The sequence below is a fragment of the Equus caballus genome, chromosome X (assembly GCF_041296265.1).
Source record: "Equus caballus isolate H_3958 breed thoroughbred chromosome X, TB-T2T, whole genome shotgun sequence".
In the NCBI taxonomy this organism is placed as follows: domain Eukaryota; kingdom Metazoa; phylum Chordata; class Mammalia; order Perissodactyla; family Equidae; genus Equus; species Equus caballus.
Window position 1 is genome coordinate 142,246,998 of NC_091715.1, and position 144,179 is coordinate 142,391,176.

General features: G+C 42.4%; 2 protein-coding genes and 1 non-coding gene across 19 annotated transcripts in view; 2 read left to right on the forward strand and 1 right to left on the reverse strand.

Moving 5' to 3' along the window:
• The first annotated feature begins 11,259 nt into the window (after positions 1 to 11,259).
• On the forward strand, positions 11,260 to 109,027 carry PASD1 (PAS domain containing repressor 1). Of its 12 annotated transcripts, none has more exons than XM_023633730.2 (18): positions 11,260 to 11,503; positions 23,187 to 23,253; positions 46,168 to 46,223; positions 47,175 to 47,326; positions 51,153 to 51,241; positions 53,368 to 53,457; positions 57,463 to 57,562; positions 57,988 to 58,101; positions 59,761 to 59,891; positions 62,571 to 62,653; positions 90,172 to 90,244; positions 98,411 to 98,516; positions 100,305 to 100,576; positions 103,541 to 103,723; positions 104,076 to 104,270; positions 104,659 to 104,933; positions 106,227 to 106,482; positions 108,305 to 109,027. In XM_023633730.2, the coding sequence occupies exons 3-18, from the start codon at positions 46,192 to 46,194 to the stop codon at positions 108,464 to 108,466; spliced, it is 2,313 nt and encodes a 770-aa protein (XP_023489498.1). In that variant the 5' UTR covers positions 11,260 to 11,503; positions 23,187 to 23,253; positions 46,168 to 46,191; the 3' UTR covers positions 108,467 to 109,027. The 12 variants fall into 12 exon arrangements, with proteins under 12 accessions (XP_023489498.1, XP_023489500.1, XP_023489499.1 ...); XM_023633732.2 differs by having other exon boundaries at positions 11,283 to 11,503; positions 108,308 to 109,027; XM_023633731.2 differs by having other exon boundaries at positions 11,283 to 11,503; positions 104,662 to 104,933.
• On the reverse strand, positions 24,549 to 24,654 carry LOC111771668 (U6 spliceosomal RNA). Its single transcript, XR_002805596.1, has one exon. It is a non-coding gene; the product is annotated as a U6 spliceosomal RNA (small nuclear RNA).
• A 27,927-nt stretch (positions 109,028 to 136,954) lies between the features above and the next one.
• The window catches only part of PRRG3 (proline rich and Gla domain 3), a 10,997-nt gene continuing 3,772 nt past the window's right edge, over positions 136,955 to 144,179 (forward strand). Inside the window, exons 1-4 of one of the 6 annotated variants that reach the window (XM_070258694.1) lie at positions 136,955 to 137,217; positions 140,652 to 140,689; positions 141,833 to 142,017; positions 142,398 to 144,179. The exon at positions 142,398 to 144,179 is cut by the window's right edge and continues 3,772 nt beyond it. In XM_070258694.1, the coding sequence (XP_070114795.1) occupies positions 140,683 to 140,689; positions 141,833 to 142,017; positions 142,398 to 142,925 (720 nt within the window). In that variant the 5' untranslated portion in view covers positions 136,955 to 137,217; positions 140,652 to 140,682 and the 3' untranslated portion in view covers positions 142,926 to 144,179. Of the gene's footprint in view, positions 137,218 to 137,418; positions 137,751 to 137,912; positions 138,021 to 140,651; positions 140,690 to 141,832; positions 142,018 to 142,397 lie in introns of those variants that run through there. The other 5 variants (XM_023633238.2, XM_023633237.2, XM_023633235.2 and 2 more) reach the window with 5 other exon arrangements.

Here is a 144,179-nt window from a genome sequence, read left to right on the forward strand (position 1 = left end):
CTTTCTAAAAAGCATCTCACAACGTGTCAGCAAGCAAGCAAGAAGCAAAAGACAGTGCCAATGACAAGTACACAAAAAGAAGACAGAGAGAGGGAGCTAGAAAGATAGAATTCAGAGCCACAGTCTTTTGTAATCTAATCATGGAAGTGTCATCCCACCACTTTTGCCATATTCTATTGGCTAGATATCCTCTATCTACAAGGGACTCTGATTGGTCTACAGCATCTGCAGTATGATTTAGACCTGGGCCCAACCCAGGCCCAGCATGAGAATGGGAGCTGAGGACCTGGGACAAAATGAGCTGGAGCAAGTCAAAGGAGAAGATAAAATTTTCAAACAATCCACAATTTCCGGGAAGATCAGCAGTCAGCAAAAACGAAGCAAGCATCACTGGAGCAGAGGATTTTATTAATCACACTCTTCTGGGCACATTCTCATCATAAGTCGATGCAAAGTCCTGCTTATATTTTATTTATTTATCTATTTCATGTATTTATTCATTCATTCCTTTCATTAATTAAAAACATTTTTTTTGAGGAAGATTAGCCCTGAGCTAACATCTGCTGCCAATCCTCCTCTTTTTTGCTGAGAAAGACTGGCCCTGAGCTGACAATCCTGCCCATCGTCCTCCACTTTATATGTGGGACACATGCCACAGCATGGCTTGACAAGTGGTGCCATGTCTGCACCTGGGACCCGAATCAGCGAATCCCAGGCCACAGAAGCGGAACGTGCGAACTTAACCGCTGCGCCACAGGGCCGGCCCCCATTCATTCCTTTTTTTTTGGTTTTTTTTTTTAGCAGATTTATAACATAATTCACACACCAAAAATTCACTGTTTATAGTGTACAATTCAATGGTTTTAGTATATTCAGAGTGTTGTGTAACCATCACTGCAATCTAAGCTTAGAACGTTTTCGTCATCCAACAAAGAAATTCCATACCCATTATCAGTTAAGTTTCATCTCCCTCAACCCCCAGCACCTGGCAACCATTAATTTACTTTCTGTCTCTGCGGATTTGCCTACTTCAGATGTCTCACAGAAATGGAATCATACAACATTTGTCCTTTTGTGTCTGACATTTCATTCAGCTTAATGTTTTCAAGGATCATCCATATTGTAGCATGAATCAGTACTTCATAGATTTTTATGGCTAAATAACATTACATTGTATGGATGTACCATTTTTTGTTTATCTATTCATCAGCTGATGGACATTTAGGTTGTTTCTACCTTTTTGGCTGTTATGAATAATGCTATGAACATACGATTACAAGTTAAGATTATATACTTATATGTATGCACACACAAATATACATACACATATACATACATACAAAAGGAAAATTTCTGGGCCATTGTGTATACTTAATTTAACTGAGTAGTGCTTGACTGCTCTCCGAGTGGTGGCCCTGTCTATGCTCCCACAGAAAACATGAGGATTCCTATGATACTTCAGCTCTATCAACACTTAGTAATCTCTAGCTTTCTAATATTTCTAGGCCAATAGGTGTAAGGGTATCGCATAGATGTTTTAATTCATATTAATTAATGAGTTGGAACGTGTTCTTTTATGTTTGCTTTTTGGGTTCCTCTTTTATAAATGTTCTGTTCCTTTATCATTTGCCTACTTTTCTATTAGGCTTCCTATGTTTTTTGTGATACTTTAAAAAAACATTAGTCTTTGTTGGTTTTAGATACTGCAAATATTTTCTCCCATCTTACTATCTGTCTTTACTTTTGTCCATGGTCTTCTTCATCTAACAGAAATCCTTAATTTTAATCTAATCAAGTTAATTAATTTTTACCTCATATCTTTGGTTTTAGAGTCTTATTTAAGAAATCCTTCCCAACTCAATTTCTTTTTTGATGTTACCATTATGTCCTTTCATAATTACTTTTGAAACCATCTGGAATCCACCTTCATACAGGTTGGTAGATGGGAATCTAGTTTGATTTTTCTGCCCATAATGAGACAATTTTCCCAACACCATCTACCAAATAATCTATCCTTTCCCATAGTCTCCGGTGCCATTTTTATCCTGTCCTGTTATCCTCTATATACTTGAGTCTCCCTCCGAATTCTCTGTTCTGTTCCACGGTCTACTTAAATTTGATTAGTATCTCTAGCATGACTTAAGCTTGGCTCTATATGCATTCACCTTGGTCATTTTCTTCAGTGCTGGGAAATAATATCTTTCCTCAAAAAAGAAAAGAATAAAAGTGAAGCTTGCAAAATCAAAACTACACTAAGATATCACCTTACACCCGTTAGAATGACAAAAATATCTAAAACTAATAGTAACAAATGTTGGAGAGGTTGCGGAGAAAAAGGAACCCTCATACACTGCTGGTGGGAATGCAAACGGGTGCAGCCACTATGGAAAACAGTATGGAGATTCCTCAAAGAATTAAAAATAGAACTACCATACGATCCAGCCATCCCACTACGGGGTATTTATCCAAAGAGCTTGAAGTCAGCAATCCCAAAAGTCCTGTGCACCCCAATGTTCATTGCAGCATTATTTACAATAGCCAAGACGTGGAAGCAACCTAAGTGTCCAGCAACAGACGAACGGATAAAGAAGATGTGGTATATATATACAATAGAATACTACTCAGCTGCAAAACAGAACAAAATCATTCCACTTGCAGTAACATGGATGGACCTTGAGGGAATTATGTTAAGTGAAATAAGCCAGCTAGAGAAGGATAATCTGTGTATGACTCCACTCATATGAGGAATTTAAAAATATGGACTAAGAACAGTTTAGTGGATACCAGGGGAAAGGTAGGGTGCGGGGTGGGCACAAAGGGTGAAGTGGTGCACCTACAACACGAATGACAAACATTAATGTACAACTGAAATTTCACAAGGTTGTAACCTATAATTAACTCAATAAAAAAAAAGTGAAGCTTGCAAGATGAACTTGAGAAGAGGCTCACCTGCTAGATTCAGTGTAGGTAGTACCTTTTGGTGAAAACTAGCTACACCGTGAAGAGCATTAAATTCAGTCTGCCTGAGTACCAAGGGCTCCTTGCAGAGTCGAAGGCTCAGTTTAGTTTCCAAGAATCTCCTCACTTTCCTTTGTTCTAAAGGGCCTGTGGCAATTCCTTGCCCCATGGTGCAGCCAGAAACTTGTGCCATAAAATGCCATAAATCAAGAGCTTTGATGCACTTCTAACAAAATCTGATAGGAGCCAGACTTTCTCAAATAGCTTAGTTAAATGATGCTTATTGCTAATTATCCTAGTATCCCATTAGCTGTCCACAGAGGTTTCTATGATCCAACTTCAACTGTGCAAATGACGTGGGCCTTATTTGAAAGACATGGGGTTAAAGTATATAATAATCTTCAGGTTGTATTCAAATATAGTATTAGCATATATTCATATAATAATTATTTCTTTGTATCTTCTAGTTAGCCACTGACTAGCTAGCCATTATGACTAGTTATCAACTGAGTTTTAAAGTAATTTTGTGTCACATTAAAAATAATCATACGGATGCATATGTATTTTGCTCAAATATTTGATCTCTAACCATGAAACCCACCTTTGGTTTGAGCCAACTGTGACACATGATTGTCTGCAGCCACAATACAGTGAGGTGTTTGTGGCTGGGCAGGTCAGTGCATTGCTTTTACATGGGTTCTCATAATTATCAATTTCCTACCCCCTCTCCCTTTCATTTCTGCCATACACACCAGCTCCCTCTCCTAGGTGCTTATTTTCTCATATAAAATTTTTTTTTTTGAGGAAGATTAGCCCTGAGCTAACTGCTGCCAATCCTCCTCTCTTTCGCTGAGGAAGACTGGCCCTGAGCTAACATCCATGCCCATCTTCCTCTACTTTATATGTGGGACGCCTACCACAGCAAGGCTTGCCAAGAGGTGCCGTGTCTGCACCCAGGATCTGAACTGGCGAACCCCCGGCCGCTGAAGTGGAACGTGTGAACTTAACCGCTGCGCCACCAGGCTGGCCCCTCTCATATAAAATTTTTAATTGTTTGTAATTCACATATCCTAAAATTTACCCTTTAAAAGAGTACAATTCAGTGGCTTTTCAGTTTATCCACAAGGTTGTGCAAATATCACCATTATATAATTCTAGAACATTTTTGTCAACCCCAAAAGAGACCCCCTACCCATTAGCAGCCATTCCCCATTCTCCCTCCCCCTAGCTCCTTGCATCACTAATCTACTTTCTGTCTCTATAGATCTGCCAATTCTAGACCTGTCATTATAAACGGAATCTTTTAACATTATGGTGAAATATACATAAAGTCAAATTTATTATCTTAACCATTTGTAAGTGCACAGTTCAGCGGTGTTAAGCACATTCCCATTGTTGTGCAACCGGCCTCCAGAACTGTTTTTATCCTGCAAAACTGAAACTCTCTACCCATAAATGAGAATTTTCCATTTCCTCTTTCTTCTAACACTTGGGAACCAGCCCCCCATCCCACTCTCTGTCTATGTGAATTTGACTACTCTAGATACCTCATATAAATGGAATCATACCGTATGTGCCTTTTCATGACTAGCTCATTTCACTTAGCATTATGTTTTTAAGCTTCATCCTTTTTGTATCATCAATCATTAGTTTGCTAATTTTTATGGCTGAATAATATTCCATTATATGGATATATCATATTTTGTTTATCCATTTATCAGTTGACTGACATTTGGGTTGTTTCCAATTTTTGGCTATTATGAATAATGCCGTATGAACATTCCTGTGCAAGTTTTTGTGCAGACATATATTTTCAATTCTCTTGGGCATATACTTAGGAGCAGAATTGCTGCGTTCTATGGTAACTCTACGCTTAACCTTTTGAGGCACTGCCAGACTATTTTCCAATGTGGCTGTACTGCTTTACATTTCCATCAGCAGGGTATGAAGATTCCAATTTCTCCACATCCTTGATAATACTTCTCATTATCTGTCCATTTGATAGTCATTTTAGTGGATCGCTGCAGGGGTTCCCTACCCACTGCCCACCCTCATAATTTCTGATCTAATCCAGATGACAGGGGATTAAAGCTCTTCCCAAGGTATACTGACAAGAAGACCAGTAATCAGATCAACTGATTTTCAAACAGGAATTGTTCTATTTTTTAAAAAGTGGTCATTCTGAACCTTCAGTTTTTGACCAATTAAAATAACCAGATGACTGAACTGCTTGAGTAAGCAGTGTTGTGGTAGGCTGGGTGGAGCCCATCCACCTTGGGTTTGAATCCCAGTTCTGTCCCTTTGGACTAGTATTTAACTTTCCTAAGTCTATTTCTCTCTTTTGTCAAATGAGGTAAAATCACAATCAGATAAAATGTATGCACGAGAATCTCCACACATCTGGTGCAGAATAGGTACACAGTAAATCTCCATTTATTTGTTCTTTTATTGTTACCAACCTTTTTCATTGAATTTTTACTAAAGCGTCCTTTGATTTCAGCACTTGGGTATTCTTTGTTGAGGTCTGCTGGTTTTGCATGACAGGTAACACAGAGAAAGTAGAGACTACTCAGGTGACTTTTCTGGGGAGAAGAACATTTGATTGATTTTTTCAAAAGAAGGGATAATAAACCCTGCACATTTCAGTGGTTTTGAAGCTTCATGGTCTGAGACAAGCTGTGCACCTTCAACTCTTACAGTTGTCATGGTAAGCCGTGTTTTTTTCCCATAGCAACTGAAGCCACGAGTAATGACACAGATGCTGAAAAAAATGACAAGAGGGAAAAAACATGTCTTGCTTACTACAGTCTTTAGGTGAAGACGTTTTCTCCTATAAAAGCATCTTAAGGTTCTGTGACAAAAGCCTGTGCTTTTGGTTTCAGCTGCCCCAGGATTGCTTGGGCAGTAGTAACCACTTCAGAATGTAAAGAGTGGAGTCTCAGGACTCTTTACTTGGGGTAGTGAAGTCGGCTCTAGAGTCTTGTATCAATCAGCTTAAAAAGATGGAAGAGGTCAAGGATGGCTCAACTTGTCTGGCCTCTCCCATAAAAAGAGAATTGATAAACATGGGGGGAACTAGGGAAAGGCAAGTGGGGTGCCTAGGGCAGGAAATTTAAGGAGGCACTCACTCTCAGGATCATGCAAGGTTACATGGGCTGTTTGGAAATATAAAAGGTAGGATGCTGAGACAACTCAGAGGAGAAATTTATCCAACCTACCGTAGCATCAAATCACAAAATTAAATTCACTCCCACACCCTGCCCTGTCCTGTTCCCTCACCACACTTGGGCCTGATGCTGAGAAACCTTGTATGGTCCTTTTCCTCCGTGAGCTACCAGACAGTCACGGACAGAACTCTGCACTCAGCCAGGGGAGGCGTGGAAGAGCGTCACAGTCGAGGAGCCTCGGGAAGGTGAGAAATGTGGCATGGCTAGCGCAGAGGCAGTACCACTGCAGGAGGCAGGCAACATGAAGCTGGAAAGGAGGTCTTGGGTTAGATTGGGAAGGCAAAGAGGAACTAACACCTATCAAATGCATTATTTGCCAAGCAAAGGTAAGCGCCCCCCACCCCTGACCCCGCACCTTGACAGGGTTTTGATGGCTGGAAAAACCAGGATAGTTAAAAAACCAGAGGTCTACACTAGGAGTCTAGGTCAAGGGCAGAGACCTGCAACTAAGACTCACTGGAATTCACCGTTTATAACAGGAGGATTCTCGTGCCCAGTATATTTATTTCCTCATCTAAGAACTTACTGAAGAGCTGCTTATAGTATGGGAGGCAGCTTTGGCCAAAGAGTCCTTTATTTTCTTTACTTTAAAAAACAATAAATCTGGTTTGTTTTTATTTTTGGCACCTTTATTTAAAAAAATGGCCTTGGGAAATTAGGATGGTGACTCATTCTGTTATGTGAAGGCAGACCCACTTGTAACTCCCTAGAAACCCTGACTGCCTGGCCATGCCTGGGCACACGTGCACCACACAGTCATGGGAGAGACCTCTCAGATTCCAGTGAGAGGAAAAGCTGGCTGCAATGGCACACAGCCAGGAATTCTCTGGTCAACTTGAACTAGTGTTCCCTGTTGCAGATGCCCCAGGAGCATGCTGTCCTGTTCTTTCTCTTCTTTTCTTTTTTTAAAACTAGATCACTGGTTTATTATAAAAGGATATAACTCAGGAATGGCCAGATGGAAGAGATGCACAGGGCAAGATACTTGGGAAGGGAAACCTTTTTGGTTCTGTTTATTTCTAAGTATTTTATTCTTTTTGATGCTATTGTAAATGGAATTACGTCTTTTTGAATCAACTCTTTTATTGTTATGAAATGTTTCTTTTTATCTCTGGTAATATTACTTGCTCTGCAGTCTACATTGTCTAATATTCATATAGCCACTCTATCTTTCTTATGATTAGAATTTGCATGGTAGTTAGTTTTTTGTTCTTTCACTTTTTTTTTTTTAAAGATTTTATTTTTTCCTTTTTCTCCCCAAAGCCCCCCAGTACATAGTTGTATATTCTTCGCTGTGGGTCCTTCTAGCCGTAGCATGTGGGATGCTGCCTCAGCGTGGTTTGATGAGCAGTGCCATGTCCGTGCCCAGGATTCGAACCAACGAAACACTGGGCCGCCTGCAGCGGAGCGCACAGACTTAACCACTCGGCCACGGGGCCAGCCCCTCGTTCTTTTACTTTTAACCTCTCTTCATCTTTATATTTAAATGCATTTCCTGTAGACAAGAGTAGAGTTGCTTTATTTCTCCAGTCTGACAATTTTTATCTTTTAATTGAGGTTTTTAAACTATTTTCATTTAATGTAATTATTGATATGCTTGAGTTTAAGTCTATCTTTCTATTTGTTGGGGATATAGGAAGAACCTTAGGACCCTGTTCACCCTCTGTTTCAAAGTGACCTTTTTGTGAGTGCAAAATACATGTGGACATGATAAAGTAGGAGCAGCCGGGACTTCTCATCTGGGCACAACTGAGCCCTAGCCCTCAGATTCTGGACACTTCTTCCCACAGGATTCAAACGGCTTTATTGTTCTCAATTAGTAAGTGAGGGGCTTGGGCCAGAACGTTTTTTCTTTTTAGTTAATGATCTCCCAGAAAGGATCATTATTTTTTTCTGGATTCCAGTGCCATAACATGTCTCTTCCATAGTTGGTCAATCAGAACATTCAGTAAAAGCCATAGCAAAGTTGTGCATCTGTCTATCTCTCGCCTAACTGTTGTGGAGTGAGGAGAGAAGCAGCCATTACAGTTGGGAGGGGGAGGGGTATTAGAGGAAGTCAGAGTGGGATTGAGCCTTTCTCGCTAGGTAGAAATAGTGCGTGTTGGGGGGGGCTGACAGTATTTCCGCCATGGGGATGCTGTGACATGAACCCTTTTAGGGGTCACTCTGGCTGCTGGGTGGAGAACAGTTTGGAAGGATCAAGAGTAGGGATAGCAAAGACTCCAGTCAGGAGTGCAGGCTAGAGTTGATGGTGATGTGGACTAAAACAGCGCCAGTGATGGGGGAGAGGACAGCCCCCACACCTTTTTGGCCTAAAGGGCATTTTTAGCACCAGAAAGCATGACTCCATTTCCCGGATTTTTGCCAGGCAGTAACAACCACGCGATATAGGAGAGGCTTGGCATCTAGTAGCACATCTTTTTTCAGGCACACACTCTTGCGTTAATGGAGACTGTTTGTAGAAGGTAACAAAATAGAGACCATCCACTTTATATTCGACGGATAGAGTTGAAAAGCACATAGACATAAAAGGAGGATCCTTCCAGAATTCACTGATTGATTTTTCAAAATTCAAATTGAATTAAAATAGCACTCCTTAAATTCCTTTCATGCATTTATCATTGAATTTTCTGACAAGTAAAATACACCACACTTCATTAAGGTATACCACTATATATTAATATCATACCAGGAAAAATGGGAGACTTTTCATAGAAACTCAAATCACACAATAATTAGCGTATTTCAGATGTAGTAGAAACATTACCACAGCTCACATGTGGGTGTCCTTACAAGCCAGGAGTGACCTGATGTCGATTTTGTACAAGTGTGTTCTCTTTTCCTCAACAGATGTGAAAATGAGATACTTATCTCTTTTGGGGATAAACTAACCAACTGGCAGTTCGATGACCTCACAGAGGTAAAACTTTACATCATTTGGTTTTTTGTCTTCCGGGGAATTCCTTTGGAGATTTTCATGGAATTTTGGGGCTTGTTGTAGAGGCTACTCATGACTGTCCTTTCTCTGCAGAGGACAGCCTAGTTTCTGATATTGGCTGGTCCCCTGTGAGAAAGACCAGAGGTAAGGTGATACCTCCAAGCAAGACCAGAAGAGTCTCAGGGCGTCCCTCACATCCTGCATGCTGTGTGCAGGGGAAATGGACACTTGGAAGCCGTCTCTGCCTTTGGTGAGTAGTCTACTGTGGTTCCTGATGCTAATTACATCTCCACTGACCAGTTTCCTGCTAGGTCTTGTGCCAGGCACTTTGCATGCATCGTCCCATTGAATCCTCCTAAGTCTAAGAGTCAGGCGCTACTTATTATTGGGCCCAGTGTCTGAGAGAAGGACACTGTGGCTTCAGATATGTTAATTACATTCTCCAAGACTGGCCGAGATTTACACTTAAGCCCAAACTCTTCCTGCTCTGCTCTGCTGCTGCTAATCTCTCAGCTTTTGGGGACGAGTCATGCCTCATTTCCGAGGAAGCTTGCCTGATCATTATTAGGATTAATGCATTTAATAATCATTCTTTTGAATGTTGTCTTTGACAACTCAGTACTAATTGCATAATTAAAGTTAATTAATGCTGATAATATGCTCTACAAATGACAAGCATTACATATATACACACTATCATTACCCCCTTGCATGTAATCTGGCATTGAAAGAATCACTTTGTTTAACAATAGGAGCATGAGAGTTGGCGAAGATGGGACCTGGCTTTTCTACCTCTCATGCAACATTGTGCCTTAGGATTTGGGAAGTGTTACAGAAATGCCTGCCTCACTAAACAACTTTTCATCCTATCATTTCCTGGTTGTTTCAGATGTCATGCCGTGCTGAAGATTTTAAACTTAATAGAGTTTGTTTGTGGGGCTTGAAGGCTGTAATACAGCTGCAAATCAGAATGCTCTATTTAAAATTCACTTTGGGAAGACTCATGCTATTTTAAAATGAGTCCCTCCTGAAACTGAGTTTAAGAGCTTCTTTCTAAACTCCATAAAAGTTTAGGAATTTATCTTCAATTTTAGTATGGAGGAAAGAAGACATCCAAAGACTACCCCTCAGGGTGGTCCACTTACCCCAATCCCCCTGCTTTATTGAGATATGATTGATAAATTTGAAAAAACATATTTAAGGTGTACAACATGATGTTTTGGTATACTTAAACGTTGTGAAATGATTGAGTGGTCCAGGTCTGAAATCAGAAGGATCGTGTAGGAGATAGAAAGTTCTGGAGCCCTTTCTGTGACATATCCTCCTTGTCTGAGGCACAAGTGTTGTCCATATTATGAATAAAATTTAATATTAATGCTTTTGTTAAATTAATATTTATTTTGTCCATCCTGAACTGAGTGCTGGAGCAGAATTAAAGTTGGTTTTTGATGTGTCAACTCATTGAAGATTTCTAATTTGTCACAAAATTGGCCAGCTTGAAAAAATAGTATGTAGGGTTAAATCTATTCGTCAGTGAGGATTATTCAATTCTGGATTGAGTATCTGTGAGTGGCAGTGGAATTGTCAAGAGTCTTTAGAAACAGACTTGAAACGTCAAACCACGCAACGTAGGGCCACGTTGCAAAGCTCTGGTGTGTGTTTCTGCAGGAACAGGCAGGTAAGGAGGGCAGACGGGAAAGCGTGAAAGAAACTGCCTTGGGGTCAGGATCGCCATGTTTAATGAGATGGCAGGTCAAGGGGAACACCTTGCAGTTACCCTCCCTTTGACGTCTGGAATACCAGGCACCACCGAGCCTGCCTTGTTGAGCCGCAACCACCCTTCAGGATTTGATACATAGTACTCAACCACGGTCGAAATTTTGGTTCTTCTCTGGCTACAACTGCCATTTTGATTAGGAGGTATCTGAGCTTCTTTAGCTCCACAATGGAGCCCCCACTGGACTCAAAGGACCCCCATCTCCTGGCTCCACACCCGTCGTCAGGCTCTGCTCAGCGAACGTGTTGGGGTTCAGCCGCGGCAGAGGGCTTGGCCTGCAGCGTAACGTTGTCTCCGCAAGCACACGGCTGGCTGCGTGGCGTCGCCTGTGCTGTGGGACGCCGACACCTCAGGGTCTAGGCGGAAATGCTCGGCGCCGCCCGCTTTGCACCCTGGGAGCCTCCAGCCCTTGGTGGTGTCGTCGTCTAAGGAAGCAGAGAACTCTTCCCTCAGAAACCGTTAGAGGCTTCCAGCAGGCGGGGGTGGGGGGGGCCCGAGGAGGAGCTTCAGGGCGCCCCCTCCTATAAACCCCTGGTCTCCAGGCTCCCTGCCAGCCGTGGAGGCTTCTGAGAGGGCGAGTGCAGGCGGGCTGGGCCACGGCAGGTGAGGGCTCATCTGAGAGAAAAGGCCTCGGGTGGCTCCGTGCCATTTTGGCCCCTGCTGCGGGTGAGGTGCCTTCAGTAGCCCCTCTGAGAGACGTCTCCCTGGGGGGCTTTGTGTTCGTCAGAACCCCCGGAGGGGAGGGCGGTTGGGTGGGGAGGAGAGGACCGTGGGGGCCGCCAGTGGGAAGCCTGGTGTTCTGAGGCCTTCAGAGGGACGCCATTGCGAGTGGCACTGCAGGGGGTCACTCTTAGACTCTTCGGGAAATTTCGAGAACGTTCCCAGCATCCCCCAAACCTGAGAAACAGATTGTTGAGGAGAGTGAGCCAGTGGCAAAACCAGAGGCTCTTCTGGGCAGGGAGGCCAGACGGGCCTCTGTCAGCACGGGTGAGGAGGGATGGAAAGCGAGGGGCTAGACGGAGCTGTTGGTGGACTGTGAGATCATAGGACTTCCGATTTTGAAGGCTGCGTCGCAAGGGTGGATTTTCAAAGGCTCCACTTGAGGTTTTTGTGTGTTTTGTATTTTGTTTTTGTTTTTGTGTTTTCTTGGAATGATAAGTTATTTGCATTGGGATGTGTATGTGGGCACAACGAGACCGAGAGCGTAGAGCTCTTAGCTACTCCTGACAACGCATTCTTGTAAAATGGCGTGGTAACAACGTAAACACTGAAGCCACGCGTATGTATCCAAAAAGCTGGGGTGGACGTGATCGAAACTTAGGTAAACATAAACAAATGAGCTTATAGCCGTAAGCAAAGAGAACCCTCCAAAGTAAACAATACAGTTTGAGGAAAAGCTTTTATGGTTGGTAGAACAACTTAAGTTAAAGTGGTTTTGTGCTTAAATTGATGTTTGTGAAACCGTTGTTTCTTTGAGGAATATAGCCAAATTGACTGAGAGAAGGAAGGAACTCAGAAAGCTTTCAAATCTTTTTCTATCAACAAGAGAAAGAATGGCATGCTCTTGACCTGATTGGGGCACGGTTGTGGCTTTTAACTGTCCTATGAATTTGAGAAATGGAGTTTTTATTTAATAATTGGACCAGATAAACTTAATGTATAGCTGTAAAAATTTAATGAGGTATTTTACCGGTGGTCCTTAATTTTACCTTGTTACTGGCAAACATGTACTAGCTTCATTCTATAAATTCAGATTCTGCTTGTAAATAGTGACATAGTTTATAAGTCTGAAAGTAAAATTACCATGAAACCATGCGCTAGGGGTTTTAAGATGAAAATATTCAAAAGAAAAAAGAAATGGTCGTGAAACGTGATCAGTTCTTAAATATTTTAAAACACGAACGCCTAGATGCTGCTGCGGCGGATGTTGACGGCGAGGTTAGTGTCTAGCGAACTAGAGAAGCGCCGTTAAAGGTGCCCAGTGATTCAGAGGTTGTGAGCAAAGTAGGAGAAGCTAGTATTTTTAATATTTCAAGGAATTTTGCTCTTTTTCAGGTGGAAGCAAAACCTGAAAGAGGAGAGAATAGATAGTTGTGAAATCTGGCAAGGCCGGGAGAGAAAAAGAGAAGAGAGAAAAGGCAGAGGGCAAGGTGTAGTTTCCCTGCCGTTTTTCTGGAGCTGATTTAGGAGTAGATGACTAATTTCTCTGACCCCGAACATGAAGAAGGAATCTGAAAACAAGAATAATTTTCATTAGATTAATTAGGGAAATTTTGCCTTATTATTTTTCAACTTATTTCTTTAAACAAAACAAAGTAAGAGGATCAAATTTTTATATGGTCATCAACCCCTCAAAGGAGTGTGTTTTTTTCTTTTTTAACTTAAAATGGCAGATGAAGAGCCCCAGAGTGCTAACTGCCTGCTATTGGGAGAGCAGTGTGAGCAAGCGGGCCAGTGAATCATCCAGGGGTCTGGCTTGGCCAACTGGAGTTATTATATGTGTAATGGAATTAAAATGAAGACGGCTCTTTGCTTGTATAGCTCAGTGGCTTGAGGTGTGGTTCCCTGCGACTGGGGACCTTGGGTGGTGAGAGGGCCAGAGGGGAGGTGTGATGACCCCAGGAGGGACACTTGGTTTTTCTCATCTTGGCTGCTTATTTCACTCCTGAATGGTTCTCTTTTCGGTCCTTTCCTTTTGAATGTAGTCATCAGGAAAAAAAAAAATATATATATATATATATATTTTTGAGGAAGATTAGCCCTGAGCTAACATCTGCCGCCAATCCTCCTTTTTGCTGAGGAAGACTGGCCCTGAGTTAACATCCATGCCCATCTTCCTCTACTTTATATGTGGGATGCCTGCCACAGCATGGCTTACCAAGCTGTGCCATGTCCGCACCCGGGATCCGAACTGGTGAACCCCGGGCCACCAAAGTGGAACATGCGCACTTAACTGCTGAGCCACCGGGCTGGCCCCAGGAAAATACATTTTTAAACAGTTCTGAGAAAGATTTTCACATATGATGTATCTTCATAGGTAAGTAAAATAACATGCTAATAAATTTCTCCTTGTTGTTCTTAACAGAATGAACTCCTGATTTGGGCCTCCTTATTTGCCCTTATTTTGAAGTTAGTCACTTAACTCTGAATATCATGGCAGAAAGAGATTCTCAGGCTGAAAGTCCATCCCAGACAATGGCAGGACCTCTTAACAGGGTCCTTCTTCTTTCGCCCAGAGCTGCAGCTATACAAAGGAGAAAATGTAATCGTAAAATTCCTCCTGTTTTATAAAATTAAACACTTCTGTAGTCAAGTAGGTAGCTAGTTTATTTTAATCACTCCAGAAGGCATTAACAATGATCACATTCAGAAATAAATATTGCCAACTGATGTGTCTGCTCTAGAAAAGAAAATAGTTCAGTTGTGTCTGAAGTACATAGCTTGTTTTGCTTATTTCTCTGCCTGTTCTAGAAGAAAAGGGAGTATTGAGGCGTGGCCACACCAAAGCATCGAAAGAGGATCCTTTCCATTAAGCTCCAGGGAATAGGTGGAAAGCACTTGACTCATGAGTTTGAAAGTACTTGGGCCAATGTGGCCTGGTTGGAGAGGCCTTGGACTTAGTGATGAGAAGGCCTGGGTACCCCCACGTCAGTCCGTCATTGCACAGAGATATCTTGCCTCTGAGCCTGGCGAGCATGGCAAGCCTGGCACTTGAGGGGAGGGGAGGAAACTGGACCCTTCTTCCATCTGCCAAGAGCAGCGGTAGCAGCTGTCCCTTCTCTCCTTCCCCCCAGCGAGTCAAGACCATTGTGTCCAAATCTGTTTGCACAGCAGTTCACAGGTACCCAGATTTTTGAGTGATGAGAATGAAATGGACTAAAAATCCTCCAACTCCTCTTAAATTAACTGAAAGCTGTTTAGGTTGATGTGGTAATCATGGTTGTGGGGAAAGCAGATGGCTAATGGTGGTAAAACAAAAAGTTGTGATAAAAATATCATTCTTCTAGTTTTAGCCTCCACTCAAATTTCATTCAACACACATTCACATTGTTACAGGCACTCTTGGCGCTGGGGCTTGGGGAAAAGCCAGTGGGAATAAGATATGGGTACTGCGTTCAGGGAGCTCACAGGCCAGTGGGGTGGAAAAACTTGGAAACAAATGAAAGACTTGGAGACAAATGATTATATCCCGAAGTGCTTGTGTTGTGCTTGAATATGTGACTAAGCGTCCTTGGTAGCGCAGAGGAAGGAGTAACTGATTTACCCTGGATGGTTGGGCCTCTACACATCTTCCTCAAAGAGGAGGATTTAGATTAGGCTTTGAAGGATGTTTCATATCACTAGAAGGAGAAGGAAAGAGGGAAGGGCATATATGAACAAAGTCAAGGAGGAGGGAAGAAGTATGGTGTTTTCCAAAGCAGGAGGTGACAGAGTGAGGGTGGCTACTCCTGAGGCCCTTGGAGGAGGAGGAGTGGGGAGCCAGCATCTGGTGGTTGGGTCAGTTTGAGGAGCTGCCTTTCATTTCTTGGATAGGAGGGGCCATGACAGGGTTTTAAGAAAGTGTGTGATTCCAGATACCACATCTGATTTGTAGGTAGACTCATTAGGACTTGCTGGAATGGGTTCAATTTGGGGGAGAATGAAGAAGAGGGAGCTGTTAATAATGACTCCACAGTTTTCTGGGTTATATGACTAGTTCCACTTACTGAGATGGGGGCACTGAAGCAGCAGCAGTTTGGGCAAGTTTAGTTTTGGACCTGAGTGTGAGGTACCAGTAGGACATGTAGGAAGCCACTGGAAATGCATTCAGGGCCAGAACTCAAGGGAGCAGTCTGGGCTGGAAATAAAGACCCAGAGTCGCTGAGGTTTCCCTTTGGCAGACTTCTGTGGACTCTTGGCACCTGTTTATGGCTCTGGTGTGGAGAAACTGAGTCATGCATACCTGCTCCAGCTACAAAAAGCTGCTCTGTCTCCTGTCCTGCCTGTGTGACTTATGCTATGTCTGAATGTCCATAGGTGCAAGCTATGTGTGACAAAGCTTCCTCCTGGGTTTTCAAGTTGATAATGTTAGAGTATCAGTCTCTAGAAAGACAAAACAAAATAATTGTTAGGGTTTGTTTTTTTCTTTGAGGAAGATTAGCCCTGAGCTAACTGCTGCCAATCCTCCTCTTTTTGCTGAGGAAGACTGGCCCTGAGCTAACATCCGTGCCCATCTTCCTCTACTTTATATGTGGGACATCTGCCACAGCATGGCTTGCCAAGTGGTGCCATGTCCACAACCGGGATCTGAACCTGAGAACTCCGGCCGCTGAAGCGGAACGTGCAAACTTAACCGCTGCGCCACCAGGCTGGCCCAATGTTAGTTTTTTTAATAGAGCACATAAACTGCCTTTGAAGCAGGCCTCCCAGTTTTCATTCTGCAAAGAAACTTTACGTTTTCCTTTTGCCCTTTATCGAGAGCTTAAGATTTCTGTGAGACTTTTCCCAAATACTACATAAATATTAAATTGACTTACAAATGTTGTTGGTGAGAAATGGAGGATTGTTTGTATTATTTAATCAGTATTTATGGAGTATGTGTGCTGACTTGAGTCTAGCTAATGTCCCAGTAGGGAAGGATGCTTTGGAGGTTGATGAGTTTTTCTTCTGATTCTGTTTCTAACAATTAAGGACATTGTTTAAGTAACTGACTGTCCTTTGATTATAGAGTGTTCATGCCCACTAATAAATGTACCCCATATTTAAATATCCAAGTTGTACCTCTGGGAGAGCAGGGAGCCAAGAGCAGTCAGCCTTTCATATGCTAATTCCTGAGATCAAGACACACTAATAAAGCTAATATTTAGCTTTGGAAATGAAAGCATAAATTCATGAATATGATTAGTATTCATCTCTCTGCATTGATATTTAAATAAAATATATGTATGCACATAACGTTCCAAGATTTTCCCTTTTTGTTTTTATTTTTTGACAATGTATATTTTACTTGCTGCAACATTTTTTGAATTCATGAATGCAGTTGCTTTTCAGGAGAAAGTCATCCAAGAGGTGCTGAATTCCCGGTATCTTCCTGCTTTTTGTCTCCTTGTTACGGTGAACCTTATCATTTGAGATACTCACCAAATACACAAGTGTGCAATGCACTTTAGACTTTCCATGGAACTTCCCGTCCTTTATGGTATGGCATCCTCCTGAGAGTGACCACATGGGGTCAGGAGGTCAGGGCTTAGCACCATTTTACAGGTGCTCAGAGAGGCCAGGTGATTTGCCTAAGGTCACACAGCTAGTGCAGAGTTGGGACAAGATCCCAAGCGTTCTGACTTCAAGAATATTGTTGATTTCCACTAGTTTTGCAACCTCCCCTATTTAAGCCATTGGATTAATAATTTTTAAATTGTGGATTAAAGCAAGTATATTTCTTCGGCTTGCTAGCCTCTAACTTCAGGTCTCTCATTTGGGAGAATGAACTTGTAAGTCGGTTGTTTCCTCATAGAAATCAATAAATATACCCCTTAGTATAGGCAATAAGTTGTGGAAGCTTCACTCTCCTCCTCAGGCTGTGTCAAGCCCACTTTGAAACACTCCTGGGTACTCTGCAGACAGGACTTAGTAAAGCCTGTTTATTCTTGATCTTCTCTAGTATCAGCTCTGTCTGCTGATCTTCTCAAGAAATCTAGGTGTGAACTGTGCTGTATGGCATGGACTACATAGTGCTTTGAAATGAGAAAGCTTTAAAGTAACAGGCAGGAGCTGGACTGGGAAATTGAAATATCTGTCAGCACAAAATGATTGTACTTTGAGGTGAAATTCACAAACAAAGTCAATCAACATGAAGAATCTGGAAACTCTCAGTGAGAGCTGTTTCATTTTTCTGTGCATTTCACAGGAAACAAGTTGGAACCTTTCATGTAACATTCCAACATATGTGATCGCAGAGTTTATTTGATGTGTATCGAGCAGGGAGGATATTGTAACTGTCAGCGAGGGCATTTGCAGAGCTTCACTTTAATGTGCCTATGTCTTAACCATCAGCATTGAGAAAAGGAACTGTGGGAGAGTGGGGGCTGAGGGTGGGGCACAGAGGAGCAGGTCTGGCGTGGGTACAGCCAAGAGTCAGCAACAATTAGGGAGATCGTTTTAAGTGAGGAGGTCCAAAGTGTTTCATTCGGGAAATGAATTGGCCCCTCTTCCTAATTTGAGAACTGTGTGGCTAATGAATTGAGAACATTTTTACTAAAGTGGTATATATATCTTTTTGATCTTTCTTGTGTATTGGCATATAATTCATATATTGATCTTAAATTATTTTTGTTGCATATGAGTTTTGATTAGTGGACATGGCTCCTTTTTAAAAAAATTGCTCAACAGATTCTGGGAGAGAATTTCTCTGCTTTTTTGGATAAGGCAGCCTAGGGTACATGGAAGAGTGGAATAGGAATCATGGCACTTGGGGATTAGGCTGAGGGATTACCTTAAAGGAAGGTAGTCAAAATAAGGAGAAACCACCTAACTCCTAAAGGGCTCATTGCTTAGTTGAAAAATAGGGATCAGGTAGACTTGCTCTGAGGACAAACCGTACTTACAGAATTTTCACAGCTACATAAAAAAGACTGGAAAGAAATAATCTGAAGTGGCAATATTTGGCTCTGAACTGTAGAATTACGTTTGCGTTGTTTCTCTGTTCTATTTTATAAATTTAACACCCTCAAAAAGAGGAAAACTAAGATAAATTTCTTTTAAAAAATGAAATCGCAAAAGAAACGAGAAGCCTGGCTCTCTCCCAGCATTCTAATGGGAAATGATTATAGGGTTCTACAAAAGTGTCTGAGGGACTCCGTAGGGATGAAAGGTTTTTGATCTCTTTAGGGAGTATTGTAGAGAGTGGCTTTGCTAGAGCGCCCAGCTCTCACAGCCCCTTCCCTCTGTAGAGGTTGGGCTCCAGGACCTTTGTCTTGAGTGGTGAGCGCCCAGCATGCAGCCAGGAGCACTAGCAGTGGGCACTCTCTTACGGAGCACCTTTTAGGTCTGAGGCTGACAATTGTCCTGCCTCTTATTGGGTAAGCTGTCAGGCCTGTGGGCCAGCTGCCTTTGCTTTACTAAAAGGAGGCGGTTCATTCATTCTTTCGCTGTAGATTGTCAGCGGAATAAAGCAGCCTAGTACAGCCTCGGGGACAAAAGCTCTCCATTAGGATTACACTGCCAGGTTGGAGAATGGCCCTTTCAACACTGTGCAGCCTCCAATAGGAGCTGTACTCAGCTGACCACCTTTATGCAAATCCCTCTTCTTTGTCCAGAGCCTGCCCTGTGACAGAGGCCAGCTAAGCCTTTCTGGGCAATAGGCTTTGTGCAGAGCTTGGAGGGAGATCGGCCAGGTTAGGTGTTTCTAGGAAGAAAAGCAAATTCAAATGGTTTTGTAAATGCCATTGCTGATAAATTGAACACTGACAAAACCTTCTTGCACTTAAGATATTATTGACGAAGAACAAATTATTCCTCAAAAGGAACAGATTGACATGGCATAGAGTTCGAGAGTGTTGTGTTGTTTTTGGACATTGTGCAAAATATATTATGTCCTTATCTGTTTTTTCCGTTCTCTCCCAGTTTTCCTTCCTGATCCTGGGCTTCCTCGTTTTTGTCCCGAGTTGGGAAAGCTGCTTCGGCTCTGCTCACCTCCTCACTTGCTTTGGCTCTCTTCTCTCTCCTAGATGCTGCTTACTCCTTCCATCCTTCTAGTTGAATGTGTCTGAGGTTTTATCTTTTCCTCCTTGGGTCACTCCCTTAGGGCACTTCAGTGGTTAGTTGAATTCAAATTTTTCCCTCTGCACGTGTCTTGTGGAATCACAGACTCTCCAAGCAGGACCCGAACTCCAAGTCATCTGGCCAGCTCTCTCTCATGTCTGTAGTCAAATTGATACTTCTTGTCAAATAGAAGGGGTGTTTTCTTGTGTGTTTCATTGATGTCTAAACATGCTAGAGAACCCAAAGCTGGTGAATTTCCTCTCCAGACTCTTCCATAACCCAATTTCCCTTTAGTAAAGAACACCTCTGGCCTGGCGACCTTCAGCATTTCAGCCCCTGCTTCCCGCAGGCCCATAATGGTAGTATCACATCTGTCTCTTAACTTAGTCTTTGTCCCTTCTCATCTTAGTCTGCCTTCTTTATAGCATGTCTGAAATTCATCCTCTCTTGCAACTTTCTTCTCTTCCTTCTGCAACAATTACTTTCTGAACTCAAGCCTTTCCTCAGCCTGTCTGCTTGAGCTCCCTGCATTGTCTCTAAAAGTTGGTTTGATCTTGTTAGTCTCATCTCAAAAATTTGCAGTAGTGCCCAGCTATCTAACAAATTAAATAAAAATGTTAACATCTTTGGTTAGAGAACCCAGCCTGTCTGACCACATTGATTTTCCCATTTCATTCTTTTACTTTTCAACATTCCAACTGCTCAATTTTTAGAGAATTGTTTTGACAGTTATGTAGTTCTTCCTTGAAATAATAATAATTATCATTTCTCTGTAGACCTTTTAGCTTTAAGGGCTGATGATGATAACAACAACAGCAACAGCAACAACAATGGCAATACAAACAGCTGGCACAGTGCGCTGCCCATAGTAGATAACTATTTGGGACATGAATAACTGAAGAAATATATGGAAGCACTTGAAATCACTGTAGACACCTGGATTTGTCCAGAAACCAGAGTGTAGGACTCAATGTCCTAAAAACAGAATTCTTGATTCCTCAGTAACTTCCTATGGAGTTAAGTAGAGCGAACCTTAATAAATATGGATTAAGAGTGGCCTAGGGGCTGGCCCATGGCGGAGTGGTTAAGTTCACGCGCTCCGCTTTGGTGGCCCAGGGTTTCACCGGTTCGGATCCTGGGCGTAGACATGGCACAGCTCATCAGGCCATGCTGAGGCGGCATCCCACATGCCACAACTAGAAGGACCCACAGCTAAAATATGCGACTATGTACTCGGGGGATTCGGGGAGAAAAAGCAGGAAAAAAAAAAAAAGATTGGCAGCAGTTGTTAGCTCAGGTGCCAATCTTAAAAAAAAAAACAGGCGTGGCCTAAAATACTCCAATACAATCTGTAATATTTTTAGGTCCTTTACTCAAATTCAGTATTTCTGTCAGTTTATGTATGTGGATCTTCCTGTTTAGAAAGTTCTGCTATCAATATTTCCAATATTATTTTCTTTAGTTTGTTTCGCCAGTTGGCTCTCAATATTTTAAACTGAAAATGAACTGAAGACAGAGAAAACTTACCTATCAGATTCTTAAATGATTCACTAGATCTCTTTAAATGGTTCATTTAAAATATGCCTTCATGTAAAGAGAGATGTCTATGTACATATTAAGTCATGTCTCCTATAGTTTTTCCTACATTTTTTCTATATCTTAGGTCATTCTTTTCCTGAATCCTAGGGTCTCTGGAGAAAGAGAAAGCTCTTGACACAATGCTCAACCAGCTGAATGTGATTTGTTCCTCATAGTTTTACAGGCTGGGTTCAGACAATCATGCATTGTAGAGAAACTAACCCTGTTCCCTTCGCTGAGGGGAGAGACTGACAACACATGATTTTCATACAGTGCCGAGTAGGGCAGGTGCCATCCGCGGTACAGGAGAGAGGCTCAGAAAAGACTTCTTGGAGAAGGCGCTTTAGAGAATGTGACTTGAAAGACAGATATGACTTCAATCAGTAAAGTCGTGGGGCAGGGCATTCTAAGCAGGGAGACTCTCATGAGCAAAGGCTGGGTGGGGGGGAATGAACAGCGTGTGTCTGGTGAGTACTTCCTGGAATTCAGAAGATGTGAGCAGTGATGTGGCTGAAAAAGTGAGTTAGGTCGTATCATAGAAAGCCTCAGGTGACAGGCTGAGATAATTTTACCATGAGTGATGCTTAAAAGCTGCAAAGAGGAGAACACATGTGGCCATGATACAAGAGCACATTCAATACGTATTTGTTGAATGATCACATCTTAAACCTCTTGTATTTTCACTTTACTAACTTGATCTTATCTGCAATGAGGAAAGATAGAATTAGCTTAGTAAATTTAATCAAACCAAACCTGTCTAACTAGGTGTGCTCCAAAGTCCGCATTACCACTCTTGCTTGCTTCATAATGATTTCAAGTGACAGATCTTGTCGGAGGATCTTCCTCGAGGTCAGAACCGTGCCATACAAGTAGGCCTGGATGCTAGTCACCAGTCAAGTAAGCATTGGGCCTGAGTGCCACGGCAGGCACCCAGCTGGGTTCTTGCAGATGCTCTTTGGCTAATGTGAACTGAAGTCATCTGTTGAGAAGTGGCCCCAATTCCCTTCAGTGGATGCTCCTTGAGCTCCTACTCTGTGCCAGGTGCTGGGGACAGGGAGGAATGAGACAAGATTCTGGCCTTGTGCTCATACTCCAGCTGGGGAGACTGACAAGGGCTCAAATGGTGATCAGGCATCCTAGAAAGTGGCAAGTGCCCTGAGAGAGTAGTAGGCAGTGAGCTTTAGAGGGCTCAGGGGGGAAGAATCTGAGGATGGTATGCACCAGAGAGCATTCTATGTGACTCTGGAAAAACTTGAGAAAAGTGGTATCTTTTTGGATCCAAACCCATGTATCCAGATTCCCAGATGTGTTCAGGCCTCATAAATACTTGGGGTATATTTGCCAAACATGAGAAACAGATTTCCATTTTGAGACCATGCTATTTGGCTTCAGCATTGGTACCATCCAGATAGTTCAAGGATTGTGTGTCTCTCAGAGAAGGCAGGAATACTCTTTGCCTAATGTGAAGCAAGTCCATAGCGCCTGTTAGAAAAAATTCCTGAACGTCGATACTCACTTCTGTATCTATACACCAAGTTAAGGATTACAAGTAAAAGTTTCTTTTTAATTGTACAGAAAGTAGAGTTTGTGTAGAGGTTGTCCTTAACATCATCTCTAAGGCTTGTCTCAAGGCCAATGGACAAGGTAGCATCAGAGAGCTCAGTCTCTTTGGTCAAGTAAGCTGCCATGGTGATTGAAGGGGGCTGGAATTAGGAGGAGACTAAGGAAATTTGACTTCATGCAGAAGCTAGAAGAACATTCTTGGGTGAGGAGTAATCCCAGTTTCTCCACCCCATAGCATTGCTATGAGAATCATAGCACTGTATGTAAAAGTCAGTTCTAACCTGGAAAGTTTGGTAGTTGAAAAAGATTCTCATTGTTATTTTAAATGTGCGGTTACGTGATTACTGACATCCCTTGAGTTGCTAGAAGGGCTGTTTTTCGTCTAAAAACATCTCTCTCTTCGAAGGTCACCTGGAGAGACTATCCAGTATCCACAGACAACACTCATCAATTTCTTCATCTCTTGTTCTTGGGTAAGAAGATGCTTTTTACTTTTTACACTTTTTTATACTTTTATATTTTACTGTGCACTTGTAATCTAACGGAAATAAGAGTCCTCTGTGTTTTGAAACTGATCGGCAAGTTGTAAGTGATGGGGGACAATCTAAGTAATGAGCTGCATTTTTAAATAATAATAACTCCTGAATTAGTCAATAATTCATACAATCAAGACATGCCCAGTCAGGTTTAAAGCACAGGTCAAAATGTAACATCATTCAAGTAGTCACAGTTGATTCTTAACACTAGTGAATTGAATGCATGTGAAATTGTGTAGCCCAAATAATAAAAAATATCTGTTTACAGATGTCCTTGATTTTCACCAGCTATGGATTTAAAATGCAAATCATATTTTATTTTAAGGGGTCCTACTTGGTCACTCTAAATGTAGTAGTCTACGCATTTCCTTGAGAGAATTATAAAATCAAGTGAAGGAAAGAAAAGATGTTCTGGTTTTGATCAATTGGAGATATTAGATCAATGAAACACATGCATATGTGTGTGTGTGTGTGTGTGTGCACGTGAACTCGTAGAACAAACGCAAACAGAACTGAACGTGAATGTTAATTTTATTGCATCTAATTTTCTACTTATATAGCTATGTCTATGATCATATTCTCTCATAAATGAAAAATCAATCTACATATTTCCTTTGAACTATGACGTGTGAAAAAATCTGTAACCTCTATTTATTGCAATAAATGTAATTTGGTGTTTAGGTTCTCTGGGAACTGATATTTCTGTAATGAAAAAGTGAACAAATATGGAAAATAGGTTTATAAATCTTATGATGTAACAGTTATACTCATTCTCACTCATTTCTTTCAAAGGGGCATTTCCCAGGTATGCAGCTGGTCAGTTCCACAAATATATTGTCAAAAATTGCGTGGAACTTACATATCTTGCATGCCAAGCTGCTCATTTTATGAAAATATCTCAATAGAAACACAAATTGCCCCAGTGCAGCCTTGAAATTCCATGGTGGGAATATTTCCTTAGTATCAAAATTCCACTGTGGTGGTACACCTGGTGAACAGATTTTACCTTGTTTCTGGCTTCAAAGTTACTTAGATGTTAGGGATCAAGGACATATTAATTTATGGTGCATATTGTTTGCACGAAGGAGAACATTATTTTACATAGATAATTCTGGGAGAGGTATATTTGTAATGCACAGTCTTTACAATTGTCCTTTTTTATGTTGGAAAAAAGTCTTTTCTGTTTTCTTTTTTGTTAATTTCAGCTTTATTGAAGTATAATTGACATATAAAAAATTATGGAACACTTCACTAATTTTATGTCATCCTTGTGCAGGGGCCATGCTAATCTTCTCTGTATCGTTCCAATTTTAGTATATATGCTGCCAAAGCGAGCACTCCTTGTGATTGTTCTTTAAAAGAAAGGTTAGGTGAGAATCCTTTATCTTTGGGGCGTGTCCCGGGTGTTCGGGCAGGCTAGGCTGGAGACCATTTTGGAAGCACCTTGGACTGAAACCAGTAAACCTATTAAAGACGACCTCTGTAATTACCACATTCATCTTTCCTGGACCCTTCATAATCTTTGGGGGGATCCCAGACTGGTATTTTTATCCCAGAGCTCATTGAATATTTGTTAGGTTTCAAAAGTTTCCTGTCTGTCATTCATAAGCAAAATGCATCTTGCCGTCGAAGATGCTTGAGGATGGGAGGTAAAGCAAAGCAAAGGCACACTGAAGGCATATTGGAGGTACCCAGTGCTCCTGAACATATGAAAAGCCCTGAGATGTCTTGTAGTCAAGAGATCTGCTTCACTCTATTTATCACAGCATTTTCCAAATTTACCCAACCAAGGAACACTTCATTTTTATTTTTGCTTCATACCTATTAACATCCCTTGGTGTTAGTGTTCTGTGGGAGCAATGACCTTTAGGGAAGTCTGGGTTACTCGTGTGAGGCCATTTCCTAGATGTCAGCAATGGCTTCTGGCCCCAGTGTTCTTGAACTGCCCAGGCATAAGATTTACCAGCCATTTCTGAGCAAAGAGAATACCAGTGGTTAATCGCAACTTCAAACTTCTTAGGATAACTGGCCATGAAGGTTTGCACTCATTTAGGCTCGAGCACGTTTGAATGTAGCAAAAATTCCTGGCCTATCTCCAGGAGGTTCAGAAACTGATCTTAGAGGCTTAGCACTTTCTCTGCTGCAGAGATGATGGAAAACAATCCCAGTCCCTAAAACCGAAAATGAGATTTGTTGACACAGTCCCCTCTGCTGTTACATGCTGCTGAACAAGGATGACATTCACCAGAGATCTTTCCGCTCTCCCTTTCCACTGAGTGACTTTGAGAGGATGGACTTTGGCAACTGAGTCCATGTCCTTGCAAAGGAAGTGTGGGGACCAGCATAGAATCTGTGGCAAATGAAGAGTCTCCTTCTCTTCCAAGGAAGCCAGGAGGGTGTGTTGCTTCAGAGAAGAGTTAAAAAAATGAGTTTCAGAATACGTTATTTCATTTTTCTTTTTTTGAAGAAACATCTGTTGAGCCATTTGGGTCATAGACCAAATCCAATTCCATATTTCTGAGAACCAATCTTTTTCACTGTAGAAAAGTGAATTTGTGTATGGTTTGACAAATTAACTTCTCTTTAAGGAAACAGTAAAAAGTAATTTTCCCATTCATTTAAAAATCTTTAGCATCAACTTTCAGTGAATTTTCTTTTCAATGAATATTAGAATTCTATTTAATACATAATTCTAATTTTTAAATTTGAATAAGTCAGCATCTGTTTATATTGCTTATAAGGTAGATATAATGTGGACAATCTCATACCAAATGTTTATCTTATGAGCCTGTAAAGACTCATAAGTAAAAATTTGAAAGTTTAACGTAAGCCTCTTACTTAGTTGTTGTATATCTTGGCCATTTTTGTGAAATATTTGAATTAAGTGAGTGACTAGAATAACCTTTAGTTTCTATAAATTATAATATAATGGGCAATAAAGTTTTACCCCTACATGAGTAATAATGGAAGAATTTTTAAAGTGTTATGCACATCTGTAGAATCCAAGTCAAACGGTAAGTTAATTCTCAACGTTTTTAGAGAGCAAAGGAATAACTCTGTAGGAAGCCTAAAAGCCATAGGCATTTTAGGGAAGGAGGCATCCGGAAATGGACATGAGGTAGCATGGGGATAATCTTGATTCAACTCTAATTTTTTACGTAGTTTGCAAATTCCAATGCTTTCATTGATATTAAAGCATGATTGCTTCATTTATTCACTCATTCGATACCAATTTTTGGACAAAAGTGAGGATGGAAGATGAGAGGTCCGGGGAGATGTATAGGCAAGGAATAGCTTTTCGATTAGCAATTCAACTTAGGGGCGGGATGGACCCTGGCAGGCTGGAGTGTCCCCCTGAAGTTCCCACCTGTGGCTCAGCCTATCCCTACATGCCCTGGACCTGGGGACCTATCCTAGGGAGCCTGGATGCTGAGTTGCTCCTGCGCATGGGCCCTTATGCATCCAGGACCTCTAGGCCTGTGCGGACAATGCTCCCCAAGACCAGCAGGCCATCTTTCTGGGGCCAGCGGTTCCCCTCACAGGAAAAAATTCTTTTCTGGAATTTTGGAGGCTGTACTTTACTGCTTTACGTTAATTTTATTAATAGACAAGATTACACACATTGGTTTTCCTCAGTGGATTGAAATTGAAGTTCTATTGAAATATGATGGATCAAAATAGCTTTTCTTTGATAATGGTTTGCTCTCCTCTGCTCTGTGGCAGTTTCAGGTCTACTTTCTCTGTGGTTCTAAGAATGACAACCTGAGCTTTTCACTACCCAGCGAACCCTCAACTTCACTCTGGCAGATTTCAGGGGCTGGCATTTAAGGAAAACCATGATTAGTTTCACTTTGATGCTCCCCTGCTACCTATAACATCAGATGTGGCTTCTGCACCTTTGTTCCTGTGTTCTCTCTGTGCTCGTCATCTCTTTTCCCTCCTCTCAGCTTCTAGAGAACTTTATGTGAATTCAAATTTCGTCACTTTTGACCTTGTATTCTGGTTAGTTATCTATTTACAAATGTGATCTCTCAAAGGGCAGTCCATATCAACTTCATCTCTCTATGTCCCAGAGTCTGCCAGAGTCCACACTTAGAAAATGTCTATCAAATGTCAAATGAATAAATGGAATGTGACTTACACACAACTCTTCAGGAAAGATATGTTATCTGATGAGGGGAAACATTCCTTTACTTCTACAGTTGAGTGTCTGCTTTTTACTAAGAGCTATCTGGCAAGGAGAACCAGGATATTAGGATATGGGATTTTCTCCTATTGACCTTTTCCTTTTAACATCTTCCCTTTACTCCTTTTCTTACAGATGAACTATCAGTTATACTTTGTGAGTTTCTCGTTCTTCATTTTTGATAAATTCTTGGGTTTGTTTGTTTAGAGATGAACCAATATTGGAACATGGGAACTAGATGATAAAAAAGGGGGGAGGAAAAGAGCAGGATAGGGGAAGAAAGTGTCCACTGACTAAGCCTGGAAAGAGAGGCAATGCACAGCTAGCTCTTTTAGCTGAGTTTTGCACAGCATCAGTGAGTAGCTGGAATAGGACAGAATTATGATGTGTGAAGGATAGACAGGGAAGTTTTTCTGTGTAAATATCTGACTCTAGGAGACTTAAGGGGCAATATTCTCAGCAATGTGTTCTTGGGTCTTGAGTGGGTCTAAGAGTATTAGCCTTGGTTTGATGCCGTAGTCCGCTTGGATAATGACAGCAAAACACACCCAAAGGGGCTTGGGAGAGCTCTTGAGTAGGAGAGAGTTGTATTAGGGGCTTGGAACTCATCATCTCCAACCACTGGAGGGCGGAGAGGTGGCAAAGAGTTGATGGAATGCACTTCAAGATTCTTACTGCTTGCAAAGTCCTAGTGCTGCTGCACTTCAGCCTTGATGCTGTCTAGAGTCTTGAAGTACACTGGACTGTCACTCTTTGCTATAGACCAGAGATTCTCAAATATTCAAATCTTGTGTCTCACAAATCACTGTCAAGGGACTGGGCTCTCACCAGGATAGAAACCAAACTCCCCTATGTTTTCCAGTGAAGGACATTGATGTGTTTAGACAGTTTGTCAGCATATTTATGATTTTTGGTGAGTTTCAAGGACATGATCAATTGCAGAAAGATTATTGGACATAAATGTGATTGCTACAGAACTTCAAAGTAATTTGTGCATGGGCTGGGGTACCAGAGTTGGGAGAAATATGAGATGTTCCTGCTTATTCCCAGTTGGCTGGAAGGTCACAGGTGGAGAATGGAGGGGAGAGTGGAAGGAGGGTAGCTGGGAGATGACACATGACATTCACAGATGGGCAAGAGAGTTGAAAGAGGGCTAATGCTAGGTCACGGAGAGGCAGTATGCTAGTGAATGAATGCTCGGGTGCTGCCACTGATTCTCAGAGTGGCCTTGGGAAAGTTAGCTAGCCTTTCTGGACCTCATTTTCCTCATATGTTAAATAGGGAAGATAATAATAGAGCCTGGGATATAGTAAGTGCTTAATAAATGTCACCTAATGTTATTATTTTGTTTAACTTTTTTGAAAAATCTTCTATCTTCCTATTACTATAAAGCTAAATTCAGTAAATTTGTTGGAGTCTGAGCCCCATCTCAAGAGAGGTTTATTGTTTAAATATAAAAATAGCATTGTAATGAGAATGTTTTTCTCTCCAAGGAACTCATAGCAAGGGGCCTGAAGACAGATTCCTAGCAAGTACCATCCTAGTTTCTTTGGGATTTTAAAGAGGAAGGATAGCAACATACTCTTGGTTATTAAATTGAAAAGTTTGCAATATTTTTCAGTTCTACGTGTCTTTTGGAATTCATAGACTGTTTTAACTTTATGGAGTCCTTTTTAGTTGAGGGATTATAATTATTGACTTAAATGCCTCCCCGTATTTACTGTGAACTTCACAAGGGCAAGGACAATGCATCCTCATCTCTGAGTTCCCGTGCTTGGCATTGCCAATCCTGGCACAGAGGAGGCGCTGCACAGATGCGCTGGGAATCATGCAGTGCTTTAGCTTTGCAGATTATGGGGCTTTCATATGTCCTAGTGCTAAAAGAATTCAGACTAAGTCTAGGGAAAATCAAAAGAATATAAAAAAGAGATATGATAAAAATCTACTGATGCTTCCTATTACTTCTCAGCTAGATTTTTTAAAATGAACATTATAAATTTAATGGGTTAATAGAAAATCAAAGTTGGTGTACGGTGGCATAGCTAGAAATGTAGTGACCATGAGCAATAGTCTTAAGAGTATGAAGTTTAAGTTAAGTTATAAGATAAATAAGTTCTGGAAATCTAATGTACAGCAATGTGGCTATAATTAGTTGTATACTTGAAATTTGCTAAGAGAGTAGATCACACACAAAGAAGATAATTATATGAGGTGATGGTGGTGTCAATTTCCTTGATTGTAGTAATCGTTTCACTGTGTACATGTATGTCAAATAATCATGTTGTACACCTTAAATATATACAATTTTATTTGTCAATTATACCTCAATAAAGCTGGAAAAAATGGAATTCCTCTCCAAACCCCAGTAGATCACTCCCATTGTGAAGTGATGTCTGGCCCTAGTAATAGAGATTGAAGCTATCAGTCAGGGAAAGATAACACCAGACAGGACAGCCAGAAGAAAAACAGAAGTACTGGCCCCATGAACCTTCTGTCATTAAAGCTACTTTTCTCCATCTCAGGGGTTAGGGCTTCTATAAGGATTGGTTTCTGTGTTTAATATGAGGACATACTTTGGGGATGATGAAACACACTAAGTTCTCCGGGCTGACTGAATTATACTTAAAATCTTAAAATTCTGTTTTGTCACCTGGCTGTCTGTAGGGTTCATTTGTGAGGTTTCGTTGTTGTCCAGCTATTGCAGTGAGCAAAGGTAATGTGCACATTGAAGCAGCAGAGCCTTCCGATCAATTCTGCATCTCCAGGAAGTGAAGTACCGCAGAGACACCCTGTTCTTTTAGTGGAAATCAAACTGATTCTGAACTTCTGTGACTGTCAGGAGTGGAAGTAGCCCTGGGCATTAAAGATAGTGCAGAAACAGCATTTTAACCTTTGAAATGGCTAAAGACGTGATGGGGTTGGTAAGCCCCACAGAAAAATTCACTTTGGACATTGAATAGGCTGGATTTCTCTGGAAGCATTTCTTCTCTAAAATCCTAGGACTCCTAGGGAATACATCCCTTTGATTTTTGGCATTCTAAATTCCCATTTCTTCTCTTATTCTTTGTATAATCTTTTGTACTTATGCACATTTAATTGGATTAAACAAATATCTAGTAATTTGTGTATATGCAGAACGGTTCTAGATACTTTAGGGTATAGAAAGCAGAGTAAGACTCCTCTGCCCTGAGGAAGCCTACATTTCTAATGTACAGTTTGTGTAGGGGTCTTCAAAGGAAAGACTTAAGGGAAATCCGGGAAGACTTCTTGGAAATAGTGACATAGGGATGGAAGGCAGTCTAGTGAAGTTGTTACCTCCAATACCAAACTCTCTGGATTCAAATCTCCAATGTAACACTTACCAGCTGGGTGAACTTGAGCTACCTTTCTGTACCTCATTTTCCTGAGAAACTGAGATGACGAGAATCAAATAAGTTACTTGCTGCAGAGATCAGAGCCTCTCTATAAATCTGGGTTAGCGGGGGGGGGACCCAGGGGCGGGCTTTAGGTGGAGGGACAGGATTAGGTTGGGGTATTGGATCGTGTTGGCTGCTAGGTGGGGTTGGACTGGAGCAGGGCAAGAGTTGAGACTAATGAGGAGGAGGTAGTTGCAGGAATTGAGGTGAAAGGCCTGAATTTGAGCTCTGGCATGGAGGATATGCAGGAGCAGGTAGGCATGAGCTACAGTGCAGAGGTGGGATCTGTAGTCAGGCCATGGATGCTAATCAGATGGGTCCACAGTGAGGGCAGAAAAGGAGGAGCTGTGAAAGGTAACTTGGCAACCTTTATTTGCAGAAATAGATTGATGATGCTCATGCTTGAGGAGTTTTGTCATATAACTGGGATTTTCTCTGTTAATATCTAGGTAAAGATGAAGAATTTGATGTTCTACTCCATTTAGAGGATTATTGTATAATATGGTGGAAATTTAATTCTGGAGAACTTCTGTTTTTGCAACCAAGGGAAGGAAATGTTGAGTTCTGTTGGTAAATGAGGAAGGGAAAGGAACACACATTAAATCCTCCCTGCTGCTGATCAGCCCGATTCCTGCACAGCCTCGGGATTCTGGAGGACAGGGTTGTGGAAGGGACACTCTGACTTTGGATGAGGAAGCAGATGACTTAGGCGCTTCATGTACAACCCAGGCAAGGGCTAGGAGACAGGATGTAAAAGGTTGTAGCTGAGTGGGTAGCTAGAAAGCTCGGAAGTTCCCCATTTATTTATATATTTTCTTCCACATCAGTTGGGCCTCCAAAATAGTTTAGAGAGCTTTCAGAGTAATCATCTCGGAGTTTAATAACAGAAAGAAAGTAGGTAGTATAGCAAGACAGGGAGTGTTCATATCCCCTGAGGTTTGAAGAGCAGTACGAAGGAGATGATGAAGTAGATACTTAGAGACTGATTTGATTCTAGTTCTGTCAGGAACTGATTGTGTAACCTCAGACAAGCTACTTCAGCTCTAATTTTTTTCCAGTTTTATTGAGATATAATTGACACAGAACATTGTATAAGTTTAAGGAGTACAGCATAATGATTTAGTATATGTATATATTGTGACAGGTTTACTACAATAAGTCTAGTTAACATCCATCACCTCACAAAGTTACAAATTGTTTTCTTTGTGATGAGAACTTTTAAGATCTACTGTCTTAGCAACTTTCAAAGATACAATAAAGTAATGTTAACTATAGTTACCATGATGTACATTATGTTCCTGGAACTTATTTATTTTATAACTGGACGTTTGTATCTTTTGACTCCTTTCACCCATTTCCCACACCACCCATCCCCCGCCTCTGGCAACTACTAATCTGTTCTCTGTTTCTGAGAGGTTTTTTTGTTTGTTTCTATGTGTAAGTGAGATCATCGAGTATTTGTCTTTCTCTGTATGACTTATTTCACCTAGCATAATGACCTCAAAGTCCATCCATATTGTCACAAATGGCAGGATTTCCTTCTTTTTATGGCTGAATAGTATTCCATGTGGGAAATGCGAGTAATAGCACCTGTCACACAAAGCTGTTGTGAGGATTCAATGATGGTTTTTGAAATACACAGAACCTAGCATGTATGTAGTAAGTTCCATAAGTGTTGGTGATTATGACTCCATCTCTGCTACCACTGTTCTACTGCAAGTCCTTAACCTCTCCCAGCTGAACTCCTGACCCAGTGGTTCACAAAGGTTAGTGTGCATAGGTGTTACCTAGAGATCTTGTACCATGAGGATTCTGACTCTTCAGGTCTAGGGCAGCCTGAGAATTTGCTTTCAGGTAAGACCAATTCTGCTGGGCTGGCGACCACGCTTTAAATAGCAGAAGTCTAACTGGCACTTCTTTCAGCTTCAACTTCTTTCTAACCATCTAATCCACCCCTAGGTGATCATTATAAAATAGCAATATCAACTATATCTTTGTAAAATATCAGTTCAAGTCCTAGCACTTTCAAGTGTCTCCACAGGGCACTAGGATAGATCAACTTCATGCTTTTCCTCAGTCTGATGTTCGGAGCTCTTCTTCTGGCCCCAGCCTGCCTTCCTAAGTGTTCTTGATTTCAGTCACACTGTAGTGCTTGCTGGACAAGCCTCACACTTTATTCTTGTTTTTGTTTTGCCTTCTTTTATTGTGGTGGTAAAACATGTAACATAAAAGTTACATTTTAACTGTTTTTCAAGCATACAATTGAGTGGCATTAAGTGCATTCAGCTTGCTGTGCACCATCCCCACTCTCCATCTCCAGAAGTTTTTCATCATCCCACACTGAGACTCTGTCACCATTAAACAGAAACTCCCCATCTCCCCTCCCTCAGCCCCCAGGAGCCACTATTTTCCTTTCTGTCTCTTATCACGCTTTGTTTACAAATATTTTTTGAGACCTTACTTTGGTATCTGGCACTAGGCTGGGCACTTTGCCATCCATTATTTCAGTGAATCTTCACAACAGCCCCGTGAAATGGTGCTATTATTATTCCCATTCATTCCCAGGATGAGGAAACTGGGGCCCAGAGACGTCAAGTAACTGGCCCAAGTTCACATGCTAGGAAGCAGTAAGGACGGTTTGATGTCACCATACCATGATGTTCCACCTTGGTGTCCTGCCTCAGGCTCTGTTTGCTGCCTGTGTTGTCCTTTCTTCTCCGTTTGCCAGTTCACGTCTTTCGGATCCATTCCGCAGTTAGCTCAGATGCTGCCTTCTGTGACCCTTCTAGTCTAGTAGTGATCATTCCCTTGCCTTGAATCAGTGGTTATATGTAGATGTCAGTCTTTCCTGTAAGCTTGTGTGCAGCCAAGGTGTAGTGGGGACAGGGAGTGAATGAATTGCTGACATTTCAGCACTGGCTGGACCATGAAAAGGTTTTATGGACGGTCCAGAGACTTAATTGGAATAAGACTGGGATTGGGAATTTGATGGATTTGGATTGCTGATCTTTTTCAGAGCCAGGTCCAATTTTTCCTCCACCATTAGACACTTGAAATGTTCTGCCAGAATAATGAAGGATGTAAGAAACTTTTTGCTTCTTAGTATTCCTTATTGCCTCAGACTAAGAGAGCGTGCCATACAGAATTCCCAAAAGTGTAAAACCAATGAGAGATACACTTTTAGATCCTATTTTGTTACTCTCTGGATCTGGGTTTGCCTTTTTTCCTTTTTTTGCCTGTTTGTCTTTTAGGAACAGGATTAGCTGGGTGAGAAGTGTTCAGCAACCTTTGGCTGCTCATCAGCATTTTGTCAGGTAGGACTCCGAGTTTCTTCATTCACTTATTCATTCACCAAACATTTATTCAGCATGGGTTTTCTGCCAGGAACAGTCTAGGGTGTTGGGAATATAATAATGGACACAGTTGACTTCACTCTGTCTTCAGAAGGGACCACAGAATGTGCACAGAATGAGCTTCAGCTTTGGTCTAGGACAATTTACCTGTGTAGATGTGTGTGCTCCTGTGCAAATGGACTCATTCCTTTCATTGCCTGGTTTCCCTACCACCTCACCCAAGCCAGGGCCCATACCTGTGCAGTGAGAGCTTGCCAAAAGGGCTCTGGTGCGGCAAAAGAAAAGCCACTCACTAGAAATACTCCAAAGGAATCAGGAAGCCTGATCCTGTTTCTGGATCTCTTTTGGAGCATGACTTTGCCACTTGCCCCTTCCTGGCTTATTCGGTGTGCTGTGTGGCATACATATTACATGATCCAGTCAAGGTTAATTTCCATTCTTGATTTTATCCATTGGAAAATTATATTCCTTTAAGATGGATGAGTAATTGATGAAATATAGTCTTATGAGTTGTAATTTTTGAAGAAAGTTTTGATTGAAAATAAATTTGAAAATTCCACTGACTTGGTTGATATATTTATGCCATACACATTTAACATCATTACTGTCTACATGAGAATTATAAATGTTTCTTTTTTTCACTGATTAAATATCTTTATTAAACCTTGTATGAGTAAGAGAAGATGACTCCATTCAAATTGATGAAGCATGCCACCATGCATTTTCCTCTAAAAACTTTTAAAAAAGCCCCGGAATCATATTGATATTTGAAAGACCACTTTTCTTTACTTGATCAATTGTTTATTAAAAAATGTGTCTCTCTCTCTGTATAAAGAAAGAGTTTATCCCTGATAATGCACAGCAAATTTTATAATTACAAATATATAATGTGATTATCTTCCACAATGGTATTTTAAATACTTTGAGGTTTTTACTTTAAAATAAACAAATATTGTAACCAGAGTAATAGCCAAAGATGTATTCACCTCTACATTCTGCTTTTCTTCAGACCCTCTCTGGTTTTCTTTAAAATTCCATATAAACATTTTAAATGATGTTTACATGAGCCAAACACTTTCTGGCCATTATTGCATTGTGGAGGCCACAGGGGTTTCCTTCTCTCTGTCAGTCTGGCTGGGCTGACAGACAGACTGGCGGGTGGAGCGGGGGATGAGCTGATAAGCAGAGCACAGTTCTGGCTACTGAAATAGGACTAAGTGTGCTGAATAGCTCTTGAGGCCTCCCAGTGACTGCCTGGGATTCAGGCAACCCCACAGAGAGGGCAGTTGTTCCCTGGTTACAGAGCACTAACTAGTTAACTTCAGCGTCTTCAGATGTGGAAGGGTGAAGATGTGCTCTCTTTTTCTCTCGCTCTCTCTTTATGAAATAGAGTATTTTTCATGATTGCATTTGGTGTCGCCAGAAACTACTGGTGACATTCTCAACCGAATTCTCCCCAGTTATGCTGGAACCACCTATTCGTCCATTGCTTTCTCTGTGGTACTTTTAATACCCCTGCTCTTTGCCCTTGTCAAATTGATTCCAGCCCCTTGACGGCTGTACTTTATTTTCTCAGTGAACCTCCCCCATCCCCGCCCACAACTTCTTTACTTAGTCAATCCTTACGTTATGGTCCAACACTTCAATTACTTTTGTGACCAGTATCCTTTGTATCTCTTGTCCTCCTTGGTGCCTAGAAAAACTCTGAGCAAGGATCAATATGATCATCTCCTTCCTTCACTCCTACACATGGCCTGCTGTGTGCTGCTGGAGAAAGTGTCACTTCTGTGCAGCTCAGTACCACGATGGAGTCATGCTCTTCTACCTCATGTTGTTCATGACAAGCACATGTGTTCCATTAGGTGTCATGATACCTTGACTCTGTACCCAGGCCTGAGACACCACTTATTCATGACATTTCAGATTTACTCAGCTGGCCCACTGCTTGGAGATTGATCTCTTCACGGTTCTCTGATTCTTGTGACAATAAGTGGCATCAAGAAACTTCTCTGTATTGCCAACTGTTTACCTTCACTTCCCTCTCTAAGAAGAGTGTATCTTCATCATAGTCCTTTAGATTGTATACAACTATTACTGTTAATATATCTAATTACAGCTGCAATTTATTGGGTGGCTACAATGTGCCAGACATGGTGCTAGCTATTTTATATACATTAACTTAATTTAAACAAAAACCTTGGCATGTAGGTATTATAACCCAGATTTTACAGTTGAGATAATTGAGACTCATAAAGGTTAAGAAACTCACCAAAGGTCATACAACTATAAAGAGGCAGAGTTGAGACTTGAACCCAGGTCCAATTGATTTTGAAGCCCAGACTGTTCTTTGTTCAACACGGGCTCCCATATTATTTTTGAGAGATGTTGCTTAATTCGGAATGTCACAGATATTAATTATAGCAAACATAAAAAATGCAAAAATATTTTTAGTCACCCGTAGTTCCATCACCCAAAGACACCTTTGAATATTTTCCCCCTAGTAATGTTTTCTACACAATATTTTATTTGTTCATTTGTGTATCATGTTTTATATGATTGGGCTAAGATAGCGTATACCATATTGTGACCTTCTTTCTTGGCTAATAGTTATAACAAGAATTTTTTCATCATACAGACTCTTCACAAACATGCTTTTCAGTGGCCTTTGCATTGATAAAAAACACTGGGGAGTGTCACAAATTCTGAGACTTTCCATGAAATAAGAAATATAATCTTGGGAGGAAGGATAAAGGAAGCTTGGACTCCTAGTCCTGGGCAAATGTTAGTCTATTTCAAATTGAAGAATGCAACAAGTGTGCACATTTCACATGGAACTTCATTAAAATTCAGCTTTATAAACCCTCGAGCAGAATAGACAAAAGTGCATGAGTCCATGTATTTATCTGAATTTGCAGAAAATTTGTTGGAAAGGTCATCAGCCCTAGATATGTAAGTAAATTCCTTGAATTACAGTGCTGTAGTCTTTATTCTAAGACTTTTCTCTTCCCCTAGGTTTGCATCCAGAGAAAGTCATGATTTTGCTGCTCTGTTGCTCCTCAGCTTGTTTTCTCCCCTCCCACAGCTTCAGAGTGTAATAACTGAGACTCTTTAAAGTAGTTCAAGGATGATGGAAGATTGAACGAACGCCTTTGGCCTAGCTGAGTCCTGGAATAATTCTCAGGATGTGTTCACTTTGATTCTAATTCAGGATTAAACCTTTAGTGTCATTTAGTCCTGAACTATCTGTAGTGGGAGATGGCCGCACATGTTATGTGTGTCACACAGGCCCCAATTATGGCCCCTGCAAAATATTCCAAGAACATTAGCAACAGGAGCCCAGATTTGATCAGCAAGTCACTTGTCTCTATAGAAAATTGATTTTGCCCTGGAACCTGAACTGAGAGTCTGATAACTTATTTGGTTTTGGCAGTTTTGAGACTGAGAGATTGAGATGGAGGTTCCTTTGACTGTGGATCTTATCTCAATTGAATACTGATAGCCTATGTCATCGTAATTGTCACACTAGAAAATATCTGTGTAAGTGATTCTCAACCACAGAGAGCCAATGATTAATTAGAGAAATCAATTCATGTTCTATTTGCATAATCCATTTATTCAGTGTGTTTTCTTGTGAACTAAAAAAAAAAGTCTATGTATATGCATGTACACACACACACCCCCAAAACTGAAAGTGGATGGGAGCAACACCCCCTCTCCTTGCCTCCCAAAAAGAAGAAATCTTTGCAAGCATGACCCTCTTGATATTATGCTTCAGTAATAAAATTTGATGAGATTTTAAATTATTTCCCGTTGATTCTGGGAAAAGGCACTCAGTGAATAACTCTGCTATTCTGAACAAATTATTAGTTTGCACAAGAAGGCTGGCTACCCTTGGCCGGAGAACTTTTAATTAGCCTTACTCCTTTTTCAGTCTTTGCATGTTCTTTTACTGGTGTAAATTTCAAAGTCTTTGTTTTAGAATGGATTACTGAGTAGAAACGACTCTAAGTACATTAACAGGTAGATGTCTGTGCCTACCTTGTCCAATGGCTAAGGAGAGTGGTCAGATATTTAGTGGTGTGTTTTGAGTGTCTTCCCTGTGTAGAGAGCTTGGTGCTGTTGGAAATATCAAAGACATATAAAGCATAACTTCTGTATTTAAAGAGCTTGAAAACAAATTTGTTTTGCCCCAATAAATAGAAAGGGCCATATTAAAAACACACACACACACACACACTGACTCCATGATAAAAACTTCAAAATTATGATGCCAATACACAGAAAGAACTATATTAAAACACACACACACACACACACACACACACACTATGGTGGAAACTTCAAAATTCTAGTGCTTCTTTTGTCATAAATCAAATTTCACTTCTATGCATGGATCTGTTCTTTAATAGTTCTCTTCTGTCCCATTATTCTATACCTATGTTTTGCACCATTATCCATTTACCTAAATATTATAGCTTTATAATAAAGCTCGATGTCTACTAAGGCACATCCTTTTGCATTGTTGTTCTTCAAACTTATTGTGGATATTTCTGACTTGTTGCTTTCCACGGAAGTTTGTAATTAACTTGGCAAGTTATGTGGAAACCCAAACCAAAACAAAAAATGTAATGAGTTTTCAGGGCTGGCCTAGTGGCACAGTGGTTAAGTTTGTATGTTCAGCTTCGGCAGCCCAGGGTTCACTGGTTTGGATCCTGGGTGCAGACCTATACACCGCTTGTCAAGCCATGCTGTGGCAGGCGTCCCACATATAAAGTAGAGGAAGATGGGTACGGATATTAGCTCAGGGCCAGTCTTCCTCAGCAAAAGAGGAGGATTGGTGGCAGATGTTAGCTCAGGGCTAACCTTCCTCAAAAAAAAAGATATACTGAGTTTTGACCAGAATTACATTAATTTGTAGATTAGTTGGGGATATCTGATAAATTTATCAGATTCCTGTCCAGGGATATGGCATATCTTTCCATTTATTTAGATCTTCTTTTATATGCTTCAATAAAGATGTTATTTTCTGAGTAATGTTCTTGCTGTGTAATTTTTGTTAAATTAACTACTGAGGACTGTATAGTTTCTTTTCTATATGAAGAAACCTATAAATGTTTTTTAAGAACATGAAAAAATGATTTGAATAATTAGATATAACTTTTCCTGAAGGAAATATATAATACCATAAATGTGTATAATGAAATTTTAACAAATTACAATCAGATTATTGAAGTTGTTGGGATTAAAAATTAATTTTCATAATCATTCAGTTAGAAATATTGTCTAATTTCCTTTGTTTAAATCTTTTCCAAAGGTTTCTTCTTTCACCCACAAATTATTTAGAAGTATGTTATTTAATTTCCAAATATTTGAATTTTTTCAAGATATTTATTTATTTATTATTGATTTCTAATTTAATTCTGTTTTAATGTTTTATATTTAGTGAAACTGGTTTTTGGCCTAGCATATTTTGAATCTTTATGACTATTATATGTAGATGGAAAATGTGTGTTCTACAGTTGCTGGACACAGTGTTCTGTAAACAAATGGGGCCAAGTTGCTGTCAATGTAGTAAGTCTTAAATATCCTTACTGATTTTCTGTTTATTTGTTCTGTTGATTACTCATAGAGGAGTGTTGAACTCACCAGCTGTAATTGTGGGTTTGTTTATTTCTTCTTTCACTTCTTACTTCATTTTGAAGCTTCATAATTAGATGTACACCTATTTAGGATTGCTGTGTCTTCTTGATTGACTGCTTTATCATTATGACATGTCCTCCTTTTTCCCTAGTACTGTTCCTTATCCTGGAGTCTGCTTTGTCTGATATTAATTAGCCACTCAAGCTTTTTATAGTTAGGGTTACGTAGTATATATGTTTCTATCATTTTACCTGTAACCTATCTTTATCTCTATAATTAAAGTGAATATCCTGTAGACGCATATAGTTTGGTCTTACTTTTTACTCTGTTTTGACAATCCTAGACTTTACAATTGTGTCTTTAGTCCATTGACTGTTAATATAATTAGAAACATGGTTAGGTTTGAGTCTACCATCTTGCTATATGTTCTCTGTCCCATTTGATCTTTGTTCTCTTTGTCTTCGTTTTGTGCTTTCTTTTGGATTAAATGATTATTTAATTTTACCTCTTTTGATTTATAATCTGTATCCCGTGGGTGTTTTATTTGTTGCTTTAGGCAGTTTATAGTATACATCTTTAATTTATTTCTGTCTGCCGTGAATTAAGATTGTGCCACTTTATGTATAACGTAAGAAACTTAACAACAGTAGATTTTTATTTTCCACCCTCCTGTCTTATGTGTTATATATATATTATATATAGATTTGACTTCTACATATACTATAAACCCTATGGTAGTTTGCTTTTATTTTAATTATCTTTTAAAGAAATTACAGATGAAAAAACTCTTTCCCATTTATCCACATGTATGTTATTGCCAGTGCTTTTCATTTCTTTATGTAGATGTGAGTTTCCATCTGGCGTTTTTTCCTTCTGCCTGAAATACTTCCTTTAACATTTCTGGTAGTGCTGGTATGCTGGCCTTGGCTTTTTTCAGATCTTGTTCATCTGAAAATGCCTTTATTTTACCTTCAGCTTCTTTGAAGGGTATATTTTTGCTGGATATAGAATTCTAGGCTGATCCTCCCACCCCAGCACTTTAAAGATGTTTCTTTTTTTTTTTTTCTTTTTCACTTGGATTGTTCTGATGAAAAGTCAAAGGACATTATTTTTTTCCCCTGTGTCAAATGCGTCTTTTATTTCTGTTTGTTTTTAAGAATTTCTCTTTATAATTGCTTTTCAGCAATTTGTTTATGATGTGCCCTGGTGAGTTTTTAGTTGTGTTTATTTTCTTGGGTTTACTGAGCTTCTTGAGAATATGAGTTTATTTTTCATCCAATATGGGAAAAAATGGCCATTATTCATATATATTTTTTGCCTTCCCCTTCTGGGAATCCAGTTACATGTATTTTCGATTGCCTGATGTTGTACCACACTGAGGCTCTGTTCATTTTTTTCAGTCTTTTTTCTCCACTCTGCTGGGTGAAACTTCATTGTCTTCCAGCCCTGTGTAAACTGTGATTGTTAGTGCGTTTTGGATTTATAGTATTTGTCCTTTCCCTGGTTGTTGTTCTTGGATTGGTCTTGTTTGTAGAGTGTCACCCTGCACAGGCACAACTTAGGATTCAGCCAGAGATTCAAGAGAACCTGGATTCACATTTCTGGAGCTTTTTTTTTTTTTTTTTTGCCATAGCTCCTTTCTTTCTGACATTCTCCACAAATTCCATCCAACGTGGCATTGCTGAACTTATTTCTGTGTACTAATTTTAGTGAGATTGCTGTACTCTGCTTGGGACTGTGCCCCCTGGACTGTGGTCTGGGAGTAACTTTAGGTAGAAAGTGGGGATTGCTGTAGGGCTCATTTCATTTTTCCTCTTACCTCAGGGATCACAGGCATATCCTGCCTTCTCTCCAATATATCGAAACATGAACTTCCTAAAATTTTTCTAGTGTCCTAGTTGTTCATGGCAGGAGGACTATTCTTGTATCAGTTATTCCATGGCCATAAGCAGTAGTCTCTATAAATTTTTGTTGCTATTGTATCTTTAAAAAATATTTTCTAATTTTGGTTGCTGTTCTATAGGAACAAAATTAATTTTTAAATATTAATCTTATATACAGCAACCTTGCTGAACTATTTTATTATTTCTAGTAAATTGTAGAATCTCTTGGATTTCCTATGTGGATAAGCATAGTGTTCATGAATGAGGACTGCTTTGTTTTTCCTTTCCAAGTGTTGTTTGTTTTATATACTTTTCTTATCCTAATGCATTAGTTAGTACCTTTAGCACTGTATATTGAATATTTTAGCAGCCATTCTTGTTTTTCTCCCTGAATCTAAAGAATTCCTTTAATATTCCACTTTTTTTTTTTGAGGAAGATTAGCCCTGAGGTAACATCTGCTGCCAGTCCTCCTCATTTGCTGAGGAAGACTGGCCCTGACCTAACATCCTTGCCCATCTTCCTCTACTTTATATGTGGGATGCCTGCCACAGCATGGCTTGACAAGCGGTGCCAGGTCTGCACCTGGGATCCGAACCGGCGAACCCCGGGCCACTGAACGGAATGTGCACACTTAACCGCTGCGCCACCGGGCCAGCCCCTAATGTTCCACTTTTCACTTTGATGTTTGTATGCTTTTGATTGATTCCCCTTATCAGGTTGAGGAGGTTCCTGTCTATACTTAGTCTGTTAAGAACATTTTTGAAAATCATGTATGTATACTGAATTATATCGAATGTGTTTTCTGCATCTATGGGATGATCACATTCTTTTTCTGTTTTTGTCTGATATGTTGAATTATATTTTTTTCTGATGTGAAATTATCCCGATATTTCTGGAATTAGCTCAAATTTTTAAATACTGTGCTGGTTTGGGTTTGGTAATTTTACTTAGGATTTTGAATCTGGATCATAAATAAAATTGGCTTATAAAGTTTTCTAATGCTACCCTATTCTGGTTTGGTATAAAGAATGTACTAGCATTATACAATGAATTGGATGGATATCTTCTCTCTTTATCTGTTTTCTGGCATAATTTGGATGAAATATGAGATACTTGTTATTAAAATCTTTGGAAGTACCCATCTGTGAAACCATTGGAGCTGTGTTTTTTAGGTTTGGTTAAGTCATTTTTCTGTGGATAAATCTTTAATCACTGAATTAATTTCTTTGCATTTATAGGATTTATTTCAATTTTCTTTTTATTGTTTGAGTAAAATACTTTTTTCTAGGAAATCCTCTATTTTGTCTCTGTTTTCAAATTTAAGGGCATAGAGTTGATCATACTGCTTTTACCATCTCTTTTATTCATAGGTATGCACTTTTTGTTCCAAAATGTGTCTTCTTTATTTTTGATTGATCTGGTACAACAATGTTTTTTATTTTATTTTATTTTTTAAGAAACTGATTTTTTGATCTGTTCTATTTTATCTTTATTTTTTATTGTGTTATTTTTTGGTCCTATCTTTATTATTTCCTTGCTTCTCTTCTATTTAGCTTTACTCTTTATGATTTGTTTTGATACATAGTTCATTTATTTTCATTTTTTTCTTATAAGCATTTAAGAATGTAAATTCCTCAGTATTACTTTAGCTGCATTTTACATATTTTAATATGTAGCGTGTTTACAATACTTCAATTCTGACTATTTTCTGTTTTCCAGAGCTGTTTAGGAAATTTTGTTGTTGTTGTTGCTATTGTTTTAAATGTCCAAGTCTATAGAGGTTTATATTATCATTTTGTTCTTGATTTCTAATACAGTGACATTAGGGCCAGAGCATATGGTCTGTATGTATTATTCTTTGGTATTTGTTGATCTGTTTTATGGCCTAGAATGGCCTAGCTGTCTTTTGTGTTCTGAAATTTCACTATGATGTTTCTAGAAGTGTTTTTTTAAATTAATTAATTTTTATTGAGGTAACATTAATTTATAACATTACATAAATGTCAAGTGTACATCATTATATTTCAATTTCTGTGTAGACTACATCATGTTCACCACCCAAAGACTTCATTACTATCCATCACTGAACACATATGTCCTATCACCCTTTTCGCCCTCCTCTCTCCCCCCTTCCCCTCTGATAACCACCAGTCTGATCTCTGTGTCTATGTGTTTGTTTGACATTGTTTTTATCTTCTGCTTATGAGTGAAATCATATGGTATTTGACTTTCTCCGTCTGACCTATTTCACTTAGCGTAATACCCTCAAGGTCCATCCATGTTGTCCCAAATGGCAAGATTTCATCTTTTTTTATAGCTGAGTAGTATTCTGTGGTGTGTATGTATCACATCTTCTTTATCCATTCATCCATTGATGGGCACTTAGGTTGCTTCCACATATTGGCTATTGTGAATAATGCTGTAATGAACATAGGTGTGCATGTATCTTTTTGACTTAGTGTTTTCATTATCTTGGGATAAATACCCAGCAGTGGAATAGCTGGATCATATGATAGTTCTATTCTAAATTTTTGAGGAATCTACATGTTGTTTTCCATAATGGCTGCGCAGTTGACATTCCCACCAGCAGTGTGTGAGTCTTCCCTTTTCTCCACATCCTCCCCAACGCTTGTTTTGTTAATTATAGCCATTCTGATGGGTATGAGGAGATATCTCATTGTAGTTTTGATTTGCATTTCCCTAATAATTAGTGATGTTGAGCATCTTTTCATATGATGTGGTTTTGCTTTAATTTATCCAGATTGGAGCACATTCTCCATTCTAGAAAAATTTCAGCCATTATCTCTTCACTGCCTGTCTCCTGTCTTGCTGTTCTCTTCATCTGGAACTCCTATTAGATATATATTAGGCTTTCTCATTCTGTCCTTTATGTTTCATAATCTCTTGTTTTATATTTTGCACTTCATTGTTTCTCTGTAAAGGCAATATGGTAAATTTATTCATATCTGTATTCCATTTACTAATTTTCTCATCAGATTTGTGATAATACATTGTTTAATCCATTCTTTTGAAATTAATTTAATTGAATATGTCTTTATAAAATTTCTCTTTTGTTTTCTTTTGCATCTACCTGGTCTTTTCTCATATTTTCAGTTCCATTTATTCAGTTTTTAATATTTTTAAACACAAGTATTTTATAATGGCTTTCAAGTATTTTAATTTGAGGTTCTTGGAGGTCTCATACTGCTGGGGTGTGTATGTGTGTGTGTCCTAATTCTGGCATTTGGTGGATTGACTGTTTCTTCATGTATTTTCCAATTTTGGATGGTGAGCTGATTTTCACCAGTGCCTTATCTGTGGAAAGTCCATGGAACCTGGCTTTAGAGAGTATCTCTTCAGAATGGGAGTGTCTTTGCTTCTCCTGAAACCCTAAGGTTGATCCAGTCCAGTAGCACCCTTTTCTTTCCCACCCAGAGAATGTGCTCAAGCAGACAAATTTCCTTGTTTTCTTTCTTTTTTGGTGGGAGGACTTTTAAATGACATTGTAGCCTCTGGGAATCCTGGCTATACATAGGTAGGAGGTGGTGGGTTTTAGATTCAATTCCCTGCTTGGATTCTCCTTCACCCAAGAGGGCCTTAGTACCCACGCTCCTTTGTTGCATAGCTATACATCCCCATCCCTGCAGTAGCACAGGTTAGTATACTAACTGGTTTTGGTTTTCAGTGCCTTCCCAGTGTTTGACCCCTGCACTTTCCCTTACCTTCTTGAAAGCATTTAAAGGATGTTTGCTATATTTTAACTGTTTCTTCTTGTTTAACACACATATATTTGAATGTCATTTATTTCTACCTTGAGGCTTTGACCTTGAGGTGATGTTTGAGTCTAATTATACAATTCAAAGCAGAGGACTTTGGTGATTTCAGGGCTGTTTTCTATATCCCCAGGATTTCTGTGATATAAGCATTAATGCAGATTGGTCTGTGGAGGCATGATATTGTGGCTAGATATGAAGCTTTCAACTCGCATCTGTCTTTGTTTCATTAAGTGTTCTTGAAGTTAAAAGAATTAAAGTTAAAGGAAGTTAGGATATGGAATTAAATCTACAAATGCTTAACTTTTGGATTAAGTTGTATAACTTCACAGGATGTTTTCGTAACTCTTTCAAAAATATATTCATTTGTCATATTATTGTGACAAACATTCATTGGGGACCATATGATAAAGCAAGTGTTCAACATTTACATAACATTTGAGAGGATTGTTGATACTAATGAAATTCTATCTTTAAAAGAAGTAGGCATTCCTGGAGGGAAAGGTGCTACGCAATTGAGAATTTTGATTAGTCTTATTGCTTTACTGTGATTCATCATAGACTGATTTCTTAGTAAAGTTGCTCCATTTTGATTTCAGAATTCTTTGTTATATCACTGAATAATGGATGAGGAGGACAGAGAAAAAGAGCAGAGGTATGAACTCATAACTGACTAATACTTATGTCAAAGCCCTCTCCCCTGTCCTTTGTTCTCATTTCACATCTAGCAAAATCCTACTTCCTCGGGAAAACCTGCCTCGTTCAGGGAAATTTGTTCTTTCTAGTGGATTTTCCCTAGTCCCTAGCCCCAGCTCTATTATAATCCTTAGTGTATTGCCAGTGTTGTCTTACAGCCCCCCTCATCAAACTGTGTCATCCATACCTTGCATGGTGGCTGCCTAGAGTGACACTAAATAAATGGTTTACACTCCCTGATAGGTTTAGAAGCCTGTTTTGGGTCCTTGGCTTGCCTAGAGCTTAAATTCATTTACGTTTGAGAAGACAAATTACCTTATTTTTTCAGTTCAAGTATCTAAGTAAATTTTGGCGTGCTGATCAAAAAGTTTTTGTCAAAATTTTTCAGTATGGTCTACATTTTTTAAAGGTGTAAAAAACATCTCAATTAGCATTAGATTGCTCAACTTTCTCTCTGAGAAGGGGCATTGGCTTTGAGAGAGCCTCTTGAGTAATTACAGATCATTTAGAAACAATTTTCCTTAATCAGAAGTACTCTTATAACAGGTAAGAATATATGGTGGAACAAAGACCCACCATCAAATTCAAATTAATTTGGGCTTATTTTATATAATTCTTAGGCCGCTGTGCCAGACATTGTGCTGGGCTTTGCCATGGAAGACATAGAGACAGATCTGGTCCCTCAACGGCCTCACAGTCTTAGGGAGATGAGAATGGCTTTCATTTCCTTGTTTTAATATTGACAGTTATTGCTGTCCTATGACTGATCAAAGGGACTGGATTTTTGCTCAGATGTTGACGTTAACATCTCCCTTTCTCTCTTCTTATTGCTTTCCATCCATTGTTCCACCATCTGAATTCCCAGCCCTCCCGTTACCATTAATAACTCTGATTGTTTTTTGTCAATTAGGGATGCATCTGATACATCAGAAAATAAAGAGAAGGAACATGTCAGAGCTCTCTTCGCAAAACTACGCACCCTGCTGCAGACTCATGGCTATCCCGTAAAAGGAGACAGAGTGAAAACAGCGCAGAGCACTACTGCTGTGTCTCAGAAGGAAGGTTTGATTTGAGCCCACTAACCCATTCTTAGAGCTTTTTGATTAGTCACATTGGAAATTAGCTGTGGGGGAGACAGCCGGCTCTCCTCCTTTACTTCAAACACTCTTGGGAGGGATTCATGACCAGAAGGTCTCCTGAAGCACCTTTTAATACACAGATATCTAGTTTCTCTCCATTCATTAATTTGCTTATGGTCAATGCTGAAAATATTATTGAGGTTCATACAAAAGTGGAACAAGGAAATGAGAATTAATAAAAGTGTACTGGCCAATAATAATGCAGATTTCTGTATCTTAGGCGTTTGAAGGCATATGGTAAATGTTACTAAGCGAAACATGGCCTTGAGGATTTAAAATAGTACCTATGATACTTAAGTAGGTTTAACTCAAAACATGTGAGCAGATTATGCCCATAAACATGTAATGATTCTGTAAAAACCTCTTATTTAAAAAAAACTTTCTTGACCCCATGATACCTCCAGCTATTGCCCTGTTTATGTGCCCCTTCCCAGCAAAACTTCTTGAAAGGATTGTATAGACTCTGTCTCCGCTTCCTCATGCCTCCTTCTTTCCTCATCCCCCTTCACTGTGGCTGGAGCTCCTGCCCCTGCAGTACAACTATGTGTGTCAGGAATAAGAGTGACCTCCACATTGGTGAATTCTTTGGTCCCTTAACTGTCCGCGTCTTTCCTGACCTTTCAAAAGCATTGGACAGGTGACCACTCCCTCCTTTTTTCCCCCCATTTTCCTATTTGCTTTTTCTTTTTAAGTAATTTTATTTTGATTGTAATGATTTATAACACTGTGTAATTTCAAGTGTACATTATTGTGTATCACTTCGTGAATACACTTCATCGTGCTCACCCCCAGTAGTCTAATTTTTATCCATCACCATACATATGTGCCCCTTTGTCCCTTTTGCCCACCCCCCCCAACCTCCTTCCCCTCTGGTAACCACTAATCTGTTCTCTTTATCCATGTGTTTGTTATCTTCCACATATGAGTGAAATCATGCCATAAAAAAGGCAAAATCATCCCATTAGCAACAACATGGATGGACCTTGACGGTATGATGTTAAACGAAATAAGCCAGAGAAAGACAAATATTGCCTGATTTAACTCCCTCCTTCTTGAATCACTTTTCTCTTGGCTTCCAGGATAATACACTCACCTGATTTCTCTCCTAGCTCGTTGGCCACTCCTCCGTCTTTCCTTGCATCCGCCTACTTCCCCTTTCAACTTCCAAACATTGATGTGCCCCAGGGTTCAGTCCTTGGACCTTTTCTCTTCTATATCTACACTCATTTCGCAAGTAATCTCATCCAGTCCCTTAATTTGAAGTGCTACCTGGATGTCAGTGACCCCTACTTTTTAAATCTCTCTGACCCTGTCCTCCTACCTGAGCGCCACACTTGAGAATCGTACTCATTGTTAAATCAGCAAGAGAGTTTCCTATGTGATTTCTTCACTTGGATATTTAACAGGAAAGTTAACATGGCCCTAAAGGAGCTCTTGATCCCTCTCCATTCCATTGCCTCTCGCACCCCTACCCCTGGTTCTCCCCATTTCAAAAACTGGTACCATCAGTCATTCTTCTAGCTGCTCAAGCTAAAAATCTAAAAGTCATTCTTGTGTCCTCTATCTCTCTCACCTCCTCACCCTATCCATCAGCAAATCCTTTGGCTTTACCTCTAAAATATATGTCATATCCATTCTCTTCTCCCCATTTCCATAGCCTTGGTGTACCAGCTTAATCCAGGCCACCATCATCTGTTACTTTTGAGGAAGCTTCCTCATTAGACTCTCTCCTTCCACCCTTGCTCCCCAATTTGATCTGTTTTCCACAAACAACCACACTGATCTTTTAAAAATATATGTCACTCTCCTGCTTAAAAGCACTTCATGTTGTACTCAGAATAATATCAACTCCTTACCATATACCCTACGTGATCTGGCCCTGCCTAACTCTCAGACTTTATTTCCTACTACTCTGTCTCTTGGTCACCCTACTATAGCTCCTTTGGCTTCCTGTCTGTTGTTCATATAGGCCAAATTATTTCCTGCCTTGCTTTGTACTTACTGCTTCCTCTGTCTGAGGTACTTTACTCCCGGGTCTTCCGGTCTTTCAGATCTTGGCTCAGATGTTACCTTCTCAGCAAGGCTTTCCTTGATCACCCACTCTAAATTATTGCACTTAAAGATACATGAAACTATCAGGTCCATTGTCTATGTGTTGATTATCTGTCTCCCCCTCACTCAAGTCTGTAAGACACAAAAAGACAGTCACTTTATTTGTCTTGTTCATACTGTATGCTGAGCCTCTAAAACAGAGTAGGATACATAGTAGGAACTCAGTAAGTATCAGTTAAGTAAATGAATGAATGAGGTTCAGTTTAACAAGAATTACCAAATCTTTATTACGAGTTAAGTACTGTGCAAGGCACTGGGGTTATAGCAAAGAACTGGATATGGCGCCTGCCCTGGAAGCCAAACAAGCACAAGTTCCCGGGTAGTAGTAAGTAGAAAAGCCTTTGATGATTGAGTGATAAAATACAGTAGTTTTCTTTTCTTGGAAATATATGGACTTTCTTCTGTCATTTTTATTTCTTTGGAAATAAAAAATGGAGTATGGGAGATGAAAGTCACTAGGTGGAGCCGAAAGTCAATGGGGAAGCGACTTCAGAAACTGGCTTTGGGAGAGTGTCATAGGTTGTATCCTGAGTTTGAAGAACTGTGACCAGAATTGAGTTTCCAGGCAGGGGCAGTTGTCAGGCACACTGACTTTGAGGCAGTTGTGTAATTGGTGTGGTTTCTTTTTCATATTATTTCTACTTCCCATGAAGTTACATGCCCTCTTCTCATTCCCTCCTTAGTGAGGGTTCTGGAGCATTCCTGCTCATGCCTGGCCTCCTTCTTATCTGAATCTACTCATAGGAAAGGATCTGAGACTCATACCCACTAAGAAAGCAAGTGCTGCTCTCAGAATTATCCTTGTTAGGGGTTTAATGTTTTTAATAGAGATCAGGGTCTCTAACCCTGATCTGTATGCCATGGGTCTCTAACTTTTCCGTGAGGAGAAGAAACTAACATTTATTGATATGCATTAAAATAACTGGAGGTTAGAGGGCTGTGTTAGTGGGGTCCCTGAGTTAGAGAAGTCAGCGGAGTAGGTGGGATTGGGGGAGATGGAGAGGGCCAGATGTTGATAGCAAAGGCTCTGAGTGAGCACAGGAGCAGAAATACTGCTCATGGAGAAAACGAGAAAACCTCGAAGAATGGAGAAGGATGGATGGGAGATAGAACAGCATCAAGAACTTTGAAGAGATACAAGATAGGGCTTAAAGATTTTCTAGTTAAGGGCCCTTGCTAAAAGCTTAATTGGGTCAAACTAAATCATGGAATTCCCTATTGCAGCCAGGCGTTGGGGAGATTTTAGGTGTCTGGATATGCCCAGAGCCCTTGACACAGCCTGTACCTTCTCTGACGTATTATGAATACTGGGTTTTGGTAGAATTCAGAAGACTTTAACAAGTCAAAGAAAAGGAAATAACTGGAGGTGGAAAATCATAAGTTGTTGGAGAGGTCATAATGTGCTTAGTAGAAACTGAGTTGGATGATCTTCAAGATATTTTTCAATTCCAAACACTTCTTTGTTTATGATAATTTATAAGCAATTAGTTAGTCTACATCAGATCCTTCATTAGCACTCAGTATTTTCTCATGAGAGTCTTTTCTATAAAATTAATTATAACTTTGAAAAGTCTAATACCCATAGCTAATAATTTTAATGTCACAGTTTTCTGTCTTTTCTTCCTTTTTGCAAAAAGACAAAGACAGTCCAGAAAGCTCTAGAGAGCAATCTAATTGGGTTCCATCATTCCACACCTATGAAGACTTCAACCATATGACGCTACAAGTAAGAGGGGTTTTGTTCTTTGATTGCTTAGTATGCAGAATATGTGCAATAGAAGATAAAGAATAATGTTTAAATGTGGCTAGGAGGCCATGCATAGCAGAATTACCTAAGGAGTTTGGTAAAAATGCAGATTCCTGGGACCCACCTTAAACTGTCTGAATCAGAATCTCAATCCTAGTAGGGGCTAGGTGCCTACATTTTTAACAGGCTCTCCAGATGCTGCTTATGCCAACTGAGTTTTGAAAACCACTGATCTCAAATGACAAGAAATACGAACAAGTCTTTGCATAGATTAGTGGCAAGGTAAGTAATTGTATGGTACTCATTCAGCATAGATTGTTAAGCCTTCAAGTCTTATATTTTTCCTCAAGGACATGAGGTGTTTATGGCTTCTTTCTCCAAGGGAACTGGTTAATTTCGCTAAGTTCAAAACCCACAAACTAAAGCCTGAATGACCATGGTCTTTTGAGTCAAACAGATAGGGACATGAATTGTGCCTTTGTCGCTTACTTGCTCTGTGTCCTTTAGAAAGTTACTGTCTCTGAACCTTGATTTCTTCCTCTGTAAAATGGGTAAAAATATCTCTACTTCACTGAGTTGTGAGAAATAAAGTGAACATGTTGTAAAAGGTGAAAGTACTCCTTCTCACTCTCTTCTCCATGTCACTTAATTTCTCATTTTTCATTCCTCTGTCTCTTTGTGTTGCAGTTTGAGTCATTTCTTGAGCTCTATCTTCCAATTCAAAAATTGTTTTTCCAGCTATGTTCTAACATGCTATTTAACTCATACATTGAATTTTTATTTTTGGTGATATCATTTTTAGACATTTTGTTTGATTATTTTTCATATCTGCTTGGTCAGTTTTGAGTCTCTTGTTCCTTCATCATATCTTCAATACCATTTGTTATTTATTTAAGCATACTAAGCATATTTATTTTATATTCTATTTCTGATAATTCCAGTATCTACTGTTTGTCAATCTGAATCTGCATGTTATTGTTCATATGGCCTCTTGTTCACTATGTTTCATTTCTTCCTGTGTTTATTAATATTTTATTATAAGTCCATGCTATTTGGAACTTTATCTGCATGAATTCTTTGAGCCCTGGTTTTAAAATAATTCTCAAGAGATCATTTCGATTGTTTTCACTAGTTATCTGGGGTCAGGACAACTTTAAACTAAACAATAGGCTTGCGGTGTTGAGGGCTACACAGGTAGTATGTGAATTTCAGCTCCAAATTTGTGTGTGTGTTGGCTTCTGTTTAGCAATTCCCAGATGAGACTGGTTTTTCTTTTCTTCTCTAGCCAGAGCTGAGGCTGAGGCAGGCATGCACATTCCCTGTCTCTCTTTGCGGGATAAGATCTTTCTATTTTGCCTGCTGAGAGTGTTTCCTTTGGGAGGCCTGGCTTTATGCAGGAGTCTTTGATTTTACCTCCCACCTTGTGCAGGCAGCTTTGCTTTCTGTCCCCTAAGCTCTATGCCATCAGTGTTGTACAGATATTCCCGTGGCAAGTACAGGCTCCGATATCCCCTTACCTCTTCATTCCCATGTTCTAGCCATTTCTGATATCAGATTGTTTCCCTTACTTTACCATAAGCTCAGTCCTGTTTTGAAATAATAAATTTTTATATATTTTCTTCGTCATGTTAGGTGTTCGCTACCAGGAAGCATTTGTCTGGCTATCTAATCCACTATATAGCAGCAAGGTGATGGCAATATCCATGTTTATCGGTGGATGACTCAACTAACTACAAATGAAAATGCCCTCCAAAATATTCTTAGCGTTTTTGAAATTAACTTTGAATTAAATGTGAAACAACCTACATACGGAAATGAATCTTCCTAGTTTGTGTTGGAGAGTTTTTTGTTAATTGGGTGTACATTAAAATTTGTTTGTCTAAGTGGCACATCATTTGATAAACATCTCATGCTTAAGGTTAAGTAGATTCTGTGTAGGAGGCAGAATAATGGAATTTTAATTAAGTCTGTGCCTGCCTTATTGATATTTAAGGACCACAATACATTTTCAGTGTGTTACTGTAATTATTTATGCATTTAGAAATAAAGTTATCATTTTATTATTGTTCCACTATTTAATTACATTATCATTCTCTCTTCATTAGTCATTAGATGGATTTATGATAATACTGAGCACAGATGGAGTGATAATTTTCGTGGATGGAAATATCTCTTCTCTCCTTGGCTATTTTTCAGTAAGTTCTTCCAGCTTTTGGGAAAGGATCATTGGGTTTGCTACTTAAGGGTTCATTATTTGTTTTCAGGAGCATATAACTCACCAGAGAAGACGTTCTCAATGTTGTGAAAATGTGCACCTGTTTGATTGTCCTCTCCATTGGTTTCAGTTTTAAATCTATAAAAAGAAACTGATATGAGGTAATGAAACACTTTGTGTGTGTCTGTGTGTACGTGTACGTGTGTGTGTGTGTGTGTGTGTGTGTATGTGGTTTGTAAACTGCCCCTGAAGGCAATCTCCAAAGAAGAATGTGCTTTTCGAGTATAAGAGACGTTTCTAGTGGTAAGCAATTCAGTTTTTAATCTGATCTGGATCAAGTTCATGAGTTATGCAGCCCTTCATTGCTAACAGCATTGCACTCCTGCTGTTGGTACTCTCAAACCCTTTGCTATCCCTATGACCACAGGTTTCGGTTACAGACATTAATTAGACTTTAAAAAAAAAAATTCATGGTGACATTTACAAGATGGGATCATATGGTAACACAGTGGACTGAGCTGAAAGGGATGACTCTTGCCTTCTACAAAAACAAGGGAATGATCGTTAAAACACAACAAAAGAAGTTTGTGTCATTTAAAGGAAATCAAAACTCAAATCTGTGTCGTGTAGATAAGGGGTCTAAATTTACAGTTTTTAAGGTTTCAAGGAACTGCAAGCTTAGAAATTAACATTAACACTGACAGTAAAAAGAATATAAATGAACTACTTCATGTAGAATGCCCAAAATGCGGAAACTGGCCCAGTAGCAAATTGGCTGCTCCTGGTACAAATTGGAATTGAGGCAGCTATGGTGTAGTGGAAGGAACAGTGCACATGGAGTTGGATGGAGCTAGGTGTGAATCTCGTCTCTGAACTTGTGACCTCTTAACAACTGGACAAGCTTTAATTTCTTCTTGAATGAAATAAGGGTAATACTTCCTCTTGCAAGGTATTAAGAGCTAGTTCACGTGAATATATATAGGACAATGTCTGGTGCAGAGCAGTTGTCAATCATGTGTTAGATGAGTGAATGAATGCGTGGTCTCTACTGAGCAGAGATAAGTTGGTTTGGTACCTAAAGTTTATTTTATAACTAAACCAATGAAGCATTTTTATTGAAAAAGTTAAGTTTAATGAAAAATATCTATATTTCTTTTGGGAAGTCAGTTTCTTACTGTGCAACTTTCATTGTCAAAATTCATTGCCTGTTAATTTCATAACATTTTGTTTGGTGAATTAAGGTAATATTTCTGTCCTGAATTGAGCCAAGCTTTTTCTTGATTGAGACAGGATCTATCTGCTAATCTGAGCACTGGCCAACTCATAGACTGGCTTCTACAAATGAGTCATAATAATGTATTTCTGAATTTTGACTAAGATTATTAATATTAATCAGTTAAAAATAATTTGACTTTGTGGTTCGTTACCCGAAGCCATTATTCAGCTAAGACTACTTTGTTTATTGCTTTTTTCCTATCACTTTAAAAACTCTACTTAATGTCTAATATTCAATTTATCCATGTGTCACCATATTTCAGCTAAATGGTATAGCATTATCCCTTCAGTCAACTAATATTCAGTAAGTGCTCATTTGTACTAAGCTGTGTTCTAGGTGTTGAGGATGTAGCAGTGAATAAAACAGCCAAGGTCTCTGGTCTAATGCAATTTACATTTTACTGAGGGAGCCAGATAATAAACAGATAAACATATACATGTGATTATAGTGTCAGGTATGATAAGTGGTATGAAAAAAAAGCAGGAAGAGAATGTCAGAGAATTGGTGCTATTTAAAATACTTCTCAGTAGAGACTTAAATGAAATAAGGGAGAAAGTCATTACAAATATCTAGGAAAGAGTGTTTCACATTGAAAAGCAAGTTTAGGGGCCCCAAGATGACTATTTGTTAGATGTATTTGCATTTGAGCAAGAAGTTCAGTGTACCTGCAGTGCAGTGAGCACAAGGGAGAATGGGAGGGAGCTAAAGTCAATAGGCAGTAAGGAACCAGAACATAGAGCTGTAAATGCCATTGTTAATTTCCTTGGCTTTTACTCTGAATGACTTGGGTGGCCAGTGGAAAATGTTGAGCAGAGGAATGACTTGATCTGACTTATGTTTCACATGGATCACGGTAGCTGCTCTGTGGAGAATGGAGTGAGAACAGGGATGTGGCAAAAATAGATTCAGGGAGACCAGTTAAGACTATTGCAATAATCTAAGCTAGAGATGATGGTTTACACCAAGTGGTGAGAAGTAGACCAATTATGTATGTATTTTGAAGGTAGAACCGCAGAGTTAGCTGATAGACTGGATTTGGGGTTTGAGAGTCGAGGCAAGGCAAGTCGAGGGCAAGCATGTGGGTAAATGGTGGGGCTGTTTGTTGAAATGAGAAAGACCGAAGGAAGAGCATGTTTTGTGAAGGAAAGATAGGTGCACTGTTTTGGATATCTTAAAATTGAAATCCTATTAGATATCCAAGTTGAGTTATCTAGAAAAGTTCAGGGAGAAGTCTGGACTAGAGATGAGAAGTTGAGAGTCATTAACAGATAGATGATATTTAATGGGATATAACTAGAAGAGATTACCCAGGGAGACAGTAAAGTAAGAGAAGAGGTTCAATGACTAGGCCCTGGGAACGCCAAGCCAAGTAGTCAGGAAGAGGAGAAAAATCCAGCAAATAAAACTGTGAAGGAGTAGCTTTTGAAGCAGAAGGATATCCATATGTATATGGTGACATGGAAGCTAAGTAAACAAAGTATTTCAAGGAAGAAGGAGGGGTCAGTTGTATCAAATGCTGAGATGTTAGGTAAGATAAACGTTGAGAATTGACTATTGGATTTGGCAATGTGGAGGTCACTGGCGACTTTGACAAAAGTGGAGCGGTTAGGATAAAAATCTGATTAGCGTGGTTTCAAGGGAGAGTGATAGGTGAAGAAGTGGGAGACAGCAAGTAAAGTTCCTTTCAAGGATTTTTGTTCTAAAGTGGACCAGAGAAGTAGTTCAAGCTGGAGGAGAGGATGTAGTGTCAAAGAAGGTTTTGGATTTTTGGAATGTTGTACTTTTTTGTTTTTAAGATGACAGATATTATAACATCTCTGATATAACATTTGCATGCTATGAGAAAGACCTAGAAGAGAAGGACAGCTTGCCGATGTGGGGATTAGGGGAGAATTTCTGGAATGATGTCCTGGAATAGATGACAGAGAATGAGAAGCAGTGCACTAGACATAGGTAGAAGCTTATTCATTGGAATAGGAAGGAAAGCAGGTCTCTGGCTACGGCTAGGTTGGGAGATTTGGTGGCAGGGAGATATTGATGTTTACTTCCCCTTTTGTTTTTAATTGAAATAAGAAATGAGTTCCCCAGCTGAATATGAGGAGGGTTAGGGGGTGTTGGAGGTTTGAAGAAGGAGGAAAAGACAAGAAATAGTCACGTTGAAGAGTAGGAGAGTGAGTTGTGTAGGGAAATGTAGAACGATTTCTAGGCAGAGCTGAGTGCCCATTTTAAATAATACACAGCTTGGTTGTGGGTTTTGCTCTGTATACATTCAGTTGCATAGGTGAAAGTACAGGATAGATGAAGAGGTGAAATTAACCAGAGTTGGGTTTTTACTAGGCAAATATGTCAGAAAGGAAGAGCACACGGGAGTGATTATAATGATCAACTGTGAAATCTGAGCTGGATAAGGAGGGATGTGACAATTTGAAGGAGATAATGGACAGTGAAAATGTGACAGGAATGGCCTGCAGGTTTCAGTGGGTAGGATAGTTTTTGGAGAGGTGGGGTACTTGCATGAGTGCACTAGAAAGATAGGAGGTGATGGCCATAAAACGGGGTAATGTGAATTCAGACTTTTAAAGGTACAAGAGGTATGACCGTAAGATAGCTGAGGTGTGGCAGATGATAAACTTACTGGAGGCAAGGAGATAGAGGAAGTGAACAGTAGTAGCACATATAACAAAATTTGTTCTCTCTTCCCTTCTCAAGGATGAGATCACGGGTAAGACATTATTAAGTCTTCTGCCTGATCAAGAGAAAGATGAAGTTTATGAAAAGATTGCTCTGGAATTTCCTTTGTCATGCTCAGGTACAGATTTTTTTTTCAAATAGTAAATTCTTAGATTTTGAGAGACAGGTAACAATCGCTCAGAGGAGTAATAAAAATTAACTCGTTAGAGACAATTTATCTGCCGATCATATATTAATTTAATTTAATATAATTTCACAAATTATAATTCTAGTGTTAAGAAATCTGTCCTCGTTATCTTGTTCTTTATCATGAACCCTGATTATTTTAGCTTTTATATAATTGCTTTAGTGTTATATAAATAATGTTCTAGCTGATACCCCACTCTGCAGATACAACATAGATAGCTATGTAAGTGCTAATGTTCATGGAAAGAAAATAATATTTTTGTAAAATCTATCCTAAGTAAGACAATAGTCATATGAAACAATCTTGCAGAATATGGCAAACTACAAATGTAAACTTTTGTATGTGTCTTCTTTTAGTAGGAAAACATATTGAGTTTTGCTGTCATTTAAAAAGAGGAAATGTTAAACATGGTAGCAACCCTACTTATGAATACGTGAAATTCATTCTGAGTATAAGAGACGTTTCTAGTGGTAAGCAATTCAGTTTTTAATCTGATCTGGATCAAGTTCATGAGTTATGCAGCCCTTCATTGCTAACAGCATTGCACTCCTGCTGTTGGTACTCTCAAACCCTTTGCTATCCCTATGACCACAGGTTTCGGTTACAGACATTAATTAGACTTTAAAAAAAAAAAAATTCATGGTGACATTTACAAGATGGGATCATATGGTAACACAGTGGACTGAGCTGAAAGGGATGACTCTTGCCTTCTACAAAAACAAGGGAATGATCGTTAAAACACAACAAAAGAAGTTTGTGTCATTTAAAGGAAATCAAAACTCAAATCTGTGTCGTGTAGATAAGGGGTCCAAATTTACAGTTTTTAAGGTTTCAAGGGACTGCAAGCTTAGAAATTAACATTAACACTGATTTGGGGCCATTAAAACATCTAAGTCTTGACTCAGAGGTAAATAGCCCAACAAATATGTGAAAAGATGCTCAAACTCACTAGTAAGCAAAGAATGAAAAATTTAAAAACCAATGGGATAGCACTGTACATCCATCAGAATGGCAACAATTAGACGTGTGAATAATAACCAAATATTGTTGAGGATGTGAGAAATGAAAACACTAATACAGTATTGAGAGGATCCTGAAAAATAGAGTGAACTTAAGTTCTGTTGATTATCCTGTGACTCAGTAATCCTGTCACTGGGTGGAAACATCCCAGAGGTGAACTTGCAGTGACATCTGTGTCTAAAGGCACATGTACTATGCATGTCATAGTGTTGTCTGTGGTAGGAAGGAGTGGGAGACAGCTTAGATCTGCATAATTAGGGAAATGGACAAGTAAAATTTGGGAAATAGACAATATGGAAAACTTTGTTATAGTTTAAAGCATGAACTCCAGATACACATACTACAACATGGTTAGATCTTAAAACCATATTGTTGATTGAAAAACGTAAGAAGTAGAACGAGATCTACAGCACAATGTCACTTTTGTAAACTATATACACATATACATAACAGCAGACTACACATTTTAAAGGATATATATTAAATGTGGTAGATGACAGTGGCTGGCTGTGACTGGGGAAGGAGCAGAGAGAAAAGATAAAAGCAAGAGCGGGGACTTTATCTGTGCTCAACACACCACAAACTGGGTATAATTACCTCAGTCTCTTGCCACTGAGGTCTAAAAATATAACCAATAAATGAATTAATGAGTAAATAAATAATGAAAATTAACTCACACAATGGTTGTCTGAGATGTTTGTCATATGTCTTAGAACTAAAGGTCAGATACCTTTAAAAAAATCTTACTTGAATACATATGCACACAAATTACACACACACATTTAATACCCATATGGTCTATATAAAAGAGGGGAGCTAGATTTCTTTTGAATACTAAGATGTCCGTTCACAGGGTAAGAACAAGAGACTGAAAATCACCCTGAACTCAGAACAATTATTTCTCGGTAATGACCTTTTCGTGTTTTGGTGGAGACCAGGGTGAGGAGGGGGCTGGAACAGACGGAAGACAGGCAAAATAGATGGCTCAGAATTCTGAAAATTGTCGTTGGGCTGACAAACAGCACACCGATGCGGCAGATGTCAGTCTTCTTGTGTAACTAGCGTGCCTTCCTATTAGGTTGTCACATGTGTAACTCTGTCTCCCTTAGAGCTTTTGGTGCTCTTCAGTAGCTTCTTCTCCAGACGCTCCTACGATGAGTCATACGCTGTGAATCTTCCTTTGAAGGATCGGTTTTATCTGGTGGGGACTGTTTGTATCCTCAGGCCTCAGACCCTACAGGCGAGTATGTTGTGTGTGTGCCTCCCCCATTGTGGAGATGTGGGCCTTCTTTGAAGGATCACGTCCCCTTTGGTCCCTCAGCCACTGGACCGCATTGCTAAAGCACCTGATGTGTGCAGAAGGTTGTGCTAGGATATGTGAATGAGGAAAGATCAGCCCCTGTGTTTCAGAAGGTGAGCATCTGAGTGGAGATCTGGACACACCTGAGTGAGATGCACAGTCACTTATGAATGGTTTTTATATAATATAAAAGAGGTTTACAGAAGCTGGGACGTATTAAGAGAAGTGACCATTTTGGCAGGTGGATAAAGGAAGGCCTCTGTCATGAGGTGAGTTTTGAGGCAGCTCCCCGGCAGCATTGCTCACTTAGTGTTCTCCTAATATAGTGCTCACAGATTCCATCTCTAAAAATAGTGGTCTTTAGAATTCATCTGATAGATTCAGCCTCAATGAATTTATTCACTAAGTAACATATTTAGTAAGCACCTACTATGTACTAGGTGCTGAGGAAACATTAGGGGAGATGGACAGTAGACAAGTAGTATTGAAAAGTGTCATGGAGATGATAAAACTGAATCATGTGCTAATGACTAGTAGGGTAGAGAGTTCAGACAGAGTGGTCAGGGAAGATCTCTGATGACCTGTTTTTCGAACAGAGACCCCCAGTAATGATAAGGCGCGAACTCAGCAAAGAAAGGAATGCAGTCCAGGTAGAGGGTTCTACAGCAGTAAACATTCTGAGGCAGTAACTAGCCTGGAGAGTTCCAGGGAACAAAGTGAGTAGAATAAGGGGAAAGAAGTAAGGAGTAGTAGAAAATGAGGTTCGAGAGGTAGGCAGGGGCCAGATTATGTAGAACTTTGAGAACCATGGTAATGAGTTTGAGTTTTCTTCCAAGTGCAGTGGAAAGCAGGAGGATGACATGATCTGATGTAATTTTTATTTTACTTTTGATTTTTTAGATTTTTTTTTGGTGAGGAAGATTGGCCCTGAGCTAACATCTGTTGCCAATCTTCCTCTTTTTGCTTAGGAAGATTATCCCTGAGCCAACCTCGGTGGCCATCCTCCTCCACCTTGTATATGGGACGCCTGACACAGCATGGCCCAATGAGCAGTGCAGAGGTCTGTGCCTGGGATCCGAACCCGCAAACCCCAGGCTGCCAAAGTGGAGCCCGTGAACCCAACCACTATATCACCAGGCTGGCCACGATGTTATTTTTACAAGATCAGGCTGGCTGCTGGGTGGGAAATGGAGTATAGGGGAACAAAAATGGAAGCCAGAGGAGCGATGTGAGATGACAGGGCTTGAACTAGGATTGTAGTGATGGAGAGAGAAGTACACGGATTCAGGTTATATTTTGGAGATAGAGCCTGAAGTCCTTACTGATGCGTTGGAGGTGGGTGGGAGGAGAGAGAAAAATGATTTAAAGATGACTCTTAGCTTTTGGGCCTGAGCAGTTCAGTGAATGGAAGTGCCACTAACTGACTTGTGCAAGACTGGGACAGTGTGGCTTGGGCAGTGCAGGGCTGGGGCTGAGGGGAGCAAAATCAAAAGCTCTATTTGGGCCATGTTAATATTGTGATGACATTGTGCCATACAACATATCCAATCACTTTACAAGAGAGGCCTCTGGATCCAGACCACCTGAATTCAGATCCTTTCCTTACCAGCCCGATTCAGATCTTTCCCCTACTAGCTGCAGGACCTTATCCAAGTCACTTACATCTTTTAGCCTCTGTTTTTCTTCTATAAATAATGATAATACTACCTCCTTTTAAGGTTGTTGTGAAGAGTAACATAGACAGCACCTCCTACATGGCGAGCACTTAGTAAATGTGGGCTATCGCAGTCATCATGATGATCATCGTTATTGTCGTTATCATCATTATTGTTATTAGAGGATCCAGAGAGGGCGAAAGAGCTGCTTTACTTTTTCTCTAGTTTGAAATATAGGCTGTAACTGACCACGTTTCAGAAGCTTTGAAGGACCCCTTTTACGTTCAGTTTTAGAGTGGTGATATATTTTTCCAAATTTAAGATGGTGAGAAATGTGGTAGAGAGAAAAGCAATTGAAGGAAGTTGCTTGGTCTGATTGCCCATTCATTACCCCTCTCTGCAGCTCTCTGGGATTTGAGCTCTCACATCTGCCATGAGAAGGCAGACATCCCATCTCAGGGGTCACCTCCCATATCTACTTCCTCCTCTGAGAAAGAGAAGAATCTCATTTGGCACACCACTCCTACCCTAGTCCCCTCATGGCACAAAGATATCTATTTGTGATCTGTCCCAGTTTATCGTGGGTTTCTAGGATATTTGTTCCATATTAGTGGTCATCTCGGAGAATAAATCTTGTGAGGACAGAGGGCTTTTGGAAGAGGCTGTTTTTTACAGTGTGGCTGTGTAGCACTGTGGGAAGAGCAGTGCGCTCAGAGTACAACTTTGAAATGGATCTACGTTGATCCTGGATCTACTAGCTGTGTGTCTTGGGCCAAATCATTATTTCTACAATCCTCAGTTTTCACATCTGTAAAATCAAGTGCCTTTCTCACATTGATATACAGATTGGTTGCAACGTTGGATATGAGATTGCTTCCAAATTTACTACATTCTATACAAATGTGTCCGGTATTTTTACTATATAAGTACATTTTAAGTATCTAAAATGCCAGTTGTTCTGCAGGAACTTTGCACTGCAAAGGAAGCTGCTGAGGACATTCCAGCAATAGAAGATTCGGATGAGGAACACCTGTCTATGGAGCACAGGTGAGAGGCGAATGCCGGCATAAGTAATGGAGACCTATAACACACTTTTATTAAATAAAACTGAAGCGAGAATTAACATTTGCAAATATTTTTTTCCATCAAAATGAAAAAAAACCCAGCAACAGACAGTTGAATCCAGAAGAGCAATCTACTAGTCTGAATTCCCTTTCCCGACTAATATAATTAATATTTTTCCAACTGAATATAAATACAAGTGATTGGCTTTTTGTTAAAAAAGCAATAAGTAGAGCACACTTATCTGGCATATTTAATGACTTTCAAATTAAGACAATACATTTAAAAATAGTACTTGATTACCTCTTGTTCTTGAGATGCTTTTAGATGGTAGAAGAACAAGCACACGTCGTGGGAGCTGCTATTTACAGGCGTCTCTCTTCTTGGGAATCTAATCTGTTCTTTAGCATTTGTTTGTTAGCATATTTTCAGTGAACAGAAGCCAGCGTTCCGTTATTTTGAGTGGGAAAAATAAAAATGCATTCCTAACCCACAAGAAAATGCCAATCTGCCAAATATCTCTAAAACCCCCTTTTACATCTATTTAACAATCCACCAAGGATTTCTGCAAAATAGAAATTATTTGTAATACTATCTAGTTATTTACTACTTGATAAACTCATTAGTGATGCGGGGTCGGTGAGCCGAGGAGTCGAAAGAAAGATTTCTTAGACTCTCAAGATCTGGCAGTAGTGCTCTTTTATTTAGAGAATAGTGTGGAATAGCATGGGGACAGGACCCATGGGCAGTCAGAGCTTCTGCTGCCGCCGCTTCTGCTGCCCCCGCTGGCATGGGGACAGGGCCCATGGGCAGGCAGAGCAGCTGCTGCTGCCCCCGCTGGCATGGGGACAGGACCCATGGGCAGGCAGAGCTGGTGCGTGGGGACAGGACCCACGGGCAGTCAGAGCTCCTGCTGCTGCCCCGAGTTGAGGGTTAGGGCTAATTTTATAAGGCATGGGTACGTGACTTATTTTTACTGGAAAAAAGAAAAGATGATGTAAAAAGTCATTAAATGATTTCAGTGCAGATGGGGTCTGGTTATTGTGCGGTCATATAACTTTAGATGCGAATCTGGCCATATAGATCGGCATGTAGGTGAGGATGCCCTGGGCTTCTCTCCCTGGGGCAGTCCTAATTCATATCATAAAAAAAGTCCACTGGGTCATATAGTTTGGCATGTAGGCCAGGTCACCTTGGGCTTCTCTAGCTGGGGCAGCCTTAATCCACATCATTAGTAGGTATGTTTGTATGTAGTAAGCCATAATATTAGACACTGCTCAGTGTAGAGTATTGAGAATGGGTTACATTTTCCTTCTACATCATAGTGTACATGTACATGTAAATAAATAACAAAATAACACATTAAGGATGTGCATTACATGCCAATAATACTTAACAAAGTAAAATAAACAAGATAATTTTTCGAGAGGTTTCTTATGATTGAAAGCATGTTTGTGTCAGCTCTGGTGGTGAGAGGGGGTTAGCTGGAGGCTGTGGTCACTGTTACTATTTGGTGGCAGGAGGAGGGAAGGAAGAAAGAGCTGGTGAAGAAATGAGTTAAACAGGAAATGTCTGAGGTTCATCTGTGTCTGGATCTAAGGAATGGGGGAGAATCTTCCCTTCCTGGCAGGAGAGTTCAGAGGTTTTTGGCTGTGAACCGTTGTCTGAAGCTACACACAGAGCAATGGGATGAAAACCAGAGCTCACGGTGGCAGGCTGTTTGCATTCCCTTTGCTTGGTGTTCTACATCTCTTGCAATTGTATTGTCTGTTGAATGGGACAAGTCTGCTCCTGCCATGACCACACTCACTTGCACCAGCAAGATTTGTTTTTGAAAGAACCTCAAATTTCATGTAAATATTCAGCATTGTATTTGTGATTCATAGGGGTTGGGGATATGTGCATGGCCAAGCTTAAGACTAATAGCCATTCAAATGTATTAATATGCTTTATCACTCCCTAATTTTCTTGTAGTGCATGTGCTTTTTTAGGCTTCTTGCCCATTTCCATCATTAGATTCTCTACTTTATTGGAAGACCTTTTACTGAATAACATGGGGAAGAGGATATCTATAAAACATAACATGTTTAAACAATGTGAACTCAAGACACTATCAGACTGAGAGATAATAACAGCAAACCACATTCTTTTGCTTAGGAGTGCACGATTTAAACGTAGTCTTGCATGCAACCTAAAAGAGATTTATTTAGTAGGTTTGGGTAATGCATTTTGTGTAAATTAGCAGATCATTATAGAAAATATTCAGATAGAGTTCAGAGAGTGAGGAAACCTGCGCTTTATTTTTTAAGTAGAGTTTATTGAATGAAAAATATTCTGATGCAGAAATGAGCCAACTACTACATCTGTGCCACTGAGTTTCATGGAATATAAGGGAGGTGTTTTCTTAAGGCTTAAAATCATATCCTATTTAATATTATAAGAAACTATCACACCATTATGGATGAATCCACTATAGTTTTATACCTATATTTTCATAAAATATTACTAAAGTTCCTTCAAAAATTAGGCAATGGATTGTTTATCATGTAGACAGTAAGATGGAAAAATGACGTTTAGGAAAGAAATGATGGATTTGATAAAGAAAATTCTGTTTAATTCCAGACCCCACCCCTCCCATATCCCTCCTCCTCACTTCCAACATGGGGCCACTGTGCTGGCTACAGCTGCCTCAGCTCTCACATGATGGATTGTTGGTTGACCTGGCTTGTCCACTGTCTTGAGGTCTCAAAGGGAGGACCTGTCAGCCGCATCCCTGTCTAGCACAGAGGCTAACATGAGTAGGCAGAAAGGAGTATCTGCTCAGAGACTGACTGATTGATTGATCCTATCAAAAGAGTAATCCATGAGACCTCTCAGACATGGTGCAGTATTGTTATAAACCAGTGCAAACCAGTATTGCCTTATTTTTGTCATAGACTTGTTACTTGCCCTCAATATAGTTTCAAATAAAAAGGAGAAGAGCTAGAGGCATTTCAAGATTATGGTTTGCAGGCATCCTGAGCAGTCATTGATAATCCGGCTCCCATTTTACAGTCCAAGGGATGGTTAGAAAAGTAATTAGGCACAAAGGTCATAGAGACCTAGTGCTCTCAAAATGCTTCTGGAACTTCCCTTGTTAATTCTACATGTTCTTTGAAAGGTAGGAAGCATCCTGCTAAGAGGCATGAAAGCTTTGTCCATGCTTATGAAAGAAATTCAAAGAAAGGGTCTGTTTCCGTGGAGGATGTTCTGTCCTTGCATGTTTCAGATTTGAGGCTAAAGAACTTTTCATTTCAGGAGAGGGACTCAAAGGCTGGGTTATTTTCCATTAAAGCTACAGATGCACTGGAGTGGGAGGTCTTGCTTGCTTGGACTGTCGAAGATAGAAAGAAGTAAGGAATACTTGAGAGTCAGTGAGGGGTAGGCAAAAACTTGAATCCTGTGTAGCCCTCTCCTGTCTTAGTGCTGCTGTAGTCAGAAGGAAGCACTCATCTGCTCTTTTAGTTTGGCCAGTTGTGTGTAAAGATAAGTCCCAAAATTCTGTCATAGTGTCATCTTAATACAAATGCACTCTGTACTTTATCTTTCATGATGTGATTTCATGTTTATTAACCTAATTTTTCACAAATCTCTAAGGTAGTTTCAAGAGCCATTGTAAAGATGAGAAAGTGCAGCCACAGAGGATGTCTGATTTTCCTAAATTCACACAGTTCATTCAGTAGTAAAACTGAAATTGGGACCCAGCTTCTCCTGGGCTCATTCTTGCCCAGACACCAGTTTCAGGAGCTGTGGCTGGTATGGGATTCCAAGGAGAAAATTCAAGGAATCTTTGGGAAGTACTTGACTGGGGACATTACTGAGAGAAAACAGGTTTTTTCCCCTTTAGTTTTGCCTTAAATTTCAGGGGAGAGCAGAATTAGCAGGGGAGGAGACCACACCGATTACTCCTAGAACTTTGTCCGAAGATAGCATCCTTTCCTACTAAGATAGAGTAGAGAAACGGGAAAGACAAATGACATGTATTTCCAAGGGTTCTAGTAGTTCTTACCTTTACTTGCAGTCTTCTGACGCTGCTACAGGGCTAGAATGGGTCCCTGGGGAGACTCCACCCTGTCAGCAGTTGCACCAAAAAGAATATTCCTGCCTAATTCCCTTTTCAATTTGTTTCAGTGAAGAATTATCTTGTACAAAGTTGTGAGGAGAATTTTTCAAAGATATACGATAGTCCTAATTAGTGAGATTTTGTTTGATGGAGCTCCAACTACCTCAGCTCTCACGTGATGGATTATTAGACTGTACTGACTTCATTCCTCATGTCCACCCCATTTTGAGCAGGAGAAGGGCCTGCACATCATTGATTCACACGCCGTTTGGTTGGATTTCTCTACCACTAAGTAGCTAGCTTGTCAATCTCATCATTCCAGTCCCAGTGAAACTTATTCATACAGCAAATATTTAACACCTACTATGTGGGAGGTTCTGTTCTAGGCTCTGAGAATACAGAGTGAACAAAAATCCTTATCTTCCTGGAACTTACATTCTAGTGGAGGAGAAAGATGATAAATAAATATTCTAGAGTAGGTTATAAGGTGAGGAGGGCAAAGGGAAAACATTAAGCAGTGAAGAGAGATAGGGAGGTTGTGGGGGGAGATTAAATTTTATTAGATTTTGCCATACACAATTGATATTTTTATAGGTTAAAAGATGGTGCGATATTGGCAATTCCTAATGGCTTAATGTAATAGATAGGGTGGCCAGCTAAGGCTTCAACAAGAAGGTGACCTTGGAGTTAACACCTGAAAGGAGTGAAAGAGCAAGCCATGTGGATTTTGGACGAAATATTCCAGACAAAAAGAATTGCAGATGCAAAGTCTCTGAGGCAGGAACACATTGGATGTGTTTGAGAAGCCAGTGTTGCTGGAGCCAAGTCACCAGGGGCAACTAGCAGGAAAGGAGGGCAGAGAGGAACAGAGGATCAGATCTCACAGAACTTGGGGAGGACTACAGGCAGGAAGGTGTGAGCAGCCGTGGGTGAGGCACCAGGACCATGTCAGCTCGCCCCTGCCCTCCCTATGGGATAGCCAGGACAGAGCCACGCTAGAGTCACTCACCATTATTTCTTCCTGCTTTTCACTCCACGGGAAGCCTCAACAAGGCCCCCTGCTCTCTCTCTGCAGATTACTTGGCTCATTCTACTCCACACTACTTCCCATCACCTTTGCCAAATACTGGGGCGGCCTTGTGGTCTAGGGATATTTTAAAAAAACATAGGATTTGGATTTTTAAACTAAAATATTTAGGTTTTATTTCTCAGCTTGACCATTTACAAGTTTTGTGATCTTGGAGAAGCCTCCTTAAGTCTCACGTTCTTTGTCTGTAACTGGCGAGAATAATTACTGAAGACTGTGTATGACAATCAAATAAGAGAAGGAAATGAGATCTGTACAAAGTTAAGTTATGATTGATTAGGAAGTACTTCCAAATATAGAATAATTATCATTTAAAACTATACCAAATCCTTAACTGAGCTATAAAGACATTATTAAGTGCAGAGGGTTAACGTGACTTTGGTTTATGGTCATGATCTGAAATCTGTGTTTGGTGATTTCTTCAATACTTTTATTTTCCTATTAATTTAAGATAGTTTTCTTTTTCAGTTTCAAGCCAGCACATTTTAAACCTTTATCCTTATGAGATGGTTCTCTATCCATTAAATTGTTCCGTGAAAAGTGTCCATGTCTCCTTGATGGGTGGACGGGGTCTGGCCAAATCTGAATGTGATGGCATTCCCAGCTTGAAGGCCACATCCAGTCAGCTGATTCATGCTCTCACACACGCCTGGGAGACACTCACATATTAACACCTGGTGCCAACTGATAAAGAAAGGACTTGGGGCTTTTTGACAGCCTGGCCTCAGGGGAAATAACCCACAAACCCATTCCCATGCAGCTATAGTTGTCAGATTTGGAGCCAGCCTCTTGGCTTGTCCTGTTTAACTTGTCCTGTTGGCATGTACAGAGCCTGGTCCGTGGAAAGGGCAGACACAAAAAAAAGAAGATAGAAGAAGGGATAACAGTCTCAAGATTCTGGGTTTTATATTTCATTGTGTTTATAGGACCTCTAGCCAAGCCATGTTCCATCTCCAGCTGCATGACAAATTTTTTTGATCACCCAAAAGCATAAAATCATTAGATTGTCTTATTAGATTGACGATTGATAAGAGCAATTTTGTTGTTAATATTTTTTGAAAAGTTCTAAGTAATAGTTTGTACTCAAAACTCACTGAAGCACACTAAAATTACTGAGGGTTTAGACACTAATGAAAATAAGTCTCATAAATATCAAAGTTTCAAAAAATCTGGGAAGAATTATCTGAGTATTTGCCTATTTTATGAAAAGTAGTTTTGGATAAATATGCTGGCAGCTGCCTGCGCTACTCAGATAATTAACAATGTAGTATTTTTTTCCTCACACTGTTCATTTGTCATCCTGTAATGAAGATGCCAGGCTGTGTATTAGGCATCTGAAGAAGTGGGACAGGATCCGGCTCTCTTTTGAATTAATGCTTTTTGCTTTACCCTTTTATTCCCAGGATAATTTTTTGCTTTAGCTCCATTAAACTTTGGTTTTTCAACTTTTCAACTTTTTATTTGAATATTGGCAGGAACTACCATATGTATCCACCTTTGCCTGTGCTCACAGCTGTTTACATTGTGCTCCATTTGCTTTATCATTATTCTCTCCCTTTCTTCCCCCTTCCTCCCACTTGTTCCCTCTCTCCTTTCCCTCCCCTCTCCTCTCCCCTCTCCACCTCTTTTTCTCTTTCTCCTCCCCTCTGCCTCATTCATTCATTATTTATTTATCCATTTGTTTATTTTGCTATTATTATTTATTTTAATGCTCAGATTGTCCTAGAATCGACCAGTGGCAGCCTCTTCAACCTGGCTCTAGTGTCTTTTTGATGCTTCCCACCATTCTTGGGGCATTCCTTACTTTCTGGCGCTATATATACGATGTTCCAGATTTAATTTGTACTTTCTCAGCCTCAGCCATGAAATAAGCTGGTTCTCTAAGCCTTGGTCAAGGGAGCCGTGGCTTCTTTAAGTGGAGATATTTAGAAACCAAAATCTGGGCACTAGTTGTGCTCATTGTTACTGGTTATTATTTCTAGGTGCTTTCAGAACTAGGAAACAGGTACACATACACATACATAGGCATGGAGATCTATATCTGTGTTATTTCCTTGCCTACCCATCTATATGTATGTGTACCTTTGTGTATGTGTGTATGTAAAATAATACAAACCATGAATTCATACTGATACCTCCAATTCTACACCAACACTGCGGGGTTCGTCCCAGTCTTCCCGTTTCCACTGTTGCAACACTCTTCTACAATAGTCAGAGAGTCCTTGCCTCATTATCCACAATATATTTACTCATTTGCTCAAGTCTAAAAAGCACAGAAAGTAGTTTTAGGATTGCCGACTCACATTATTTTGAAACGTAAACCTCCTTAATTGAGTTTATGTTGTTTACATTTTTAAGGTAAAATTTACATGTAATGAAATGCACAGATCTTAAGTATATCATTCCATGCATGTTGACAAATGCATAAACCATGGGACTCACATTCCTATCAAGACATACAATATTTCCAACACACTAAAAGCTTTTTTGTGTCCCTTCTCAGTTAGTTTTCCCCCCACCTAGAGCAACTGCTGTTCTGATGTTTTTCACTATACATTTTTCCTTTAGTAGAACTTCATAAAAATGAAAGCATATGATATATACTGTCTTGAGTCCGCCCTTTTAGACTCAGCATGATGTCTCTAAGATTCATCATGTCATTTGTATCAGTAGTTCATTCCTTTTTGTTACTGAGGCATATTTTGTTCTTTGGATATGCCACAATTTTTTAACTATTTTCCTTTTGATGGACATTTATTTCTAGTTTTGGGTTACTACAAATAAAGCTGGAATGAACATTCTTTTACAAGTCTTTTTGTGGACACATTTTCATTTTTCAAATAATTAAACAATTTGCTTGTTAAATTATACAGTAAAATTCATTTGTTTTCTCTTGATGTATAGTTCTGTGGTTTTAACACTTGCATAGATTCATGTAACCATGACCATAGTCTAGATAAAGAACAGTTCCATCACCCCCAAAGAAACTTCCTTGTGCTATGCCTTTGTAGTCATCCCTTCCTTACCTCACTCCTAACCCCTGTCAACCACTGATTTATTCTGCATCCCTAGTTTTGTCTTTTTGAGAATGTCGTATAAATAGAGTCACACAGCATATAATCTTTAAAGATTGGCTTCTTTCCCTCAGTATAATTCCTTTGAGGTTCACCCAAGTTGTTGCACGCATCATAAACTTTTTATTGCTGAGTTACGTTTCATTGTATGGATGTACCACAGTTTACTCATTCACATGTTGAAGGACATCTGAGCCGTTGCCATTTTTTGGCAATTATTAATAAAGCTGCCGTAAACATTCATGTACAAGCTTTTGGTGGACATAGTTTTTGTTTCATTTCTCTAGGGTATTGAATTATGGTATTAATTTGCATTCCCCTAGTGACTAAAGATGTTGAACATCTTTTCATCATTTGAATATTCAAATGTTTTGCCTATTTTTAAAATTACGTTGTTTGTTTTCTTATTGTTGAGTTTTGAGAATTATTTGTATATTCTGGATACAAGTCCTTTGTCAGATATTTGATGTGCATGTACTTTCTCTAGTCCGTAGCTTCTTTTCTAATTCTCTTAACAGTGTCTTTTGCAAAATAAAAGTTTTTAATTTTGAAGAAGGATAATTTTACCATTCTTTTCTTTGTTGGATTGTGCTTTTGGTGCCATGTCCAAGAATTCATCGCCAAACTACGTATCACATAGATTTTCTCCTATTTTTTTTTTCCCTAAAAGTTCTTTAGTTCTGGGTTTTACATTTGTATCTATGATCCATTTTGAGTTAATATTTCTATAAAGGGTGAGGTTGAGGTTGAAGTTCATATTTTTTTGGCGTATGGATGTCCAATTGTTCCAAAAGTATTTGTTGAAATATGACCTTGTCCTTCTCCTGCTCAAAAGCTTTCAGTGGTTTCCACTGGATCTTGGAATAAAATCCAAACTCCTTTTGTATGATCTATAAGGCATGTTGCTGCCATGCCTGCCTATTCCTCAAACCTCATTTTGTGCCACACTCCCTCTTATCTGTCATACTCTGGATGCACTGGCCTCCTCTCTCTGACTTCTCAAAGCTCTCTTCTAACACAGAGCCTTTGCATAGGCTTATGTCCTCAACCTGAAGTCCTCTTCCACTATGTTGACACATGGTTGGCTCCTCCTGGTCCCCTAGATCCACTTTTGCTTCTTCCCCATGACACCCTGCCCTCTTCCTTCATCATGCTTTTTGCAATTTGCAAATTTATAGTTATCTTTGGACTGTTTGTTTGTTCTAGATTCCCCAAAAAAGTGTAAACTCCATGAGGCTGTGTTCTCAGTGTCCAGCATTGTGCCTGCCCTCATAAAACTTACTGTCTGGTGTGGAGATGAACAAGTAAACGAGAAGCTATAATAAAGTCACCATTCCATGTAAATGCCATCTAAGCTCTTTCACTGTACCTTTGTTCCCGTTTTCTGCACTGACTAAAATGTCCTTCACCAACTCCTCAAATCCTCCTCCCCACTCGGGCACCAATTCATTCCTCCTCCTCTCAGAAGTCCCTGCTGCCTGGCTGGAAGAGTTCTCCCACCCTGTTCTCTACTTTCCTACTGACACTCTCCACTTTGCCTTGAGATCACAGGGACTGACTTCACTCTTCCTCTAGACAATCCAAAGTTCCAAGAGGGAGGTACCCAAATTACGTTCAGCTTGTGGCTAATTCAGTACAGAGAGTAGCTCATCTTATCCAATTAACCCGCTTTCTGATTTCTAGGAAATAAGCATGTATGTAGCCATGTATCCACCTTACCACTAGAAATTAATAGGGCTGATTTGCAGAATGAAAAAGAAAAATAAGGCCAAATTTAAAGTCATATCTCATATCTACACAGCCAATGCTTAGGCCATCAGTGCTTTAATACGCAGCAAAGACATACTCTAAAGTTTTTCTTTCAACATATGCTGGAACTTGACTGATTTCTGTTGCTGTTTTTCCCCAAATGGCTCAGTAATAGTCCTATAAAAAGTGACAGAAGAAGCACATAGAATATCACCTTCAAGAAATGATTGAAAGAGTGGATTATAAAGTAGGAAGATTGAGATGCCAAATAAAACATGGGCAATTTGCTAAAACCTTACCATGAACATATGTAACCAGGCTAGGCCCCCTGAAGTCACTAGCTGTATTAAAAAGAAGTTGGGCCTGCTCTGTTTTGCAATGTAAAAATGTTGCATGCGTTTCCTTCTTTTGAAGTACCATGTCAGGGGAATCATTTGGACGGAAAAATGATGAACTTTAATTCATCAAAAAATCTTCAGACCGTTTTACACGGGTAGAAACATGTGATAATAGATCTAAATATGGAAATAATGAAGTATGCAAGTAAACATGGTACCAAATGAATTATAAAAACTCATGTTAGGGGCCGGCCCTGTGGCTGAGTGGTTAGGTTCGCACGCTCTGCTTCGGCGGCCCAGGGTTTTGCTGCTTCGGATCCTGGGCGCGGACATGGCACTGCTCATTGGGCCATGCTGAGGCAGCGTCCCACATGCCACAACTAGAAGGACCCACAACTAAAAATACACAACTATGCACCAGGGCTTTGGGAGAAAAAAGGAAAAATAGCATCTTTAAAAACTCTTGTTAGTTGGCAGTTCTAGTCCTTCAAAGACTGTTCTCTTGGAGGAGGAGATGCCTCCCTTTAGAACACTCTGTCCTCTGCTGGAGGGCTTGGCCTAAAAGACTTATTAAGTTAGTGGGAACAGAGCAAACTGTCTTTATATCTTACCACACAGTGCTGGTCTTAGTATAGTCTCTTGTCTGATTTATGAATTTCTCCTGGAATGAATTTTCCACAAATATATGATGGGGAACTGTGTAGTCTTGACATTCATTCTGCTTATGAATGTCTTTAGTGTTAGCATCTGGCATCCAGGCTGGGATCCAGATATGTTCCAGTGACTCACCAACCAACACTATATGTCACCTTCTCTACGTTTGAGAAAGCAGCAGACCACAGAACACTAATCAGATTCTAAAGGTGCCTTCTTGTTTGCTTAATATTTCTACACTGTTCAGAAGGGTCAATAACAGCAATATTCTTTTCAAGATGATAAAACTTTCAAAAAAATTTTTTTTGGTTATTGATGGCCTACCATATGTTCATAGCAGTACGTTTTGCTTGGTGTTTGTTGTCTGCTTTCTTTTCATTCTTTGACATCAGAGCACTGCTTATCATAGGTTACTTGCCCTTTGAGGTACAGGGGATATCAGTCTAGGATTTTTACCATGTTCATGATTTGTATGTACTTTCTAAGTGTTATGAATATGGTGCATTTCTTGTTTTTCCATTCTGATGAAGAAATACCACTGAGTGCCGTTAGATATTTTTCCTCTTTTGATGTGTTTGTGGAAAACTAGTGTAACCTAAAAAGCACATTAGAGAAGTTCTGACTGACCCTTTAGAGAGTGATGTTTTCTATGAAATGGATGGAGTAAGCCTTTGGTGGAGATTTTCCCATTTGGACTCCAGCCTTTGTAAAACACTGAAATATATGAGGGTTGGAGGATTTGAGTTTTAGTCCTTTTTAGTTGTGTATTAGCAGTGGTTGGAAGCAAGTCTGTTAACATGTAACTAAGACAAGGATTGAGTTTCTTAGCTATGTGATAAGAGTAATTAGCTACCAGATAATTTTAAAAGAGACCCCATATTTTAAATAGTTGAAACTCAAAAGTTTGTTTTCAATCTTCATATTCTAATATGTAAAATCATCTGAAGTCTTATGTATGATGTAGGTTCAGTTATAAATCAGCTTAGATATATTAGCTTCAAATATATCAGCTATAGATCAGCCTACACAAAGAATATGATTTTAAAAATGACAAGAATCTGTATCTGTGGCTTGAGCCAGAGGAAGGAAAGATATCATTGGTACATTTGGCTTATAGACCCTAAGTCATCTTCTCGTTGGCACAAATCCTCTTTGCACTTTGAGCACGGAGCAGTGATGGGTGTGGTGCTCAGAATAGGGAATCCGAGAGGAGAAGAGTCAAGTATTTCCCAAACCATCTCCCAACCTTTGCACATACTCACACACACAAACGCATACCCCAATCATTTCCCTGCTCTATTCTTTTTGTCCCTGGCGTAATGGGTCAGAAAATGCATACTCCTTTTCTTTCAGAATTTGCACCTGAAAACTGCCAGAGTCTTCAGTATAGGATCATCCATGGTACAAATTAATCTACTGGAGAAGACTGGTGGATTCAAATAGCACGTTCCTTCCGTTCAGAGTAACTGAATGAAATATCATAGTTTGCCCCTCCCATCAAAAAAAAGAAAGAAAAATTTTTTGAGACTAAAAATGATAATTTAAGCCAAAAATTATTTTTGCAAACTGTCTCTCAGTAAGTGTTTCCATATTCAAATGCTAAAATGTTGAAAAAAAGCGGGGGAGGGATTTGTTGTCCCCTTGTTAGCAAGAAGTTAAGATCTTGAACAACTTCAGGTCCAATAAGACCTTTCCCAAGCGAGAATAGACTGGGCCTCTCTGGTTGGACCCTGAGTTTTCCACTGGCTTCCACAGTCTTTGGGGGGAAAGAAATCTTTCACCTGCTTGAGGTTTTTCAAAATTTTGATGTCTGTCTATCCATAGTCTTTCATTTGAGAGAAGTCATGACAAGCTCCAGGTGAATTCACCAAAAACGAATTGTTGGAAAGCTGTCTGCCAGATCATCAATTTGTCCAGTGGCCAAGTTGCCAAAAACCAATTCATCCAAAACCAATTCATTGAATAACCAATTTACAAAATTTACCCAAATTTATTGATTCATCAGAAAGCATGTCTTAAGAAACACTCTTCTTGAATATACTCCAAAGGTTGATAAACGCTTTTCTGAAAGGGACCAGACAATAAATATTTTGGGCTTTAGAGACTACATAAGGTCTCTATAGCATATTATTTGTTTGTTTTACAACCTTTTAAAAAAGTAAAAATAATTCTTATCTCATACGAAAACAGGCTGCTGCCAATTTGGCTTACAGGCTGTAGTTTAGACCCCTTATATAGTCAAATAATGTGTATCTTTTCATATGGATATATTATTCTCAATTATATATAGTGACTACATTCTGGAATATAGTCAATGGATATATCCTTATTATCAGCATTTTAAGGAATATTCACTTTGTTAAAAGTTAAAAGTCATAGAATGAATTACCATTCTTATGAATAGCAACAATATTCTAGGATTTCATATGATTTTTTTAGGTTATTCTAATGCAGTATTAATTGTTCTAATAATTCATTTTCTGTTTTGTCAATGATCTAGCATTTTTTCAGATTCTGTCACCACAGATTCAATTGCCAAGTTTACCAGTTTTCCCAAAACTTGTATCCTTTAACCAGTAAAGTTCAGTGATTTATAGTAGATTGAAAGGTTTTAGCAGTTTTTGAAGATCCCTAGACTATCTAGCTTGGTCAGTTTTCCTGTTAGCATAAGGAAAGTTCTATGTATCTGTCCCCCAGTTCCCTACTGCTGTAGCTGGATGGAGCAGGGGACAAGAGAGGAGAATCTGTACTGGGGAAAAGAAACAAAGGAGAGCTAGTGTCCAGCACAGCCTGTGTTGAGTTGAGAAGGAACTGGGGTCCATGAGAGAAGGGCATCAGGAGCCAAACTGGTGCCTGAAGGCCCCAGAACTCTGAAATCCTTACTTCCTTTACAGTCTTAAGCTCTGCCAATCCAGTGTACTGTAAATTCTATGAATAGTTTTAAAAAAACAAGGTTTTGGTAAATCAGTATATTTGAGCAATTTGACAGATAGATCTTCTGAGTTCTTGGCCATTTGACCAAATGGTCTATTGGCAAGTTGTCTTTTGGCAAATTTAATGTTAATAAATTGACTTGGTGAATTGGTCTTCCATCCTGAAAAGCAAAGGCTTTTGTAGGGGAGGAAGACAACTCCTCTACCCTCTAGGTCCTTCTGGCTGGTCTAAGAATTAAATTGACATGAGACAGAATAACAGGAGAAAATCAAAGTTTAATAACATGTATACATGGGAAAAACCCAGGAAAACTGAGCATCTCACTAGAAAGGCCAAAATCACCACCTTAAATATCATCTTCAGCTGAAGACAAAGAAGGACATTGGGGTAGTGGTTTGGGGGTTCAAAAGGGAGAAAGACAATTTACATGGAGTTGGAAATGTGAATGTTTGGTAGACAGAACTTTGATAAGAATGGGCTTAGCAAGGACCCTCACAGTCTACCGATACACGGAGTTATTTATGGTGATAGCCTGTCCTTGGGACAGGCCTTTTATCTTAAATTCTTTTAGGCAGTTAAGGGGAAGACAGCAAAGTCTTTTGTTCTTAAAAATAATCAAGGCAAAGAGACCATTTTGGGGTGGCCAATTCTGATCTCCCACGCTTTCCAAAAGTGAAGCTAAGAAGGAGCCAGGAGTGGGGCAAGTTTACATCCTTTCTGGAAAAATGGAGAGCATAGCAATGTGTACAAACTATTTGGCAGAGTTGGTAATAGCTCATACTTATTTGCAGTTCATTCTGTGGAGGATATTCTTAAGTTGGCTTGTGGTGTGACCAAAAAGGAATGGAATTGATTTTAGCAAGTGGTCTATTAATTTACAGGACATATATGCCTTGATAGTAAAAACAAAGAAAGTCATATTGAACATGCGGCATGGCAAAATCAAGACATTTCTGGCTGGAGTTGAGCACATCTGGAGGGTATCTAATCTCTACTATTCCCTTGTAGGAGAAGAAAAATAATTTTCCCTCTACCCTTCTAGATTCTTGGCTGAGCCTCCCCTGTGATAAAAGACAGATTAACAGGAGAAAAACAAACAGGAAGTTAATTTTATATACAAATATATATACCTTTTGTATACATGGGAGATACCCAGGAAAACTGAGTAACTCCTATAAATGGCCCAAGCCACCACTTTAAATATCATTCCCAGCCAAAGACAAAAGATGCTGGGAGTTGGGGAGAAAAGGCCAGTTATGGCAGGTTAACCAGGAGAAGCACAGTAAATAAAGGTATGGTTGTTATGCAGATTTAAGTCATTGTCTTCTCCATTGATAAGAGTTTCTGGAGAGAGGGAGACATCCTTACAAATGGAGATTTCCCTTATAAATGTAAATTTCTCTTAAAAAGGGTAACTTCTACTCAATTTTCAGAGCTTGGCTTATGCCTACAGTTTCTTATAAACAACCATCTTAAGATAATCCTTTTGCCAAATAGGCGTATTTTGGGGTGGCAAATTCTCCTTTCACCCTAATATGGTGAAAGTCCTCACTGGCACAACCTGTTGGCAGACTGTGCTCATATTCTGGCTTTGTCATTTATTAGTTAGGACCTTACACGTTATTCACTTTGTGGAGCTTTATTTCCCTCATCTGTAAAGTGGGGATGATAATAGGACACATATCATTGAGTTATTTTAGGATACAAAAAGATGGGGCCAGCCTGGTGGTGCAGCGGTTAAGTGCGCACATTCTGCTTCGGTGGCCCGCGGTTCGCTGGTTTGGATTCCGGGAGCAGACATGGCACCACTTGGCAAGCCATGCTGGGGTAGGCTTCCCACATATAAAGTAGAGGAAGATGGGCATGGATGTTAGCTCAGGGCCAGTTTTCCTCAGCAAAAAGAGGAAGATTGGCAGTAGTTAGCTCAGGGCTAATCTTCCTAAAAAACAAACAAACAAACAAACAAACAAACAAACAAAAAGATAATATGTGTAAGACACCTACCACATGGCACAAAATTAGTAAGTGATAGTATCTTCCCTGCCAGTCAGAGGTGAGATTGGTAGTGGATAGGGAGTAGGATTAGTTGCAGTTGCCTTATGATAACTGAGAGTGATGATGGAGCACTCTCTTCAAGTTAGTGATTTTCTGAACTGTTGACTTTAAACAAATAGACTGCCAGTTATTTCTGCAGCAAAAGTGGCTTGATTCAGGATCAACAAAGAATTGCAACTTGAGGTCTGCACCCATGACAAGCCATGTTCAAGTCCCAAGCAGCAAAGAGAGAAGAAACTCTTTTATAGAGGGGAAGAGGAAGTTGGGAGGGCTATTGTAAACAAAGTTCATTGGAGGAGACTGGGACTTGGAAGTGTGGTGGCCTTTCATTGCCTGAGTTGTGACAGTCTCTCATTGGCTGAGCTTCTTGCCGATCAAGAAGAAGAAGTCTTTCTTCTTCTTGGGCTCTGCTACTGAGGTAGGGTGTGAGAGCTTCTCCTTCTGGCCTCCCAACTCCATTTTAATGAGGTTTCTGTATACTAATTTCCGCATTTTCCCTTTTGATCGAGATCTTTCTCTGAAAGCATCACTGATCAAGTGTCGGGTTTGTCTAGTTTCAGCAGCCTTTTTTCCCTTGATGCCAGGAAACACCTTTCCTTGGTGTCGTGTCCCACAGTGGAGGGAACTGCACAGATTGGAGACCTATTGTGGCCACATTTGAGTGACAAGGAGGGAGAGGAGGGACAACTGTCAGGCATTTTTCCTTTCTAAAGTCCATATTTATCAAGATCATAGCACTGGAGATCATCTGAAGCAGTATGTCATCATCAAAGGCTTGACAGATAAAATTCCAACAGGTCTGGTCTGAACACATTGGGAAAGCTGTCTCGTTGAATATCATCTCCTTCAATTTCAGGAGATTTTTACTTTCAGATTACTAGGTGATATGCAGGTCCAATCAAGGTTTGGTCCTTCCTTTAAATTTGTCACGTGAATCCAAGAGTCTATGCCCTGGAATTTGGTGGCACAGGATTAGTTAGCAGTACCTGATAGGGGCGTTTCCAGCAAGGTTGAAGAAGAGTTCCTCTGGAGGCGTCTGTTCTGGTAGATGAAATCTCCGGGCTGCAAAGTATGATGCTTAAGATCTATGTCTCCTGAGAATGCACGGTGAAGTGATTGCTCTACCACAATATGGTTATTTTTAATGGAAGCCATGAGGCCTCTGCAATATTAGACCACATCTGTTTTTATCAGCTGTGGGTTGAAAGAGGCAGGAGCTGAGTGAATTAGGTATCCTGTGACTATCTCAATGGGTGAGAGTTTATGAGTTCCAAAGAGGGTGGATCTGAGATATAGAAGGACCAGTGGCAATGCTTTTGGCTAAGGTATTTGGAGGGTTTCTACAAATTTTGCCTATTGAGTCTTAATAACACAGTTAGTACGTTCGGTTAAACCATAGGATTGAGGGTGGTAAGCCCAATGAAAGTGTTGTAAAACTGGCCAAACGGCACAGACTTCTCGAAGTACCTGACTAGTAAAATGGGTTCCTTGATCACTATGAAATTCAAAAGGAGTTTCCCAGGTAGGGATAATCCTTCCCCAAAGGACTTTAGCCACAGAAGAGGCAGTAGCCTGTCTGCAAGGGAAGGCTTCAGTCCAGTGAGAAAACATGCAAACCAGGACTAAAACATATTTATGTCTGTGAGATGGGGGAAGTTGTATGAAATCCATTGGCCAAACTTTGAATGGTCCATTATGCAGTTTAAAATGTCTGGGTACAGGCTTCCCCGGTTTGTATTTTGGATATGTGAGACACGTGAAGTAGGCATTTTTTGCAGCTTTATTAATATTTCCCCAACAATATTGATTCATGAATGCTGTCATTTTGTCAGTAGACCAGTGGTTAAATGCATGTACAGTGGTTAAGAGTGGGAACTTTAGAGTCTATGGTAGGACTGGGTTGTTATTTGGCCCGAACTAGAGCTTTCTCTTTTTCTCAAACCAATAATTGTTGAATTTCCAATCTTGTTTTTTCTTTTCTGAGTCCAATTGTTGGGCTTCTCTAGCCATTTTTTCTAAGTTATCATTTGGGGAAATATCCCTTTGGATCATGACAGAGCTTTGGCTGTTGTTGGTTCCTTTAAGGGTAGCATTCCTTGCAGAAATATCAATAAGGTGATTTTCTTTAGCTTCCAGACAGTCAAGTTTAGAAAGCCCTGAGATCTTAGTGATAGCTAAAGCAGTAAGTAAAAGTAAAGCATCCAGTAATTCCTGAACATGGGGACCATTTTTAATTTTATTTCAGCTGGATGTAAGGAAGCCATGTTGCTTTCACAGCATTACAAAATCATAAGCTACTCTGAAAGCATATCTGCTATCTCTATAAGTGTTGGCAGTGTTGCCCTTGGCTGAAGTACAAGCCCTCGTAAGAGTGTATTATTCAGCCTGTTGGGCCAAACTAGCCATAGGTAATAGTGCTGCCTCAGCGATATCAGAAGGAGTTGTAATAGCACGCCCACCACAATATTTGCCATCGTAACCTTTTAAATAAGAAACATCAGTAAACCATGAGAAGTCAGTGTTACCCAAAAGAGTTTCCTGCAGGACATCACGAGGATTCAGGAGGTGATTCATCAGTGTTAAGTAGTCGTGAGGGACTTTGCAGTAATGGGGGGGGAGAAGAGTACCAGGGTTAAGGTTATTACAATGTAAGAGTTACGTGAGGAACAGTTAACAAAAGGATTTCGTAGGAGGTGAGGAGGCTGACTGAAATATGTTGAGTGTGATGAGAATTCAGGAAGGCTTCCACTGTGTGAGGTACAAAGATAAATAATGGGATCTCACAATGATTTCCACGGTGGCTTTAACCAAAAGGGCAGTAGCAGTAATGGCTCTAAGGCAAGGGGAGTATCCCCTCACCATAGGGTCCAGTTGCTGGCTTTAATATCCTGTGGGTCGATGGTGGTCCCTCTGTTTTGGGGTGAGTATCCCAAGGGCCTTCCCTTCCTTTTCATATGCAAAGAGGAAAAAAATTAATCTGATAATTGGGATGTCCAATGGCAGGTGGATTCATCAAACTCTCCTTTAAGGCTTTAAAGGCAATGTGATCCTGTCCTTCCCATAAAATTGGGTTGAGGTTGTTGTTCTTTAATGAAGTATACAGAGGTTTGGCCATAAGAGAAATATGGAATCTGATTTCGGCAATAACCAACTAGCCTGAGAAAACCTTGCAGTTGATACTCAGTTTTTGATTTGGGAAAATTTAGGACACCACGAAGCCTATCTGGATCTAGGTCTACCCCTTGTTCTGAAATCAGATGCCCTAAATATTGAACCTGAGTTTGGGCAAATTGCTATTTCTCTTTGGTGACCTTATTTCCCTTTAAGGCTAAAAGCTTTGGTGAGTGCATGCTGTCTTCCTGTGAGGAGGTGTGGGAGGGAGAGCAAAGAAGCAAATCACTCACATATTGCAACAAAGTAGAACCCTTAGGGAACCTAATATCATCCAGATCAGCCTTAAGGATTTTTGAGAAATAGGAAGGACCCTCATGAAAACCCTAAGGCATTATTGTCCAGGTGAATTACTTTCCTTCCCAAGTGAAGGCAAAAAGGTATTAACCAGCTTCATCAACTGGAATACTAAGAATGCACTGCGTAAGTCAATTACCATAAAGAATTCGCTTCCAGTGGGAATGGATGTTAGTAGTGTATGAGGGTTAAGAACAATAGAGTGTCGGGGGATAACAATGTTGTTTATTGCTTGGACGTCCTGGACAAACCTGGACTCTTGGCTTTTGGGTTTTCTCACAGGTAAGATAGGAGTATACAGGGACTAGTACAAGTGATAATGTAATCCTCTATTATGGGCTTTATACCTTGCAGGGCTTCTTTACTTATAGCCTATTGATTAATTCTGGGGAGAGGTTTTGAAGAATCTATTTGAATCTTGATGGGAGGTACATGGTGAATTTTACCAATATCAGTTGGAGATTTTGTCCATAAGGAGGGTGTAGTTGATTCCATAGGGACAAATGATCCGTGTTTCCAGAATCAGTTCTAGTACCATCAGAGACGGAGCAAATAAAAGATGTCAAAAGGTCATTTAATTCACCTGGTTGGCTGTTTTGATGGCTACTGTCAAATTCTAGGATTATTTCCCCCTTTCGGGAGAAATTAATTCTGACATGATGCTTTTCCAAGAAGTCTTGGCCTATTAAATGAATAGGGGTGGAGGAACTAAGGAGAAAAGGTTGTGTATCTCTCAAAGGGCCTAAACAAAAGGTTGAGAGACAGGAACCTTCTGAGGTTTGTTAGAAATCCCCACCATTTGAACTGTTTTAGTACTCTGAGACAGCACTACTTTATAGCAGTGGTGTTGAGCACCGAGAGTTCGACTCTGGTCTCAGGACAGAGAGATTCATCCCCAAGCTGGAGATATGTTCCTCCAAGCTGATTAAGAGGGAGGATTGGGAAGAGCCCTTGTAATTCCTTGGAGCCCCTTCATTGAGAATGTGGAGGACATTGGAAAGGCTGGTTAGAGGGCTGAAGACTCCTGAAGCACTTACATTTGTAACAAACCCTTCCAATGCCTGGCTCTTTGCAATAATAGCAGAAACGAGGGGAGTTTGGGTTTTGGTTAGGGGCCTTCATTTGCTGGAGTTGAAGATTAAGAATTTTAACAGTCTTTCTTTTAGGTGACTCATGCGAGAGAGTTGGTTTGCCAGATTAACTAAATCTGGAGTGGACATAGTTTCTCCTTCCATCCTGGTCCTTTTTACTAGCAGGGAACCATCATGGTTCAGCCTATTAATAAACATACAATTAAAAGCTACCCAGGTAGAAGGAATATCTGAAGAAAGTCCTGAATTTTCTTTTAAAAACAATCTCAAGTCAATTTTAATAGTCATGAACAGGTTCATCAGGTTTTTTCTTTTCTTTTCTTTTTTTTTTTTTTGTGCACAAGCCTGAATTTTGTTGCAGTCAACGGGCTTTGGGAAAGCCATAGGAATTGCCTGATGCAGTAGTCTAGTAACTGCCTAAGCCTAATCATACAACAGGTTAGTGGGTAGGTCTCCCAGTTGTAATCCTAGATACCTTTCAGGATTTTTTCAACTAGCAGTTTTCACTCAATGCTGGGCCTGGCCTCCACTGATAAGCATATGAACTAGCTGATATAAGTCAGAGAAACCAGGTTAAGTTTCAATGACTCTGTTAAATTCCTCAGCAAATCTGTGAAGATCTTTGGTTACTTTGGGAAAATGTTTGATTATGGTTCACACTTCAGCTTTACTCCAGGAAATATAAGAAATTAAGGGTATCGCCTTTGGCTTAATTTTAAAGGGGCAGGTTTTGATAGGTTCAGAGGAAGAGGGAGTGGGGAGAGGTTCAGGGAAAAGGGGAAGTTTGGTGAGAGAGTTAGTCTGGGGGAATTGAGGGTATAGATGAAGTGTAGGTGGTATAGAAGGGAAGGAGAAAGATGGTGCCGGAGGTGGAGCCTGAGCACCAAGAGCCGGAGGAGAGAAACACGATGGTGTCAGAGGAGAGGAACATAAGGCTTCAGAAGCCATTTTATCTTTCTTTAATTGTTTGTTCATCTCGGTTAATCTTAAAATCTTATTTTGCAAAGAGGCGATTTTAGACTCCTGATAAGATTTGGAAGCCTCAAAATACCAATACAAATATGTGTTCCTTTCAGTTTTGGAAATTACAGAGCTATGGTTGTCCAAATCCGTTTTAAGAAAAGTAAGTTTGGGAAGTTTGAAAGTTCGCCATAATGGCCATTACTATTCTAATTTACTTTGGGTTAAATGGGTCCATTTAGTTAGAAATGCACATGAGGAAGTACTATGGATTTTAAACATAAAATCGGCTGGGGTCCCTGTAGGAGGAGCACCCTCAAAATGTTTAGATAATTGAGATCCCATTGCTTAGAGATTTTTCTCTAGAACAAAAGAATAATTCTCAGTCTGCAGGCCAAATATCAGCCAGTTCCAATAGGAGCAGTCCAATTTCAGTAAGGTGGACTCAAGCTTGAATCAACACAGTGCCAATGAAACAGCTGTTTCCAAAAGAGTCAGGCTGAAGTGCCAGCTCAGTTTCAAGTAGGAACAGTCCGATTCCAAAGGAATCAGGCTGAAGGTTTAGCATAGATCTGGTAGAAACAGTCTGATTTCAAGAGTCAGGCCCAAGTGCCAACCAAGTACTCACAGGCAAACAAGGCCTTAACCAGAAAAGGATGGAGCCTTAAAATAGATCTTGAATAAAGCCTGGAAAGCCTCAAATGTAAAGACAGTGGAAATTCAGATCCAGGAGAACAGACTTACCCTCAAACTCCAGAGTTGGCGAGAAAAGCAGCGAGCTCAGTGGGCTCTGTTGTGGGTACCACCCCTGTTTACTCGCCAGCCTTGGAGTCATCAGGGGTCTTCTCTGGATCCCTGCACAGGCCACCAAAATGTTGACCTTAAACAAAAAGACAGCTGGTTATTTTTCCAGCAAAGATGAGTTTATTTGGGATCAGCAAAGAACTCCAGTATGGGGTCTGCAACCATGGCAAGCCATCTGCAAGTCTCAAGCAGCAAAGGGAGGAGAAACTCTTTTATAGACGGAAAGAGGAAGTTGGGAGGGCTATTGTAAACAAAGAGTCCATTGGAGGAGACTGAGAGTTCGGTAGTGTGGTAGCTTTTCATTGGCTGAGTTGTGACAATCTCTCATTGGCTGAGCTTCTTGACAGTCAAGAAGAGGAAGTCTTTCTTCCTCCTGATGGGATCTGCTATTGACTAGGGTGCGAGAGCACCCCCTTTTGGCCTCCCAACTCCATTTTAATGAGATTTCTGTTTATTAATTTCCAGAACTGATCAAAATCATCCCCTTTTCCTATCTGCCTTTGGATATGGTTCCTAAAATAAACTAATCTGATCTTTGAATAATCTATTAAGATGATATTCTCCAATGGTTTATTTACTAAAAGGAGCTATATTGAAAGAGAAGAAATATTTAAAAGGCAGGTAGTTATTTTGTATTAGGAGGTATGGAGGAGGAAAAATAAATTCCCCTATACCCTTCCAGTTTCTTGGCTGAGATGTTCCTGTAATAAAAAGACAGATTGACAGAAGAAAAACAAACAGAAGTTTAGTAGCATGTGTACCTCCTGTATACATGGCAGAGACCCAGGAAAACTGAGTAACTCCCAGAACCCAAGCCACCACCTTAAATGCCATCTCCAGCTATAGACAAAAGAAGATGATGGGGGTGGGGAGCCAGTTATGGGAGATGACCAGGAAAAACACAGTAAACGAGGGTAAGGTTGTTATGCAGATTTCAGTTGGGGGCCTGCTCCGTGGATAAGAGTTTCTAGAGCTTTAGAGTCACCTTCCCCTTCCTGGGACAGAGAGGGAAACATCCTTACAAATGGAGATTTCCTTTATAAATGTAAATGTCTCTTACAAAAGGGTAACTTCTACTCAATTTTCAGAGCTTTCCCTATGTCTGCTGTTTGTTAAAAATAATCAGCCAAAATAATCCCTATGCCAAAGAGGCGTATTTTTGGGTGACAAATTCTGTTCCCCTTCAGAGGGATCAGTTTGTGCATTCATTCAGGGGATATTTACAAGTGTACATTGGATGCAGAGCTCTGTAGCCATACAACACCCCTCTTCCTCACTCCTACAACTGCTGCCTGAAGGAGACTATTGATCTAGGTGGTCCATAGCAATATCAACTCTTGATCCCCAGTCTGCTTATCTTGACATTGGAGAGTCTGCTTCTTGGCTCTGAAGGAATAGAGAAATGATAGTGTATGCAGAACTCATCTTTGAGGAGCACATTTTCTAGGAAAGAGAATTAAAATTACAGAAGAACCATTTTAAAGCAAATTACAGTATTATAAATCCCAAATCATATATTTAAGTGGAGAAGAAACTTAGAGGAATGGAGCAGTCACAGGGAGAGTGGTTAGTGCTGGTATTTGAGATGATCACGTTGGCCTATACAGATTACAAAGCACTTTTTCTAAACATGAATTTCTCTTTACAAGAACCCTACAAGGTATGTATTATAAGTCACACTGTAAATGCCAGGAAACATGGACTCAGGGAAGCTAAGAGACTTGATCTAGGTCTTACACCTAGAAGTGTCTAAGCTGAGGTTCGAGCCCAAGTCTGGGAGACCCTAAATTCTGTCCACATTCCATGGCAGCTCTGGGATGTGGGACACAATGGTGGAGGCTGGGGAAAATAGGAGGCTATTTCAGATATGATCCTTAGGGAACCACTTAAGAGCATAGCAACTCTTGGGGAGAGGTAGGTTCTGGAGATGCTGGTACTCATCTACTTGTCAGGGATGACTGAGCTGCAGTTGGGCCTGGAGGAAAAGAGGATGCCTGCGCCTTGACCCAAACTTTCACCTTTCCGACAGAGGCTGGTAGTGGGTTTCCTCTGTGAGCCTGTGGAATACCTTTGGTTGGAGTAATCTTATAAATGAGCTCCTTAACCTTTGGTCACGACCTACAACCAAGAAAGGAGTTCTGGTTTTCCTTCCTCCACTGCTTCAGATCAGATCATCTCTGCTGTACGTTAGACAAGGAGAGAGATTTAGGATTATATTTTTACTGTCATCTGGTTCCTGACTCTCTGCCACAACTGTTCAAAACACACCTTACTTTGTACTGCATTGACGTATGAAAGAACAGTATTCACTGGATGTGTTTTTCATATTTACAGTTTCATTTATATAGCAAGTAGAAGTGGATGTTTTTTTGAGCCAAGAACAACCTTCCATGAAAGTGATTCAGCAGTGTTGAGTACTTTACCAATGAATATCAAACCCCAGAAAAGATTTAAAATGGGGAGAGAGTGAGAAATTTTAAGGGCCCAATTTAAGAGTGACCTTTTGAGATTTTACATAATGAGACAGAGGTACTTTTCTTTGTAATTAGAAGGTGTTTTTTCCGTGTAAATACAGCTAGCAAAGTGTTCTTTGATCATTTTCTTTCCTTTTGAAAATTGATGCAATTTGGAAAAGGAAAGTTCTGTTTTTATCTATTATTAACCAAAGGCTAGCAATGTGTATGGCTGCAAACCCTCTGTTATACGTCAGTCATATCTTGAGCCTGAATTCACTGTTTACACGCACAGATTAGTTAGGTATGAAAAACTCCATAAAGTTTTTCTTTAACAATGTGTGTGCTTATTTGTTACTTTTACATTCTGATTATAAGTCAAATATTTGCCATCTATGTTGATATTTAGAGAAGCATGAGATGTAAATTCACTGAAGAATTTGGAAAACTTTGCTTCCTTTTATTTTACATTTTTAAAATCCAAGCTAGTGGATTTAAAGCAAAACTAATTGCCTCACAATGTTTTGTTGTCAAAGTTGGTGTCTGGTCCAGTAAAACTCAGCGCATCCTTGTATACAGTGCTGTCTAATAGAACCTTCTATGATGACAGAAATGCTCTTTCATCTGCTCTAATACCATAGCCACTAGCCACATGTAGCTACTGGGTACTTGAAGTGTGGCTTCTGTGACTAAAGTACTAAATTTTAAATTTCACTTAATTTTGGTTTTAATTTAGCCACATGTGGCTAGTGGCTACCATACTGGACAGTGCAGCAGTACATTCATTCACATACTGTTTATCTCAGGTATAAAGGCATTTACTGTTTAGAAGCCAATATGGAGGCATTTAATTGCTTTTAAAGAGCAGGTAGAAGCCTCGTCTTTTCTTTGAAAGTAATTGTGTCAATCTGAGTAGACCTGCGTTGAGGGATGTGCAAATATTTTAATTGAGTTGCCTGGTCAGTCTGTTTATTCCTTTATTCACTCAGCAAATATTCATGAAGCACCTACTAAGTGCTCTGCATTGTGCTAGTGCTGGGATACAAGAGGTTCAAAGCAGGTGCACTGCTTTCACAAGATTCATCAGGTGGAAAAGGTGGACAGAAAGTAATAAACTTTCATACAGAACAGAAGAGAGTTGACAAAGAGGGAAGAGTCAAAGATGACTTGGAGGTTTCAGTCTTGAGTGACTGTGTGGAGGGTGTCACTGTTCGCCAAGATAGGAGACACTGGAGGAGGAGGATGAGTCTAATTGAACCATGTTGAGTTGAGATGTCTGTTAGACATCCAGAGTGCATGTCCTAAAGGCAGTTGGGTATATGGGCCTACAGCGCAGGGAGAGGTCTTGAGATAGAGATGTCGGAGTCACCCCAAGTTGAAGCCGAGGGACAAAATATGGTCTGCAGGGGAGATAATATAAAGAAAGAACAGAAAGTGAAGAACAACCTTGAAGAAGTACCAACACTTAGTAAGGAAGAAAACATTCTGTCAGACTAATTGGCTTATAAATTTAGTCAAAGACTGAAAAAAATTAGAAATAAAGATAATAATCTTTTAGGAATTTTATTTTTAAATGATGTAGATGCAAATTTATAAGTAACTCTGTTTATGTTACTTGGTGCTGAAAGTCAAACCAGTAAGAAATGCATATCAGATATTTTATAGTCCCATCATACATAAAAATGACTGAATTAACTCATTAAGTAGTTTTTTTGTGCTATTTAAATCAATACTTCCTAAATATGTTGATATCCAAAATATATTTTTTCAAACTCTTCTTAATTTTCTTCAATTGTAATAGATGATATAAGTAAAATGGATTTTGTGGCTGGGTCTTATGAAATATAGAATGGAAAATTTCTCTCCATTGGATCAGTATTGACTTATTGAAACCTTGAAGAATAGTCCAGTTATTCTGTTAATTTTGTGTCTTTTGAATGAATTGGGAGGGTTTCACAGATATCATTTTGTCACTGTGTTGCTATTGTGAGGTCTCGCTTTTTATCATATCTGTTATCAGACTCCAGTTTCTTATTTTGTGGAGCAATAGGAGCTTTTCACTCTTTGGCATGCAAAAGAAAAACCCTTGAAAACAAAAAGCATTTCCATAACAGATTATCAGTTATGAAACGTCTAAGGCTCAAAAAGTAATTTCAAAATTAAAAAGATTCTCATTCATTCATGTTCTCTCCTCTGTCTCTCTTCTTCTCTCTCATCTTCTACTTATTTGGTGAAAGGTAAGCTAGTGCTTAGATTCAAGTGTGCCATGAAGCTGTATTCTCACCTTGGGCATCAAAATTCTAATTTTGATAGAAATGAATTGTTAATGAGCCAAAGAGTGGAGAGTTTCTCTAATTACAGGAAGCACAATGAAATTTGGCGTGAAGGCAGTTTTTGTAATTGCCGTTGGTTTAAAAATAAAGAACATTCACTCATACACCTTGGCTTTCTCTTTTTTAGATTGCTTTGCTCACTATTGTCAAAAAGACATTGAAACCTGCAGCAAACTTCATTCTAATGAGGGTCCAGATGATTTATTTTATAGATATGGTGCAGAACAATGTTTTCTGCAGAAAAAGTGACACCTCAAAGGTTGATGATGTTATGAATTAAGAAACATAAAACAAATATTTTTTCTTATTTGAACATTAATTTTACTGTATTATAGAAAAATTAGATTTAAATAGCAAATTAGACTCCTGTGCTTACCATCTCTCTTTTCACCTATTTATAGAAGTGTTCAAGGCCAAAGAATAAGTTCTAGAATGCAATTCCTGCATGATGAACCTGATGCTGCTGCCTCAGACGTATGTACATTGAAAGCCATAGACTAAAAGCTTGGACCCTATCCCCGGGATGTTTATTCTTCAGTTAACGTGTGTTGCCAACATACAAAGGTTTCAATTTCAAGAAGTATCTCATATGGGTATACATGTGAGCGATGTTCCACAGTTGCCATTTTGTAGCTATTTCTTATTGGGAGCCAGTAACTACCATGCTTTGAATGTAGTAGCTTTAAAAAAATTAAGCTAAGCTCTATACCTCTGTGCAAGGTCTTTTTGACTTGTGAGTGCATTTCAAAATGAAAGTTTACTGACCTGCCTGCTGCAAGTAGCTATGTGAGTAGACTCATGAGACTGCATCATACATCATCCCATCATGGGCAGAACCCAGTCCCTAATTAACCTAGATTGTCCCCATCCTTTTCCTAAGCCATTGAATGTATCACCCACTTATCCATTCGCTAGATGTTACTAGAGAGAATGTTATAGGGACATACAATAGAAATATGAAACCTGGGTCTGCCTTCAATGATCTGAAACTCTAGTCTGGGGGATAAGACCAAATTGCAAGAAAAAAGATATAGAAGACCAGAAAAAGCATCCCAGAAGGCCTTGCCAAGGATGTTCTTTCACATTACCTGCCACTACATGGGTGCATGTAACACAGCTACTAGGCTGGATCACTGCAGTGGTGAGAGTGTTACAGAGAGAAAAGATGGCCTAGACGTCAGAAGATAAAGGTTTGATTCCTGATTCTGCCGCTTACCAATTATGTGACCTGGGCAAAGTTCTTTTACCATGAAGAGCTTCCGTTTCCTTATCTGTAAAATAAGTGTGATAATAATCTGCCAGGCTATCTCGTATGGATGTAGTAATGCTCAAAGAAACCTCATTTGTTAGTATACTGTTTGTATTCCTGCAGTAGAATGAAGCTTCTGTGAGAGCAGGTGCTGTCTTGTTCATCAGCACATCCCCAGACATCTTGAACAAGGCTTGCCACCCACAGTAGATGCTCATAAATATTAGATGCACGAATGAATAGTGTATGTTACAGTACTCTAGGATTTTTGTAGCCCTCTTCACACGTGTGGTAAAGGGATTCAAGAACAGTATAGACAAGCTTCCACATGATTTTGCCTGCAAGGATTTGCCTGTTCCTGGGGCCTTGCAGACTACAGGTCTTTTCAGTAATTAAGTTCTTCTGTAATGTGGAGATGCTGTGAGCACATATTTTAAATATGAAGTGCTGATTTTGTGTTGCATTTTCCAACTATTGCTCATTTAACAAGCTACTTCTATGTAGATAAAACTTTCTCCCTTCTGAAGACATACCTCTGCTTAACCTAACATTCTGTTCAAGAAAAAGTATGAAACAGGAAGGAATTAGGTAGAAGAAGGCTAATTTAAACAGAGCAATGTTTTATTTACACACAAATTAATTGTGGTTATTCTGGGAAAAGAGGCCAAGACATCCATAATAGCTCTGGCCATCAGACTAACATCTACACAGCTGACAACCTGACTTCATCAGTCAGTCAACAAATATTTACCCAGGATCTGTAGCGTGCTATGTGTGAAGAATCCAGAGTCCTTCAACACACTTCAAACAAGTGTGTTTTGAGGAAAACTGGATTAAAAAAAATTCTCACTTTATAAAACTTATACAACCTAAGTAATTATAACACTTAAAAGTAAGGTTTTTTTTTTTTTTTTTTAAGAAACCCATAATCCCACCACCATGGCACAGTGCTATTTACTTTTGCTTATTCCTATTTGGTCTTGGTCTACCATCATATGTATTTTTCACTTAGTTAGAATGATAGCTTACATGCTTCTCTATAACCTTGGCTTTCACTTATCACTAAGTCCCACTTTTCTACAGTTCCAATTTTAATCATTTCAGTAACTATATAATATTCTTTGGAGTTGGGGAACTTCTGCTTCCAATTAAGATTGACTGACAGGGAACAGAGTAACTTTCTTGCCCAAAACAGCCAAAAATAAAACAGACAAAATGAAATAACGATTTTCAAGATAATGGACATCAAGCAACAAAGGACAGGGACTCTTAAGAGATGGAAAATGAATTAAATGAGCCCTACGATTGCCACAGCTTACTACCTAGTGAGCTTCCAGGCCATGTGGCTGAGGGGGAGAACACACAGGGATCCCAGTGGACTGCCCGAGTTGAAGAGATTGAGGTGGGAGTATAGGGAGTCTAAGGGTACTAGCAGAGTACCTGGAGAGGAGGGGGCTGTGTGGAGAGATAATGTCAGGGAACTGGGAGGGGAAAGAACCATTCAAGAGGATTAAAGGGAACAGTGCCAGCACTCACACAGGACTGAGAATAGCTCCTGTTTCTACCAGCAACACTGGAAATCCTCATAATACACAGGACACGAGGGAAGAGTACACAGAAAGGTCTAGCCCTCGGCTAACAATTGCTCTGCTTCTGCTTATCAAATCATTAAGGCAATACCAAAAGGATCAAACTGTTTCCAGGTAATTTCACTATGTTCCAAAACAAAGATGAAGAATGTTTATAGGAATGCAAAAATATCTATACCCTACAAGATGAAGTGAACAATATTTGGCATTGAGTCAAAGAGTATCAGGCATTTAAAGAAGCAGTGATTTATGACCCTTCTTGAAGAGAAAAATCAATCAGTAGGAACTTATCCAGAACAAACACAGATTTTTGAATTAGTGGACAAGGATAGTAAAACAATTATAACTGTATTACGTGTGTTCAAAATTTTAAGAAGAGACATGGAAGATGGGGAAAACATATCAAGTGAAAATTTGAGTGGTGAAAACAAAACAACACTGGGTGGGATTGATGGTAGATTAAACATTGTAGATTTAGTAGATTAGCAGATTTAAAGACAAAGCAATAGAAATTCTCCAAATTAAACAAAAGGAGAAAAAAGTTTTAAAAGAACAAGAAAAAAGAAAAGAGCATTAGTTAGCTGTCAGAAACTTCAGTTGGCCAAATATATGTGTAAGTGGAGTCTCCATAGTGTACAGGGGTGTACAGAAAAAATAGGTGAAGTAATAATGGCCAGAAATTTTCCACATTTGGTGAAAGCTATAAACCCAAAGATCCAAGGATCTCAACTAAACCTAAGCAAAAGAAACATGGAGAAAAAACCACACAAAGCACATACCGGCCCCCTGCCAGGGACCGTCATATTTTGATCTGTCAGTTACTGTAGACAACTGCATCCAGAGAAGCATGTTCTGTTGAAAACAGCTGTTAACCAGCAAGGAATTGAGAATAAGATGATGTGTTGAGTACAAAGTTCCTTCCATGAAAACCACCACCTCACCATTTGAATAGCAGTGGCTAATGTAGCAGCATCAATGTCAATCCAAAGCAAATTCTCCCTAATTGACTCTGTCCCAGATACTTTATTGTAATGATGACTTTAGGTGACTCATGTTACCTGCAACTGACATTCTGCCATCCATCCCTGGAGATCTGTTGTTCTTGAATCGCATTGCACTAAACAAGCAAGTTTGGCAGAATTGGAGCTTGTACATTATCACATTGTTTTTTTACTCAAATTCATTGTTCCTGGAGGTAGCAGGCAAATCTTCAGAAGCAGCTGGCTTTGAGCATGAACCGCAGGGCCTGGGTGGGGTGGGAGAGCCGTGGTACACATCAGACTCAGAGGCACTCTGCCCAAGCTAATTATGTATTAATGAGGAGGACAGGGCAAACCTGGCTTAGGGAGTAATCGTGAAAGCGTCTTCCAGTGATTTTATACCTACTATGAGGTAGGCACCTAATCATTTATTCACTCAACAGACACCTATTGAAGCACCTAAAAAGTGATTTAAGAAGGTCATCCCTAACTCCATATAGGGGTGGGAGATGACATGGTACTTATGATAGAATAATAAGACGACTAATGACTAAAGTGTATTGAGGACTTGTTATGCATCAAGCATTGGGCTGGGTGCTTAACTCCCACAGCAACCCTATGAGGCGTTATCGTTCCAGTTTTAAAGATGGTGAATCTTGGATTCTTGCTATTGAATAACTTGCCCAAAGTTGCACAGTAAGTGGCAGAGCCAGGATTCAAATCCAGGCCTGTCTGATCCCAATATCTACTTCTTCCTATATAATGAAGCACCTACTTTCAAAGCTCTCTGTTTTTTCATGTTGTCCTATTCTTTGTTTTATGGCTTCCCTTTCTTTGTATTTTTGAACATTTTAAGTGTGTTTATTTTAAAGGCCATTTCAGATTCATTCATTTATTGATTCATTGAACATATATTTATTCAACACCTACTGTGTACTATACACTGTTTTAGGTGAGGGGGGTGGATACATCAGTTAAGAAAATTGAAAAATTTCTGCTCTAGAGGAGCTTACGTTCTAGCAGGAGGAGATAGATGATAAACAAGATAAGTATATTAAATAAATAAATGATAAATTAGAAGGTGAGAAGAGCTATTGAAAAGAAGTAGAGCAGGATGAGAGGGATTGGGAATGCAACAGATAGGGGAGTGCAGTATTAAATATGAGCAAACATTGAAGGAAGTGAGAAAGTTAGCCATGAAGATATATATCTGGGGGGAAGACTCAAGAGAGGGGAAACCAAAGCAAGGCCTTGAGGTGGAAGCATGCCTGGGGTTTAGAGGAATAGCAGGGAGGCCAGAGGGCCTAGAGCAGAGTGAACAAAGGTAAGAGTAGGTATGGTTGGAATCAGAGATGTAATGGGGGTCAGGTCGAATAGGGCCTTGGAAGCCATTGTATGGCTTTGGGGTTTACTCTGAATGAAATGGGGAACCATGGGAGAGTTGTGAGCAGAAGAGTGACATAATCTGATTAGTTTATTAAAAGAGTCACTATGTTGAGACTAGACTGTGGGGAGGAGGAGTAGGTGTGGAAGCTGGGAGTTGAGTTAGGAGGCTATCTCAGCAATCCAAGTGAGAGATGATGGTGGCTTGGAGCAGGGTAGTAACAGTGAAAATCGTAAGTAGTAGTCATATCCTAGATCTATTTTGAAGGAAGAACACTTGGAGTTGCTGACATTGGATGAGATGTATGAGAAAAAGAGAGGAGTTAGGGATGACTTTAAGGTACTTGACCTGAGCAACTGGAAAGATGGTATTGCATTAACTGGAGAAAACTGTGGGAAGAATTTGCAAGCTTACAGGTGTTTGCTGGGGAAGGTAATAAAGGGGTCTCAGTTTTGAAAATATTTATGTTTGGGATGCTTATTAGATAGTCAGTTGGAAATATAGAGCTAGACTGGTGATAAGAATTGAGGAATCAGCAACATGGATGGTCTTAAAGCTATAGACTTGGATGAGGTCACCAGGGGAGTAAGTATAGACAGAAATAAGAACCAAGGACTAAGCCTGGAGTACCTCCAAAGTGAAGAGATTAGAGAGAAGAGAAGGAATCAGCAGTAGAGATTGAGAGGACGTGACCAGTGAAGTAAGAGTTAAGCCAAGTGAAGAAAGTATTTCCAGGAGGAGGAAATGAAAAACAGTGTCAAACACTGCTGATAGATTAGGTAGGTTGACTACTCAGAAGTGCCATTAGATTTAGGTCCTGGAAGCCATTGCTGAACTTGAGAAAAATTTTGGTGGACTGTAGACGAGGGCAGGGAGATATCGTCTGCTTGAGCAGATATAAGAGAGGATGGTGGAATTGGAGACATTAAGCACTTCCCTTTTGAGAAGTTTTGCTCTCAAGGGAATCAGACAAACAGAATGGTACGTAAAAGACAGGTGGGATCCAGAGAGGATTTTTTGTTTCTTCCTTTTCCCCTACAAAGCCCCAGTACATAGTTGTGTATAGTTGTAAGTTTTTCTTCTGGTTCTTCTATGTGAGCTGGTGCCACAACGTGGCTACTGACAGACGAGTGGTTTGGTTCTGGGCCCAGGAACTGGGCCCAGGCTGCCTAAGTAGAGTGCACTAAACTTTAACCACTAGGCCATCAGAGCTGGCTCCAGAGAGGATTTTTAAACAGAGTGTATTTTTAAAAATTCTACTCTATTTTATCTAGTGTTTTTCCCATGTCTATTCCATCTGTTATCTTGACTGGATGCCCTAAAGTGCTGTTCTTTTTACAAAACTAAAATGAAAGGACCTCTTAAAAGTGACTCAGAGCACTTCTGATGCTAAGCTAATCATGGGGAAAATGTGAAGATTGGGGGATGTACGTCTTGATTGCCTCCCCCGCAGTGTACACTCATTTCTAGTTCACATAACTTTCAGGTATTGGAGCCTGCACTTGAAGCCTCCTCTATGTCCAGCCTTAAAGGCTATGCTTCTCTTTTCAAATCATTTAGCATACTGTTCATGGAGACAATTATAGAGTAAAAGTGAATCCAAAACTCCTCTTAAACTTGTAAAAGCATATTGATTGCCCTCCGATCCCCATGCATGCATTTTCATTTCATCTTTCTTTTTAGCTTCTAGCTTCCTCTCTTGAAAGATTGTCTTCAGATCTTAGTCCTGATTGCATTTTATATTGGTATCTTTTTGCTTCCAAAATAGTTGCTTTGCTTTGTTTTTTTGTTTGTTTGTTTGTGAGGAAGATTGGCCATGAGCTAACATCTGTTTCCAATCTTCCTCTTTTTACTTGAGGAAGATTGTCCCTGAGCTAACATCTATGCCAATCTTCCTCTATTTTGTATGTGGGATGCCACCACAGCATGGCTTGATGAATGGTGTGTAGGTCTGCGCCTGGGATCCAAACCCGCAGACCCCAGGCCACTGAAGCGGAGCGTGCAAATTTAACCACTATGCCACCCGGCCAGCCCCTTGCTTTGTTTTTTTCTAAACCAGTTACCATTACTGCACATGATTCTGTAATTTAAGTTCATTTAGGCTCACTGCATTTTTATTGATAAGCTAAAGCATATGAACACACAAAAAAGGACATCTTGATGAACATCTGAGTATACACATTTCTATTGAAAATCATCCAAGAAGCAAGGAGCTAGTGATTAAATTGATATATGGCCACGATAAAGAACAGAAGGAGGAGGACAAAGAAAGAGAGGTCATATCCCATCTCAATGAATATGACCCCACAAAAATAGCTTTCTAAATGATGAAAGGATTGCCACATCCCCAGCAACACATTCCTTGTTTTAAGGAGTACAAAACATAGTGCACTTGAACAGAGATTGTGCAATTTCCTGAAGTTCAAATGCTGGGATTTAATCTGGGGGAGTGTTCTCCAACAAACAGGTTCCTTGTAGAAAAGTCAGCATGAGTCAATGTCTTAATCCAGTGCAAAAAAAAAAAAAAAAAAAAAAAGCTAATTTTTTTGGCAGAGATGTAAAAGATTTCACTGCTAAACCAGATACTTAAATTTCATATGAGCAGTGAGCCCCAGACTATTCAAAAAGGATCCAGTTGTTAAGGAAATGGCAGTGGATCAATAAATAGGAATATAACATACGTGATTTAAAGCAGCAAATGGCTTAGGTTGAGATAGCCGGGGTTAGGGAAAAGAGTACTGGGTTCGAAGACACTGAATTTTCTCTCTCTTGCTCTGCTCCTAACTTGCTGTATGACCTTCTCCCCTTTGAAGCTATCAAATAGGGAGTTTGCACTAGAAGCTCTCCAGGGCCATCTATATCTCTCTGCTACCATAGTAAAGGTACTTTTGCTCATAATACTCTCAGCTTTAATCTTTGTTACAGACATGGTCATTAACCAGCCCCCAGTTGGCCTCTCCTTCCTCTAAGCCAATGCTGCATGTGCAGGACCTATGGAAAGATGGTCCCATTGGTGGTGGTGCCCTTCTCCTACAGCCTTCCCACCTCTGAACTAGCAGGTCTGGGTCCTCCCAACATCTCTGAAAGGCCTTTTTTTTTTTTTGCCACAGCCTTTGATTGGCACACATTTTTCTTCCACTTGTGCTTTTAGCACACCTATACTTTGTTTCTATTCTCTAGTTTGACAATGTATAGCATGTGGTGCCCATGGTCTCTGCTTGTTGTTATCTTCCAGCAGTATTTTTCAAGGATATGTTTCATGATGGTTTTGTGTTAGGTATTCAATTGATTGTAGCAATGTTAGAAATTGTGATGTGAAATGTATCAAAAGTTTGTGTTCTGCCTGTTTCCTGTTGTTTATATACCTCTTTATCTGCAAATTGAAATATCTTCTCCTGCTTGTTTGGAAATTCCAAGGATAAAGTTAATATTTTACAGGTCAAGCAGTATGGATCACAAGAATCTGTTCCTGTAATTCAGATAGAGTCTGATACATCTTTTGACTCCAGCATATCTTCCCCAGAAACTATACCTGACTCTCCAGGTAGGTTCATGTGGGCATTTCTGTAGGGACTAGCGAAAGAAAAATAGTGGCCTACAGGGTAGTTACAATTTTTCAAATGAAAATAATGTTCTGTTTATAATGGTGTGAAATCACAAAAGTGAATTCTAACTTTCTTCATCTTATGAAGAATTTTTTGAGCTGATGATTTGAGAGCAGTGAAAATGAATATCTCATCGATGGTTCGAGTGCTTGGGAATATTATTCTCTCCCATTTAATTTTAATGTTCTAAAGATTGGTGCTAGCTCTCAGGCCTTGGAGGAATAGCATCTTATCTTTCAATACTTGTGCAGTCTTTCCTGCCATGGCATAGTAGTTGAATTCCAAAGAAACCTCTTGTTTTTAAAAACTGTACTGTAAGAATTGTTAGTAGAGGGCAAAAGGGATAGTCTCTTATTACGTAAGTTTCAATATTAAAGACATTTCATAAATATAATTGTATAAAAAATACAAAACTTAAAGCAGTGGTGGATGCATAATGCAGATCACGGCCTCTAGGTAGCTAATCTTATCAGAGATAATTTGTATCGTGGAATCGCCATATGTAGAAGTAATATCTCTGTATTTTAAATACCCTCGTTAACAACCTTTCCAGTATTGCTGTCAATCTCAAAGCTTTGCTAAAAAAACTCTTTCAAAACAATTTATTTGGGGGGAGAGACAAAGTCCATGAACCTGTAACTGTGATTTCTAAAATGTATAAGAACAATTTAGTTTTAATTTGCACACAGTAAAATTCACTCTTTGGGGAGTCATGTATCTACCACCACAAGACCAAACATTAACAGTTCTATCACCCCAAAGGTCCTTTGTGCCGCCTCTTTGAACTCAAACTCTCTCCCTCACCCACTGGCGATCATTGATGGGTATTCTATCTCTGGTTTCCTTTTTCAAGAATGTCATATAAATGGAATCATACAATATCTAGCCCTTTTGGTCTGGTTTTGTGAACAAAATGCATTTAAGATTCATCCATGTTGCATGAATCAGTGGTTCATTCCTTTATTCTTGCTGAATCGTACTGCATCTTATGAACGTACCACAGGTTTTTTTTTTAATCCATTCATCTGTAGAAGGACATCTGTGTTGTTTCCAAGTGTTTGGTGATTATAAGTAAAGGCACTGTAAATACTTGCACAGGTTTTTTGTATGGATATAAAATTTTAATTCACTTGGGTAAATTCCTGGGAGAGGGACTGCTGGGTCATATGGGAAGTATGTGGGAAAGAAGCTGCCAAATCATTTTCCAAAGTGACTCTACCATTTCGCATTATTCAAATAATGTTCTCCACTTTGCTTCTGGGGGCTGTTGAAGGAGAGTCATGTCACAACACCTCCAAGAGAACTTCAAGCCCTCCTGAGATCTCACAGTCTGGGGAACTTAGTTTTTCAAAAGTGATTTATGACAACGTTTACTTTGGTTTTATCTGTTTGAAAGTACCGAATTTCCAGAAGCAGAGCCAAAAGAAATTTATAATGAAAAGATACTTAACAAGAATGGGTTTGGACTCCTGCTTATACTTGGGTGGATGGAGGTAAAGTCAAACACTCGCTCCTTTTTCTTCATTTTCATATCTGAACAGATTTTTAAGCAGTGTTTTGAATTAATCCTGGTACCTGGCACATTTAATTCTTAAAATGGAATAAAACTGGACTCGCCTGTTTTTATGACTTATAAAAGGAAATAAGGAGAAATCTGTGTAATCTCTTTGATAATGTTGATACTTTTGCTTTTTTGGTCATGGATTCCACTGTGCTTTTCTCCTCAGCTACATCATCTTTGCAAAGCTTTGAATCTGAACATAAAGTGGAAAACGTGGATGAGGTGGAAGAGGTAGAAGAGGTGGACCAGATGGATGAGATGGAAGAGGTGGAGCAAGTGGAGGAGGTGGAGCAAATAGAGCAGTTGGAGCAGGAGGCCCAGGTGGAGGAGGTGGAGCAGGAGGCCCAGGTGGAGGAGGTGGAGCAGGAGGCCCAGGTGGAGCAGGTGGACCAGAAGAACCTCTTGTCCTCCAGTTTGGCTGCTGACATCAGTGATCAGGTACCTCTGGAAGTCTTATCCCACATATTTATTCTGACCCTGCAAAGCTCTGAATTTCCACTCTTGTTCCCAGTTTCACTTTGCAGAAAGCATGCTCTTTCTGTTTTACTGGATTTTCAGATGCAGCTGAGAATCCAGTGGGCCCTAGCAAACAGGGAGGCTGGAGGTTCTCCCTAAATACAAATCCCTGTACTCCTCTTAATGTGAAATATGCTAAAACACTTTATGCTTGAGAGAATGTTTGAGTCAAATAGGAAGCTTAACTACTAAGAAAAGGCAGTATTTTTATGAGCCATGCTCCTCGTCACCTGTGACGGGACGCTAACTATCTCAAGGAAAGATGACTTTCCTGCCTTCTTATACCAACACCTCCCCACCAGGAGCTAGGCTTCCCCAATAGAATTTTTATTAGGTTAGAATCATGCTTTTTAGAATGTTAGATATATCCAGCCTTCAAATGTCAGCACCAGTATATGGTCGAAAGCCAAATCAAAACGGTTGGATTAACTACTCTGTTGCTCTTCTATCCCCAAATGTGTGTACATAATCGCAGATTGGGATGATCATCTTTTATGTTAGAGAAGATTATTAAAATCAGGATTGGCAGCCAAGATAATGACTTTATGGTCTGTTATGTGGGACTGTGTGCATTAATTACGAAGCCCTAAGATGAGTCACTCCATTCCTGATGCCAAAGGCATCCTCTTCTAATGAGAAGAACTGAGGGCTAGAAGACAGTTGTTTGAGCTTGGCCCCAACAACGTGACCATGGCACATCCCCGAGTCTCGGTTTCTCCATTTTGAAATGGTCTGCTTGCCTTGAAGAGATTTTCAGACTTGTAGGAAAATTCTTTCAACTATTTAAAAGAAAATTTCTGTAGAAATCCATTTTGTCCTTATTTATGTTCTTATGTTAAAAGTTGTGGGTCCTCTTTCACTGTTGATAGATTTCTCTTCTCCTTTGAATTAATTTATAATTAAACTTTAAATATAACTTTTGTTTAAAATAGTCAAAATAACCAGCAATGAGCATGTGTAGTGTGGCTCTGCATGTGATAGCATATGTATTGGGCTTATTTCTGGGTGCCATGGGTTGGCAGACTGGAATGTGTCCATAAGGTGGAGACCAGGATGGAGGCGGGCTGGAAAATGTCACATGGTCAGTAGTGGAAGGAGAAGGGAGACTGGGGAGGGCCAGGACAGCTTGATCCAAATAGCTGCAGGACCGTCATACTCCTGAAGTGGAAGACGTTTCCGGTGGATCAAACTAGGGCAGAGAGCTAGCGGCGCAAGGCAGGAAGGGATGCCCTTCCAAGGAAGCCCTTCTCAGCCTCCCCAGGTAGTGAGCCCCCTCCCCTTCAATGGGAAGGCTTTGAGCCAAGGCTTGGTAGCTCATCTGCCAGGGACAGCAGAGAAAAGATTCCTGCCTGGAGAAGTGTGCGGTGGGGGGAGGTGGATGTGATGACCTGTAAGATTTGTCTCTTCCAGTCTTGAGTTTAGAGATTTTTTGGTTTAATGAATGCCTGCTTTCTTATATGAAGATATATATATATATATATATATATATATATAATATAGTGAAAGGACAATTGGATCATTTCCAATAGATTAAAAATGCATATATAATGTTTTATTCCGAGTGTATTCTATGCAAGTTTTTTTTTCTCTCTCCCTCTTTTTAAGAATTCAACTGTGTGTTTCCATTAACCGTAAAGGAGTTGAAGACCCACAGTTTTGCTTCCTAGCAGTTGCATGTGTGTGTACCTTTTTCTTACTCTTGGTATTGGGATTATGGATTGGAAGCGAGGCTCTCTTATCTTGTTTGTACACACAGTGTCTAGCACAGATCAAGGCAAACAACACTTGTTTCCAGGTCCTACTTACAGCTTTGACAGTTCTTTTTCAAGAATCCCACCTCTTTTCTGACCCCTTCAGCCAATCAGTTGAGAAGTCCTATCCACTTTCTTAATTTCTCTCGAATGTGTCCCTTCTTTTCAGTGTCCTACCTCTGGACTGTTTCAGGCTCCTATTACCTCTATCTTGAGTTACCTCCACAGCCTTCTAACTGGCTTCTCTCTGACTCCAAGCTTACTCTCTCCCGTCAGTCAGTTCATCTTCCACACTGTTGCCAGAAGGCATGTTTTACCACATAGATCTGAGCATGTCACTTTCCCAATCAGGTCTGTGTTTTAGACTGCTCCTTCTGGCAGCAGCACAAGATGGCTGATAAATAAAATCTAAGTCCTTCGGCTGCCTAAACTTGTATGGTCTGCACAAGGCTCTTCCTCTGGTTTCCCTTCCATAGGAGATTTGCCTCATCCCCTCTATTCCAGCCAACCCGAAGCATTGCTTTGTCCCCCAACACACTCTATACTTTTATAAACCTGTACATTTGTTTAATTCCAGATCTGAGGCTGTTACTCACGTTAAAATTAGATTTCTAAGGCCAGGAGGAGGATGGTCCTTCAAGTACTATAACTGTGCTTGGACAGTAGCTACTTTAGAGGCCATTGCGAAGGTCAGATCTGTGCGTTTCTGTACAGTGCTTAGAAAAGTATCTGGAACAAAGGAAGCGCCAGTTGAGCCTTCTTCTTTTAACTGCAGTGCTAACAGGGCATCCCATGGATGTTTCCCGTATGTCTCATTTGTGATATGACCCGCTGCATTCTGACTTCTCCACCGAGGCCTTTGGGCAGGTTTCTTCACATCTCTGGGTGAATTCCACAGCTTTATGTTTAAGGGAAAAATCAGACTAAATGATCCCCATGATCCATTTCTGATCGAGAATTCCTGGATTCTCTAAACATTTCTTCAAACTTTCTAGAATGAATGAAATCAGGATTGGAGTGCTGCTATTTGCATTCTCAGTCTTTCAAAACTTGGAAAGAAAACAACATGGTATGATTTGGAGAACCTGGTGTCCCTATAGTATATGAACCATAAGTGATTGATTTCTTCCCACAGCCATTACCATCACTATCATCAATTGCATCATACATCGACAAACGTGAGCTGGAACTGATGAAGAAGTTCAAAGAGCAGCTGGAAGAGAAGACTCAGATGCTGCATGCTGACATCAGAAACCAGCAGAAGGCACTGGAAATGATTAGGGAGCAGCTTCAGGCAATGCAGGAGTCCAAATTTCAGGTCAGAGACCAGTTCCATGTAAGTGGCAGAAGGGAGAGGAGAAAGGAACCATGACAATCTTCAAGGAGTTAATCAATAGGGCCTGCTAGTAGCGACAGCTGCTGCCCTAGGGCAGCATGGGACATCTGGAGCAATCTTCAGCAGGGACTTCATGGCAATGCCCTTTTTCTCTTGGCTACAGAAGCTGAGATGGGCCCAGCCAGGCTCTTGCAGTGGCAGATGTGGCTCATATACAGTCAAGGCTTCCTGTGGGCTTACCTTTGGGCAGTCTCGTTCCATGCCCAGCATGTCTTGTGCCCTAAGGAAAGATGTGGACCCTGAACAAGATCTTTGTAATACTGTGTCCTTACAGATGCAACCAAACACCTCACTCTACATTGAAAATCCTGAGCCCCAGTCTTTGGAGCCAGTGCCCAAGAAACGACGCACTGAGCAAATGAAGTCCCTCCCAGATCTCAAGGAGGCCAAAGATTTCTGTGGTTCATATTCGTCTCACTCTTTCAAATTCCCTGAGGAGCTTGAGGAGCCTTATGATGCCTCCACCCAGGTATGGAAAGCCTGTTTTAACTATGTAGCTGAAAGAGGATTTCATTTTCATGAAAATTTGGGCTCACCTGGTTCTCCTGAGGGGTTAGTGGCTGCTGCTTAGTTGGCTGCAGCTCTTTTGCCTGAGATTGAAAATCCTGGTTAACTAGACCTGGACACACATGCACACGTCCATGTACATGTGTGCTGGGTTGCAGCTTCTCATGGCACGGAGCGTGACTGCAAGTAGTGCCCAGCCAAACAAGTAGACAGTCACCCAGGGCGCAATGCCCAGAGAGGCAGGGCTACTGTTGTCTTCTGCTTTGGGAACCTGGAGTGGGAGTGTCCAATCAATTTCTGGGAGGCTCCTGCAGACACTGAGGTACTTTTATCTCTTCCTTTTGATGCAGCAGCACCTGCAGGAGCAGGAACAATACCTGCAGCAACAGATGCAGCAGGAGGAGCTGCTGCAGGAACAGCCACAGCAGCATAATGTCGTTTTGGGAGATGAAACACTGCAAATAGGCCTGCCAAACCAAAGCAGCGTTTCTCTGCCCCTCTATAATGACCCCGTGATGTTCACGCAGAGCCAGCCTGTCGTTCCTGTCCAATTAGGAGATGAGCAACAGCCCTCTGAGTACTATCAGGACGAAAACCTTGGGGGCCAGGAAGATGAGAGTCGTAGGTAAGAAGTGCATGGAATGGTGATAATGGCTAAGGTCACTGGTTTCTTCTTGTGGCTGGACACCATGCCTGAGACCATTGGTGACTTTCCCAGAGGACACCAAAAGCCCCCTCATCAAAAGCAATGTGCTCCCACTCATCTTGCTCTGTGGCTACTGGGGCCCCTGCCTCTACATGCACAGTGCATGGCCAAGCATGCATTGATGAGGCAGAGGAGTCTCCATGAAAATAGGGGGACTAGATAAGGAAGCCTCCAAGCTAGGGATTTGGCATGCAAATCTTGAAATTGCTTGGCTTCACCCCCCAAGTGCAATCTCACGGGCACATGGTGTCTTTAGGGAAGTCTTGAGTGCCCACAACTGGATACTCCTGGGCTCCCAGCTTTCATTTCCCCCTTCAGTGGAATCTGGTGATCACAGTAGACCAGGTGAAGGGGTCCTCATGGCATTCACGATCTATATGAGGGAAGTCGTTGCGAAAGAGTTGCTGGTTTGCCATTGGATACCTAAAGAACCAAGAACACAGAATTCAGTCCTGGAAGGCAGGATGAGGACATGAACACGTATTCTACTCAGTGATACAGTCTTTGGTCCCATGCCAGAAAGAGAAGGTTCTGTTCAGCAGTGAAGGGGTTGCTTAGCACATACTTGGTGCCCAATAAATATTTTTGAATGAGTTCCAGCTCTCTGAGCAAGCCTCCCAGAGCTCTCCGGATTTCCTTCTGGGCCTTCTTTTACGATCAGTGGCCCTGACACGTGAGGTGGGTCAATGCCATGTTTCCCACTGGCCTGATCGTGAGAGTCAAGGTGAGGAGGTTGTTGAAAGTGCAGATTCAGAGTTGGGAGCAGGGCTTAGAAATCTGTTTATCTCATGACCCCCCCCCGCCCCAGGCTTAGGGTTGTAGAGAGAGCACTGGACTTGGAGTGAGGAAATCGGCCTGGCAGCCCCTCGCAGTCACTAGCCCCTTTAGTGATGAAGGGCAAGTCTCTGACTTTGGGGTAGATGAAGTGCCTTGCACAAGACCACAGAAGTCACCATCATGGTAGAACAAGTACAGTCCAAGTAATACAAATAAAACCACTTGAGACAAATAACTGTAATTTATCTCAAGGTTTACCTTCACTTTACTTTGGCAAATTGAGTCTTATTCAGGCCAAAGTGAGAGTACAAACAAGTGAATCTTGATTTAGCCACCAAAACCAAGTGTACCTTAAGCACCTACTGATGAGCAAGACAGTCTTCTGGGTCATCGTTTCTAGATCTGTGCCACTGTAACATGTTTCTTCTCTTACAGCTTTCTTCCTGAGGACCTGCGGGGGTCCTCCATGAATCTGCTGTCCATGGCACGTAGCCCAAGCTCGATTTCCTCTACCAGTTTTCCTGAGTGTCTCATTGGTTCTGATTCAAACTTAGTCCCCCTGGACACCTCGCAGGAGTACATCCATCTTTGGCAACAGCCACCAGATCCACAGCATGACCTTTACCTCCAAGAGGATACTTGGTCTTCCAATGAGCAGGCCATCCTGCAAGACCAAGCTGCCTGGCCCCAGGTATGCCACCCCTTCTCCTCTGCCCTGCAGCCCAAGTCAGAGGCTTCTGCACAGAGGCGGGCCCCTTCTCCATAAGGCTCACACACAGGAGTACACTTCATGTGTGAAATATAGTCTTCAAAACTCAATAAATCTGAGGTGGTTACTCACATGGTAGTAGCACTCACTGCTGAGTACAAAGATTCTCTTCAGCCTTCCATGAAAAAGTGAGCTGTCCTCATGGATATTAAATGCAATCTGACTTGGAAACTTCTCAAAAATATATTACTTGGGCAAAGTTAGTCATGCTATATGCTGTTTGTTGCCCCAGCCCAGACCCCTTTCTGAACTTGTGAATTTTAAGTTCTGCTACAAAATCCAGGCCTAGTGTAGCTGTGTTTCTTCATACCGAAAACAAACGCAGAGTCCTACTGTTGAATGTGCTTGGTATCTATGCATGTCATGCCCCATGTTTGGCAGGGCAGACCCCAGCTTGGGGATCATTTGCAACATCCATGTTTCCAGGGCAGTGGTGGGACTGGTCCAGATGGCAGTCACATAGCAGGTTTTGCTCCCAGGTACACTCCCAGCAGACCCCTTGGGCACCACAAACTCCCATTCTTACTAACAGCACTTAACAAAGGGTATTTTGATTCTGGCTTTAGAAATCTTAATAGAGCCTCAACTCTTTTTTTAAAAACTAAAAACAACAAGAAAAAAACAGTAAGCTAAGGCAGAATGAAGGAGTTTGGATATTTTAAGTGGCTAAAGGTGTGAATAATTTCACATACACACCTTAAACCACTGGGCTGCCAGCCCTCCAGGAAGTTGATCTGTTAGAGGGACTGCCCACACAAAGAGATCAGATGGCCAGTGAACCCTGTGGTTCAGTTACCAAGCCAGATTCTGGTGAGACCCTTCCTCATGCCTGCTCTCAAGGTGTTTACCCTCTGGATGTGCCCTGAGAGGCAGAGCTGAGACAAAGCTGAGCAGATATCCCAGGAAAGTGGAGAAGGGAGGACCCCGGAAGGTTGTGCAGATAGGAGATCACAGTGGAACAGCCAAGGGCAGGACCGTGTGGGAACTTCCCTGTCCATAATACTTCAGGGGCCCCCCACACCCTGCTCTGGCTCATCTCCACCACCCCTTGGGCCCTCCCTCTCTCTGGGTCCCCAGACACCTCTAGCTTTCTGCCCATAGCCCATTCTTGCTCCTTCTGATTCTTTTATCTTCTCCACCCTCTTGAATTCCACTTGTTGAAATCTTACATCACCTTCAAAACCCACCCCAAGGGGGGTCCCTCCTTCTCCAATAGAAAAGATTCCCTTAGCCCACTCTTTGTAACACCATTTTTGTGTCTGTCCCTCTTCCCCTCTCCATTGCACAGAGTGGATTGTTACCTCTCCCATCACGTTGTTCAGGTGGGCCAGGTAGCTGCTAATCAGGCTCAGCATGGAAGTCACTTAGTCCAAGTAGAATAATGGCAAGGTCCAAGGGTAGGGGCAGGAAGAGAGCTTCCAAGGCCTTGGCTAGCCAGGGCTGCCAGAGAAGCTGGTTTGGGCAGGGCCAGCCACGGGATCCAGTAGCCTTAGACATGAAGACAAGTTTAGGAGAGCCCAGGCATGCTTCTGCTGGTCTTTAAGCTAACGTGACATTAGGAGAGAGAAGCAGGGAGGAACCCAGTTTTCCCCCGCTCTACCTTCTACCGGCACCTTGCAGGCTTGTGTTCCACAGAGGTACTTCTCAGCACCTTGTTGACCTGAACTAAAGGGATCCTCCCTCCACCGCGAAATGGGCCCAGAAACTTTAGCAAAAGACTCCACCTTGTCCCCCTTTTTCCTAGCAGGCACAAGCCCCTGAGGCAGGAGCCCAGCTACCTCCAAGTCCAGAGGCTTTCCAGGCCCCTGCTGAATATCCACCAGACCAAATCAGCTATTTCGTGCCTGCAGAGCAGTCCAGCTTGGATGAACACCAGCACCAGCAGTACTTTCATACCGAGTCTTGAGAGAAGAGAGGAGACAGGCCGATGAGGCCTGCGTGGCTAGGGGACTCCAAGGCTTATAGAGTCCCCTAGAGTAGGGGTTAGGGGGTGGGTGTGGATACTTACTATTCTTTCCTGATAAGTTCTTTCTGTAATTGTTAGTTGAGCACAACCTGTTTTGTGGAAGCAGAGGCAGCCTATGATCCCCAGTGGGCTAGTATGTGACAGCAGCCAGGCCACAGCAGGAGACCGCTGTGCCCACCTGCCCTTCCCAGTCTCGCACACACCTATTCTCCCATGGGGTGGCAGGCTGCAGAGTCTCATCAACTTAGAACACCCTTTTTCTGCCAAGAAATATTTTCCAGCATGTTTTACTATCTAGGAAGAAGCTGTTTTGTCTTAAGCTGCAAGAATTCCAAGGCCTTGGCCTTGATGATGAAGCCCTGCATCTCTTCCACAGTCTTTTGGGGAAACCCACAGGGAACAGCATTACAACTGTGGGAAGCTGAAATAAGGTCAACAGAGGCGCTTCATGCTGAAATAGTCACAACTTAACTGCTTAATAAAAATTGTCTTTCACTGCAACTCTCTGTGAACTTTGACTGACTTTTGGAACCTAGAAATGGTACCGACTGGTGCCTACTCGTGCCAAGGTCCTGAGTGAAGGGTTCATTTCCTGGAGTTCCTCTTTATGTGGCCTGTTCTCCTCAACCTCTCGTTCACACCTCAGCTCCCTGCCACATTTGCAGAGGCTGGTGGATCCTGCCTTCCCAAGTGGCCATGTACCCAGGCTCTCTGTGTAGCTGAGGCCTACTGGCTCCTTCACTGAAACCAAGGGCAGCCCAAGGCCTGCCGGGCCTGAAATAGTTAGCCTAGGGGCTACCCACCCTGTGTAGACTGTGCTCGTGCCTCATATGTCGCCTCAGAGGTGAACCTGGATGCTAAAGGGCAAAGTGCCCATTTGCTTTGCATGCAGGTTTCTTCTCTCCTGCCCATAGCCTTTTCTTGGGCAGGTGCACTCCCTGGAGGAAAAGTGATTGCTCTCTAGTCAGGTCCAAGGAGAGCACCTTTCCAGCTGTCTGCAAGGAGAGGGAAAGAGGGGAGGAGAGAAAGGGGGGGCGCTTTGATAACGTTATCTGAAGTTATTGTATACCTTTAATATCAGTCTTAAGGTAATGAACCGTTGCTGGAAGAAGGCAAAGGAAGCCCCCAGTCTCTAGTGGCAAGTTAAAATAAAGGGGGCACATGAGGCCTCATACCCACAGGAGGAGCTTGGTATTCTCAGGTGGCCTGATCTCTACCAGGGTGCTATGGACTGAACGTGTCCCCCAAACTTCATGCATTGAAGCCCTACCCTGCAATGTGATGGTATTTGGAGGCGAGGCCTTTGGGAGTTGCTTAGGTTCGATGAGGTCATGAGGGTAGGACCCCCATGATGGGATTAATGGGCTTATAAGAACAGACACAGAGAGCTTTCTCCCTCTCTCACCTTGTATGCACAAAGAGGAGGTCATGTCAGCATACAGGAAGATGGTGGCTACCTACAAACCAAGAGAAGAGGTCTCAGAATAAAACCCACCTTGTTGGCACCTTAATCTTGGACTTCCAGCCTCCAGAACCATTAAAAATAAAGATCTGTTGTTGAATCCCCCCATCTATGGTATTTCGTTATGACAGCCTGAGCTGACCAAGGCACAGGAGCTGTTTGCGTTCAGGCATGTCCCTTCGTAGCTGTTGGGAAGGAGAAGCTGAAGGCCCAGTCACTTCTCTGAGTCACTCCTTGGCACTTAGAGGAACATCTCCCATTGTGTTCAGCAGATGCAGAACATTTCCAGGAACCAGTTCTCTTGGGCCACCCAGCAGAGATGGGAGCAGTGGTCCCAGGCAATCTTGATATCATTTTTGACTTTGGACAGACAGAGTTGGAAGTGACAGGCATTCTGAGGTGTTAGCAGGGACTCTGTTGCTTCCTGCACTGGCAGCTGCCTCCCTTGAGAGGTAGAACTGGGAGGCAGAGGCTGCTACATCTGCCACTTCCTTCTCTTGGGAGATCATGGGACCACTGTACCCTCTCCTGCCAGACAATAGAGGAAGGACTGCACATGTACAAAACCATGTCACACTTGTTAAAGAGAGTGATGAACGATTGCAGGGGAGCAAGAGGCACCACTCCACTAGCATGCAGAGTGGCCCAGGCTCAGGGGTCAAGAGCTGCCTTGTAGACCATGGCGGGGTGGGTGGCATTCAGGCATGCAGGCTCCTTCTGGCTCCTCAGTCAACTGGTAGCATTCTGATCATGGGAGCAGCTCAGAGGCTTACTGTGCAGCATCGGGAGCTCCCATAGCCAGATCTGGTGTTTCTCACAGGAAAAGAATTTAGTCCTGCCTTGTTTCTCCCTCTACATGGCAAGGGAGAGGCCGGCAGGCAGGCCCAAGAGTGGCACACTCCCAGGAGATGCAGCTGAGACCCGTTCTGCCTTGGACAAGTCACTTAAGCTCCTGGGCCTCAGTTTCTCCATCTGAAAAAAAGGAGGGAGGAGGAGACAATGCTTTTCCTACCTAGAACGGTAGGACTGAAAGATGCTTCGGGAAAGGCACCGTGAAAGCTGGCTAGACGGGAGGCGTTCAGTTGGGGTTCTTGTTTGATCAATGTTTGGAGTGTGCCAGGGCTGGGATTTGTTTGATCTGGCCCAATTTCTGCTGGCTTCCCCACCCCCTGCATTTCAGAGAAGGATCCTGAATTGGGGAAGTCTGTGGGCTCCTCAGGCTCTGCCTCAACTGCTCAGCTCCTGGCTTGGCCCCAGAGCCATGTTGCCAGAGGGTTGGAGGGCTGGCTGCCTAGGCCTACTTTTTCCCAAGGATCTCCACAGGAGTAGCTGCAAGGACACCCCATCTTAGGATGAGGGGAAGTTGGGGGTACAGAGGGCAGAAGCCCAGAATCAGTGCTCACATGCAGGATCATCCAGTTGTGACTTAGTTTTGTGTATTACTGAGGTCAAACTATGGCGAGCGAATTCTCTGTGGCCTCTTAGGCAGTTCTGGGTCCAATTCCCACTCTGAGGCAGTCGTGGTCCTCCCTGCCGAGACCTTAGACTTGGTTGCCTGGGTGGACCACCGGCTTTAACTGGGGTCAGGTGGAGCTTACCTTTTCATTTTCCCAGGCACGAGCCCTAAGTCCCCCCGCTCCAGAGGGTCTCCTGATGATTGCCACCAGGGAGAAAGCTGTCTGCTCGCAGGCTGTGGGAGGGGCAGGGCTGACCAGACCAAAGGATGGCAGTGTCGGCATGAGGATAAGGCGTGACTCGTGTCCCTTTAGCCACAAAGTGATAAGAAATGAGTGGGCCTTATGTGCACTTTTCAGTCGTGAGCTGAAGGGTGAGGCCTGTACCAGCCTTGCCCGGGGCAGGAGAGAAGTTTAGGCACTACTTGCTTCAAAAAGAATGGTTACAAACAAGCTTCCAGGGCCACGCCTCAAACTGGAAAGAGCTATGCCTGTCCCGTGATCTGCACTACGCTGCTCCAGGAGGCTCTGGGGACTTTGCAGCCTGTCCCACAAAGTTTCTCCTGGGAAATCTTGAAACAGATGCAGCATCTAGGACTACTCAGGACAAATTTTCTGTCCATCACCCTCCCTCCAAGCCCCACATGCTGCACACACAGTGCACAACCCTCGCCAGCCACCTCCTCTTTACTCTTAGACTCTTCTTGGGCGTGGGAGAGCAGAGGGAGAGGAGAGCAGAGGGAGTTCCTCCAGCAGCTCAAGGGTAGGCAGATCCTGGGGAAGGGGTTGGGAGGGAGAATCCAAAGGCAAAGCAGCCGTTGCTCCCAGGCCGCCCACCCCCAGCACCCCAGCCTCAGCCACCTGGCTCTTCTTCCTGGGCGGCCCCAGAGAGGCAGCAGCGTTCTGCCTTAGGCTCTGAGCACAGTAGCCAACACACTACTCGATGGCTGGGCACCTGGCTTGTAATGCGAGGGTTGCCTTTTTCCGGAGTTTCCTGGCCCTCCTGTGCGCCACTGCTGGGACAGCTGTGACCTTTTTCTCACCCCAGCTGCCTGGCCCACACCAGCTTCCCCCTTGAGGGGTAGGTAGAGGTACAGAGGGGCCAGAGCATGGCAATCTTGTGGGCACAGGGTTCCTGCAGCAGAAGCAGGCTCAGACACAGAAGATCCAGGAGCCCTGGGCTCTGTCCTTCCTTCCCTCAACACAGCCACCAGCAGCCCCAAGACTCAAAGCAGGCATCCCCCAGCAATGATGTCAGCAAGGTGGCCCCTGGCCGAGACCATCATAACCTTACCTTTACCCGACAAGACTTGATGGTGGCTTGTGAGGATTTGTTAACTCCTCCGGCATGAAGCCAAATTGGCATCCCCTGTCTAGGAAAGCACAGGATGTGCATTTTTCTGTGGGTTGATGGGGCAGAGGAAGTTGGAAGAACATGACAGAGGTACCTCGGCTGCCACACGTGGCAGAGCTGCCATACACAGCCGCCGTGACCCAACCATCAGCTCGTTCCCAGGTGGGCAGCACAGCCTCCTCACTGAGCAAGACTCAGTTTGCATGTAATAGAATATTCTATGCACAGATTTAGCTGAATATTCGTATGTTTTCTATGGCATCAAAAATGGATAAATGCTCCTGTTCCCAAACGCCTTTGACAATGAAGAAAGAAGAGTGTTATTCAAACTGCCAGCCCCAGTGCATGTGCTTCTTCAACTCCATTTGCGGTGCACAGCCCAGCACTGGCTAACGCCCTCTGCAGTATCTCAAATGTTCCAAGTACTTTGAAGACAATGAAAGCGAAGGTAGCCTTGAAACATTCTGGGATGCGCGTGGTGTTCATGCCAAAATCACTGGGAAGGAAAGGTTGAGGGAGAAAGGTTGGGCAGAGGAGAAGGGGATAAGGTGGGCATGGGAGCTTAGAACTGCAGCTTCTCTCACCAGAGTGAGAGGAGGAAGTCGGTCCTCCAGCCTCAACGTGTCTCCAGCCTCAGGAGAGACCACAGCAAATTCCATCCCCGTCTCTCAAAATCAGTTACAACAATCTTAATGAAAACTCTCTGATCTATAGCTAGGACCCAATTGAATGTTCCATAGGGGATATTAAATAATTGGGGTGTTTTCTGTTTTCATTGGTAAGCAAGATGATGTTGAATGGTTTTCCATTGCTTATCAAATAAAATCCACTTCTCTGCCTAGGGTGGTCTGGCCTCACCCTTCCTCTGCAGCTACATGTCCCTCTGCCCTTCACACACTCTGGCCTCAGCCTCGCTGCACCATTGGGTTCGACACAAGCCTTTCCGCCCTCATGGATTTGTCACTATTCCATACACCTGGAATGTCCTTCCCTCCCACCTCTGCATTTCCAACCCTTGCCCGTGATGTAGAGCCCGGCCGGGAAGGCTCCCTCTACTCCATGTCCCTCCACCCCTGCCTGTGCTTCACTCAGAGCACTTACGTCTCTGCTTAGCTCCCGCTGCACGTGTGGCATTCTCTCTTCTAGACTGAGCTGCAGTGAGCAGAGACTGGGGCAGGTGTTGGAGGCCCATGTAACACAATGCCTTACAAACAGCCTTCCCTCTACAAATGTTCCAATGAACATCTTTGTAACCTAGGTCCTTAGCAGTCACCGGGAAAATGTTTCGCAAAGAAAACCAGCTATTGAGACAGGATCATCAAGCAGGAGGTCAAGCTGGTGAGGCCCTTGAGCCTTCTTGTGCAACTTCCCAGAAGCTGGGAGGGACCAGGAAGTCCCTGGGGCCAAAAGGTAGCCTTTTCCTCCAGTCCCAGGCCCCAGGAAAAACCTCCTGCTCTGCTCACTCTCTGTTTAGCTCAGATATAAGTGTTCTTAAGCTTCTGAACATCAGCCAGTAACCTCGCAGCCCTTCCACAGGCTTCTTCCTCACAGAGGGACTTGGAGATGAGGGTGTGCAGAACCTGCTGGAGTGACCTGCAGTAGGGGTACAGTCCTGGCCCCTGAATTGCCATGTTCCTATGGGACTGAGGGATGGAGGCGCTTGGTGGATGAGACAGCAGAGTGTAAGTCACAAAGCGCAAAGCACTGCATTTCGATTGGCAAGTGTCCCTGGTGGTGGCTCTGATGAACTCTCCATATCGCTTTGTGGCACACCTGAGACAGGAACACTGCAGGGAGATGGGGGGAATTGGCAGTGACAACTAAATGCTGAGAGGCCTGAAACTCCTGGAACCATGGATGTTTCCTGCCCAGATGGAGGCCCTGACCCTGAAGGTCAGGGGGTAATTAACCACATGGTCACCTTGTTGATGAAACGAAACCCACAACCCTGCAGAATCAAAACATGTCAAATGCACAGAGGCAAAGGTCAATAGACAGGACAGACAAATCGCAGTATTCAGAATCGCACATTCAAGTGTTTTTGTAATCTATTTAGAGCTCTAGCCACCAGCCTGTGGGGAGGTAGGTGGGAGAGGGGCTGCAAGTTCAGCTGAAGTGGGGCGTGACTCCTGCTGAGAACTGGTATTCCAGGCTCTGGGCAAGAACTCAGCTCACAGGGAGATTTACACCCAGAACCTTGGAGCACATGGTCTGCTGGGAAAGCCGGACTGTGCGCATAGAGGGATGTCTGTGGACAGCAGGAGACCTGCGAAGGAGCTGGGCCTACCCAGTTTAGTGCTACTCCTTTATTTTCTTCCCCTCACCTGCCTGTAGGCAATGCCCACCAGTTTCCATCTGGGATGTGACGCCAAGGAAGACAAGACATTGAACTTTTATTTTAGGCTTCTACCTGCTACCCACTTGCTCTGAAACCCTGGGCAAATTGTCTTACCTCTCTGTGCCTCTACTGACTCTCAGGAACATAGGGGCAAAGATAAGAGGCCTGCTCCAGACTGGGGCTAGAGCTAAGAACCCTCCTGGAGCAAGGAACCAGTGAATGGATGAGCGAACTAATGACAGTCTGTCCCCTGCCAGTCTGGCCCCTGTGCCTCCTCCTCAGCTTTAATGAAGACACACAGGGGGTGCCTTGTCCCTGAGAGGACGACCATACTACAGGAACTTCCCCCCTCCTTGTTGCATTCACCTCCCCCCACCCCCGGTCCTTTCTGCCCAAGTTACAAGCAGGCTTAGGACCGCAGTCCCCTGGAAGGTGCCCTCCAGACCCACCTCCTCCTTTGACTACTGCACTTTCCCCCACCCCAGCCCGCAGCCTCCACCTGGGAAGTGATCCATGACTCCCAAACCTCAATCCCCCACCTCAGCTCTCCCAACTGGCCTCCAAACCTGGAGATCCCGTTGCATACTGGACATCTCCCCGTGGGTGTCTCTCAGGCACCTCAACGTCAACACAGCCACAAACAGGCTCTTCAGCATCTCCTGAAACCGGCTCCCCTGTCAGGAACAGGCATCTTCATCTTCTTAGTCACCCAAGCTAATAGTAAGATATCAGCCTTAACTCCTCCTTTCCCCAGTCATAACTCTTGGACATAATTGTCTGTTTCCTTCACTGACACATGGTATGGGGCAAGGAGAGTGTGAATGAATGAGGGGGTTAAGGACTGAACCGATGACTGGATTGTGTTCATTGTCTTGTGTTCCCAGCATGGGCTGGGCATATAGGAGGCATCAGGGAAGATCTGTTGAGCAATGGGCTCTCTCCTCCTCACCAGAGCCTTCCCAGGCCTCTGCTTCAGGACCAATACCTTTCCAGGTTCTGGGCACTTAGCTCTAGGGGCCCTCTACATTGGGGCCAGCCTGTGAGGCTATATGCCATGGTACCAGCCTCAGCAAGGAGGTCTGATGGCTCCTCAGGGCCAGCACATAGGTTGGGCTTCTTGGTACCAATTTCCCAAACCTTAGGGTGCCCAAGAACACTCAGAGTCTGTTTCCTGTGATTTCTCAGGGCTGGGGCATTGCCCAGAGCCCAGACATGGGCCAGGAGAACAGGATGGGTATAAATGAAGGAGGTTCCCTTTTCTGTGTCTTAGGGCTCATGGTTTCTTCTGTTCTTGCCCCACACACACCACCACCAGCCATCTGGTGGTACCTACAGTGGGCTCCAGCTTGGGTAGGCAGCATCATTCACCCCATGTCCTAGGAAAGCTTAGAGCAGGCAGGAGGGCCGCTGGAGCTCCAGCCACACAGCCCCCAAACTTCAGGCGGGGCTTGGTCTGACTCATTTCTTGGCATCTCTTGCCCCCTGGTGTATAACTGCAGTATTGCGGCTCTCCAGTGCCCCCCCACCCCCAACCCCCACCCCTTGTGACCAATTAACTTAACATTTCCTGAGCGCCTACTCTGGGCCAGAGAGAATCCTATTCTCAAGATTCAGTCTAGCCCTCGGTCAGTTCCCTGGTATATCTCCCTTCTCTACTCTCGACATGCCTCAGAGTCATGATCTGTCACATAATCACTCCCTGTGGCCTCTTTCCCTCTGTCATGATTGACTGGCAAATCCCCAGCCTTCAAGGAACGCAGCTATTTGTGCTCTGTTTGTCTGCACTTAAGCGTCTCTGTGTTGCTAGAGAGAATCACCCAAGCTGGCAGATTGCGCTCCCCTATAGACTGATGATCTCCAACTTTGTCCAGGCACCCCTCACTGCTTGGAAGGACTTTTGTGTTTTGTGTTTTTCCAGTCCATTCTCAGAATGATGATTTGCTCTATCCTTAAAGTCCTCACGTCCCTCCTGCTTACCTTGTCCATATTTGACCTAGAAATTAGAAGCTATGGAAAGGGAACTCCCTCATCATCCCATCACCAAGCCTATTAATCTGCCTTCCTCTGTTTTCAACCTTTTCTCCTTTCCTCAAGCTCACATGTTGGAAGTATCCCTTCTCCTTTCTAAGGCTGATGCCTTCTCTGTGTTCTGGATCCTATTCTCTCCGACTTGCCCCTGTCTCTAGCATCACCAGATTCTCCCTATCATGCAAATATGGTGTAATACTTCCCATCTGAGAAAAAGTCATCTCTTCACTCCCAGATCCCTCCCCAGCAAGTGCTACATTTCTCTGCTCCCTTTAAAAGCACTTCTCTCCAGGTACTGCCTCTCCTTGCTCTCTCTTCCCAGTGTAGTCATCAACACGCTTGAATCCACCCTTACCTCCTACCACTTCACTGAAATAGCCCTGACCATGGTGGTCTGTGAACTCCATGTTGTCAAGTTCGCTCTTCACTTCTCTGCTCTGGTGTTACTCCGGCTCTCAGCAGTGTTGTTTCACTGGCCAACCCCTTTTCTCTGTTAAACTCTCTTTTCTAAGATTCTTTGACACCTCACTTCTGCTTCCCCCATCTCCTACCTCACTGGCTGCTCCTTCTCATTCTCCTTTGCTACTTCTTCCTCTTGACTGCTAGACATTGGAGGGCCCAGAACTTGCATCTTGGATTTTTCTCTACCTCTTTTCACACCTTATGTGATCACATCCAGTCCCATAACTTTAAATCTCTCTCTCTCTCTCTCTCTCTCTCTCACACACACACACACACACATTCCACATTGCCTTACTGAACCAGACTTATATGCAATTGCTTACTTTATACCCCCAAATTTAGATATCTAATTGGCATTTCAAACCTAATATGCCCCAAACAGAACTTTTGATACCCCATGGGCTTGTTTGCCTCATAGTCTTCCCTCTTTCAGTAGATTGAACACTCATTCACCCAATTCTCTAAGAAATCTGCTGTTATGGGCTAAGTTGTATCATATGGCGAAGCCCTAACTCCAAGTACCTCAGGGTGTAAACTTATTCGGAAATAGGGCTATTGTAGACGGGGTTAGTTAAGATGAGGTTGTGCTGGAGTAGGGAGGGCCCTAATCCAGTGGCTGGTGTTGTTATAAGAAGAGGGAAATTTGCACACAGACACACAGGGAGGAGAAGGGCATGTGAAGATGGGAGGGATGCTTCTCCACATCAGGGATTTCCAGCAAACCACCAGAAGCTGAGGGACAGGCCTGGAGCAGATTCTTCCTCAAAGCCCTTGGAAGAAACCAATCCTGAACTTGACCTACTAGCCTGCAGAATTGTGAGACGATACGTTTCTTGTTTAAGCCTCTGTTGTGGACTGAATTATGTCCTCCCCAAGTTCATATGTTGAAGCCCTAACCCCCAACGTGACTTTTTTTGGAAAGAGGGCCGTTAGGGAAGTATTTAAGATTAAATGAGGTCAGAAGGGTAGGGACCTAATCCAATAGGATGTTCTTATAAGAAGAGGAAGGGACACCAGAGATTCTTCTCTTACCATGCTGACACAGAGGAAAGGCCATGTGAAGACATGGCAAAAAGGTTGTCATCTGTGAGCGAGGAAGAGGGCCTTTATCGAGAACAGAATTTGCCAGCACCTTGATCTTGGATTTCTAACCTCCAGAACTGAGAAAATAGATGTCTGTTGTTTAAGCCCCCAGTATGTGGTATTTTGTTATGGCCAGCCCAGCAGACGCATACAGCCACCCTTTTCCTAAACTTTCCTTCCCCACTCAACATCCACATCTTGTTGGATATATTGCCAAAATCTATCTGGAGTCCATCTACTACTCTTTACCTCCAAAGCTCCCACGACCATCTTTCACAACTGTTACTGCTATAACTTTTTAACTGGGCTCTTCCCATTCTTGCTCCTTACAGTCTACTCCCTACACAGCATCTAGAGTGATCTTTATAGAATATAAACCCAATCATGTCACTTGCTTGCTTAAAACTCTCCAGTGCATTCTATTGCACTTAGAAAGATTGTGAACTCCTTGCAAAGTCCTCTAGGGTGCTGCACAGATTGGCCCCAGCCCTCTCTATGAACTCATCTCCTCTCATTGCCCCTGACCCTTGCTCACCATGCCCCAGCCACGCTGACCTCCTTTATGGCCCTTGAGCATCAAGCACTTTAATGCTTTGGGGCTTTGCACTTTCTATTCCTTCTGCCAGAAATGCTTATCCCTAGCCCCTCACACCCACTTCACATGGTTGACTCCATCTCTTTTTTTAGGTCTTAGTTTACATATCACTTCCTCAGAAGGGAAGTTGTGAATGTGCTTAGGATATTTTTTCATTATATTTTCTAGCTGGTTACTGCTGATTTATAAAAAAGGTGTTGACTTTTGTAAAATTGTCTTGTATCCATCTGGTTTGCTAAAAAGATTTCTTAATCATCTTTACCTTTCTAAGCAAGCAATCATAGACTTTGCAAATAATGATACATTTTTGCAATATGTATGCCTCTTGTTTCTTATTCTAATCTTAATGCATTGTTTTGAATAACTCCCCTTTCATGTCATAAACTCTAGTAGCAATACAAATCATCTCATTTGTACTTATATATTATTTTATTGAATAAATGGACTTGAATATATTGAATACATATTTATTTAGCTTCTGCCTCCACCTCTGAACTATAAGTACCATAAAGTGGGGCCAAGCAAGACTGATTCCCTACTCTCTCCAGAGTCCAGGGAACAGAGTGGACAATCATTAGATCTATATTGAAAAAACAATGAAAGAAGTGGAGATGCTCTAATGGAAGCATGTAGTAGTTCGTTGAGTGGAGGTAAGAATGATGGAGAGACCATTTCTAGCTAGAAAAGTGTCAGCACAGGCTTCTGTTGGATCTGAGCTCCGAGTGGATGTCACCAGTTAGAGAAGGTGGGGGTGGGAGGGTGGACTTTACAGAGACAGGACGCAGCCATGGCAAAGGCCAAGGAGCCATGAAAGTGATGTAAATCCCACCTCACTCTGTGAGCTTCCACCACTTCTGGGCCTCTGTATTTATTTTTTGCTCCGACTGTAAAGCCATAAAAAGCTACGATAAAAATGTATGAAATATCTTTCTGATCCCTGGATGGATGGGGCTTTCTATGTTTAAAAGAAATGGAAAGAATCACAAAAGAAAAGCAAAACAATAGATTTATCTACATTAAAGTAATGAAGTTCTGTGTGCCGAGAAGATAAGCAACAAAAAAGCCTAACATACATGCCACCTATCAGTGTACCTGCTGTGCACATGTGAGCATATGTGAATCAATAAGAAAAACATTAAGATTGCAGCAGAAAAAGGAGAACACACAGTAATTCACAGAAAAGGAAAATAGTGAATGAATATGTGAAAAATAAAGCATGATAAAAATATAAACTAAAACAATGAAATATTTTAATAAATTTTGCAAAGAAAATTGAATCACTACATTTCTTGCTGGCAAGGGTGAGGTGGAATGAACACTTTTATGCGCTGGGGTTTGTGTCACCCTTGTTGTATAGCTGCTCAGCTCTTCAGGGACAGACCCTTTAAAGGTTCACATTCTTTCACCAGGAATTTTACTACTTGGGACCCATAATTCTACTTTTAAGAAGTTGATGCATATTCTGACTCGCTGAAGACCCGGGGAAGGCCGAGGCTGGGGAGACTCTGTCTCTAATCCACATCAGCCCTGACTTACAAGAAGCACTCAGTGGCGATTTAGAGCTGAATTAACCTGAGAAATGAATAGAAGTCTAAAAAAAGAATAATGACACTACTCTGTGTTAGCCACCTCCTATTCACTGTAAAGAAGTTCACTAAAACTTTGTTAGCTGCCGGAGGGGTCCCCCAACTAATTCAAGCATGGATGAACCAAAAAGACCAACATGCTTGAAACACCAACGCCAATACCAGACACATGGGAGATGCTTGACAGTCTCGATCACTCACCTGTCTTCCTGCTCATGTAAATAAAAAAAAGTAGACGCATATTTATTTTTGGAAAAGATATTCATTTACAGCACAATTTACAGTAATAAAAAATAGAAACAACCAAAGCCTCCAACTACCTGAGGAATTGTTAGGGTTATTTCAAAACCTCCATATAATGGAATTGTTTGCATCTATTTAAAAAATACTGTAAGTAAACAAAAGTTATTTAATAAAATTTGACTTCCATTCCTGATTAAACTAACAAATAGTAGTGAACTAGGAATAAAAGGATTCTTCCTCGACATAATATATTAAATGTATGGGAAGCGATGGTGGAGGAAATGTCAGTACGCACCGTGAGTCACCAGAGGCATCACCACGAGAGCCAAGGACAAGAAACAAAGGGGAGGCATGTTGGAAAGGAAGAGACTCATTTGTCATTATTTGGAAATGCTACAATTGCTTGCTTAGGAAACTACAGATAATTAACTAAGAAACGTTTTTAGCAAGGCAGATGGATACAGGATAATTTTATAAAAATCAACACCTTTCTCATAAACCAACAATAACCAGCCAGAAAAAAGATCCCATTCATAATTGCAAGAAATGCATATCTATTATATGTTATATAATATATGAGATATATATATATATATATACAAAATATACATAAAACATTAAAAAATATGCAGTACCTATAAGAAGAAAACCAGGAAATCTTACTGAGGGACATCACGCAACATTTAGGAAAATAAAGAGGAATACCAGCAGCTTGATTGAAAAGATTCTTACAGTAAAGATATCAGCTTTCTCCAAATTTAATCCATGAATTTAATGCAATTACAACCAAGATAGCAATGGTATAATTTTTCTTTCATAAGTTTATGAATTTATTCTAGGGTTTAGATAGAAGACTAAGTGAGCAATAAGGAAATTTGAGGGGAAGAAATAGAAGTGAGCAGAGGCAAGGAATGAGAGGGTACTTGACCTACCACGTGTTAACAGGTGTGTTACAACTACGTTGGTCTTGACAGCATGTGACAGCACAGGAAGAGACGGACTTGACCAGAAACAAAGCCAACGATATATAACAAAAACATGGCAGGACTGGCGTTTCCATCAGTGTAGGTCGGCTGTGGCTCCAGAGCTGCTTTCTAGAGGAATGAATCTTCAGGGTGACCCTCTGGTCAGTGAGAAGGGGAGGGGATTCTTGAAGGCTGAGGAAATATTAATTGTCCATATCCAAGAAACGCTGGAGGATAATTATTGGATAATTAATCCAATATTCATGGATATTATAGGGGCTCAATTCCCCTAAGCCACCCCTTCCTTCCAACACTGCGAGAGAAATTATGGTGTTCCACAAACAGATTAAACAATTAGCAAAGTATAGCTAATCCCTAGCTTAAGTCTTAAACCAAATTCAATTCCAGACAGATTAAAAATTTACATGGACTATTGAAAACATAAAAATGTACAGTGAAAATAGTATTTTTTTTTAAATGTTGGGGGTGGGGAAGGGCTTTGAAAGTATGAAAGCAGAGGGAGGAAAGGTCAAATGCCAAAGATATGTGTGCAAGCGAGGCCACACCAGCATCGTTCTCAATGGAAAAGAAAGCAACAGGGCTTGGAAGCAGGAGGGGGTAGGAAGTCAGGAAACGGTGGCTCCACCATCCTCCGCAGGCGCCAACGAGGAGAACCGCCCCTGAGACCATGGGATCTCATTAAGGGTAAAAAAGCAGCTCATAGTTCCTTTGCGTGTGACAAGAAAACATCCAGACGGATAGATTCCAATACTAAAGTGATTGTCACCGGGGGATGGGATTATGGGTGATTTTTCACTTTCTATTTTATATGTGTATGTTTTACTCTAATATATTTATAATGCGTGTGCAATGACTTTTATACTCAGATAAAAAACGAAGGAAAATTTTAAAAAATCTTTACATTGTATGAACTAAATGATGTGAAATTGGATTTGTAGAGTGAAAAAACAGGAAGACAATATATACAATTTTAATAATGGCTTTCTTTGGCTGGTGGGATTGTGAGTGGTTATTTCTAAAACTGCCACAACAAGAGCGTATTATTTTTATAATCAGAACTGAAAAAAGTAGGTACAATTCCTGGGCTGTGTGGTGGGAAAGGAGATTAGAAAGGAGCTGAGTCTACAGAGAGGAGCGGACGATCTGGTGGGGGAGGCAGCCAGACCGCAAGGAAACATGAATGAATCAGAAAGATGGCGAAGAGTGGCAGATGCTCTGAGGGAAAGAAATCAGGGGCTGAGAAGCAGCTCAGAGTGGAGGAGAAGTGGCCTCATTTGAGCTCATCTGCCACCACTCTTCCGCACTGAGCTCCTGTCACTTCCTCGTGTCCCTGGTTCCACAGGATTGGGCAATGGCCACTACGAGAGGTGGGATCCTCTGTTGCTGAGGAGCCACTTCTACGCCACAGCAAAGCAGCTGTATTGTTTGCAGCTGCACCCTAAGGTAGGGAGAGGCCTTTGTTCCATCCCTCACTGGAACCAGGGAAGTGGATGAGAAAATGCCTCGTGGCAAACAGAAAGGCAAATGAGAAAAGGTCTTGTGACAGCTCCTCACAAGACTGCCTATCTTCTGATGCTCCTGGGAATATCATGGGACACTCCACTAAGACTGGAGTCAGGCTGTGGCTGAGCTTTGCCTACATTGTCTTTGTGGAGATGTGCAAAGGTCACCAGAATGCCAAAGCAGAGCCCTCCACCACTCCTTGTTCCTCAAATATGCCAAACACACGCCTGCCTCAGGACCTTTGCACTTGCTGTTCCTATTTTCTAGAATACTCTTCTCTCATATGTCTGCTATCTTCATTACCTACTTTGCATGCTATGCAAATGTTCCCCCAGGCCCTTCTCATCCCTCCTTTCTGCTTTATTTTTCCTTATAGGCCTTATTACCATGTGACATGCTAACAAGTACATTTTTTTCATATTTTCTTCAACTTTTAGTCTCTGAAATCAGGATGACTCTCACCTTACGATGCTGACAGCCAAGCACCAATCACGACACGTATGTGAACATCAAAACTTGCAGGGTGTCAGTGCTGGAGGAGAAACCCCCAAGATGATAGGGAATCGCTCCTTTAACCTCTAGGAACCAATGGCAGTGGGGATGGAGTGGTGTCAAGCTGGTGAGTCAAACTTGATCAGTTACATTAGCTACCTTCTCCAAGCAGGAGTCCAAAGTGGGCTATCCGCTAGTCATTGCAAAGCCTGCCTTAGGGCCTGAAGGCTTTGAAACAGTACATCCTTTAAAGAAAGGCCATCTCCTCCAGCACTCCTCACAGCAGAGAGGACAATGGGGTGTGAGAAGACAGGGCCATCCACAAGTTTCAGACAAAAAGTGATTCAATAGAGTCGGCCTCTGAATGTGAGCAAGTTTACTTTAACCAATTTATTTTGTATGTATTTTCCTTTTTTTCCTAGTGAGTCTGGCTAAGAGTTTGTCAATTTTGTTTATCTTCTCAAAGAACCAGCTCTTATTTTCATTGATCCTTTCTACTGTTTTTTAAGTCTCTATTTCATTTATTTCTGCTCTGATTTTTATTATTTACCTCCTTCTATTGACTTTGGGCTTGGTTTGTTGTTCTTCTTTTTGTTCTGTTAAGTGTAGTTTAAGATTATTTGTTTGAGATTTTTCTTGTTTGGTGAGGTAGGCCTGTATTGCTGTAAATTTCACCCTTAGTACCGCTTTTGCTACATCCCGTAAGAGTTAGTATGTTGTATTTTCATTTTCATTTACCCCCAGGTATTTTTATTTCTCCTTTGATTTCTTCATTGATTCAATGGTTGTTCATCAGCGTGCTGTTTAGTCTCCACATATTTGTCACTTTCTCAGCTTTTTCCTTGTAGTTGATTTCTAGTTTCATAGCATTGTGGTTGGAAAAGATGCTTGGCATGATTTCAGTCTTCTTAAATTTATTGAGAGTTGCCTTGTTTCCCAAGATATGGTCTGTCTTTGAGAATGATCCATGTGCACTTGAGAAGAGTGTGTATTCTGCTGTTTTAAGATGGAATGTTCTATACATATCTAAGTTCTTCTGGTCTAGTGTTTTATTTAAGGCCACTGTTTCCTTGTTGCCTTTCTGTCTGGATAATCTATCCATTGACATAAGTGGGGTGTTGAGCTCCCCTACTATTATTGTGTTGCTGTCAATTTCTTCTTTTAGGTCTATTAATAGTTGCTTTATGTACTTTGGTCGTCCTTTGTTGGGTGCATATATATTCATAAGTGTTATGTCTTCTTGGTGGAATGTCCCTTTTATCATTATATACTGCCCATCTTTGTCTCTCATCATCTTTTTTATCTTGAAGTCTGCTTTGTTTAATATAAGTATGGCTACACCTGCTTTCTTTTTCTTGCCATTTGCTTGGAGTATTATCGTCCATCCTTTCACTTGGGGCTTATGTTTGTCTTTAGAGCTGAGATGTGTTTTCTGGAGGCAACATATTGTTGGGTCTTGTCTTTTAATCCATCCAGCCACTCTATGTCTTTAGATTGATGAATTCAACTTATTTACATTTAGAGTGATTATTGGCATATGAGGGCTTAATACTGCCATTTAATCTCTTGGTTTCTGGTTCTTCTATATTTACATTGTTCCTTTTCCCTTGCATTTCTAACTGCTATTTCAGTTTAGTGGCTCTCTGTGATGGTTTCCTAAGTTTTCCCTTTATTTAAGATTTGTACCTCTGCTCTGATTTTTTGTATTGTGTTTACCATGAGGTTTGTATAAAAGATCTCATAGATGAGATAGTCCATTTTTTGGTAGTCTCTTATCTCCATTAGCCTAAGCAGGTTCCATCGCTTTCCTCTTCCCCCTCTATGTTTTTGTTGTCACAAGTTATTCTCTTTTGTATTGTGAGTTTGTGACTAAATTGAAGTGTTTATAGTTATTTTTGATGTTTTCTTCCCCATTATCTTTTATGTTATAATTGTTTGGTAACCTATTCAGACAGAGAGCTGCAGTTTTCTGATTTTCTCTGTCTATTTATCTCCTTGCTCAAGGCTTTGTAAAACTTTGCCTTTTGGTTTCAGGTAGGAAGGCTCCCTTGATCATTTCTTGTAAGGCGGATCTAGTGGCAATGAACACCCTCAGCTTTTGTTTATTTAGGAAAGCTTTTATTTCTCTGTCTTATCTGAAGGATAGTTTTGCTGGATAGAGTATTCTTGGCTGAAAGTTTTTGTCTTTCAGTACTTTGAATATATCATTCTATTCTCTCCTAACCTGTGAGGTTTCTGCTGAGAAAACAACTGAAAGTCTGATGTGGATTCCTTTGTAGGTTATTTTCTTCTCTCTTGCTGCCCTTAATGTTTTTTCTTTGCCGTTGATGTTTGCCAGTTTTAGTATTAAATGCCTTGGAGAAGGTCTTTTTGTATTGATGTAATTAGGAGTTCTATCAGCTTCATGTACTTGTAAGTCCAGATTCTTCCTTAAGTTTGGAAGTTCTCAGGTATTATTTCTTTAAAGAATCTCTCTGCTCCTTTCTCTCTCCCTTCTCCCTCTGGGATATCTATAATCCTTATATTACTTTTCCTAATTGAGTCAGATATTTCTCAAAGAATTTCTTCATTTTTTAAATATCTTGGTTCTCTCTGCTCCTCCACCTGAAGCATTTCTGGATTTCTATCTTAGATCTCATTAATTCTCTCCTCCATAAGGTCTACTCTATTTTTTATGCTTTCTACATTACGTTTTATCTTATTAATTGTGTTCTTCACATCCAGAATTTCTGTTTTGTTTCTTTTGAGTTTCAGTCTCTTTGGTGAAGTATTCCTTCAGTTCATTAATTTTATTCCTGAGCTCATTGAAGTGTCTTTCTGAGTTTTCTTGTAACTCACTGAGTTTCCTTATGACAGCTATTTTGAATTCTCAGATTGTAATCTTCTGTGACTTTTGGTTTGGTTTCTGGAGAATTGTCATTTTCCTTCTCTTATGCTGTGTTACTGTAGTTCTTTGTGGTGTTTGATGAATTGATCCTCTCCTAGTGCATTTGTGGTGGTAATCACCTTTTCTTATTTGGGTACAGCTTTGGTTACTTTGGTTCTGATCACCTAGTCTTGTGTTCCTTCACTGGCTCTCTGCGGACTCAGACACTGCTGTCCCATGCACCACCTGTGCTGCCGTTCCCAGGTCATCTTGGGGTGCTTGTTGCACCACAATGGTTGCTGTTACTGGCAAGTGCCTGGGGACCTGGGGACTTGTATGCAGCCCCTGCAGCTGGTGGTGCTGGTGTTGGTGTTGCTGCCACTGGGGACTGGGTCACCAGTTCTGCTGTGGTTCCTGTTGCTTCTGGTCACAGATTCCACCTGCCACTGCTGGGGGTCGGGGGACCGGAGCTGTTTTTTCTGTTCCCACCCTGTCTGCTCATAATTTTGCCAGTCAGGCTGCTCTGAGTTTGAATAGGCCAAACTTCAGGGGCTCAGCTGGGCAATTTCCCATGGGCAGGGCCGCCATGCTTGGTTGGCTGGTCATGCTCACATGGGCAGAGCCTGTTGCTTGGGTGGGGCACCTTCACCCAGGCTGAGCCACTTCAGCTTGGTGGAGAGCGTTCAGTCTAGTGGGCCCACCATAGTGCAGTGGGCACTCCTGTGGGCTGGGCTATTGCCACTCCACAAGCGTTTACACATGGGCTCTCCCCGCCTCCACTCACAGTTTCACTTGCCACTGTGTGAGGATGTATGACCTGGATCACTCCTGCTGGGGAGGGAAAGGGGTTCACTCCCCTAGTTCCACTGCTTCCTGGGGGTCCAGATGGCCCACCTTCAGATATACGGCTGTGTGGATCTCTCAGGTGTCCTGTTGTGCTGTGTAGGGAATCCTCTGTTGGTCAATGGATGTCTGTTTAGTTGTAACTTAGAGGGGAGAGACAAAGGGAACAACTCACTCTGCCTTGATGCTGATGTCACGCCTATATTTTCCTCTTTATATAAGCACCAGAAAGAACTATGGTAAAAATCAATGTCTGATAAAGTCTAAAAAAGCTCTTTTAATAAGTACAAAATAAAAATTATATGTACCAAGAAAGCATTGCATCATGGCTTAATTGCCGGGTCAGGCACTTGATGTCATCCTGGATTTGATGGAATATCATCTATATTGCACTTATTTATTAATGTGTTATCTGTCTTCCCTTGCTGTGATGTCCAGAAAGACAAGGCCTTTAGTCAACTTGGTTCACTGCTGTGTCCTCAGCCTCTAGAACATACCTGTGCATAGTGATTATTCAACAAATGTTTATTATAGACTTTGAACAAAGAAAATTCCAGGTAGAGTGAACAAGTGCAAGCATCCTGAGGCAGGAACATGCTTATGGTGCTCCTGGAAGAGCAAGGAGGCAACTGTGGCTTGAGCAGGATGATAGAAGAAGCTCTGTCCACTCTGACTACCACAGTTGTCATTTGATCTCTTGCATCCATCATCAGCATCCTCTCTCATAAAATGTCCACTCCCAAAGACCAGAGGTTGGTGGCCAATGGTACTTCCGATGCTTGGTGGACATTCCAGTCAAGGCAGTGGCTCAATGAAGCTCAATTCTTTCTGAAAATTGGTATGATTCCAGCAGCCCACCTCAAATAATAAGAGTCAGGGACAGGGAATATATTTGGACTTGAGTTTGGAGCCCACAAGCATGGTTGACATAACTTTTATGATAATGGTATCCAGAGAGGCCTGGCATAAGAAAGGAATGCACTTGCCAGTGGTCGTGGTGGTAGTTACAGTGCCCGCAGTGTCCAGGAGATGGCAGTAGGGAAAATGAAGTGCACCAGGGCCGAGGTCAGTGGGAGCTTGTCTGCTTAAGCATCTTTTCCAGGTGTGTGTGTATGTTGGTACGGAAGGTGTGTGTGGGTGTGTCATGCTATATAATGGCCATTAGCCCTGTCTTTGGTTCTCCAGCCCTGGACTGAGCCTGGCCAGCCCAGGCAACTGTACTCAGACCTCCTAGGAGCCCTGTCCCCGGCCTTGAGATGCTCTTGCTGGCTCCCAGGGTTTCTAAGGACCTCGTGTACTTGCTCACTTGACCTCCCAAACCTGAGGTCAGATTATTTACTCTTACAATCCATCCTCTGGGAGCTCTCTGCTACCGCCACTGTGTGTGTGTGTGTGTGTTTATGTGTGTGTGTGTGTGTGTGTGTGTGTGAGAGAGAGAGAGAGAGAGAGAGAGAGAGAGAGAGATTAGGAGGCACTTCCTGTGAAGAAAGTCAAGATTAGAGCAATGTTTCTGAAAGTTTGGCCTACCCAGAGCCCCACATTCACATCACCAAGTCACTGGCATGCTGAATGTTGGGTAAGCATGCAGAACTCTTGCTCCCCCCTCAGGCCTACTGTTTCTGTAGGGGATGTAGACCAAGACATGAGAATTGCCATGATTGAAAAGCAACCCAGATGATTCCTGTGCATCATAGTCTTTGAGAAATATTGGTCTAGAGGTTCCTCTGCCACAAGTAGGGCATGTGGCCAAAGAGACAATGATTACCCAGTGAAAGGGAGGGAATTCCACCCCAAGGCAGAGGTGCCAGGAAACTTTTAGCCACTGAGGGAACTTTGTTTTCCTCTTCAGAAAGGAGCAGCCTCGAATCTTGTGCAGTTTCTCAGTTGTCTTCAAGCTCCTAGGAGTGTGGACCCTCAGACTCTGGCTCCCGAAGGAACACCCTGAGCCACATGGAGGAGGATTCTCAGCATTGAGGCCAATTACTGAGATGCAGGTCAACACCAGCTGGGGAGACAAAAGCTGCTCTGACACTCCTAGTCCTACAACCTCAAGACCAACAGCCTCACTTCTTGTCCCACTTCTCCTGCCAGAGTTTGTTAAAAGAACATCAGAATTTTCTGGGAGCATCCCAAAGCTAGGAGTGGTGAGGGTAGAACCTCTCTTGTGATGGTGTGTAGATTCTCAGGCTGAGTCTCGTCCTTGAGATGAAAGAAATCAACACAGAAGCACCCACTGTTCCAGACCATTTGCCCAAGACTAGCGTCTTTTTGTATCTAGTACTAATCGAGACCTCATTGAACTGGGTGCTGTGCTAAACTCTTCACTTGCCTTATCTCATTCAGTCCTCACAATGACCTTTGGAAGTCAGATCTCTTGGCATTCATATTTTTCATACAAGAAAACTGAGGCCTAGAGAGGTAAAGTCACTTGCCCAAGGCACGTGGTTAGCAGGTGGAAAGGCTGAATTTGAATCTTGGCAGTCTGATTCCAGAGCTTGTGCTCCCAGCCAAGGACGATGTAAGAAATGGGGATGGAGGAAGCTTAGGGCTGTGGTGTGTGGTCAGGGATGGAGTTGTGAGGAGTCGCCGAATAAAGCGAGGGGCAGGCAGGAGTGCTGAGGGTGGTTTAAGCGGTGGAGAAGAAGAGCTAGAGCAGGACAGGGAGTGGAGTGAGGGAGGCCTGAGTTGTGTATGGTCTGAGTTGGGGTATTGGGGTGGGGTCAGGAATAGACCCAGGGCAGATGGGCTCCAGATCAAGGAGAGGGTGGGTCTCAGGGAAGGGGTGCTCTGTTTAGAAGCCAGGGTCAGGGGTGGGAAAATTTCTTGGAGACAGTAAGCCTCTGCACAATGTGAAACTTAGGGGGAAGATGTGTGATGTTGAAGCTCAGTTGAGGGTGGATGAAGAATAGATGAGAATCAGGGATCTCAATGGTAGCCGGTCTGGGGTCAAGCTCAGCAAAGACGTCAAGGTCAGTGCCAGGGTTGAGGTGAGGAGACTCCGGGGGAGTGATTGAAGCTACATATTGCCACCATGAGCTGGCCTGGGGTGGGGATCTCGAAGACTGGGAGGCTCCAGGCTAGGTTAGAATCAGGACAAAGTAAGAGCCAGTGTCCGGGCACTCCCTGCCCTCTTCCCAACTTTGGTTTCCTCCATCATATGTGTACCAACTGCCTTCCTAAGTTTTCACCGTGTTTGCTAGTTTATTGTCTCTCTCCTCCAACCAGAATGGAAGCGGGGCAGACACTTGATCTGTTTGACTCACCTTTATGTCGTCAGCACCAGGCATAGTGCCTCTCACAGGGTAAGCCCACAGGGGCAAGGCTCAGGTAAAGGATGACAGATTGGGCCATGGGGCGTGGCTCCTGCTAGGACCTAGGCTCAGTAATAGGGTGACCTCTTGGACAAGTGAGGTTGAGGGAGAGGTGAGGCTCTGGGAAGAGGTGAAGCTCAGGATTGGGGTGCCCCTCAGATTCACAATGAGTCCAAGGAATGGAGTGAGGAGTTGGAAAGGCGATAAGGCTTCAAGGGGTCTGGTATAAGAATTGGTTAAATATGTACATTCTTGCTGATTTCAATATCCACGTAGATGATTCGAGCCCCTGGTCTCTCCACCCAGGCTGTTTCCCTCCTCCCTACCACAGCCACTTACTCCTGTGGTCATGTCCTAAGACCTTGCCACCACCCCTCCATGACCTCCTGCTCTCCGAAACCCAGCTCATTCCTTTCAGCACTACAAGAACTCCAATAATCTTTTGACCACCACCGGGACGCTTGAACTAACAATCCTGTTTTTTTCACTGTCCTTCACCAAACCCTGACTCTATCCTTACTTCCCTCACACCCAACCTAAAATCAATGATCGATTATCATAATTTCTCCCTTGAATCTACATGCAGTTCTTGTGTCCCTCTGTCATTTTCTTATACTCATAACAAAAGTCAACCGTGATAAAATCCAACTTTCTATCTACTCTGGGTCTGCACGCGGGAGATTGAACGTGGCCAGAGAAAACCATGCAGACATGCTGATTAATTTCACTTTAAATTAATGGCCATTAAATCTCAAGAGGGCCCTTAATTCAGCTAAGCAATCATGCTACATTTCCATAGAACATCCAGCCTCCCCATCTCCCAGAAGACTATTTCAAGCCTTCTCTTCTCAAACCGCCGCCACCTCTCTCCCACCCTCACTCCCATCTGGTGGCCTGGCTTCCTGTTTTGCTGAGAAAATAGAAGCCATCAGAAGAGAACTGCTCCAAGCTCCACCATCACCTCTCCCACCTACCTGCATCTGTGCATCTTTCTCCTGCATCATTAGTCTTTCCCTCGTCACTGGCTCACTGGCACACAAACATGTTACCATGCTGTAATTTCTCTCATATTAAAAAAAATACTTTGATCTTGTCCCCTTGTATCCCTACAACACCACTCTCTCATTTCTCTGCTCTCCTTTATAGCAAAACTCCTCAAATGAGTTGTCAGTCAGTACTCACTGTTTCAAATTTCTCTTTTCCCACTCTTGATTGAAAACACTCTGATCTACCTTGGAACCCCACGTCTCCCTGGAAATTGCTCTTGAAGGTCACCATTGACCTCCACATTGCTAAACACAGTGGTCAATTCTTCATCCTCCTCTTACTTGTTCAGTTGGTAGGATTTGAGGAATTGATCACTCCCTCCTTCTTGAAATACTTTCTTCAGTTGGCTCTACATTCTGCTGGTTTCCTGCCTATCTCACTGATCCTTCTTTCCCTGTCTCATTTGCTGGTTCCTTCTCATCTATGCCACCTCTAAATATTGGACAGGGCTTGGTCATTGGGCTGCTTTTCTTTGTCTACACTCACTTCCTTGTCGATCTCATCCAGTCTCATGACTTTTAACACTGATTAGATGCTACTTATTCTCCAATTATATCTCCAGCCCTGATGTTGCCCCTGAACTCAACTCCAACCTACTCCACAGCTGTCCTCCTCAATTCAGTTAATGTTCCTCCACCCTTCGCATTCCTCTGACTAAAATCCCAGGAGCCATCCTTGATTCCTGTCTTTCTGTCATAGCCCAATACAAATCTGTCATCAAACCCTAATGACTCTGCCACCAAAATCTACCCAGAATTTGCCTACTTCTCACCAAGTCCACTGCACCACCTTGTGTAAGCTACCATTGTCTCTCACTTGGATTATTTCAATAGTCCCTAAATAATCTCCCTGCTTCTACCCTTGTTTCTTTTCAATCTGTTCTCATTAAGTAGCCAGATTGATCATTTTTATGAAAATAGAAATCAGATCATGGTACCCCTTAACTCAGATCCGTCAGTGTCTCTCCACATCACTCTAACAGCCAAAGTCCTTACAATGGCCTGTGAGGCCCGGCAGGATCTCTCACCACCCCCATTGTGGCCTCTCTGGCCTCATCCCCTACTGTCTTCCTCTCTCACTCACTCCATTTCAGCACACCAGCCTCCTGGCTGACGCTAGCACATGCTAGCCCCTGGTTGCAGGGCTTTTGCACGTGTGGATCCTCCGACCTGGAATAGTACGACCCTTCATCTCCTTTGAATCTTGGCTCAAATGCCATCTTCTCAGTGGATTCTTCCTTGACCACTGTACTTAAACACTCTGCACCCTGAGACCCTTCTCTGCTTCATTTTTTCTCCATAGCACCAATCATCACCCAACATCTTGTATCTTTGACTTTGTTTTTTGTCTAATCTCCACAAGGTAGGAGTTTCTGTTTGTTTCGTTGACTTCTGTGGTCCCAGGTCCTAGAGCAGTGCCTGGCACATAGTAGCACTGAATAAATACTTGATGTGTTAGATTACTCCGGCTGCCATACAAAATGCCACAGACTGACTGGCTTAAGCCAGTTTAAACAACAGAAATTCATTGTTTCACAGTTCTGGAGCCTGGAAGTCTGAAAGCAAGGTGTTGGCAGGGTTGGTTTCTTCTGAGACCGCTCTCCTTGGCTTGTAGATGGCCATCTTCTCCCTGTGTCCTCACACACTCTTTCCTCTGCATTTGTCTGCATCCTAATCTCCTCTTCTCATAAGGACACCAGTCACATTGAATTAGGTCCACTCTAATGACCTCAATTAACCTTAATTGTCTCTATAAAGACCTTATCTCCAAATACAATCATATTCTGGAGGTTAGGTCTTCGACATGAATTTTGAGAGGACACAATTCAGCCTGTAACACCTAATCAACTGGTTAATCAACGTGCAGAGATGAATTGAGGCTCATATGGGGTAAGGAGCAGTGTTTAGGCTAGGGATGGGGTGAGGCTCAGTGAGGACATAAGGGGATGGGGGCAGTACAGCTCATAGAAGTGTTCAATTCTGGGATGGATGAGGGTAGAGAATGAGGTGCCAAGAGAGAATGAGGCTGGAAAAGGGAACTTGTCTCAGCCAAAAGTTGAGACACAGGGATGAGGTTAGGGAGAGGCCATGTGGAGGAAGATGATGGAATCGGTGCAGTGGAAGGGTGAGAAAGGAGGGACTGGCCAAGGCCTACAGAGGGGAGGAGGGGAGGAGTCAGAAGAGTGGTAGGGTGGTTGAGACCCTGGGATAGGATTGAGGTTGTTTGGAATGTTACCAAGGGGCAGGATTGCCTATAAGCTTTGTGGGGCCCAGTGGTAAATGAAATGCAGGTTTCTTGCTCAAAAAGTACTAAGAACTTAAAGATGGCGACAGCAGAGTCTTAAACCAAGCATAGGTAATCCTTCTAAGTGCCAGGCCCTGTCTGACTCTATAGGTCCAACTCCTATGAAGGTGGTCCTGCCAGGTGGGATCTGGATGAGAAATGAAGACAGGTTAGAAGTTTGGACAAGTTTGGGTAGAAGGTCTGTCCTCTTGCACTGTATTGGGAATTTTTATTGAAATATGATCTGTCTTTTGCCATCTTTTTTGTTTTTATTATGAGCAACTATACCATACACTCTTTTGGAGCTGAGACCTCCCACAATTGTTAGTGCCCTACACATGTGATTTTGATGTGTGCCAAGGTGTGTTTGTTGAGATCACCAATGCAGCAGGTCAGAGAACGGTGCACGCTGGATGTAACAGAGATGGGGGAGAAGGAATATCTCTCCAGGATTCAGTTAATGAGGATCTGAACTGTGCCAGTAGTCTGGGGGAAGCTAAAATAATTGTGATTTGGTTGGAAAAATAAAGTCCATTGAGTGCACCAAACTGCCTGGTGCCTGGCCAAGGCAGAGTAGCCAGTGGCCAAGGCCTTTCCATCCTGGTGCAGAGGAGGAGTGTTCAGAGCAAGATTTGAAATCAGGTGGTGGGGAGGGAAGGAAGATTGTAGCTCTCCCCAGCCAGACCCTGAGATTGCCTTGAGTCTTCCTGAGGAGAGCTAGAAAGCCCTCTGAAGAGGATCCGGAGGAAGCCAAGACTCAGGGCCCCCATGGGAGGAAGCAGGGGCCGGAGCTGCTGGTGGTGTTGGCAACAACATCTCGGTGGTAAGTGGAAGGCTGACTCCCGCTGCAGCTCCTCACTGCAGCCCAGCCTCTCCTGCCTCAGCTCTGCAAGCATCTGGTAAGCCTGCTGTGGATGAGGCTCTGTGTTGGATGCTAGGGACACATGAGGAGACGAGGTCCCTGGCCCCAAAATAGAGGAGGCAAGTGTGCAACCCAAGTGAGCAACCAAATGGACACGATGCAGCTGGAGATAGGCAAAAGCTGACATGTATTAGGCTCATACTTAAACACCAGGTACACTTGACATGATTATCCCATTTGCCCTTCACCACTGTTTGAGGCAGTATATTATTGTCATTCTCGCTTGACAGACAAGGAAACTGAGATGCAGACAGGTTAAGTCAACTTGCTGAAGATCCTGGAGCTGATCTGTGGTACTACAAAGGGCTAAAGCAGGCAGCACACTGCAGAGGAGCTGCTCTTAATCCTTCTCACCCCTGGTGTCCACAGAGGCCCCCGTGTTTATAGTCTCTGCAGACAGATCGCTGAGAATGGAACAGTCAACAGGGGTGGGGGCGGAGAATCCTGCAGGACCCAGAGTAGAGATGTCATCTGAACTATGTGAGAAGAATGAATACAAGTACACAGAGGCTGACAGTGGGAGGAAAGGCATTCTGGGCCGAGCAGGAACTAGAAGTAGCCTAGTGTTGCTGGAGCCAGAAGCTTAGGTGGGAGTGCCAGGAGGAAAGCGGAAGCCCTAGATCCTTGCCTCACACTGAAAGCTGTGTGAAGTAGCCTGTGAACATGGTGGTTATGATCAGAATGCAATCATAGTGGTGGAGTAGGAGATCCGGGAAGTAATTTCCTGAAGAGCACCAAACTGTTTCCAACCCCAGCCAAGGCCTAGGCTCTCTCCCCCTGAACTGAGGACGCCTCTAAAACATACACAGCCCTTTGGGCACCAGAGGACCCCTATTCTCCTCCCCAGATTATCTTGATTTTTTTCTGTGGAAGCCCACCTCACAGGCCAAGGGGTGCACTCTTCCTGCTTTTATGGGGGTAACCTTAGAGGGTCTGTCATGGGAAAGGAGGGCTCCTGCAGCCACAGAAGAGCAAGCAAGCCATGGGGGAGTCTGAAAACAGAAGGCAGAGATGGAAGGGAAAGCTCCATTGGGAGCAGGGGAAGGGGAGGAAGAGGGGGAGCTGGACTGGGAGAGGCTCCATCCCCGGTGAAGGAGGCCTGCCCCCCTATTTTCCGGTCCCTTCGTCCATCCGCAGTAGGCAGGACAGGCTGGGGTTTCTCTGCCTGGGATGGGGGAGAGGGTAGTTCCAAACACGCCTTTCAGGCTCATTCTGCCCAAAAACACCAAATGGGGAGGGGGGCGCCAACTCCAGGGCTGGGCTGGGCTGGGCTCCAGAGGAGCAGAAAACAAAAAGAGCCCTGAAACCCCAGCAGGAGCCTCTGCCCAGGCTCTGGCAGACCCAGACCCTGAGCTCCCTCGAAACGTCCTGCCCTCTCTTAGCGGTCCACCACGTCGTGTGGTTCTTCCTGGACTAGTGCCATTTCTTTGCTACCAGCGTCTCGTCCTGTCATGCTGAACCTCCCAAAGTGCAGCCTCTTGAGGGCCCCCACGCCAACGCTCCCCTTGCAGCCCCAGGAGATTCCTTCCTCTTCCCTTTCTGTGCCTTAAGGGTTTTCCAAGCTCATTTCCTCCTTTATTTTGCTGCAGCCCCGCGAGGGAGGCAGGATTCTCCCCATTTCCCAGATTTGACAGGAGAGAAGTCTGCCGTCCCAGGGCAGGGTGGGGGGAGTAAGTGACGGAGCCAAGATCACCCAGTCATTGGCAGAAAGCGGCCTCGACCCGGCCCTTCTTCTGCGGGCCCGCTGGAGCCCTGGCAAGGAGGGCCCAGGCTGCTGGCCTGCGCCTCACTTTTCTCGGCTAGCACTCGGGGGCGGGCCGGCCGGAATGACAGGTGAGCTGGGCTAGGGGACAGTTAGGGGGGTGGGCTGCGCGGGGACGCCTGGCGCGCTGGTCTTGGGCGCGGCTACCTGAGCCCGCTGCAGCGCCTGGGCTTCCGAGGGCCCGCGCCGGGGGGCACGACGAGGCCCACGCCTTCGGCCGAGGGTCCTTGTCGCGTCCCGGGCCCGCCGGCCAGGCCCCGCCCCCCGGCGGCACGGGCGGGGGCAGGGGCGGCGCTGGCGGAGTGGGGCGCGGGCGCGCGGTGCTCGGTGCGCGCCGCCGCCCCTCCGGCCCAGCTTGCCGGCCCGCCCTCCCTACCCCCTCGGCCCGCTCCCGTCGCCCCCACCCCTTCTCCTCTCCTGGGCCTGGCGGCCGAGTGCGCGGTGCGGCGCGACGATCGCGGCCTGGCGATCGGGGCACGGTGGTCGTGGCGCTCGAGGGTGGCGCGCAAGGCGCGGGGCGCGAGGCCAGACCTGGCGCTGCTGGGTGTGGGGGGCGGGCAGCGGCGGAGCCCCCAGAGGAGAGCAGGGGCAGGGGGGTACCGAGGTAATGGGCAGGGCCTGGGAGCCCGAATGCGAGGGGTGGGAGCTCCAGGAGCACTTTGGCCCTTGCCGGGCAGGCAACGGGGCGCCCGGGGCGGCGGGAGGGCAGCGGGGCGGAGAGGGAGGGAGGGAGGAAACGGCTGGGCTGGGCCGGGGGGCTTGGCCGACGGGGAGCAGGTGGGCGGGGACAGGGGCCCTGCTGGAAGAGGCGCAGCAGCGAGGTGGCGGGCTGCGTGCGCAAACAGGGCGTCCGCCTCCTGGGCCCCGGAGAACGGTGAGGCCGTTTGGGTTGGGCGCCCCAGCCCCGAGGGCAGGGTTCGGTGTTCAGGGCCACCGAGCTGGGCGCGGGGCACTGTTGGGGGAGGATCTGGAGGCCGGGCCGGGCCAAGGCGTTGGGGGTCTTGAGCAGACCCGGGCGAAGAGTGTTGCTGAGCCAAAAGCAGGAGTTGGTGGGCAGGGCGCTGGTGGTGGGCGACGGTGGGCGAGGACAGGCACTTTCAGGGCTGGCATGAGTGGAAGGGGACAAGGAGGGCCCAGAGTTTGAGTTAGAGCGTAATTTGGGAGTTCCGTGTCACTGGGTGGGTTGATGAGTCATGAGATCTGGAGATCACAGAAGCTTTCCTAGCGATCAGTTCTGAGTGAGGGAAATAAGGGCTAAGATTTGGAGAAGTGGTTTGGAGGCCACGTCTTGGGACACCAGGTGCTCTGATGGCCGCCAGTCCCCATGCGAGGGAGTCTGGGAGCATGTCCCAGAGTGCTGTGATTCGGAAGCTTCAGCCTGGGGTGGGGTTAAGGAAGGTCTTTGTGGTGGCCAGTCCCTGCCTTCCTTCCTTTCCAGGCCTTCAGGATTCAGCTGTGTTCCTGTGGGGAGTGGGTTAAAAATTCCTCCGGCCTACAATCAGCCTTACAGTATCCACCAGGGGCAGGAGGGACATATACATGCGTGACTGCAGCAGCATTCTCTGTCGTGGAGCCCTCACGCTTCCTCACTGTTGCCATAGTAACGGCCTATTGATGGTGTATTTATAGGGGAAGAAGCAGGCGCTAAATTTTGGGGAAGGAGGGGCAGAAGGCCTCGTGGCAGCAGCAGCAGCAGTGACGGTGGCTACAGAATTGTAAATGGAGTGGGCCATGTCTTGTGAGCTGTTTTGGGGAGTTCCTGGCTTGTTTGAAGCTTTAAAATGAGCTAATGACTTTTGCAGGTGTCAGGATAGCACACATTCCGGGCTGTGATATGTGTGGGTGTGCACACACCAAAGTCGGGTGTGTTTGGGACAAGAGGTGGCTATATGTAAGCTGTTACGTAATTTTTCCACATAAAAATTTTTAAAAAACACTGCAGTTCTCTTTGATAAGCAATGAAACATATATTTTTCTCTCTTCAGTTATTAGTAAAGCGTTTACTCATTCTTTTCAAACCCTGACACAACCGCTCCATTTTTCTTCAATCAAAAACCTTGCTGTTAGGCATGCCACACCCACACCCTTGCCACATGACTGGCATTGGCTCTAGGGGAACCTCAGAGATCCGTAATGGAAGCAGGGTTATGAGATTATATTCCATCTTTATTCTCATCAATATTGAGGGTCAACTTTTCTCACACTGGCAGGCCCATCTGTTGACAAAGTCACACGTTGATAGTATTGGATGGGATTCTTGTGGAGTTTGAAAGAGGAAAGCCCCCTCAATATGGTGTTTCCATAGATAGATTTTAGATTTTCTGTTTTTCCTTTAGTTTTAATTTTATTTGTGATTTATATTCTACCTGTTTGCCCAAAGGATTAGAAGATATATTTTAAATAGACATAAGACTCTGAAAACGTAAATAGAAAAGTGTATACCACGTCGCAGGGGACAAGCATATGTGCTTAACAGCTGGGCTTCCAGGGCGCCTGTGCTTGATGGTCAATGTTAACGCTGAACTTCCTGGCAGCCTAGGCTAAAAGGGGAGCATAATGAGCGCCACCATTCACATGTCTTGCATCCAGTCAGTCATAAATCCAGAGCTTCTGCCTGGGAGGGGAGCTGCGGAGTGATTGCTCCCAGATGTGGACAGCTTGGCCAGTGCTCTGGAATCTGTGCAGGAGTGAGAGTGGGTGTTGGGGATGGCAGTGTGCTGTGGCTGTGGTTTACATACTGGCTGGATAATTCCTGAGCAGGAGGCTTTCAGATGGTAACTCACATTTGAGGCAACGCTTGCGTCTAGTTAGTATCTCAGTTTTCATCCTGTCAATCAATGTCTTGGTACTCGGCTGCAGTTTTCTTCAATGCAAAGAGAGGAGAGATGACTGGTTTCGGGAGATCCTTGCCACCCTGTCTGGTGAAGACGAACACAGCAGGTCATCTGGGTTTGGGCCATGACTTTGGAGATGGTTGTTGGTGCCGTCTTAACTGCCTGTTTTCAAGGAACGTGCTTGTCATTAGAGGTATCTGGGATTTGCCTCATGAGCAAAATTAGTTCCAAAACCGGGTCCTGTCTCTGTCACTGCTGGTTTGCTTGACCTCATCTAAGTCCTTGTCTCTCTGAAGTCCTTTCTGACTCAAAAGTGCAAAGATTTGTTGAGGGAAGCAAGGAAGGAGGAGCCTCGGTCTTTAGGAGTTTTTCTTTTTTAAAGAAAAAAGTCAACCCTTAGGTCTTCTAGACTCTCAGAATGTGTTCTTGGAGGAAATAGCTGGAAGATGTGCTCTGGGCTCTGCTGGGCCTCGGGGGCTCTGGAGGAGAGCTCGGGGAAGGACAGGAAGCAGTACTGTGAGAGGCTGCACAGAGGGGCCTCTGCCTCCTAAGGGGCCGCTTTGAACTTTGACCAGGCCAGTGGGCATGGGAGTCACATCCCAGGGCCAAGAGGGTGCGCTGTGGGTTTGGGGGTGTGATTTTACCGTGACTCTGCTTTTCTTCTTTGCCAGGCAAGTGAGACGCTGGATCTGAGGGAGCACCATGGCAGGTGAGTTTTTCCGGGCCCAGGCCGAGTGGTGGAAGGCCGTGCCTAGGGGCTCATGGGAAAGGTGCGTGTGCACCTTTCAGGTCCTTCCCTGGGGTGTCCTGGTGGCCCTTGTCTGCTCGTCTGGGTTGCAGCTTTCCCCTCTCAACTCTTTGACTCCCTTCTGGAACATGTGCTCACTTGTAGATGTGCACCTACCCAGGTCGCTGTGGAGAAACTAATCTGACAGGCCGTGGGGCCTGGGGAAGGGTGCTTGCCTGCCTGCCTGCCTGCCTGCTGGCAAAGCCCTACCTGCCTGGGCACCAAGAGGGGCTGGCTGACGTGAGAATTAGGAAGTCCTGCCTCCAGGGGAATACCAGGAGCAGGTGTTACCTCTTCTCTCATCGTCTAAAGTCTCAGCTCACGTTTATGGGGGTGCATAGCTCATGCCATGCTAGTCAGCCTAACCGTAGCTGGGTTTCTTCCTTTGCAATAGGTGGATGTAGCTGCCACTCAAAGACGTTTTTGCAGGAGGCATCTGCACCCAGTCTACAAAGGCTTAGATCCTCCACCTAGACCCTGCTACCCGCCCTCCCAGAGGCACTCTCAGGTTCATGTGCATCCAGTCCCTTGATCTACCCCAGCCTGCATTTGTACTAGACTATCTCAGGCAAGGCTATTGATGCTAGGCAAGCTGATGGCACAGGTGGCCATTCAGCTGGAGGGACCCCACCCTGGTAGAGTCTTGTGGGGCTATTTGGTATTTTTCACCAGCATCAGCTTCAAAGGGGTATGAATTCTCATGATAAGGGCTCTGATTTTCACTCTTTGAGGTGAGGTGGAAGATACTGGGAACTTTTTCACTGATGACTACAATGCCCCAAATCCTTCGTGCCCCTTGGTCCTATGCAGCATACACTTCCCTCTCAGTCGGATCCCACATTCCTCCATAGCACCAGAGGCCTGAGTCTTGTTGGGTCCATGGGATTCTAGGAGATGCATCATGGTGTCACAGAAAGTCAGCCCTTCTATCTCTTTTACAAAGGGCCAGCCATGTCTGGGATGGTGTCTTGCCTGCTGGCTGTGTCTTACTTCCTTCCATCATTGTGCTTCTGTGCCTGGGCTGAGTCTGGTCTGAAGGAGCCCCTGGGCCTCTCCCCATTCCAGGCCTCAGTGCAGCTCTCTCCTCAGTGTTTCTGGAGGCCAAGAACGCCCATTCGGTCCTGAAGCGGTTCCCTCGTGCCAATGAGTTCCTGGAGGAGCTGCGCCAGGGTACCATCGAGCGGGAGTGCATGGAGGAGATCTGCAGCTACGAGGAGGTCAAGGAGGTGTTTGAGGACAAAGAGAAAACGGCATGTACTGCTCTGGGGCTGGGGCTGGGAGCAGAGTTAGTCTCAGGGATAACCAGAGCAGGCCTTGGCATCTCAGACGAATCAGAAGCAATGAAGGAAAAAGCCAGCCCCATCCAAGGCAGGGCCAGTGGGGCCATACAAGAACAGAGTCCCATCTGCCTGCCTCTGGGGGCCTCCTCACTTGGGAGCCATGCCCATTGTCCTTGGTGCATTCCATAGCCTCTCTAATAGCTCTCTAATAGACCGGTCAGCTGGAGCAGGGTGGGGAGCAGCTGCAGGTCCCGCTGAACATAATACCTGACTTGCTGAAGGGCTCTGAGGTCCACCTGGGGCATGACTCTTGTGTGTAAGTATAAGTGGCTTTTCTTATTCTTTTGTAGATGGAGTTCTGGAAGGGGTACCCAAATGCAGTCTACTCAGTCCGAGACCCCGCACAAAGCTCGGATGCCATGTACGTGGTGGTGCCCCTTCTAGGGGTGGCGTTGCTGATTGTCATCGCCTTGTTCATCATCTGGAGGTGCCAGCTGCAGAAAGCCACTCGTCATCACCCCTCGTATGCTCAAAACCGGTACCTAGCCAGTCGCGCTGGGCACAGTCTGCCCCGGGTCATGGTGTACCGGGGCACTGTGCATAGCCAAGGGGAGTCCTCTGGGCACCGGGAGGCAGGGAGCAACCCGCAGGTGGCACTAGGGCCCAGTCGGGGGGGCAGAACTACAGTCCGCCTCGAGAGCACCCTCTACCTCCCTGAGCTCGCCCTCTCCAGACTGTCCAGTGCCACCCCTCCCCCATCCTATGAGGAGGTGACTGCACCCCAGGAGAGCAGCAGTGAGGAGGCGAGTGTCTCTTACAGCGACCCACCCCCGAAGTATGAGGAGATAGTGGCCGCCAACCCTGGCTCAGACAAGTAGTGGGACTTGTGTCCTGTCCAATGTGAAAGCCTCTTTTAGGGGTCTCCTATTTTCTTTTTAACTTTTTAAAGACTGTGCCACCACAAAACAGCCTTAGCCTCCTTGTTGCCAAATAATTTCCTAACCGTGGATTTGTAGGAAGTCAGTTGTCAGAGATAGGTGGAGGGGGTAGGAAACACGCATGCGTCAAAGCCCCTGGGGAGAGCCACAGGCCAGAGAGCCCAGCTCCTCCAGAAGCCCCTGCACCCTTGCCATCCTGTCCTTCTGTCAGGGACTGGCTTCTCTGATGCCAAAGGAATCACCCTATTGAGTTGATTGTGGCCAGAATGTCCATAGGCTTGGGCCCCGGGGCTACGCAGCTGGCTGGAGACCTGCCTGTGTCTGGAATCCTGGGCCAGAGGTGAGCGAGAGAAGCCAGCCCTTCAGTACCCTATTTCCTTGACAGTCCGTGCTTTCTGTCCTTGCTTACATTTTGAGGACAAAGACAAGAACTGAAAAAATGAAAAGTAATAACAAATAAATAATGAACACAATAAAACACAACAATATAACCTGGGCCATTCATAAGAGGCTGAGGGAAATCAGCCGCACAGATCTGTGACACCCCTCTCTCCCAACCCCACCCCCACTTTCCTGACCAGGTTAAAAGGAATGTCTGGAGAAGCCTGGAAGGAGGACAGGGTGTGTGAAAGATGGGAGGCAGGGGCCTGGCTGGCAGAGCTACCTCCCCCAGATTGAGCAGGGGGCCCATGTGAACTTTGCCATCCTGGACAGTAGCTCTGGGTCTAGTGTGCTTGGCCTCCCCCAGACCTTGGCTCTCCAGACACGTGTACTGGCTGTGCTAAAACCGCTACCCACTGGCATGAACCCAATCATAGCCCTGGGAAAACCGACGCTCTTGACCCTGCCTGTGGAACCTGTGGCCTCTGAATGGTTGGGGTACAGGCTGGGGCAGAGAGCTGGAGTTTTCTCTTTGTGACATCGACTGGCCCACAGGACGATTAAACCCACAAACTTGGCCTCCTCAGCACCGTGCTCTCTGGCTTTGAACTTTTAGGATACGTCTCTTTTTACGAGTAGGTGCACTGAGTTTCAGATGGCTGATTGCTCTTTAGTGATGGTGCCCTACCTGGAGAGAAGATCCTGAAGTGTCCCTTTTTAGAAATTTCCTTGCGGGGGAGATAGGGAAGTCCGTGACCTGGGTCAAAGCCCATCTGGTCTTTGCTCTGTCGTTGCCAGGTGCTGGGCCATTTT

What these genes read in the sequence shown, in the direction of transcription:
- PASD1 (XM_023633730.2), top strand. Translation starts at nt 46,192, where the DNA reads ATGGATGAGGAGGACAGAGAAAAAGAGCAGAG. An exon ending in CTCTCCTTGGCTATTTTTCA is followed by an intron (nt 53,458 to 57,462) that starts GTAAGTTCTTCC and finishes TCCCTTCTCAAG; the next exon opens with GATGAGATCACGGGTAAGAC. An exon ending in ACCAAGCTGCCTGGCCCCAG is followed by an intron (nt 106,483 to 108,304) that starts GTATGCCACCCC and finishes CCTTTTTCCTAG; the next exon opens with CAGGCACAAGCCCCTGAGGC.